Raw genomic sequence first — 144,179 nt, 5'->3', positions numbered from 1 at the left:
TGCAATTTGTATCACAGGTTCACATAACAAACAGCCGTCTTCCAGAGAGAGAAATCATGAATCATTCTCCAGGCCATCTGCGGCAACCGAAAGAGGCATAGTATTGTTTTCTTGTTTAATTCCATCGACATAAAGAGGATTTTTAACTAATCGGACACTTATGGTGTTCAATAATTAATGTGTCCTTTTTTACCTTAAATAACTTTATTTTTCACACCATTTGTTTGTATCTATTCAGTATTGTCTCCTGTCCCAAATTCTTCGCGGACACCCCAGTGTATGTGAGAACTTTAGTCGCATCTTATTTTAAACGCAGTCCACCTTAGTGACAACACAGATCAATATACACTAGCAGTCAAAAGTTTGGAAACTACTAATTGTTTGTTTTTACAAACCGGACAGTATGTTTGTTCCAGCCATGGGGTTGTCCTATCCACAACTGAATTAACATTTTGCAATTTTTTTTTCCAATAGGTGTTACCAGACCCTCAAAGAGCGCCTACCCCATGTCAACCACAAGTAAGAAATATTATATGTGGTGGTTTTAAAACACTGACCAGTAAAATAAAATGCAAATGCAATTTTTGTTAGAAATACTAGTTTATGGTTTTGTATTGAATGACAGTAAGTGTTTTTGCTCCCTGTTAATTCAGTCTTGCACTTCAGTTTTCACAATCTTATTTTTACCTGAAATCAGCAGGCAAACAAGACTGGGTAAAAGTGTCCAAATAAACTGTAAAATATTATGCTCTGCATAAACTCTAAATGTGACTTGCAAGTGTCATAATAAAAATTTTCTAATTATTCAGGTGTCCAGTTGTGTGTACATATTACTCTAATTTTTGTTTCAGAATTTCAAAGGAAGGTGTTTTCAATGTTGTTCGATTTGAAAGATCAACTTAAGCAAATAGTTGGCATTCTGGATCCTGGCAGGTCTACAACATCTCTAAAGAAGATGGATTCAGAGAGTGACCTAAAACTCTTTGAAGAATCCATAAAAGATGTTGATGTCAAGTTGATCTGCGTAAGTTTTGACATAGAGAATATGTATATATGTATTTGTATATATTTTTTTCCAACAGTCTGTCTAAAGCAATGTTTCAATTGTTTTCACATTTAGGTCCAGCAACTGTCCAGGGTCGGTGGACATTCTGTTCGAGACTGTGTGAACAAAGTTATGAACAGGTATGTATTTCCCTTGAATTGTGTAATCTTGCATAATATTTCAGAGAAATATATCTTGATTATCACCATAATTAACCCAGCCATTTATATAACTTCAATTCAGGATTTAATCGGTCACACATCACTTGTTCAGAAGTTGTGATATGTCTGTACTGGCTAATAGAGTCAGGCATACTGAAAACAATAAATCAAAACATAATTTCAGTGTAAGCAATGAATGATATTCATTACTTGTCACCAAAATCTATGGATGAGGATATAGTTCATAGCACTTGTTACATGATAGAGGAGTAGTTGTGAAAGTGTAAGTTTTAACATTGCATGCAATTGCTACCCTGCCCATTACTGTTAATTGTGATTTGACCATTTTAGGTTATTTTTCTAAGGTGATGTAATCTTAAATTGCTTTCACAGAATGATGACAAATGGTCTAATGGCGAAGTTCAATATGAGGGGTGGTGGACAGCTTGAAAAAAAGCCGTTTAAAGCCACACTTTTATATGATGTCATTCAAGGTAATTTGGGGAATATGTCAGTATTAGAAAAATCTATTGTTCATTGTATATTGATGTAATTTGTATTGGTACGCTTTATTCAGGGGACATCACAGCTCACCTGTCTTTCTTACCACTTTCTCACAGTTACACACTTAGTTAAGGGTCTTTCTCAAGGGCACCACAGTGGTATTGAAGATGAAGAGGGGACAAATGACAAATGTTTACACCAACTAATCTAACACCCCATTTAAAGCAGAATGTTTTATACAATAAAATCTAATCCATGTTGATTACCTTTTTCTAATGTTTCATTCATGATTCAATTATCTTGTGCCAAGGTTTAATTTTTTAATTTTTTTTATTTTTTTTACAATTAGCTGTAGACCATAAAGATATTTTGAAAATACTTGCATATCATTTACCTCAAATTTCTTTTTTTATTTATTTTAAAAATGTGTTCTCTCCCCTCAGATGCTGTGAAGAGGTGGAGCCCAAATACTACCGACTCAGAAATAGATGCAGCAATGGCGGAACACCTAAAGCATGCTCCAGGAAGAGCTGGGGGTGGAGGATACAAAAACTAAGCGGAACCACTATAATGTGTTTAAGGGATAGTTCACCCAAAAATGAAAATGTTAATTTTCTCAACCTCATGTTTCAAACCTGTATAACTTTCTAATTTCTATTTAACACAAATATACTTGGAAGAATGTAATCAAGCAGATCTTGCCTCCCGTTAACTATCATAATTTTTCCTACAATAGTAGTTCATGGGTTTTGAGATCTGACATTACAAACATTCTTCCAAATATCTTTGTGTTCAGCAGATCATAGAAAGGTATACAGGTTTGAAACATGAGGGTGAGTAAATGACAGAAATTTAATTTTTGGGTGAACTATCCCTTTATTTAATTCAGTATTTTGTAATGGTTTTAGTTTGGTCAACAGATGCTAAACCGTTCCAAAAAAAATAAAATATGCTTTATCATAACATGATTCTTTTTTTATTATGTCCACAAATAATGTGTTCTTTGTGATGTACACTTGATTAAAACTTTTTAGGTACGTTAAGGTCTGACTGGACCGATTTTGAACCTTTTGTCAAGTTAAACCTCAAAGGATAATTGCCTTTCACGATGTTACACAATGGGTGTGTGATTATTTTATAAGCAGGCTTATATATATATATAAAAAGAAAAGACGTGCAGTTCACGTCCAGAAGACGTCAAAGACGTCGGTTCAACTTTCATTTTGGAACTATTTTTCAACCATGACGGGACGTCTCGGACGGACGTCTTTTCAACGGTCAAAAGACGTCCGAATGTTTGCTGGGATGTAAAGATGAGGTGAGAGCAGCGGTTCCCTGCATCTGCAACCATAGAATCCCATTCGAGTATGAAGCATTTCAGGAATAGATGCAAATGAAACAATGACTGAATAAACAAAGATTAAAGCATAGGATTAAAACAACGAATCTTAAGAGTGCTAGACAAAGCATATTTTTAACGGAAATGCAAAAACCTTTATCAGTATAAAAGATTGTAGCGATTATTACGAGCCTTAAAGTGCCTCATTACGAAGGAGTTATTCAGAACATTGCATGCACTAGGATCAACATCTTAATTATGCAGAGCGAGTCTGCTAGATAAACAAGCACGACACGCCAAGTGCTTTATTTGAACGTGTGAGTATAAATCATTGCAGAGAATAAAATTAATGCCCAGGTGCCACAAGTGCATAGAACAAAATGATACTGTTACGTACTTGAAATTGTCTAGGGCATGTACCGCAACATTTATATATTAACGTACTGTTGAAGGTGGGGGTATGGTGGAAGAACACATGACAGACTCTTTTTAAAGGGAAAAATAAACTGGGCTTTATTCTCAAGCCAAAAGGCCACTGGACCCGGTTAAAACAACAATAATGTGCGCTTAATACAATGTGATATAAACAAAGACAAACAACAAACAATAAATGGGAAAAGAACAAAAAGTGGCGCCCAAAGGAAAGAACAAAATATAACAAAACAACCCTTAATCTAAACCTAATCTAAACAAAACAAAAGTGTAGAACACAAACCGAAATCTTCAGTGTATCCGGCACCCTAACTAAATTACCTATAAAACAGAAATACAAAGGATGGCGCTCACTCCTTACCTAGTGTGTCTAACAAATCATCGGCTACGGGTGCAGTGTATATCGCGATATACTAACCTGCGTTCTCTTCCCAGAATGGCAGTTTTTAACAGATATCTCAAAGCGAATAAAAAGCTAGACACAAACTAATCTCGCCCATGTTAAGGCGTAACAAATACTTAGAAACACAAAGCACATAGCACACAACTTAATTGGCGGGCAGAAACAGTCAAAACCTCAGTTTACAGCAGATAAACTCATTCCGCTGCAAAGCGCTCGATTTACTACAGAGGAGTTCTCAATGTGCTCCGGAGAGAAGCATGAATGAACACATAACCCCTTTTAACCAGCTGGGCAGCCTCCGATTGGCTCTGAAGCGGCGCCTTGATGATGACTGACGTCCAACTCGGCCAATCACAGCAACCTGTGAGCAGAGAGAGTAAACTAGAGACAAAGAGAAGATAATGAGCATAACAACCGACACATGCTCAATACACCGGCGTGCACAGATCAATGAAAACAGAATACGCGTGGAGCGTAACAATACTTATAATGCTGTAGACTGATGAAGTGATGGAGGCGAGATGTCGAAAGAGACCGGCAGCCTTGATTCTCTCTGCTGGTCCAGAGAGACTTCATTCGTGCAGGTTCACGTGAGCGTACAGATGAATATTTGTTGATTGAGACCAAAGTCTGTTCAGGTGTTGAGACCCAAGCAGCACTGACGGGACATCTCGGAAAGCACCGGCGTTGCCAAGACCGTTTTTTTTTTTTTTTTTTTTTTTTTTTTTTTTTTGCGGGTTGCTATTTCTGTCTGGGGTTTGAGGTGACCCCAATAGTGTCATATATAGCCCCTAGAATGTGAATTCTATATTGGATAATGATGAAGGTAATTAGTGACGAAGTGATTGAGTCTTCCTGGCAGAACTTAGGCTAAAGCTTTTATTTCTGCTTAATCTGGAACAAGATTAGTTTTTTAAAAGAGGCAGCAATCTCTGCAGACAATGAACCAGACTTTCTCTCCTTTGTCCTCTCCTTCACTTTCCTTCACACACAGACTTGCATTTCTTTAAAGTGTTGTTATCGCTTGCAAATCAATTTTCACGTGCTTGCAGTACTTTTGACCGTATTTTTGCGAAAACAACATGCCAAAAGTCAGATGCATGCAGATCATATTTATTTTGCTTTAGCATGAAGCTGCAGTTTCACAATACTTGAATTACACTAATGAGTTACAGTAAAATTATGCAAATAATTTTTTCTTATGCTTGAAACGCGATTTACACCTTCACAAACTTATCTTTGGCATTGCAAATTTAATTTACGCTTACAGATTTATGTACACTTCCACAAACTTCCTTCAGTATAACATATTATTAATTAATAGAAATCATTTAAGCAATTAAAACCTTTTTTAAATTTGAATTTAAATACTTTTAAACTAACTTCAAATTCTCAAGGAGTTAAAAAGGGTAAAATGTCAGTGCAATAGCCTAAAAGGACTTGTCTTAACAATTTAATGACAACTAACAATATAATTCATTTTTTTTTAAAAGAACAATTCCTGTATAAAATGGGGCAGCAACCTTTATATAAAACATTTTTAAATCATCCACAGCTGAGCAACTCAGGAGGTGGATCTGCGCCAGAGCGTGTGAAGTGAATGTGATGCACAAAGTCATGCAATGAGAAAAAAAATAAAAAACTAGATAGCCTAGATTAGGCTCAGGCTCTGTTCCTCAGTATAATAATTAGTAACAAATTTTAAAATACTTTTTTTAACACGCTAAAAATGAAATTAAGTTTGTGAGAGGAAAAATAAATAAGTCATGTATAAGTTGCATTTTAACGGATTAATCACCTATTTTCGTTTGCAGCATGTTTTTTCAAACACTCTAAAAAATTAATGAAGTTTGTGAAAGAAAAAAAAAGTCATGTATAAGTTGCATTTTATTACATTTAGAAATAATAACGGCTGGCCTTATAATGTTATAATGTACCAACAGGATATATTTAGTTCCCTTCACTTTACAACAAATCCTTTAAATTTAACAAATATATCAGAACAAAACAATAATTAAAAATATATAATTCTAATGGATAAATATAATTGCAGTATATAATAATATAGGCTTAGTTATAAACAAAACAAAAAAATAATAATAATTTAAAGTGAAACATAAGGTAAGGTTGGGCTTTCTCATTCTCTCACTCAGGAGAAATCAGTTTCCATATTCGTGATGTTGCCCATTTGAAGCTTCACTATTATTCATGAGGTAAAATAGGCTTTGTAGTTCACGCGTGTTTCAGTATCGATGTAAAAAAATCATAATGAGCAATATGCCAAAGTGGACCGCTGCTTGAGCCGAATGTCACGGTGAACTGCTGTTGTTTCCAGTGAATATGTGTGTGAGGCACCAGTATGATTAAACGGCTGAAACAGAAAATACTAAATTTTTGGTCACACATAAGGCATAATTCAAAAATGCAAAGTGTTAGCAGTTTTCAGGTACATTTTGGATGTCTACCTACTGTAACTGCCTCAGGTTGAAAAACAACATTTAAGGGGAAACTGTTTACTAGGGACGGACAGTTTTTGAGAATAACCAGGCATCTATGATGTAATGTGCATGAGATGTGCATGTGTAATGGGGTGATGTGGACTGAGCAACATGATTAGCACAAAGGTCCCAATCTGTCCTTCAATGTATCTTTTTACATGCTATAAAAGAAGGGTTATGAGTCTGCATGTTATCTTTGCACACAGACTCAAGCTGTGCGTAAACTAGATCATTTTCTGCAGAGAATTAAAGCAAAACAAGGACAAAACTCTGGTTTTTCATTTTCAGTCTCTACAAAGTGTTATTGAGTTAGAATTTCCACAACACTGTTTTAAATAGTATTTATATAGTGTAGTAGTTTATATATATAATTTTTTTTTATTATTATTAATGATTCCATTGGCTCTCTCTCGTGCACCTGCACGGTTTAAAACGCTAAGTGGTTAAGCTATGACAAGAATAAAGAGTCTCCCTCTTACTCCACCCATGATAATATCGTCGTTGTCACGTGCTGACAATATGATGATTTGACAAATGATCAGATCGCTGATTCATGGCACTTATTTGGGGTACACTGGCACAGTAAATTCGATTTAATTTTTGTACGCTTAATTTTCAAATCCAATGAGTGCAACAAGATTTTTTGACATGTTATCGGAAGCAGCTCATTGGATTTGTTAAACAATTATGCAAGTAATCCTCATAGCGTTAACCCTTTTAGACAACCAAAATGTTCTTAGTATTGAACTCCCGGTTAAAAGCAATCTTGGCCTTTCCATCCGACTACCAGTGAAGCCTGTTCACGCCATGAATATTGAGCTCCCATCTGATGGCGACAAGAGCTTCCCAGCTACACAACCCTACCTTTCTGTCTTACATCAGTGAGGCTACCCGTTTGATGCAGTGAGTATTGAGCTCCCGTCGGATGTTGGTGAAAGCCTCCTGGCTAGACAACTACCTTTTCTTTTCTTTTTGCCCGACCTTTTCTTTTCTTTTCTTTTACTAGCCATCCTAGTCCATCTTCGACAACCTCATCCTTAGAAATTCTCAGACGCAATTCACCCACAAACCTCTATTTTTATACGACTCAAAAAAACAAAACAAAATATAGCTGCAAGCAGCGATGTCGGGCTCAAGCCATCAGTGCAACGCCACCCCGGTGGCATCGGGAACACTGTGCCCAGCGGGCATAAGCATTTACAGTAACCCTGTGACAATCAAGTTTTAAGGGATGCGGCAGTTAAAGTGTTAATCCGACCAATCTAGACTTTGAAATCACAGACACAGAACAATATATATATAAGTTTAGTAACACTTTATTTTTATATTTATAAAAAATGTATAAGGTGTGCATTGTAGCTGACACCTATATGAACACATTACAATTGTTTTGTGACTGCAAGTCTTTCTCCTCAAATGCTATTGAGCTTCAAATTTGCATTTGAGCCCATGTGAAAAAGTAGCATAATTTACATATGACTTACAGTTTGTTGTAATAAATATCAAACATTCAATATAATTGTGCATTATAGCTGTCACCTAGATGAACAATTACAATTGTTTTTATGACTGTAAGTCATTCTCTTCAAATGCTACTGATGTTAGAGAAGTGTATAACAATATCACATGTAACTTTAGAGACCGGCCCTAAATTTGAGACTCTCAAATGTCCAATGTCAAGACAACTTTATGCCTGTTTTTTTTTCTTAATTTTCTTTTCTCTGTGCCGGATTGCTGATGTCCTATACCCAGGCATAGATGTCTATCCATCAATTACGAACATTCAGCCGCAAACATGAGGTGTGAGCGGTCGCGAGCACAGATGGGAGAATGGCGCATGTTTTTTTTTTATTTTTTGAGCAACTGGGATGGTGCCCCCTCTGGGAGTTGGTGCCCTACGAAGACTGCATACTCTGCATATAGGGAGCGGCAGTACTATCTGGAAGATATATTCCTCAAACCATCGTACAAAGAAGGTGATGCTAATCCTTCAAGAATCGCTCAAAAGCTATTCAAGTGTACAGTTTCCTTTTATTGCATCTTGAAATAAATATTTCTGAATTCTGAATCAAACTGGGTTGTGTTTATTCATTTATTTTATAAGACAACTGAGACTTTAATCTATTTTGTAATATATGTGCTTTTAAACCAAGAACAATTTATTTATAGATGTATTACTGCTTAATAATGACTATTATTAAGGGAAAAGGCTTTATAATCATGAACTATTTACTAATGCTTAGCTAATGAGTGCAGTTATTATAAAGTGTTACCAATGCATTTACTAATGTTAACAAATTAGACATTATTTTACAGTGTTACCAAATCCTTAAATAATTTATTAGTGTTTTGTAATGATTTTAATGACCTATAAGCATTTGTGAAATAGTTGTGCTTGCATTGCAGCTTTATCTGTCAGCTGAAGAGTTTTACTGTTACATCCATGATATTAATAAATGTCATGTCATGTCACAGGTTGTCATAGGTCAGTATCAAATGAGTTTGAAATTATTATTTGCAGCACAAATAAGAATTCTTAGGATGTTTTTATATCCCTAAAACTTTCAGAAAAGGATAAAGCCTAAGAGATTTCTTAACCTGTAATGAAAGGAAAAAACGCCACCATTAGCAACAACAAAAACAATAACAATTTAAAATACAGATTTTTTGTTTCCTGATTATTAAAGGGATGATTAGGTCTCTCTCTCTCTCTCTCTGCCAGACAGCCCCTCCCTACAATCCACACACACTGTCAGTCACCAAACAGTCACCAACCCCCTCACACGCCCCCTTCCCTCTCCCCCTCCCCCTCCCTTTCCTCACACAGACAGAGTGGCCAGAGTGAGATCATGTCAGTTGAAAAGTCTGACAGTTTTTTAATTTTCTGTTATCCATACAGTGTTGTAAAGTCATGAAACTATGCATATTTCCTCAGAATGATTTGATCTTTGTATAAAAAAATGCTTTGAAGTGTTTGGAAGCTGCAATTTAAAAATACAAGCCAATTAATGATTCCCTTTTCACTGTCATTTCAAAAAATCACCACGGCAAAACCATTCAAGCTAACCAAAATCCATTCGCAATTTCCTCAATGTTTTTGCAACATGTAGACAAAGTTTGGTGTGTAACTCACAAAATAATTTTCCCAAAAATCCAAATTTAAATCAAAATAGCTGACTTCCTGTTGGTTGTAGCTTATGACTGTGAATTAGAAGGTTGTCCGTCTTCATGAGAACAATTTATGTACCAAGTTTGGTGTCTGTAGCTAAAACTAAATAAAATGCATTATTAGTATTATTATTATTATTACTATTATTATTATTATTAGCTGTACACTTGATAAAAAATAAATAAATATAAACTTATGCAATTGTATATATATATATATATATATATATATATATATATATATATATATATATATATATACACATAAATTCAAGTGTACAGTTTTCTTTTATTGCATCTTGAAATAAATATTTCTGAGTTCTGTGTTTATTTATTTATTATATATATTTTTTTAATTTTTTAATATATTTTTAATCTCCTCAAAATAAATGTGCATATAAACCATGAACAATTTAATTATAGCTGTATTTATAAAATGCTTACTAAAATATTAATTTTGGGAGAAGTCTATATAAAGCATGAACTGACTATTTACTAATGCTTAGCTAAGGAGTGCAGCTATTATGAAGTGTTACCAATGCATTTACTAATGTTAATAATTGAGACATTATTTTAAAGTGTTACCAAATCCTTAAATAATTTAAAAGTGTTTTGTTATGATTTCATTAACCTATAAGCATTTGTGAAATAGTTTTAATAGCTTGCATCACAGCTTAGTCTTCATCTCTGAGCTGAACAGGTTTACTGTTACATCCATGAGATTATGTAAATTCAAATAAATGTCATGTCACAGGGTGTCAGAGGTCAGTATCAAATGAGTTTGAAACTATTATTTGCAGCACAAATAAGGTTTTTTAGGATTTTTTTTAATCCCTGAAACTGTCAGAAAAGGATAAGGCCTAAGATATTTCTTAAGCTGTAATGAAAACAGCACAATTAGCAACAACAAAAAAAAATAACAATTTAAAAAACAGTTTTTTTTCTGGTGATTAAAGAGATGTTTAAGTCTCTCTCTCTCTCTCTGTCTGTCTGCCACTCAGCTCACACCCCTCCCCCACTCACACTCACACACACACACACAGTCAGCACTCATACATTCCTCAAACAGAGTGACAGAGTGAGATCAGATGTCTGACAGTTTTTTAATTTTCTTTTAATCATACAGTGCTGTAAAGTCATGAAACTATGCATATTTCCTCAGAATCACTGGTTTTCTAAATGAAAAATGTTTTTTAAAGGTTTGGAAGCTGCAATTTAAAAATAGAAGATGATTAATGTTTAACTTTTTACTGTCATTTCAAAAAATCACCACGACAAAACCGTTCAAGCTAACCAAAATCTGTTCGCAATTTAAGTTCCTCGATGTTTTTTCTTCATGTAGACAAAGTTTTGTGTGTATAGTGTACTTCCCCTGTGAGGAGTATTCATTAATTTTACAACTGTAAAATCTCAAAAATACACATTCAAATCAAAATAGCCGACTTCCTGTTGATCGTAGCTTATGACTGTGAATTAGAAAGTTGTCCGTCTTGATAAGAACAATTTATGTACCAAGTTTGGTGTCTGTAGCTAAAACTAACCCCCCCACTTTTGACAAAAGGTGGCGCTATAGAGTGCCTCTTCCACGCCCTTTTCAAAGCTTTTGCCATGGTTTAGCTATCTTTAATACTGATATCTGTTTCGAGTTTCATGTAAATCTGAGCTTGTTGTCTGCCTAAAAATCACCAGAACAGAACATTCAAGTTTGACACGTTGCCATGGCAACACTATATTAGATATCAATATCCCCACAACAGATTTTCTTCGGCCGTGTTTTGTCATTATTCTGATGAAGTTTGAAGCAAATCAAGTAAAAATAAGATGCTGAATTCAAAGCATTCTGAAAATGATTCACTTCCTGCTGCCAGTTGGTGGCGCTATAACTTTGACTCCTAATAGTCACATATATACGATCGGTATCATACAACGAACAAACAAATTAAGTTTGATCAAATTCAGGAAATGTATGTGGATGTTATTAGACATTTCCTGTTTCTCATTTCTCGCCATAATTTCAACGCCTCGCCACGGGCAAACCGTTCGAGATATCAAAAATCTCTTCGCAATTTAGCATCCCCAATGTCTTGAGATCGTGTTCACCGAGTTTTGTGGTGAACGGGTGGAGTTCCTCAGAGGAGTATATCAAATTCCAGAGCATATGTTTTTCATAAAACCCTAAATAGCCAACTTCCTGTTGGGCGGAGCTTATGACATGCAGTGTGAAAGTTGTTTGGTTTGATGAGTTATATATATGTACCAAGTTTCATATGTATACGTGCAAGTATGCATGATATATGGCCCTCAGTACTACAGGGGGCGCTGTAGAGCCCCTGTGCCACGCCCGTGTATCAGATTCTGCCCGGCCCTAATGGCCGCAGGTTCCAAGGTGTGTGCCAATTTTCAAGAGTTTTTGAGTATGTTAAGGACCCCAAAAGCCCCCGAAACCTTGGAAAAAAATTAGAAGAATAAAGAAAAAAAAAAAAAAAAAAATAATCCTAAGGAAAACAATAGGGCTCTCGCCCTCCAGGCTTGAGCCCTAAAAAAACAACTCTAACTCTTCTCTGTCTGGCCAAATATTGGCCATTAAACTTTACCTTTCCATCTTATATTTGGAGAGGCTTTCCCGCTGGATGTTGTGAGTATTTACCATCCATCAGATGTTGGCAAGAGCCTCCCATTTAGACAACATTTCTTTTTCCTTTCTACGGTCGGCGAGGTTTACACATTCAACGCTGTGAGTATTGAGGTACCGTTGGATGTCGGCGAGAGTCTCCAGGCTAGACAACTTACTTTTTTCATCCTATGGTCAAAAAAAGGCTTACCTTTCCGATGCTGTCAGTATTGAGCTCCCATCGGACACCGACGAGAGCCTCCCGGCTAGACAACTTTACCTTTTCCTTTCTATGGTTGGCGATGCTTACACGTTCGATGCCTTGAGTTTTGAGCTCCCATTGGATGCCAGAGAGTCTCCCAGCCACATAAACTTTACTTTCTCCATGCTACGGTTGGAGAGGCTTAACTGTTTGATGCTCTGAGTATTGAGCTCCCATCGGACGTCGGCGAGAGTCTCACAGCCTCCTAACTTTTCGTTCCTGTTTGACGGGTGACAAGGCTCAGCCATACAATGACAAGAGTCTCGACCTCCCACCAAACGCTGTCCAAATCTTTAATCCCCGCACTGGTAAGGCTTACCCTTTCGATATCCTGATCTCCCATCGGATGTGGCGAGAGCCCGAGCAGTCGGGTTTTCCTTTTCCCGCTCCCTGTCCGGCAAGGCTTACCCGTCTGATGCAGTGAGTATTGAGCCGAGAGCACTGGGAGCTCAATACTGTTTATGTGCTCAACTGAGAGGACCTACACGTCCGTCGTCCTGAGTATTGATCTCCAGTCAGAGGCTTCATGGGTCCTCTTGGTCAGTTATCTGCCCTGGTTGCCCACTGATTAAAAAAATGCATTATAATTAGGGCCGGGACTTTAACGCGTTAATTGAGATTAATTAATTGCACAAAAAATAACGCGTTAATTAAGATTAATTAATTACAGAAAAAAAAATTCCCGCATTTTTTATAACTTATTTTTGCACCGCGGAACATTTCTCACTGGATGAGTTTCAGCGGACCGATTATACTGGAGCACCAACTAGCGTTCGCATATCACGCAGCACATCGAGCCTCAAGTATCACCTCTACGCAAAACATATAGCAGCTAGCATGGACTTTACACTTTATGTTGAACTATGTATTATTTTGTTGGTGCAACTGGCACTTTATGTTGAACTCTATTGTTTTGGCCAAGGTTATTGAGAGTTGGACTTAGTATGTTATGGCCTCTGAAGCAACAGAGAGATGTTTTCTAATAGTCAGGGTTTCCAATGTTCTGAATTTACTTGACAGTATTGTGTTTTACTTAAAAAACAGTTTACAGATGGTTCCAGCACCTATAAGCTTCCTGAATTTCTGAAATGTACTATTTATAAATTGTTTCTAAATATGCTATTGCTACACTTCATGGCAAAAATTGCACTGGTCTGCTAGACTCGGTTGAACAAAAATAAATAATATTTTGTTGCTTAAGCTTATGTATTCAGTCATTATTCAATGGTATACTATAAATCCATGTGAAAAAAAAATACTTCTCACTGTTCTCAGGTCAAATATTTATATGCGATTAATTTAGATTAATTAAAGGGGGGGTGAAATGCTATTTCATGCATACTGAGTTTTTTACACTGTTAAAGAGTTGGATTCCCATGCTAAACATGGACAAAGTTTCAAAAATTAAGTTGTAAGTTTGAAAGAGTATTTCTGTTCCAAAAATACCTCTTCCGGTTTGTCACAAGTTTCGGAAAGTTTTTTTCGAGTATGGCTCTGTGTGACGTTAGATGGAGTGGAATTTCCTTATATGGGTCCTTATATGGCACGTCTGCCGGAAGAGCGCGCGCTCCCATATAGCAGAGCACTGAGAGCACAACAGACATTCACTGATCAGAGCGAGAGACATTCACTGATCAGAGTGAGAGCGTCGCAAAAAGTCACAAAAGGAGTGTATGTTTGGTTGCCAGGGCAAGACAACCCTGCACAGATTACCAAAAAAAAAAAAAAAACAGCATTAAGGGACCAGTGGATGGAGTTTATTTTTACAGAGCATCAACGGAGTTGTGCAAGTGTTTGTGTTTGTTCCCTGCATTTCGAAGATGCTTGTTTTACAAACAAGGCCCAGTTTGACGACGGATTTGCTTATCGTTTATTTCTTAAGGAAGATGCAGTCCCAACGAAAAAGGGTCATGATCGTGTGTTGGAACTGCAGGCGGTAGGTAAAACTGCTTCAAATATCTCTGCCTTCTTGTTAGTGCGTCCCCTCCCATGCCGAGACCCGGGTTCGAGCCCCGCTCGGAGCGAGTCGTTGCTGCTGCTGCTCTCGTTCAGTTTCAGCCTCTGGATCTGATTCTGGATCATAAATATACGCTGAATCTGACTGTAAGCCATGGTTTGTTTTGAATGATGGTTTTCTCCTCAAGGTAATGTCACAGCTTCCAAACGCTTTCAAGCCTACTGGCGCTTGTGATTCTTTAGCTCCGCCCACACATCACGCCTCCAGCGGCTCGTGTTTTTCCGGAAATAAATCGGTACAGACTATCTTTCTCTTATGAATATAATAAAACTAAAGACTTTTTGGAGTTATGAAGGATGCAGTACTACTCTATAGGTACTCAAGATTAACAGGATATTGAGTGAAAACGAGCATTTCACCCCCCCTTTAATTACAAAGCCTCTAATTAATTAGATTATTTTTTTTAATCTCTTCATGTGAGTGTCAACATAAAGATAGATAAAACACTTAAACTGTGTAATGTATAAAACTTGCCCTATTCTTCTACTGGAACAAATTGATCTGAAGTCTGTTTCCATCTGAACTGCTGTGGTGATGGAGGAGATGTTACCCATGATTCAGTGACACACCTCAAGAGATTCAGAGCTTTAAATGTGAAGTAAAACTGCAGTTAAGAGTCACCTGATCTACATTATTCTGAGCAGCTGAAGCTCCAACAGCTTCAACAAATGAAACACATCTGACTGCTGAAATAACAGAAATAAACCAAACTCAGTCATTTATTTGTAAAGACACAAGTTTTTAATTACATGCCTCATTAACTCACACATGACACCAGAGTAATTCTCTTAATGTTTATTTCTGGAGGTACACTAATATTCTCCACTGTAATAATGCTGCATGTCTGAGACATTGATTCACACTCCTTTATTTCATCACATAGATTCACCACTGCATACGCCTGCTGTGGAGGATGTACTGAATAAATCTTGTTTATCGATTAACAAAAGTTATCCAAAAATATGATTGAAACATGTGACACTGAGCTAGACAGTAATAGAGACGAGACTGTGTCCCTCTTCTGACTGACTGCAGTAGAGTTCAGCATTATCAGAGATAAACCTCTGTTCATTCTCAATATGAACCTTTGTAGACATGCAAAATAAATCAAGTCTAACGGTTTAGGAATAAATGAAGCTGGGAAAGCTGTTTGTGGAGTTGTTTAATCATCCTCTGCTGAGGTATTATCAGATTTAATATACTTAATCTCATCGAAGGCTGGAAGTCAGTCGCACTTGTTTCTCTTTCATTCAGTGATTCTGCTTGTTAACAGCAGGTGTTCATCACTAATGCTCAATCAGCACTTCATTATGTCATTATGTCATTAACTTCTTTAAACTCAAGTACAGACTTCTATAAACACCAAGAATTTTGCAGAGTATGAAGCGACAGTCTGTCTTAACACTTCTTCAGCACACTTCCTCTCATCAGTTACTGAAAACATGACACTCTTCACACATCATGTTTGACCTTAGCTAAATTTACAGCATCTAGATACATTTTAGTGGAGGAGGAAGAGTGAATGTAGAATAATACTGTTATCTTGAGCTGCATTCCTAATATTAATGTGGGTAAATATGTCATTTTGTAATATGTAAAATTTGTATATGGATATTCATATGTTAAAATCCATACAAAGATATTTTATATGGTATTAGGGTAGAGTGGGTGAAACCACACATTTGGGAAAAAATGTAACCAACTTTAATTACAATAGAAGCATCAACTTTTTGATTGATGACTTCCTGTTTGACCTCTGACCTCTTGCCCCAAGGGGATCGACATTCGTGACCTTGAGACCAGCTACATCAGTTCACCTTTCACTCCCACAAAGAAACAATAAAGTACATTAAACCACAAAAACACATCGCATTACACCAAATACACAAAATGATGTTCTTTTTAGCAAAATCATATTAACCTTTTAATATAACTCAGACTGGATTCATCTAAAAGAAAGGAAGTCATATACCCCTAGGATGGCTTGAGGATTTTTGGGTAAACCATCCCTTTAATGTTTCTTTCTGTGCATGGGGTCTATGTGTCACAGTGTCTGGGTTGTTGTTCAACACAAGATGGCTGCCAGCTCCGCGCCACAGCACAAGATAGCCACCAACCCTGCGCCGCTGCGGCAAGATGGAAGCCAGCCTCACACCACAGTACACGATGGCCACCAGCTCAGCGCCGACGCCCAAGATGGCCGCTGACTCATTCTTGGATTATTTCGCTACGCTATCAAGGATCCTAGAGGTTCCCAAGATGGTTCACGTCATGGCTGCTGAGCCAGTGCCTCAGCAAAAGATGGCCGCCAGCCCAGCGCCACAGCAAAGAATGGCCGCCAGCCCAGCGCCACAGCACAAGAGGACTGCTGAGCCAGCGCATCAGCACAAGATGGCCGCCAGCCCAGCGCCACAACACAAAATGGCCGCCAGCCCAGTGCCACAGCACAAGATGGCCAATTCAACACCTGAGTCTTCAGACAGTCTTCATTCCCGATGCGGTGCCCGATGCCGCCCCCGATGCAGTGACCGAGGTGGTGCCCGAGGCTGTTCCGGAGGTCGAGGCGGTGCCCGAGGCTATTCCAGAGGCCGAGGTGGTGCCCAATGCTGTTCCAGAGGCCGAGGCGGCGCCCGATGCTGTACCGGGGGCCGAGGCGGTTCCGGAGGCCGAGGCGGTGCCCGAGGCCGTTCCCGATGCAGTACCCGAGGCCGTTACCGAGACGGTGCCTGAGGCCATTCCCGATGCAGTGTCCGAGGCCGCTCCCGATGCCTTGACCGAGGCGGTGCCCGAGACCGTTCCAGAGACAGTGCCCGAAGCCAAGGCACCTCAGGTCTTCACAGACAGTCCAGAGTCTAGTCAGATTCCTGTGGACTCTCCGGAGTCAGGTCAGGTTCCGGTGGACTCTCCGGAGTCGGGTCAGGTTCCGGTGGACTCTCAGGAGTCGAGTCAGGTTCCGGTGGACTCTCCGGAGTCGAGACAAATTCCCGTGGACTCTCCGGAGTCGAGTCAGGTACCGGTGGACTCTCCGGAGTCAAGTCATGTTCCCGTGGACTCTCCGGAGTCGAGTCAGGTTCCGGTGGACCTGGGGGGCCCTCGCCCTGACCACATGGTTGTGGTGGCCTTCTGCTCCGCCCTGGTGGACTCTGGCGGCGACAACGAGGACGTGGTGGTCTTCTGCTCCGCCCTGGGGGGCTTCCGCCCTGACCACACAGTTGTGGTGGTCTTCCACTCCACCCTGGGGGACTCTGGCGGCAACCACAAGGACGTGGTGGTCATCCGCTCCGCACTGGGGGACTCTGGCGGTGACCACGAGGACGTGGTGGTCTTCTGCTCCGCCCTTGGGGGCTTCCGCCCTGACCACACCGTTGTGGTGGTCTTCCGCTCCACCCTGGAGGGCTCTGGTTTTGACCACACGGCTGTGGTGGCCCTCTGCTCCGTGTGGTGGGCGCCTCAACATGCCCTCCTTGGACTTTTGTTTGGTGTTCTTGGTTTCTGTTTTGTTTCTGTCTGTTTCCCTCAGTTAGTCTTGCCCTCCATCCCTCCTCCTGAACCTCCTCCGGTCCTCCTCCCTCCTGGTCTCCCTGTTTTATGTTTACATTTCTGGTGTTTGTTCCCCATGTTTTTCTTTTCCGGCCCTCCGTCCCTCCCCCTGAGCCTCCACCTGTCCGCCTCCCTCCTGGACTCTGTGTTGTGTCTTGTCATGGAGCGTCTGGGAGCCGCTCCGTAGTGGGGGGGTACTGTCACAGTGTCTGGGTTGTTGTTCCCTGGGGTTCCACTAGATGTCCTCCTTGCTCACGGTGTCTGTCACCAGATCACTTCCTCCTCCCTTATTTGGTCACCTTCCTCCTTGTTGTGTAATTGATTGTCCCCCACTGTTCTCTTGTTCCCTCATTATCCTTCTGTCTATTTATACCCAGTCTGTCTTAGTCTGTGTTACGGAGTCCTTGTTTAATGTCAGTGTATTATTCATGTCTGTCAATTCTTGTCTTGTCTTGCCTTGTGTTCGTGTCTTGTTTATGTGGATTGATGTTTTGGTTTCGACCCCTGCCTGTTTACCCCTCTGGATTATCCCTTAAATAAATCGTACTTACCTGCAATTGGTTCTCTCGCCGTGTTTCAAGCAACACGTATCGTGACACTATGTAATGTTACATATTGTTTGGATGGTTATAGATAGCTGGCTAAATCTATGCTAAAAATGCTTTGAGGTTAACAGTAACTGATTAAGTTTAACTCGCATTAAACTAGTTATGTTGTTAACGCGTGCTTATTCTTTTACATTTTGTGTTCTGATGATGTCAACTATAGGGAGATCATAAGGGCCGTCTTGGACTTAGACTAGACTAAAATGTTGAGACTTTTAGTTGACTAAAACTAAACAGTATATGGTTGACTTAATATAATAATAACTAACAAGGACATTTTAACACGGGTCTAAGACTAAAATTAAATTAGCTTACAAAATTGACACTACCCAGGATATATTGTCCCTTTGGGAGTATAAATTCATGGCATTACAGCCTGTATTTTTGCTTTATTTGGTTTAATTTGTTTTCTTTTTTCTATGAGTGTCAGGCTAGTGACATCTGGCATCTGGGAAGTCACTGACATGAATAAAGGACTCGGCGTGAGCACATTTTTCATAGTTACTTCTCGGAGGACCCAACACCACAGGGACGGTCCATTTAACTTCTCAGTGATGTAGTTATTGTGGATGGAGTTCTCAAAGGCAAGATAACATTTGCAGCTAGCCATGTTGGATAGTAGTCCTTCTAATCCAGAAACATTGTTTAAGTCTTCCCAAACAAAGCCACTTGGATGTATTTTCTGAATTCTCGGTAAAACTTGTTTGTTGTGCTGACACTAGTTGAGGGATTGTTGTTACTTACAACCCCGCACACCAGAACCAAAATTCTCAGCTGGTTTCTTTCTGACAGTCAAGTGATACCATACAAGAATATCTGCACCGTGTCTGTAGCTGAGAGTGAGATTGAACAGGTTTTCCAGTCCTGCTATCTTTATAGCGTTGGTCAAGTCAATTCAGGTCACCTTTATTTATATAGAAATTTAAACAAAATAAATTGCGTCAAAGCACCTGAACAACATTCATTAGGAAAACAGTGTATCAATAATGCAAAATGATATTTAAAGGGAGTTCATCATTGAATTCAGTGATGTGATCTCTGTTCAGTTAAATAGTGTCTGTGCATTTATTTGCAATCAAGTCAATGATATCGCTGTAGATGAAGTGACCCCAACTAAGCAAGCCAGAGGCGACAGCGGCAAGGAACCGAACCTCCATCGGTGACAGAATGGAGAAAAAAACCTTGGGAGAAACCAGGCTCAGTTGGGGGACCAGTTCTCCTCTGACCAGACGAAACCAGTAGTTCAATTCCAGGATGCAGCAAAGTCAGATTGTGCAGAAGAATCATCTGTTTCCTGTGGTCTTGTCCTGGTGGTCTTTACAAGGGATCTGTATCTTGGGCTCTAGTTGTCCTGGTCTCCGCTGTCTTTCAGGGCAGTAGAGATCCTTTCTAGGTGCTGTTCCACCATCTGGTCTGGATACGTACTGGATCCGGGTGACTGCAGTGATCCTCTGATCTGGATACAGACTGGATCTGGTGGCCACAGTGGCCTTGGAATAAGAGAGAAACAGACAAATATTAGCATAGATGCCATTCTTCTAATGATGTAGCAAGTACATAGAATGTTATGTGAAGTGTTCCCGGTTCACCTAATTAATGCAGCCTAAAAAACGGATTTGGATATTAGAAGCATATTAGTATGTTATGTGTAAGCCAGGTTAAAGAGATGGGTCTTTAATCTAGATTTAAATTCCAAGAGTGTGTCTGCCTCCCGAACAATGTTAGGTAGGTTATTCCAGAGTTTAGGCGCCAAATAGGAAAAGGATCTGCCACCCGCAGTTGATTTTGATATTCTAGGTATAATCAAATTGCCTGAGTTTTGAGAATGTAGCGGACGTAGAGGAGTATAATGTAAAAGGAGCTCATTCAAATACTGAGGTGCTAAACCATTCAGGGCTTTATAAGTAATAAGCATTATTTTAAAATCCACACAATGTTTGATAGGGAGCCAGTGCAGTGTTGACAAGACCGGGCTAATATGGTCATACTTCCTGGTTTCAGCATTTGACATTGAGAGCATAGGCCGTAATTTAGATATATTTTTTAGATGGAAAAATTCAGTTTTACAAATGCTAGAAACGTGGCTTTCTAAGGAAAGCTTGTGATCAAATAGCACACCTAGGTTGCTAACTGATTATGAAGAATTGACAGAGCAACCATCAACCTTAGACAGTGTTCTAGGAAATTACAAGCAGAGTTTTAGGTCCTAAAATTAACACCTCTGTTTTTTCAGAATTTAGCAGAAAGAAATTACACGTCATCCAATTTTTTATATCGACTATGCATTCCATTAGTTTTTCAAAGTGGTGTGTTTCACCGGGCCGCAAAGAAATATAGAGCTGAGTATCATCAGCATAACAGTGAAAGCTAACACCATGTTTCCTGATGATATCTCCTAAGGGTAACATATAAAGGGTGAAGAGTAGCGGCCCTAGTACTGAGCCTTGAGGTACTCCATACTGCACTTGTGATCGATATGATACATCTTCATTCACTACTACGAACTGATGGCGGTCATATAAGTACGATTTAAACCATGCTAATGCACTTCCACTGATGCCAACAAAGTGTTCAAGTCTATGCAAAAGAATATTGTGGTCAACTGTGTCAACAAGGCACTAAGATCCAATAAAACTAATAGAGAGATACACCCACGATCAGATGATAAGAGCAGATCATTTGTAACTCTAAGGAGAGCAGTCTCAGTACTATGATACGGTCTAAATCATGACTGGAAATCATCAAAAATAAAAATTTTCTCTAAGAAGGAATATAATTGTAAGGATATCACCTTTTCTAGTATCTTGGACAGAAAAGGGAGATTCGAGATTGGTCTATAATTAACTAATTCTTTGGGGTCAAGTTGTGTTTTTTTGATGAGAGGCTTAATAACAGCCAGTTTGAAGGTTTTGGGTACATATCCAAATGACAATGAGGAATTAATAATAGTCAGAAGAGGATCTATGTCTTCTGGAAGCACCTGACAGCTGAATGGTTGCAATTTTATCTCTAATAGTTTCGATTTTAGAAGTAAAGTAGTTCCTAAAGTCATTACTGCTCATTACACTTGTTTAGGCTTTATTTTTTGTTAATTTAGCCACTGTATTGAATAAATACCTGGGGTTATGTTTGTATTCTTCTAAAAGAGAAGAAAAGTAATCGGATCTAGCAGTTTTTAATGCTTTTCTGTAGAATAGGTTACTTTCCAGCCAAGCAATACGAAATACCTCTAGTTTTGTTTTCCTCCAGCTGCATTCCATTTTTCGGGTTGTTCTCTTTAGGGTGCGAGTATGCTCATTATACCATGGTGTCAAACTGTTTTCCTTAACCTTCCTTAAGCGTAAAGGAGCAACTGTATTTAAAGTGCTGGAAAATAGAGAGTCCATAGTTTCTGTTACATCATCAAGTTGTTCTGAGGTTTTGGATATGCTAAGGAATTTGGATACATCAGGAAGATAACTTAAAAAGCAGTCTTTTGTGGTAGAAGTGATGGTTCTTCGATACTTGTAACAAGAAGTAGACTTTACAATTTTGGCTATACGAAGTTTGCACAGAACTAAATAATGATCTGAGATATCATCACTTGGCTGCATAATTTCAACACTACCAACATCAATTCCATGTGACAGTATTAAATCTAAAGTACGATTTCGACAATGAGTAGGTCCTGAAACGTGTTGTCTAACCCCAAATTGAGTTCAGAATGTCTATAAATGCTGATCCCAATGCATCTTTTTCATTATCAACATGGATATTAAAATCACCAACTATTTAAACTTTATCTGCAGCCAGAACTAACTCGGATGTAAAATCACCAAACTCTTTAATAAAGTCTGTATGGTGCCTTGGTGGCCTGTATACAGTAGCCAGTACAAACATAACGGGGGATTTATTGTTAACATTTGTTTCTCTAGATAATGTTATATGAAGCACCATTACTTCAAACAAGTTATACTTGAAGCCTGCCCTCTGAGAAATCCTGAAAACGTTGTCATAAATTGAAGCAACACCTCCCCCTTTGCCTTTTAGACGCGGTCCATGTTTATAACAGTAATCTTCGGGGGCGGACTCATTTTAAATAATGTAATCATCAGGTTTTAGCCAGGTTTCTGTCAAACAGAGCACATCTATATTATGATCAGTGATCATATTATTTCCAAAAAGTGTTTTCGTAGAAAGGGATCTGATATTCAATAAGCCAAGCTTTATCATTTGTTTATCCATATAAACAAATGATAAACAGTTTAACATAAACATTGTAACATTTTGGGAAGTGTAATGGTTAGATAGTCGGACTGGCAATCGAAAGCTTGTGAGTTCGAGTCTCTGGCTGCCAGGAATTGTGGGTGGGGGGAGTGAGTGTACAGTTCTCTCTCCACCTTCAATACCACGACTTAGGTGCCCTTGAGCAAGGCACCGAACCCCCAACTGCTCCCCGGGCGCCGCAGCATAAATGGCTGCCCACTGCTCCGGGTGTGTGTTCACAGTGTGTGTGTTTTCACTGCTCTGTGTGTGTGCACTTAGGATAGGTTAAATGCAGAGCACAAATTCTGAGTATGGGTCACCATACTTGGCTGAATGTCACGTCATTCACATATTGCATCTGTTTTTTATTTGTTGAACCTCAATTAAATTGTTCATCTTAATTTGGTTTGGACGTTTTTTGTATTTTCTAGTTTGGGGAACAGACACAGTCTCTATAGTGTGATATGTAGGTGAAAGAGTCTCTATGTGGTGAGAATTAACTGACCTCTGTGACGCGAGGCAGCTAGCAGACGGTCGGTTTAGCCAGTTTGTCTGCTTCCTGACCTGGGCCCCAGTTAGTCAAGTATAAACACTAAGACTATTTGCCATATTTCTAGAGAGAAGAGTGGCGCCACCCTAGGAGGGATGAAGACCATCTCTTTTCAACAGGTCAGGTCTTCCCCAAAAGCTCCTCCAATTGTCTATGAAACCTATGTTGTTCTGTGGGCACCACTTAGACATCCAGCCATTGAGGGATGACAATCTGCTATGCATCTCGTCACCACGGTAAGCAGGGAGGGGACCAGAGCATATTACAGTGTCTGACATCGTGCTTGCAAGTTCACACACCTCTTTAAAGTTATTTTTAGTGATCTCCGACTGGCGAAGTCAAACATCATTAGCGCCAGCATGAATAACAATCTTACTGTATTTACGTTTAGCATTTGCCAGCACTTTTAAATTTGCCAAGATGTCAGGCGCTCTGGCTCCTGGTAAACATTTGACTATGGTGGCTGGTGTCTCTATATTCACGTTCCGTACAATAGAATAACCAATAACTAAAGCACTTTCATCAGGTTTCTCAGTGGGTGCATCACTGAGTGGGGAGAACCTGTTTAATGTTTTGATCGGAACAGAAGAGCGGTGTTTTGACCTGCGTCTATGCCATCTCACTGTCACCCAGTTGCCCTGCTGCAGGGGCTCTGTTGCCGGAACCGAACAATGTACAGGAATCCCTGAGCTAGACGCATCCAAAGCCGTATCTAGAGCCCTAACATTCTTACTGTCCTCAATTAAAGTTTGGATGCGTGTCTCTAATTCTGAAATCTTCTCTGTCAGCCTAACTATTTTCCTGCATTTATCACATGTGAATCCCTCATCTGCGACAGAGATAGATAAACTGTACATGTGACAAGAGGTGCAAATAACAATAGCAGGAGAAGCCATTACTCACCGTGCTTGATGAATTATTCTTACTGCGGTTGTTTGATGAACTTGTGAAAAACTAGAGCGAGAGAAAGGAGAGGAGAAAAGAAAAACAGCGATAGGTTCGAATGAAAACGCTAATGACAAGCTAACAAGTGCTAACACTTTGCAGGTGTACTCTGTTAACAAAGGTTGTTTTTCACGAGACTCACCAGCACATGTGCAGCGCTGACCTCATACGTCACCCATCCAGATGTTTTTGGGTGAACTATCTCTGTAACATTTCTTTCTGTGTGATGCGTCTATGTAACGGTACATGGAGGACAGGTAAAGCTGGTTAAGCTTGTGATTCGCTTACACCATTTTCAGCATTTTCAGTCTGAACCATTGTGCTCATAAAATTATAGCCCAGCTAATGAAACTGATGATATTTTTCATACTGCAGAGAGATTCTGATGAAGGCTTCAGAAAAGCAGAATGGTCTGTCAAAGTTACAAAGATACTTTACACTTGAACCCTCTGCATCTCTGCTGTAAGGAGCCCAACCTTGGGTCAGATTCTGATCTTGAATAAACTCCAGCAACACTTCAAAGTTAATGATGAGGACTCCTCCTTCACAAAGACCATCAAGGACACTGTCTGGAATGATCTCTCAAGAAGATATCAGGACTGTAGTGTAAACCTAGTGTGTTCTCACTCGTTTTCATTACGATTATTCAGGCACTCATACTGTTTTTGTATTGCAGGATGGTAACATCAGGCAGTTCTTAGAGGAGCACACAGCCCGGGATGTCAGATTCAAGATCAGAAGAGGCAGATGAAATGTGGATGAGACTGGAGGAGGAGCTGGTGAAAAGGACCTCAGAACAAGTGTTAATTTTTATTGGGGATCTTGTACTTCTCTTGAATTGTATGTAGATCAATATATGTGTAGGTAGCCAAGCCATTAGGAGGCGCTGTTGCACCTATAATGGTATGCAGGATTCCCTTTAATTACACACATCCAATAAGAAGATGAGTGCGTTTCAATTGTGCAGGTGGTTGTCTGTCGCTGGAAGAAAAATTTCTGATTTCTTTAATTCTCATGTTGGTTATCTTGGGCTGGAGGAGAGGCAGACGCTGAATGAGTCGCATGGTGATGATTGTAGCCCTTTAATGGTGTGTGTGTTCTGCTAAAGTCTCAAAGAGTTGTTTCGTTCCAGTTCAATTGATCACTGTTTTCCCTGCCTTAAAATATTATTATTATTTTTATTTTATTTTTGTCCACTTTGGTTGTTGGCTCATGACTATTGTTTGGTTTGTTAATTTTACATGCAAACTAGGCCATTCCTGGCAGCTTTACTCAGTGTAACTATATGAGGAGGAAATATATTCACCATCACTCACATCTGTATTTCATGCTTGAGGGACTATGTATGAAGTTTGTTATTTTGGTTCATTGTATTAATTATTTATTTTCTTTGAGGGTGATTTATATTATCCTCTGCCGTTATGTGGGTCCATCTTGCATGAGTAAATTTAGTCAGCTTGGAAGTAAAACGACCTGATTATTTGGTTAATAAATTAAATCTGTGTTTATAGTCATTCTTCTTTAAAATTATTAATTTACAGGTGAATCACAATAAATAAGAATGTCGTGCAAAAGTTTATTTCAGTACCGTATTTTCCGGACTATAAGTCACACTTTTTTTCATAGTTTGGCTGGTCCTGCGACTTATAGTCAGGTGCGACTTATTTATCAAAATTAATTTGACATGAACCAATAGAAAATATTACCGTCTACAGCCGCGAGAGGGCACTCTAAGCTGCTCAGTGCTCCTGTAGTCTACACTGAAGACATAGAGCGCCCTCTGGCGGCTGAAGACGGTAATGTTTTCTCTTGGTTATTGGTTCTAAATAAATGTGACTTATAGTCCAGTGCGACTTATATATGTTTTTCTTCCTCATCATGACTTATTTTTGGACTGATGCGACTTATACTCAGGTGTGACTTATAGTCTGAAAAATACGGTAATTCAACTCAAAATGTGAAACTTGTGATTTATATAAATTTAATGCAGACAGACTGAAGTAGTTTAAGTCTTTGGTTCTTTTAATTTTGATGATTTTGGCTCACATTTAACAAAACCCCACCAATTCACCATCTCAACAAACCAATAAAAAAAAAAACTTTTTAGTGAATTGTTGGCCTTCTGGAAAGTATGTTGATTTACTGTACATGAACTCAATACTTGGTAGGGGCTTCTTTTGCTTTAATTACTTCCTGAAATTCAGCGTGGCATGGAGGTGATCAGTTTGTGGCACTGCTGAGGTGGTATGGAAGCCCAGGTTTCTTTGACAGTGGCCTTCAGCTCATCTGCATTGTTTGGTCTCTTGTTTCTCATCTTCCTCTTGACAATAGCCCATAGATTCTCTCTGGGGTTCAGGTCCCACTCCAGTTACCCACCGGGAAGCTACTCCCGTTACCTATCCCTCATCATCCTTGGTCCCATATTGGAGTCGACTTTGTCACCGATCTCCCAGTCTCTGACGGTAACACATGTATACTTGTGGCCATAATGAAATACTGTCATTAAAATATTCAGTTATAGAGTATTATACCTTTTGTGCTGATACTACTTTTGGGAAATCACCCTTATGTGATGCCCACTAAAGTAACCCACTAACACTTGTCTGAATCAGGATAGAGTGCTGATAATATAATGAGCCAGTGTTATGATAGAGCATCAGTGATGAGTGGGGTGCGAGGTGGTGTTCAGGCTTTATTACAACAAAGGTTGGGCAGGCATATCCCCTACATCCACTGCGATAACCACCAGCTTCACCTCACTCTCATACATGCGATTCAAAGTGAACCTTGTGCTAAAAGATTCTTTGTCTTGTCAGGCTCCCTGCACTCTTTTTTCAGGCATCATTTTGTCTCTCAGAGATACAATTGCCCGTATCTCAAAAGACTGTTGGAAATCCACTGGACAAGTCATTTTGAAGTCACAAAATGTGTGGTGGATAATGAGGAAGTCATTCTTGACATTCTTTTTAAGGTTTTCAATGATGATAATGCATCAGTTGACCTTGCAAAAGAATCATCCAGGCTTCTCTCTCAACTGAAACGATTTTTTAAAATTGGCAAATTTCTGATACATGTTCTTGCCATTTTAAAACCAGCTAATGCCATCCTACAGTCTCAGCATGTTGATTTGTGCAGTGCAGCTGAAGTTGTGCATGGATGTCTTGGTGCATTGAAAAATCTCAGAGAAAATGACATTGAATTTCAGCAGTACTGCGCTGACATGTCTACTGTTGAGCCCTCACCAAAATGTCTAAGGACTGTGAATCCCTCATATGGTGACTGTCATTTTTTCACCTTTAGGGCAAGAAGGGCAGTCAGAATCTGAATGTGCCACTGCATCTCTAAGACGACAGATCTTGAACATACTAGATACAGCTGTATCAGAGATAGAAAACAGGTTTTCCACAAAGAATTTACAGCTGATGCAACCCCTCTCAGGTTTAACACCAAAATCCAACAAATTTCTTGACATCCAGTTGCTTGAACCTCTCTCTGTAGTCTTGCAGGAGTTGCAAAAACTGAACTCCAGAATGAAATTCTTGTTGCCAAATCAATGCTGTCCAAAAAACTTCCATCTGATGCTGAATGTTCTGCTGTTTGCAAACTCTTGCAGGAATACAAAAATGTATTTGCAGGTCTTCATAAACTGTATGTATCTGCTATGGTCATGGGTGACTCTACTGCTTCATGTGAGAGCTCATTCTCCACTTTGGCAAGAATTTTGACACCATTCCGCCGAACAATGCTTCATGAGAGGGAAAAAAAACTTGTGCTTTTAGCTCATAAAAAGCAATAACACATGAACTGGACATGGATGAGTTTGTAACATAATTCTCAAAAATGAATAGAAAGCTAATACTGTAAATATTATAGTGACAGAAGTAGATATTTTTTAAGACCTGCCCTGTTTTCCTCAAATCTAAAGTCAATAAACTGATACAAGATCTACTGTTTGGTTAAAAAAAAAAAAAAAATCTAAATATAGGCCTACATAAGATTGTAAAAATAAATAAATAAATGAATAAAATAAAAATAAGAATGATTCTCAAGTCTGTTAATATAGTATAAAATTACAGATTTTTGGCCATTGTTATTTAGTCCATTTATATATATATATATATATATATATATATATATATATATGAATGGACAAAATAACAATGGCCAAAAATCTGTAATTTTATACTATATTAACAGACTTGAGAATCATTCTTAAGAAAAACAGCATTTCAGATAAAATTAACATTTTTAGTTTGTAACAAGTTTGTTTTAGTTTATGTAAATAGTTATTTTAAAATAACCTTTTACTAATGCAAAAATGTAAAGATAGACATGTTAACCATATATATAAGTTAGTAAATATGTACAAAAAATGTAAAATGAAGAAAACACAATCAATAACAAACAACCCTAACAATTGCCTTAAATATATATTAAAACTACATGAATAGACGTGAGATGAAAGCATTAATGCCCCCCGAAATCCGACCGGCCCACCTGGAATATCATTTGGCCCACCTTTCATCCCATATCTGGAGCCAGGCCTGACCCTCAGAGGACCCCAGATGATGCTAACCCTGAATCAACAACAGGACAGACAAATATTGCTACAAGTTTGACTGCATCATTGGTGTTAATAGTGTTCATCATCTGGCTGACTATGTCTTGTGTTAATTTTTCTGAAAAATCCTGTCATACGTGCACAAAATGACAGTCACCACTTATAAGCTACTACTAAATATTGTAGAAACATAATTTTCTGGAAAGTTGCTTTGTAACGATATGTATCATAAAACGCGCTATACAAATAAACTTTAATGTAATTGAATTAAAAAGCAAGATACTTTAAATGTTACATTAAAAACCACCAGTAGATGACAGCAATTAAACTTTTAATAAACGAGTAATTTAAACAGTTGATTCATTCAGGAATAAAAAGACGTCATGTTGCTTAGAGACACAAAACAGCACTGTGGTTTTGTTTGGAATAATTCTTTTTGGCAAAATAGTGCAAAAACGTAAGTCTCTTAATAGAATGTATGGTTTATGAAACTGTTGTAAAAAAAAAAAAAAAAAAAAAAACTATTACATTTGTATATGGTAATTTTTTAACGGGAAAAAAAGGCACTCTGCCATGTGAAATTTACCAAAATTGATTAACTATATTTAAGTGGTATTAATATACACATGTTCTGCCCCTATGTCTTTTAATTTATGATCGTTCTGAATGTATTTTAATAGACTGAATCATGCAGTGAAAGAGCACAATCTTTACTGCACAAACGTAATGTGTGCACTCTGTATGTGTTTTCAATGTTTTTATTTTGCATTTGTTAGAATATTGTTCAAAATAGCTCACTTGTCAAGGTATTACTTAACTATATCATGTTTATGTTTATGTGTGCCATTTTATTTGTTCTGAAGTCTCAGCGCAGACTTGTATTATGTATTCTTCAATTCTCTCTGATGACACAGTAACTCACCACGGGGAAGGAAAAAATCTTCGGTCTGTCCATTGATTATAAACAGTCATTAGGTCCGTCAGACTGAAGTGACCAAATATATTTAAGACTTTTTAAGGCCTTATATTAGGAAAACACTTTTTAAGTAATTTTAAGACTTTTTGAGGACCTGCAGACACCCTGAATATAGCGGTTTTATATATAGCTGTTATCAAATTGATCAGAACAATTCTTAAAATTATTTGCAGCTTAAAACAAACTATTCACTAACCAACAACAGAATCTTTAACAAAAAAATACCTCTTTTTAAAGTGCTCCTGTAGCTTAATTGGTAGAGCACTGTGCTAACAAGCGCAAGGTTGAGGGTTTCTATTCCCTGGGAACACATGATATGTAAAAATTGATAGCCTGAATTCACTGTAAGTCACTTTGGATAAAAGCGTCTGGTAAATGCATAAATATAATTTTATTTAATTTTTTTTTAAATTTAATTTAAATTTTCCAGGCGGGATGATATAAAAGCATGGATGACCTTCTCAAAATCAGTAATAGATACAAATGACTTGACTTTAGATAACTGCCTTAACTGATAAAAACACGATTTAACTACCAAATTAATCTGTTTATCTAGTTTAAAGTCACCGTCCATTAAAACACCTAGGTTTTTTACAACAGCCTTCACATATGACTTTAGGTCGCCAAAATTTACATCAGGGGTACTGATGGTACCACCAGGTCTAAACAAAATGATTTCTGTTTTATCTTCATTGAACTTTAAGAAATTGGAGGCCATCCAGGCTTTAATATCCTCAAGACATCTCAACAAAGGTGCTATAGAGTTTGCATTGTTTCGTTTCAAAGGCAGATAGAGTTGCGAGTCATCTGCATTACAGTGAAACGAGATGCCATGTTTCCTAAATATGGACCCTAAAGGAATTATATATAAAAAAATAAAATGGGTCCAAGAATGGAACCCTGAGGGACTCCAGATACAAGAGATGCAGTAGAAGACACGAATTCCCCAAGACGTACCGAGAAAGTTCTTTCACCCAGATAAGATCTAAACTATTGTAACATGGTACCCTTTACACCAACACAATGCTCAAGACGAGAGATCAGTATATTGTGATCTATGGTGTCAAAAGCAGCAGTAAGATCTAACAGCATAAGAACAGCATAGTTACCTGTGTCAGTGGCCAATAATAAATCATTATAAACTTTTAACAGGGCCGTTTCTGTGCTGTGAAGTGATTTAAAACCAGATTGATAAATTTCTTGCAAACCATGCAAGTCTAGAAAGGACAGCAATTGTTTAAAAACAACTTTTTCAAATATTTTGGAAAGAAACGGGAGATTTGAAATTAGCAAGAACCGATGAATCCAGGTTGGGTTTTTTCATCAGTGGTTCCACTATTGCGTGTTTAAAATGTAGGGGTACAACTCCATGAATGAGACTACTATTTACAATCATTAGTATATTAGGGCCAAGGGTTTCAAAACCTTTTTTAGGAAATCTGGGGAAATAATGTCTGTGGGACAAACAGATGGATTCATTTTGTCAATGATGTCTTTTAAACAAGCAAGAGACACTGGCTCATACTGATTAAAAACAAAGGAGCACACAGAGAAAGAAGACATATCAGCAGAAGGGTGAACAATATTGGCTCTAACAGTCACAATCTTGTCATTAAAAAACAGCAAAAAGTTTTGACATGTTTCTTTGGAAAATTCCAAGCTCATTTGTTGAGATGTATTTAAAACAGAATTAACAGTGTTGAACAGAACACAAGGTTTATGAAAATTATTTGCTATGACATTTGAGAAATACCTTGACTTTTCCATTTTTACAGTTTTTTGATATTTAAACAAGCTGTCTTTCAAGATCTCAGACGAAACCCGCAGCCTATCTTTTTTCCACTGGCGTTCCGCTAACCTGAACTCGTGCCTAGCAGCACGGGTAATGTCATTTAGCCACGGTTCAGATTTTGGCTTAGCGCGAATAGTCCTGAAAGGGGCAATAATGTCCAGTGCATTCTGACAAGAAGTATAAAACAATGATGTTAACTCATCAGTATTATAATGCTGAGTGGACACTGAGAAGGCCATATTTGTGCTTTTAAAAACATCAGTAAACTGTTCTGCAGTTAAAGAGTTAAACGAGCGACAGCGACGAGCAGGAGCACATGCTTTAGGACTACAGAAACAAGAAATCTCTAATAAAAAGTAGCATCACAAACATTAATATTGTTAACAGGTAGACCACAAAATAAAACCAGGTCTTATGTATGTCCGTGCTCATGTGTAGAGCTAGCCACAAACTGCATCAAGTTAAACGATTTAAAAAGTCTTTAAACAATGGCTTGGAGGGACAACAGATATGGATGTTAAAATCTCCAACAATTAAAACTCTGTCATACCTTGGCATGATTTCAGCCAGAAAATCGGAAAAGTTGTTTATGAAGTCTTTTTGGGAGGACGATAAATCACAGTGCATAGCACTGGGTCAGGTTGATTCAGCTTAAATACAATCAGCTCGGAGCTTGAGTAGAAGTTGCACTTCACACGCCGGCAGTTTAATTTTTCCTTAAAAATAATCGCAATTCCTCCACACCGTCCTTTAAGTTGTGGAGAGTTTAAAAAGTCACAGTTTGATGGTAAAACCTCCAAAAAGGGGCTTAACTCACCCTCGTTCACCCAGGTTTCAGTCACGCACAGTAGATCCAAGTTATTTGAGGTATTAAAATAATTTCAGATAAAAGTTTTGTTTACCAGCGACCCCTGCATTTACCCGGGCAATCCTGGCCGTAGCTGGGTTATTTGCTATCCGGGGCTCACGATCCAACACCCATAGACACGATGTGTTAACTCCACCTCTCCGAAAGCGGGGGGACACGGAACGGGGAGCCCTGGACTCCTTGTCGGCGTCGACAATGGTACCAGCCAGGTGTAAACAGGATCCAAAGAACGCATGGAAGTATAGTTACAGTCGTCTATCTGATACTACGCTAATGTTCTACGGAGATTGCGGGAAACTGCCAGACGGGATTTAATTTTTATCAGCAGGCCGCCACGTTTCCCCCGACGTTTATGTCGCTTTTTCCTCCGAGCAGGAAACAGCGTTCGGCGTCTTGCTGTCTGGTCTCTGTTTCCCTGGGTGTCCACTAGTGGGCTCACTTCCCCTTAGGCACTTCACCGTAGGCACTAGAATTCCTCTAGTCTGGTCCTGTCTTCACAATAATTGCACTCCTGTTAATTGCACCAGGTGCAGTCACTTTATTGTCATTAGCTTCCTTATAAATACCAGTCTTTCCCTGTTGTTTGTATGGAGTCCTTACCCTTCATGTTGCCAGCTTCTCGTCTTCCGAGATTCCCCTCATCTTCTCGTCTCCCGAAATTGACTCTAACCTCTTGTCTTCCGAGTTCCCTTTCCTGTCCCTTTTCCTTTGTTTGTTTATTTTGGACTGTCTTTTTGGTTTTGACCTTGGATTTGTTTGACAAAGATTTGGATTACCCTTTATTGAATAAAAATACCTGCAATTGGATCTCTCTATCTCCCTGTGTCTCTCTGGTGCACAAATTGTCACAGGCAGAGATACGCAGGTAACTCGTGCAGGTGAGGTGAGGTTTTCGATCCACCAGAATTATAAATTATCATATTTTCCATATATTATCATATAATATCATTTCTTTCAAACACATGAAAATCTAACCAGTACCAAACTTTTGTCTGTGTAAATGTATAATTTTATGTGAACAGATCTCTTAGGTGCAACTGATGATGTTTTAAAAGAACATAATGTGATGAAAAGAGAATTAAATCTGTTTAAACCTCAATTACAGAAGAGTGTCAATCTCTGATTTAAATCAGATATATTATATTGTACTGTAAACTATTTATATAACCATAACATGCATCAGTTCAATTGAAAATTTCTATATGTAATGGTTTATTTTTTATGTAGTCATTTTAAACTTCATTATTTAACTATGTCCTTTGTTTAATTTGACTACAGAAAGTTATCCATTACCATCCGTTAACCAACTAAAGGTATGTACATTATGTTAATGCATATGACTTGGTAGGCCAGTAAACAAACAACAAAAAATGGGTTTGTTTGTATTAAGGTCTTAATCCTATGGCTTCAAATGAACCATCTTATTGGACACCGAGACGAAAAGCAAAGGACAAGGTGGATCAGCAACTGCAAACAATACAGGCAACAACTTGGGGGAAAGAATTGGGTTGGATGCACAGTAAAACCGGTCAAGGTCAAAATGATGATGATGATACATTTATGGACTGTCTCTCTCATGTTGATGAGACTGAAGATGTCAAAAGTGTTCCTGATGACAGTGAATCAGACACAGAATCAGAATCAGAACCAAATTCATTAGAAGATGATTTGGCATCCTGGGCTACTGAACACAAAATCACACATGTGGCATTGAATTCATTGCTCAACATTCTACATCTACACAGTTTAAATCTGCCAAAAGACTCGAGGACATTGCTAAGAACTGTGCTTTTGAACCCTGAAATACAAGACAAGGCTGGTGGCCAGTATTACCATTTCGGAGTGCTGAATTCTGCGCAACATTCACACACTGGAGCTTCAAGTCAGCATTGATGGTTTGCCACTCTATAAGAGCTCAGCAACACAGTTCTGGCCCATCCTAGGGACACTGCAAAACATCAAACAAGAGGAACCAGTGACAACAGGTTTATTTTGTGGCACAAGTAAACCTACATCCCTAGCTGAGTACCTTCAAGAATTCATCTCTGAAGTAAATTAATTAACTAAAGGATTTGAATTCGATGGAGTGATGTTCAATTTAATACTCTCTTCGATGAACTGTGATGCACCTGCCCGTGCATTCCTGAAAAATGTTAAAGGTCACACAGGCTATCACGGATGTGAAAAATGCACACAGGATGGTTTGTACCTAGAAAATAGAATGACATTTCCAAGAACTGACATGCCTTTAAGAACTAATGAGAGCTTCAGAAATAAGACAGATGCTGGTCATCATCACGGTCCATCACCTCTTGAAGAAACATCCCTAAACATTGTATTGTATACCGGGCCTGTCATGATGAAAGATCTCATTAACACAGAGGTGTACAAACATTTATTGCCAATTTTGTGAGACTCTTCATCCTGTTCAACAACAGTTTGATTGAAGAATACTGTGATTATGCCAATGACTTGCTGGTGCTCTTTGTATCTCACTTTGGTCAACTGTACGGTCCACAATTCTTGTCCTACAATGCACTCTGCCTTGTACATCTTGCAGATGATGCAAAAAAGCATGGTGTCCTCGACAGCTTCAGATCTTTTAAGTATGAGAATCACCTAAACAAACTCGAAAGACTTCGGAGGAAACCTACATGCCCACTCAGTCAAATAAATAAAAAGACTCTAAGAAATGCAAAGATGCTGCAAAAACACTCACAAAACCAGGCCACATCTGCTCAAAAAACCACATGCGACTGGTCCTCTACCTGCATCCTTCCATGAGGCGACACAATATAAAGAGGTGAGAACAAGCCCTCACACTCTGAAATTGGATCAGGCAAACAGTCACGTTTGCATTGGCGGCAAAGTTGCTAAGCTGCAAAACATCATTTCATTAAGGGATGAAATGTATGTAGCTTACAATACCTTCAACCATCAGGAATCCTTTTTTGACGATCCACTGCCATCCTCTACACTTGGCATTCATTTAGTGGATGTCTTCTCAACAACAGTTGATTTCTGCAAGTTTGAGGAAATGGAGAGCAACATTTTTCTTGTCCCCTATCACAATCAATTCGTTTCAATACCTCTTTTACATACGGAGTAATTCTTTATCAACACTTTTTGTTTCATAGTTCATGCATTTCAAATACATTGTTCAAAATTAAGTTTCATTTAAGAGTTAATAAACAATATGTGTTTCAGGCTTGCAAAAAAAAAAAAAAAGTACCTAATCGTGGAGTTTGATGGAGAAGGTGCTGGTATGCAGATGGCTGCTCCTGGTGGCCACCATATAAAGATCTTGACAGGTTGCTGAAGAGTGTTAGGACAATGGAGGCACCACAGCCAGAAAAAGGGTGGACCCGACATAGAGCAAGAATCCTGCACGAGTCTGGTAAGAGTAAATGGTGCTGTTTATTAAACAATGATTTTCCCCAGATTACCTGTAGTGGTCGACTGATATATCACCAAGGCCAATTTTTCAAATATCGGCATCAGCTGATAAGTTATTCTGCTTGGCTGATGTGTTCAAGGCGGGACTTTTATTTTGATGGCACTGAGAATGAGTGCACCAGAGCACAATTCAATTCAAGTTTATTTGTATAGCGCTATTTTTACGATTCAAATCATTGCAAAGCAACTATACAGAAAATTAAGTTTCTAAAATAATTAGTAGTAGCTTATCAGTGATGACAGTCAGTTTATGTGCATATGGCAGAAATGTTCTGAAAAATCAATAGAAGACATAAATAAATAGACGATGAACACTATTAACAGCAATTATAATATGATACAGTCACACTTGTAGCAATATTTGTTAGTTCTGTTTGTTGTTTCAGGTTTAGCATCATCTGGGGTTCTCTGAGGTGGTCAGCATCATCTCTTCTCAGGTGTTCTGGATCCAGACTGGAGCTTGTGTAAATCCTAGTTACCACGGGATGTAAATCCCAGCAGAAACATAGAAAACAAATAGAGACATCATTAGCATAGCTGCTGATCCAACAAAGTAAAATTAATTAGTTTAACCCAAGCTAAAGAATAATAATACACATTTGCTCAGATATAACTGCATTCACAATTTAAGAGATACAATATTCGAATGCTTGGCCAAAGAGGTGCATTATTAACCTAGATTTAAACAGAGAGAGTGTGTCTGAACCCTGAACGATATCAGGATCTTGTGTTCTGCAGTCAGGACCATCTCCACAAACTCCCAGATTACCAAGTGCCCTGCTGGTTACAGTGTTTACTTTCTTTGTTTATATATTTTTAATAATTTCTTTATTTGAGAAAAATACTGAAATCGAATTACAGAATCAGGAAGTTATCATCTAAAGAATATTTATTTTACACTTCTATTTTTAATACAATTCATTTTCAAATCATTTGAAGTTTCTCAAACATTAGAAAAAAGTAATTAAAATAAAAATACACACAGGTACACATATACATATAAACACACATACATACATATACATATATATACACATACATACATGTTTTCAGCATCTTTTCAGAAAGTAGCCAGCAACTGGAAGAAGGCCAGCTATACTTCTGAAATAAACTCAGAACCTGAAATTGCTGGAAAAAGGATTCCCGAGTAGGTCCTCGCAAAAAGACAAAAGAAATGATTTAACAAATGAAAATGGCATCAGCACCTCTCATGAATGCATGTCAGAGAATGACACAGAAAAAAAAGAACTGTTGAAAAAGTATTATCCTCACTTCATAATTAAGGTTGAACCACTATAGTCCTTATTTTTTTCTGTGCCTTGATGTAATAGTTGCAAAGCTGTCTATGCAGGATCAGAGTGCTCTCGGATTTCATCAAAAATATCTTAACTTTTGTTCTGAAGATGAACAAAGGTCTTACAGGTTTGGAACAACATGAGGGTGAGTAATTAAAGACATGATTCAATTTTTTTGGGGTGAACTAACCCTTTAAGGAGAAATACAGCAGAACAGTTATTGAGCATATTTCTATGAGTATTTGCTACATCACACAAAGAGTCAATGAATGTGTGCAGTTGTTCTTTTTATCTTTGTTTTCCTAAAAAGAAAACAAGTACAGATCATATATACTCATCAGATGACGAGGCAGCAGAACAACCACCCATTAAAAAAAAAGAAAAACTGCAAACAAAGCAAGTGTTCCACCTGCACCAAAACCTCCAGCAATTCCAAAACTTGACAAAAAGGTAAATGGAAAACAATAATAATAATTAAAAAAAGAAATAGTAATAAAAAAAAATTAATGCTACAAATAAGAGAGAGTAGAGTTGTCATGCTGTCTGGTCTCTGTTTCCCTGGGTGTCCACTAGTGGTCTCCCTTCCTCTTAGGCACCTCACCGTAGGCACTACAATTCCCGCTAAGCCTTGTCCCTTCATCACATTAATTGCACTCCTGTTAATTGCACTCAGGTGTCTTCACTTGTTAGTCATTATCCTTCCTATATTAACCAGACTTTTACTGTTTGTCTTCATGGAGTCCTTTCCTTCCGTTACCCAATTTCCTCGTCTTCCAAGTTCCTCGTCTTCTGAGTTCCCGTTCCCATTCCCGTTCCCGTTCCCGTTCCCGTTCCTGTTCCATTCCTGTTCATTTGTTTGTCCCGTCGTTACAACACCGTTAACGTTACCGAACGTTAAATGCGGTGCGTTACAATGCATTGATTTAATAAACTATGCATTCCGAGCGCACCCCTGGCTCACACAGCGAGTGAGGAGGTGGGTTAATAACGAGATAAGCGATTATTATTGGCTCTGATTGGCTACCATGAAACACATGACTCTGCCTTAGCCAGTGTTTTTACACACATGCCGGCACACGCGGCGGTGCCACACACACACACACACGCAACAGCTACACAGATATTTGCAGCAGCTGCAGAAATGGCGAGTCAGGAGCAATCCAATGAAAAGCTGGCATTTTCAAGGTGGAGATATAAGCACTACTTTAATTCATAGTGGTCAAAGGCAAGAACGTGCATGTAATGTGTACATGTAATGTGTGACACGCATCTACAAAGCTAGTGGCCAAAAACACTTTTCTTACAAAGATAATACTTGAAGTGCAAGATAAAACTCTTGCTGTCTGTTGATGTGCAATAAATATCGAAAGTTATGTACGAACACCTGTCTGTTCTACTCATTTCAACTGACTTGTGAAAACTGCAAAAATAGTAATTTTTTTATAGTAATGCAAATAGTTACTTTCCCTGTTAACGAGTTACTTTTATTATAGAGTAATTCAGTAACTAACAAGTAGTGAGTAACTATAACTAATTACTTTTTTAAAGTAACGTTCCAAACAGTGATCATGACGTATTTTTGGACTGATGCGACTTATACTCAGGTGCGACTTATAGTCTGAAAAATACGGTACATTTGTTCCTCTACTACACTTTTAAATTAACTTATTTGTAATAATTGGTTAATGGCAACCATCCACATGCATAATTAAAGAACAATGCAATAATTTAATGCACAAGACGTTCATAGCACTTATCACTAGCAATCAGTCACAACTAATTCAATGTTCCCTTGTCAAGCACTGAACAAAATTGACTGTGTCATTACCATGTCATTGGTTTATATAAGAATTAAATCCAACAGCATTTATCTGCTACTTTAAATCATAAGCCATCTTAAATAATTGCAAGGCAATCAGGGTGGGAAATTAGCACCCGACACCAGCCAATGGAAATACATGTTTAAAATGGCAGATGACTTGGCCTTGTATACTAGCCAAAGTGGCAAGTAGATTGTAAAACATTTTAATTGGTTCCTACTTAAAACATTCCTTGTAACAAATTGGACGTTTTATTAAAGAATGCTCTTGTCAAATAATACTGCACTTTTGTCGAATAAATAATTTGATTGGTTTTCGGCGATGTGTGTCATGTCACAGCGTTGAATGGACCATGACACATATAGCTGAGATGAAGTACAGAAAAAATTAAAATGATCGCTTAAAAAAAAAAACATTTACAGAAACATCCCCATTTTAAGAGGCTAGCTCCGGAATCAGCAGTAGCTATGTACAAACTGTAGATGACAAAGTGAAGAAAAACAGAAAGTACTTTTCCAAGAAGTGGCCCATTGATGACGAAGAGAAACCGAGGGAATACTTATGTTATGGATATATTATTTTGAAAGGAGTTTATTTTTGGGATACTTTTATTTTGGCAAGTGGTCCGCTTTTTGCGCATGCTGTAATTGCAGCAGGAGGAGACGAAGAAGAGCGTGATGTATGAGTGTGTTGCACACAGAAGTGAGTGCAGCGTTGTGATCGCGAAGCTCGTTCGATAAAGTTGCTTCAACATGTGACCTAGGCTTGGTGGTTGTTATTAAATAGTCGACCAAATTGACTACGCCACCCACAAATTCTAGGACGTGGGACCCTAACAATGATCTAATCTCTTTTTTGTTTTTCTTTGAATCACACAGGTGGTTCAAATAAATGAACTAGAAGCCAGAGTACAAAAAGGGTTGCTTTATTTTCTAGAATGAGCAAGATAGTATCTTCTCTTAAGATTAGAAGGACTTGGTAAAACCATCCATGACACAAAAGAAACCAATAGAAAAATAAACTAATTACAACAATTAAACACCACCCTGAATTGATTTAAAATAAACTAAATTAATTTCCAAAATAAATAACAATCCAAACAAATCGAAATCTAACATAATACAATAAGAGAAACCAATCATTAGACTAATATTCACATTAATTAAACAGAGAAATCATACTTTAAACCAAAAGAAAACATAAGAAATGGCACTCAAAATAACACCAAATCAACCTAGAATACAAAAATGGGAAATATACCACATGGGAGGAAGAAGAAAAAAACAAACCCAAAAGTCAAACCCAATAAAAAAAAATACAAATAAAATAAAAATCAAACCCAAAGAAAAAATCAAAGCCAATCAAACCATTATACGTAAAACACACAAATCAAACAAGGCCTCCCAATACAGCACTATACCATTTAAATAAGACCGGCAGATCCCGCAAAATGAATGCCACAAATCAAAAAAACAAAACAACCAAATCCCAAGTTCGGTGGGGAAAAAACGATGGCCACTTGCCAAAGAAGGTTTTGACGTCCTGTAATTAAAACCATTTAAATTTTATTACACACCACATTTGACAATCAAGAAAATACTCACGTCGCTAATACACTAATGCTCCTTTAATGGGTACTTAACATGTATAAGTCTTTAAAAAAAAAAACTTGATCATTACTTACGTCCAGTGGCCGTAACAAAGTGCAAAATGACAAGCGCACTCTGCTCTCACCTCGATTATTAAAACCGGAACAATCCTAAAACACATTTACTATGGTGAACGCAAATCTTACTATCAGGCATCTCCTTTACAATAAACATGATTAAAACAACAGGTTTACTCACTCCGAATTGTCGGACACAATGGGTCAAGCCGTTCTTTCAACGCGCCAGCAGAGGAAGAAACACAAACTCGCTCACCAAGCGTAGAACAAGAGCAAACGCTGTTTCCTTGACACCCGCGAGACTTTATACGCCACCTACCCATTACGTCATCTACCCACTTAACAGCGCAACATACTCATTCCCGTTACAAACGGAAGATTATCGAGGCTTAAAGTCAGGTAAAATACAACAGCACTAAGTGAATGTGTGGACAGTGACCCGCAGTTCATAGAAGTAAATCGTTTTTTTTTTTCTCTGTGTTGTGTTTTGGCCTTATAGAGTGACACAATTACATAATGTGAAGGCCACGGTAAATGTGAGTAAGTTTAGAGTGAAAGCTCTGTTTGACTTTTTTAAAAATAATCTTTTATGTGTTTTTGCCGCATTTTGCACTTGTCTTGTTTTGATTGAAACACAGCGGCGAGATCTAACATGTCAACAAGATCAGAGTTTGAAGATTGAGTTGTTACCCTGCCATCCAAGGGACATCTCCAGTTGATTCATCACAGTTTGAACCTTTTTGAGGCAGTTTATCTGTGGGATAATTTTTTTTTCAAGACTGAGTGAATAGTTTTTTTTTTATTAAACCGTGATGTTCAGTTTATTTCAACGCACCCTACGTCCAGACAACGCACTCTTAATTCATCGTTCTACGAACTGGTATTTTTCTAATTTTTTTCCTTTTTATTCAGTGACTGAACTGATAAACATGGAACTGTGATAATTCAAGTGCACTACAGAACGTAAGATACTGTGTGTAAACCTTTGAAAGCACATTTCTTATAAGTGCTCATTCTAAAGTAAGATTTAATTGTGTATTGTTTTTTTCAAATGTGATTGTTTGAAGGTGATCATTTGAGAAGGGTGAGAATTTGTGGGTCTACCAATTGAAAAAAATTGTATGTGATTTCATTTTGAAGTTTTATTAGGTCTTTGTTAAATCCCAAGTGAAAGTTGATATGTTAAAGGGGATTATGTAAATTTGTAACAAACAGCACAAATACTGTAAATTCTTTATATTTTCGTTTAATTGATTTCTTAATCAGATAAAAAAAAATAATCATAAGAAAAATAAATCTAGAAGAATAAATAGTTTGATTACTTTCTAAACTTGTAACGTGTAACTTTCTAAACGTGTAATTTTCTCTTGGGAGCTGTCAGGGAGTGGGGAAGTCTCACTTACTTTATTATATCTGGGGGGGGGCATATAACACTGCACTGTCATATATGCAATTTCACTTCAGGAAGCCACCGTGCATCACTACTATAACTGAAGCCAACCCTTGTCAATCAGTAGTGTTCTAACACAAAAGAGTAAGGAACCACATACACACATTAGTGTGTAACGAGACTAAACGGTTGGCGAACGGGGACCTAGATCCTTTCGTTGTCCAAACTTCCAGGGCAGCCATAATCCATTTCCCCTACACAACAAGCTTAGTAGCCCCGTTACAAAAGTGGTGTCATGAACAGGATCGAATTAGGCACATTTAAGTAGTCAAACGCCAGGTAAGAAGATGTCTGAGCTAGAGGAACTAAAAAGAGAGATGGCATAGATGTAGAGGAGGTTCGCTGAGCAGGCAGGGGCACTTGACTAAGTCAGGACAGAGCAGAGAGAAGGCCTATCCTTAGCAAAGGTGGTCATTGAGAGCCAGGCCTCTACGCAAGCGACCCCAGCTGCCATTTCTATCCCTAAGGACCGGAAGCTCCCTGATTTCACTGGTTGCGTGTCAAAACCAGGTGACCTGAGTATTGAAGAATGGGTGGCATCAATGAAGTCTGCATTTCAAGTCATGAGGGTGTCCACTGAGGATCGGGTTGAGCTGGTGAAACAGCACCTAAAAGATGAGGCCAAAGCCACAGTGAAGTTCATGATGGATGGAAAAGAGGAGTCTGTTGACAACATCTTTGCTGTTCTCCTTGACACTTATGGAGATAAAGTACCCATTGGTACAAGGCAGAAGGACTTCTATGATCGTGCTCAGAATACAGGAGAAACAATATGCTCCCATGCATATGACCTTCGGGAAAGACTTAATTGTGTTCAGCGCTGAGAGCCAGCTAAAGTGGCAGATGCTGAAAAGGTTTTGAAAGAGCAACTGGTGCTAGGCTTAAAAGATGACTTCTTGTGCCGAGAGATGAAACGCAGTATTAAGGCTGAGTCAGATTTGAGTTTTGTGGAGTTGATGCAAGCCGCAATTACCTGGTCAGAAGAGGAAGAAGCACAGCCTTCTAGTAATGTCAGGCACAGTACCCCTGCTAGAGACGTAGTAAATGCTGCCGCAGCACAGGATGCTCCCTCCACTCTGTCTTTAGAGAAGTTGCATGAAGCAATTCAGAAAATAGCTGCTCGTCAAGAGGAATTATTTCAAATCGTTCATGCAAAAGAAAGGGATAGACCACAGTAGAGCCATCCAAAGAAACAACCGTTAAAAGACAGTGAAGGACGTAATATTTGTTATTTATGTGGTGAACCTGGACACACCAGCCGCTATTGTCCACAAGGAGGCAAGTCTGGGAGGGGACCAGCCCCACCACAGTGTATAGTGGAGTCTGTTGAAGTTACAGACTAAGACTCGGGAGGTGCAGTACAGAAAAGCTCAGGGCCCTCATTGATTAGATGTCTCACAGCAGAATGGCTGGCGGATGAGGCTGCTGATAAACTGAAGGATAGTGCGTTTAGGGATTGTCTTGCTGTTGATGTGAAGATAGCCGGTGTCAGAACAAAGTGCCTTTTAGATAAAGGGTCAGAGGTGTCCACCATCTCCGAATCCCACTTCAGACAGCACTTTGGGGAGCAAAAGCTAAAGTTGTCCTCTGCATGCTGGGTTAAACTGACAGCAGCCAATGGACTAGACATTCCTGTCTTAGGTTGCTTACAGGCTGATGTAGAATGTCTGGGAAAAGTGTTTCCTAGAAAGTGTATATTCTTTCTGACTGACTCAAGTCCTGATGTCAAGGAAATGAAAGGAGTATCTGGGATCATCAGTATGAATATACTCAATGAAGTGCAGTCTCTGTTCATCTCAGCAGAGGGACATCTAGGACCTGACGGAAGGATTGGGTATGTGAAGATTGCTGGAAGACAAGCTGTCACTATTCCTCCCCGCTGTGAGAAGGTACTCGAGGGCCTCTGTGTCACCTAGGGTGAAATGTAATGTGCTGGTAAAACCTGCAGATGGCACTAGTTTGCCAAAAGGACTCTTAGTAGATCATGTTCTTAAATTAAAGTGAAAAAGTGAAGTGACATTCAGCCAAGTATGGTGACCCATACTCAGAATTTGTGCTCTGCATTTAACCCATCCGAAATGCACACACACAGAGCAGTGAGCACACACACACACACACACTGTGAGCACACACCCGGAGCAGTGGGCAGCCATTTATGCTGCGGCGCCCGGGGAGCAGTTGGGGGTTCGATGCCTTGCTCAAGAGCACCTAAGTCGTGGTATTGAAGGTGGAGAGAGAACTGTACATGCACTCCCCCCACCCACAATTCCGTCCGGCCCGAGACTAGAACTCACAACCCTTCGATTGCGAGTCCAACCCTCTAACCATTAGGCCACAACTTCCCCCAACTTGCTAAAACAAACTGCGGAAAGGTTCCTGTGCGTATGCTGAACTTGAGTGGAAAGACTGTTAGAATTGCACCCCGATCTAGAGTGGATCTAGAGTCACAAAGGATGTTCTTGAATTGGAGGAAGATGTACTTCATGTCAAAGAATTAAAGGAAGATAATGTTCATGCTGATAATAACTTCTCATGCAGCCGCCAGTTCCGGTTGAAGTGAATTATGAAGGTCTCACACCAGTACAATGTGAAAGGCTCGTTGAGTTGTTATCAAAAAACAGAGATGTCTCCTCCAGAGATGACCGAGGTTATGGTTACACCACAGCTGTGGTGCATGATATCCCTACTGGCGAAGCACCACCAATAAAACCGTGTCATCGTAGAGTACCACCACAGATATTTCAAGAAGTCAAGAGGCATGTCCAAAACCTGGTGTCCCAGGGAATCCTCAAAGAAAGCAGTAGCCCCTGGGCATAACCCACAGTAATCGTAATGAAGAAAGATGGCAGTGTGCGTTTTTGCTGTGATTATCGAAAGCTGAACCAAGTGACGTTTAAGGATGCTTATCTGTTTCCACGGGTGGACGAGTCCTTGGATGCATTGGGCAACGCTAAACTGTTCTCTACACTGGATTTGACTGATGGGTATTTCCAGGTGGCTGTGAGTGAGAAAGATAGGGAGAAGACAGCCATCACCACCCCATTTGGGCTGTTTCAGTGGACCAGGATGCCGTTCGGGTTGTGCAACGCTCCGGCCACCTTTCAGCGCCTGATGGGTGTGGTGATGGGTGACTTGGCCTTCGATGTTCTTCTGGTCTATCTGGATGATGTCATCATCTTCTTCAGAGATTTAGAAAGTCACTGTGAGAGGTTAGAACTTGTCTTTAACCCCTTACTAGTAACCCCCCTTTTTTGGCATGGAGACCGAAATTACATACCCAAAATAAAAAGGTTTCTGCTCATGATTCTTTCTGACTAGATACATAATCAACCTTTGTTCACAAAGCTGACACTTTAAAGTTTACTGTTCAGGAATCAGAATCACTCAGACTGTTATGATAATAGAGATATATAAGCTCAAACATAAAAACAAAAATAAAAATATAAAAAACATATGTTTTAAATGTATTTTAAAAATTGTTGATGTAGGAAATGAGTTTGAAAACACAGTGTAGCTAAGGCCACAAGTCTTCCAAAACTTCATAAAAAATTTCATAATCGAATCTGTAAAACTGTGAATTTTATTAAATATTTTCTAAGGCCATGTCATGTGTGTTTTTAGAGAAGGCTAATCAGATTGATTTATGGCCCTTGTCATCTCTGTGAGATCTCACATGTAAACACTTCTGTGTATTTTGTGTGTTTGGCTGTGAAAACTGCCCGATTCATTATTGTATTGTTCTCACCAAACGAGTCTTTCACACCTCCGCCAGGTATGACACATTATCCGCATTATTCTTTTATCATTATTCTTTTGTTTTTATTCCACCTTTATTAGCATTGATTGTGGTTTTTCAGGCTTTACAAAGCAACAAAGCAGCGATCTCACTTCAGTCTCTCTTTGCATTTAGCCCTTATTTATCAAAAGTCTTACTATAAAAATACAACAAAACATTTTCTTACGACATTGACGTGAATTGAGACAAAAATGCATTATGAAGAAGAAATGCACCTGCTATTAGTAGCATTAGAGCTAACGTTAGCATCAAGCTACATCAGACAATTTATGAAATTATTAGTACACTTTACTCAAAACTCACTTTAAACGCCGATCGAGTGTTTATAATAACTTCCTTTAGCGATCAGGGGTGGAATTTGGTCGTTTACTGTTGTAAAAATATATTATTTGTAGCCTTTTTCATCGCTGCACAAGTTAGCATTTCCCATGTACATTTTCAATTTTTTTTTTATGAAAACGCCCCAGATCTCAAGAAATTCTCATACCAAGCTGTATTATCGTAATCGCGGGTTTATTATTCAGATATTTCGTGTATACAGAGGTGTTTCAGTGTTGTTTTGGCCAGATAACTACCAGGAAGTGCACAGGAAGCATGTGACACGATGTGGCGGTTATGACACTCTCAGATTGACGTTGGGAAGGCCCAATCGGAGTCTGAGTGACACACAGCACGAGCTGACAGCACAGCAAACAAACACACAGATCGCTGGGAGAGGCTGTTTATCATCAGATCGCGTAAATCCATGGAAAATGAATAGAAATGACGATTCTGTCTGAACAAATACGAAGTAAACATCAGTAAATATATCCATATATCTCCGCAGATATGCATCTTTGGTCTATAAATCCTTATTGACACTGTTCAGTGAGTCGATGTGAACAAATAAACCGCTGCTGACGTGACTGAATATTAATGAGTGGTGAATTTCTATTCAAAATGTGGCATAATACGGATTCATTATTTTGCACTCCTGACATAAATCACTAAATATCTGTCACTGCAACAATGTTTTATCAAAATATTGGTCAAATATCGAAGCTAGAGTTTTTAAACTTTCAATTGATGCACAGTTTGTCCAGATGAAGTAAGACAGTGATGTTTAACGTGCTGTGAAAGTGAAACAATAATAAACTGGGGCCGTCAGCGATGTTTGCACGTAAAGGGGTTTTTAATCATAAACAGAACGAGCATCAGTTCACTGATGGGGATCGTGTCCAGTGCCTCCATCACTGTGTTCTGCTGTATTTGGTTCGATCGTTCCACTCCAGACCGGTGTAGACCTGGCATGCGTTTTTTATTGTTTTTTGTTGTTGTTGTTGTTGTTTTTTCAGCCCTGCTTGTTTTAACGTTTTTATTAAATATCTGTATTGACTGCATGGTCATATTATCGAATTATTTACTGCCATGCGACCTACAAAAGTAAAGCTTGGCGAGTTGATGAAGGAGCATTGCTACAGGTTGATTTTTGGCGGATGTTCATTTCGTCAGGTCAAACATCTCTCTCACTAGCAGCAGAGTCTGTGAGGCCAGCGACACACTGGATGCGTGGCGCAAGCGTCTCAGCCGCGTGGCGTGTCGGTTTTTAATTCGGCTCCTATGTTAACAGGTTAGAGCTTACAGACCGCCTGCGTGAGACGCGCGTCTCAGGCGTGGCTCGAGCTGCGCGGCAAACGCTTCCTTGCTATTACCGCGACACGCGCGCATGTTGGAAGCTTTTCCAGACAAAATATAATAGGAAAATGTGTTTAAATGTCATTTTGTACACAAATACATATGAATTCCTGATATTTTTATATTTGAAATTCTATAGGTTGACATAAATTCAGATATAAATGTAATAAAAAATTTTTTTTTAAAAATGATCGATTTTCAAATATTGCACCTGTCAAACATAATATATTTCGACGTCAATACTTTTTTTAACTATGAACTAGTTATATATTGTTGTAATGAAGACAAGAGCCTGGTCTGTCAACGGTCACCGCCGCGTCAGGCACGCTTCTGGTGTGTAAAGACACAGAATCCGCCAGCTTCTGGGACGCTTCAGACACGCGGCGCTCACGCCACGCAGCCAGTGTGTCACCGGCCTGAGAAGCAACAACTTCCCCTCCGCGCGAACTGATACCAGAAACACGCTCCGCCTTCACTCCGTGAATCAAGTATTTCAGTATGTTTGAAATGTTATGTTCATAACAAAGCATATAAAATAATAATAATAATTTTAAAAAGTAACAGGAGAGTTTCAAAGTGGCTTAAGCTATGTGTAAACTTTTTCCCTATATCACATGCCAAACTAATAACATTGTAAGCATTAGCTACATCTTTAATTGCTGCTTTCTGCTGTGAAAATTTTGTTTGTGATGAAAATAACATCTTTGTCAGTTATTTTATCTAAACAGATCGATTAACTTCTTCAAGATTTCAAAATCAGATAGCATGCTGATAATGTAGCACTGTAAGCAGTGTTGTGCCTGAACACGCGCGTTCATTGAAGGATAGTTCATGAACTCATTCATATTTTGGGCGAATGTGAACTGAACGTGCTGTATTAATGCCTGATGAACGTTACTGTCAACTCGTTCATTCTGGTGTCTGTGAACCGCACGCTCTCTCAGGTTAACTTCATTCAATAGGGTGCCAGATTTCTATAGAGCCTTCCAGGCGAAAAACCGGCTAAAACACACCGTAAACGGGTCTTAATATGTAGCGGAAAAACACCCAATCTGGCAACACCAGCCACCAGTGTCGCACCACCGTCCGCCGCATGCGTGACGCGTCATCAAAAAAAAAAAAAAAAAAAGGCATCGAGGTGACAGCAGCATGTAGAAAGAAGGCTTATGATCATTTAAAAGAATTTTATGATGTTTATGACAAGGACGGTGAGAATGGGAGACAAAGCATTAGAGCAACAAGGGGGAAGTGCTGTCCCCTCAATGCTAATGTAAACACTGGTTGGATAAGGATTCAAAAGATGAAATCTGACGCATAGTTTCATTGTTAAAACTGATAAAATAATTGCTGTCTGTGATTCTATTTTGGCGATGTTGCAATAATTTTGAAAAATAATAGCTCGCAGCAACATATGGAAAAAAAGAACTATGAACTAGTTCATTCTGTGAACTGTGTGAACTTAGTTCAAAATTTTGTAGTTTGAACTATGAACTGAACTAGTTCATTTTAAAATTTGTGAATTGAACTTTGAACTAGTTCATGTAGAAACCCAGACAGCACATGTACGTCTGGCCGACGTCGGCCCAATATCGAAACGTCGGCCTCTATACCTAAAACATCTATAAAACATCGGCCTGGCGGAGGCCGATATAATTTGGTCAGTGCTCTGTTCTCCAGCTTATCAATCGTCGGCCCTGAGTTGGTTCACGACCGCGGGCCGATGCCGCGCTTATCTGTGTGCGCGTGCCCAGTATTCATCTCTTTTAGCCACCCAGAGAGAGAGAAGAGGATAATCCCAGCGACATCTGTGGCTCTCAGGTAACGTTACGATTTCACTTCAGCTCAATTAGACAAAAATACTACTTTGTTAATTCTGTGACACTGAAAATGTACTAGTAAGGCACACGGTGTGTTTTATACAGTCTATGGGCAGCTGAAGAGTCTGGCTCATTTTCAAATAATTTTACCGTTAACTTATTTAGCCAACGGTCACGGTAATGTTAACGCCTTAATGCGTTTTCAGAAGTTTCTCGGAGGGAAAATGTAAAAGAGGATAATTAAAGAGAAGTCCTGACTGCTTTTTCACCGTGTTTTTCACTCTTTTACAGGCTTCCAGAAATAATCCGGTGAAATAATATGGTGAGCTATTGTTCCTGTTGCTTCTGAACTACAAAATGATTTTTACATTAATTATTAAATGAAACTGTACATTATAAATGTAATGCTTTAACTCTAGATGTTTGTTTGTGTAAGTGCCCGTTGAGTCCTGCGCAAGCGGGAAGCAGAGTTGCCATGGAAACGGGGCGTCAACACAAAAATCTCCGTCTCTCGCTGCAGTTTACACTGTTTTAGGTAAGTTTAGTCTCTAAAACCACACAAATATTACATACAAAGGTTCCTGACACGTTTCCTGTCTGTTATTGACATGTTTCAATTAAATTTATTTTATAGAAACGGTTTTGTGTATTCGGAAAAGTCCGTTAGCATCTTAGCAGTTTTCAGGTAGGCTAACTCTATAGATTGAGCTCTTGTTGATGAAACTCTGGGCTTTTAATCAAATCTTCGTGTGTGTATGAGATATTTTGATGGCTCTGTGAATGTTTTGCTGGTGATTTTTCAGTATGTTATTGGAAAAGGCTGATTTACTGAATCGATGACGTCACTTACAGTGAGAGTGTAATCGGCTGAAATCAAGTTCACATTAGTTTCGATATTTCATGATAAACAGATATTAATACAAATTGTTCTGTGATTTCAGGAGGACAGAAAGAAACTCTACAGAACAGAAGTGAAGCTCCAAGATTTCAACATTTCTGAAGGGAGATACTGACTTAGAAATACAGGTGAACTGAAGAAGCTCATGAAATACATTAATATGCCTTTTTCAGAATATATTTCACCAATTTTAAGAAGTCCCTGACATAACGTAAGTCACACTCAACCTAAAACTAAAAATATAGATTGTGTTATTTTAAGATTATATTATTAGTAGTAGAATATGTATATTACATATGTTATTATAATTGTTATATATTATTCTGTCTTTTATCTCCATTTCACTTCTACTCTTGCTTGTTTCCTTCTAATGAACCTGGAACTGCAGAGTAAATATTGTTGTCTCTGTGTCAGATTGCTTGGTTTGTTCCTGGACTCTTCAGTGATGACGATCAGAGTCTGAGTGAACCTGCTGTAAGACAGTGAGTACCGTGGGGTTTCAGTCAGGGCCTTCAATAAACAACTGTAAGATACCTGTACACATCTTACACATCTCTGTTACAGCTAACACAGCCATATGTGTAATGCACTTATTATGAGTATTTAATGATGAACTAATCATTTACAAAACATTCATAAGCGCTTAATAAGTGATATACTAATAATTTGTGTACTTTTTGTAAATTAATTTTAAAAGTCATTTACAAGTAATTAGATTATGATTAACTAATTATTTACAAAACATGACTATGTGTTCATAGAAATAAATGTTAATATTTTTATCTATGTTCTGTAGATTAAGTTATAAATAATTTACAAGTGACATGAATATACATTCACTAATGATCAAGTAATATGCTATGATTTACACATCTTTCATAAGCAATCTTTAAAAAAAATAACATCACGAAAAAAATCAAACAGATCCTTAATTGTTAATAGTTACTAGTTAATATATTATGAATCACTTCTAAATAATTGAAATGTCAACATTGTACTATTATCTCAATAAACATTATAAATTATTTACAAAGCTTTCTGCACCCCCCAATCTAAAGTGTAAACTACTCATCAGTTGTAAATGTTTTACAAACTTTGTGGTTTCCAGTTGTGTGTGTATATATATATATATTAGGGGTGTAACGGTTCACAAAATTCACGGTTCGATACGATACACTGATGTCACGGTTCGGTTCGGTGCGTTTTAGATACAGCAAAATGTAAAAACATCTCAACTTTTCAGAATGCTGCAAGCGCACCGCGGGTCATGTGACAAGAACTAACCAATCAGCTTCATCCTTGCCTGCAACAACGTTGAAAACTCAGCCAAGATGAAGGAACAGCTGATCATAGTTGTATATGGATTGCAATTTTTTTGAAATAAATTTAGTAGCAGAGCTACTGCAAGCGATTTTTAGAGCAGCAAATCCATTTATCCTTTGCTGAAATTTCCGGGTCTCATGGAGAGAGCACGTCATTGTTGCTTAGCAAAGGCAGACGTCTCATGAGCGCTTCTGCCCAAGCGCTTTGGAAAGTAGGAGAAAGACTCGCCTAGCGTTTTCCACGCGTTTTTAGGCGCAATGTGTGAACGGCCCCTAAGGCGCTTGCTCACTCAGTATGCGATGAAGGCTCGTTGCAAAATGTCTAATGCATTTAACAGACCAGAAATAGAAGATCCTCCAATAACCAACAGGTCTGGTGTTTGGGTGCACTTTGGATTCCCTGTAAGCTATAATGGTGTACCGGTGTCTAAATGCTGCGGGGATAGTTTGTTGCGTGTATGTTTGCGTCGTCTTTTCCCAGATACTGACACAATAAGGTGATGTCGGCGTAAATGAGTTGACATGTTTCAAGTATTCCCGCAGGTGTTTTTTTTTTAGTTTTTTTTTGTATTCACGCTGGTGTACCCTATTGTCATCTAGCCATTTTTATCCACCATTGGCCATTTTGCAACGAGCCTTCAGCGCATACTGAGTGAGCGCCTGACTGAGTAGCCTAACATAAACATAAAGTATAAGTTGGTGTTTTTTTCTTCTTCAGGAGTTTCAAGGGCGTTGCCTGTTACGTCGTTTGGGTTATTGGGCTACCTTGTTGAATGCATATCATTATATTTCTCTTTTTTTTTTTTTTTTCAAATATAATTAATTAGTCCAACGAACTGTTCGGTACATAATGCGTACCGCGTACCAACCCAAAAGCCTCGTACCAAACGGTTCAATACGAATACGCGTATCGTTACACCCCTAATATATATATATATATATATATATATATATATATATATATATATATATATATATATATATATATATATATCACACACACACACACACACATACATTATACACACACACACACACAAAATCAACCAACCTGTAACCGGAAAGTTTACATTTACAACTGATGAGTAGTTTACACTTTAGATTGTGGGTGCAGAAAGCTTTGTAAGTTATTTATAACTTAATCTACAGAACATAGATAAAAATATTAACATTACTTATTAATCATCTATGAACACATAGTCATGTTTTGTGAATGATTAGTTTACCAGTAGCTAATTACTTTTATTACATGGCTCTGTGGGTACTTGATTCTGATTGGTCAGTTGCGACATTCCGATGTATGTTATCCCTGGATAACAACCTGTAAAATGTAATAACACAGGCTCATCCGGGAAAACAGCAGTTGGCGCAGTACTCTTGCTTGAACTATTTATTTCTTGGTGGAAGCTGTGCATTTGTTTAGCTAATAAAATATAAAATCTTTATTCAAAGTTGTGTACAATTGTTTAAATATGTCATCCTGGTTAGGGTTGGCCTGATTGAAGATGCCATCGTCCATCGCCGATGGCTGATAGACATCACGATGCTGCGCCGGACACAGCGTCATCAGCTCCAGTATCTCGCCCGTGCATCTGTTGTCATGCGACAGAGAAGTCACGTTCTATAGACAGTTGTGAACGTGCTGACAGCTGGTTGCCCAGGCTATGGATTAAAGGTAATACTGTTGTAAGTAGTGTTCATTTTCTCCTACATACCGATCATTTTGCTTCATTAGACCTCAATGTATCACCAGTAGCCACCGGTATTGATTTGGTCTTGTTTTTTTTTTGTTTTTTTTCTTCTGGACATCCACACAGCACCACAGTATTATCAACTAGAGTTCGACCGATAGTGGATTTTTCCAATACTGATAGCTAGTTTGGACCACACTGGCCGATACAGATTTATAAACCAATAGTTTTTAAAATGAATACTGAACGAAATGGATAGTGAACAAGAGCAGCGGTCTGCGGTCACGCTGTGGGTTCCCGGGTTTGTGTCCGTTCTCGAACCATTCCATGTATTTCAACTGTAGAAAAGGTTGTTCCGAGCCGAAACTGACTTCTTTCATATTTGTCGACCAATATACAGAAAACTACATCAGTATATCATCATAAACACATACTTTTTTGTCTTACATGAATCTAAACAGATGAACAGATGAGAAAGAAAACAAACACGTACAGTATTTTTGTTTAAAGAGACAACAGCCTAATAAATGCGTCTGTCATTAATGTTAATCAAAGAACAAAAGAAAAACATTCACTGATCTCGACTGAATATATTGAATGACTTTAATTGATTAATCTTTATTTTATTTATAAAAAGAAAACTATGCAGTGTTTTTAAACTTTTAATTACAGTTTGTGTACCTGAAATTTTGTTTAGTTGTATTTATGATATTGCTAATTGATTTGTTTGTTCATATCTTACTACTGACTGGTTACTTGTCTTTAACACTTTAATATTTTATTAATTAATTGTTTTTGCTATGGTATTTTTTTTTTTCAAGCACAGGCAAAATTCCTCTTGCAGTGTTTTGTAAGCTGCTGATTTTTGCTCATGTTATTCAGCTGCAACAGAATGCTTTGTAAAAAGACAGAAACATGTTTGACATCTAAATGTTTGACTTAATTTTTTTATATTGGATTTTTTATCTTTGAAATCGAAACTAGAGCAGAATCGGAATTGGAATCGCTAAAATTCAAACGATACCCAACCCTACACACCGGACGCGTCACATTTTATTTGCTATTTTAGAACAGTGCATGATTATCTAATCATGCGCAGCGTCTTTGAGAAGTCAGTTATCACACACACCAGATGTTAGAGCTGTAATCGGGCCTTAAAAGTTAGGCCCGACAGGACCCGAGCCCGACAGGTTTCGGCCCGAGCCCGACAAGTACATTTAGATTTACAGCTTTTTTTAAAGCCCGAACCCGTTTACAGCCCGACATTATTCAAATGTGCGCACGCACACAGCTCTTTTGCCTTTTGTCAACAATGAGTAATTTATTCATGTTTTAACATAATTTACTCATAACTAACGTAGACTAGACCACTTGGAAGTTGGAATAAAGAAATAAAATAAGTCCTCTGTGACATCGTAACATCTCAGCATTCTAGACATAGGCTCATTTAACCTATAAATAGACCAACGCACCAATAACAACGAGTTATTTAAAAAAAATTTAAATTAAGATGGGTATTTGGCAATAACGAAATTAAGATAAAGGCTCCGCCGGATTTGCTTTATTTAATAAAAGAATGCCAACATTAGCGTAAATACTCTGTCAACATTCTGCATTTAAGACTCAATGAATATTTAGTTATCATTTGAAAAACCTTTACTCACAGAGATTAGGCTAGGTCTACATGTTTTTGTGGAGGAAAATGATTGAATCCACTGTAGATGTCTTCAGCGCGTTCCTGCGCTCACTGATTTTGCGTCATTAGTCACTCATTATTCTCATTATAATCATGGTCAAAACTTTTCCACACCTCAGACTTTGCTTTAGTTGCTGGTGCAACCAAAACGTAATCGCCAGAGGCAAGCCTCCGTTACACCTACTCAGCATTCATTTTCGCATCTTTCTCGCACTAATCGAAACACATCACATGACCGCTCGTTTACCTCGCAAACCTGAGTGCAAGCCCGAGTCCGGCCCGAGCCCGCGTAAGATGATAGAAATTAAGCCAGAACCCGACCGAACCCGTCGGGTCCCAACGGGTCCCATCGGGTTCGGGCAAAGATCTTCAGCTCTAGTGCATAATACAATACTCATCAAATAATAAAGAACTCATTTCATGTCCCTTGACTCAGATTAAAAAGTAATCACGGCCAACAAAATAACTTGTGCTTGGTGTTAACTGTTAGCCACTCAAAGCACTCGTAGTTGCAATCTTTGAAATGGTGCATAAAAATGTTGCTGGCCTTCAGTTTGGGTTTAGGTCTTCCTTTCTCAGGTGTAAGTCTTCATTTCTCAGTTATTCTCTTTTTTTCTGCAAAAGAGCACCTTAAAAAAGCATTTTAGTAGATTGGCAACCAGATCTGTAGGCTGTATTTTCTTTTCATTGAATTTCACTTTCGTACTTTGGAAATCCCTGACTAAAAGGGCAGTCTAACGCTGGGGGTAGCACTGGGCACGTCTCTAGACCCAGAGGGTGTGCTGTCATTGAACGTCAAAATTTGATTCGCTGATGATTCTGTCACTAATGCTCGTAACAAATCAGATGTGACTTCTTTCATCAAAAGGGGAGCATAATCTGTAGTGCTGGCCATAGACTTTTTTTAATGTAGGATATTCCAGGTCAACCTCAACTAAACTAATCACAAGCAATTTGTGAACATTACACAGATGTTAATGATAACTAAATAGCCTGTAAAAGCATTTTTCACACAATTTTGTTTTAAACTGCAGGACTAGTAAGTAATAAATAAATAAAAAATGAACTAAGTACAATCTTGAACATACACAACTGTTTCAGAAGTTTGGGATGGTATGGTTTTTTTGTGTTTTTGAAAGTATTTTATGGCAACCACAGTTTAATTTATGAAATGAATACAATTCACTACAATTTAAAATAAGTTTTCTATTTGAATATATTTAGAGAAGTAATTTATTCCTGTGATGGTAAAGCTGGATTTTCAGCATCATTACTCCTGTCTTCAGTGTCACGTGATCTTCAGAAATCATTCTTATATTCTGATTTGCTTCTGAAGAAACATTTCTGACTATTATCAGTGTTGAAAACTGCTGTGTTCCTTCACTTTTTCAGGATTCTTTGATGAATAAAGTTTTAAAACAGTACAGTGTTTGAAACAGAAATGTCTGTTTTAACTTTTGATAAATGATAAGACAGTGATAATAATTGAAAATGTTTATTGAGCAGCAAATCAGAATGATTTCTGAAGGATCATGTGACACTGAAGACTGGAGTAATAAAAATTAGCTTAGATCACAGAAATAAATCACATTTCACAATATATTCACGTAGAAACTGTTGTGTTAAATTGTAATATTTCACAATATTACAGTTTTTTTTACTTGCTTTTGATCAAATAAAGGCAGCCTTGTTGAGCAGAAGAGACTTTTCTCCAAGACGTAAAAAAAAATCGTACTGACCCCAAACTTTTAACGGTAGTATAAATTACAAATATGATGTTCCACCCACTGAAATGTGTATTCCATTCTAAAGAGATGCCTGTTCCACAAATATTACATTTACAAGGATCACATGAAACACTTCATGAATAAACTGATTTTGAGAGCATTAGTGGCAGTGTGTCGATTTTTGTTTATTGATCGGTGAATTGGAAGTGGATGTGCGTTTATTAAACCTACTTGTGATTAAATCAGATATATAGAGCAAAATAAGCTCAAATTGAGGCAGCAGCATCTATGGTGCATGGCCTGTAGTGAGGTCACTAAATTCTAATACCAAGAATTTATCAAAGTCCACTAAAGGAAGCAAAACCTATTGGTATTTTACTTTGAAATAGCCTTCCTAATAATATTTGGGGCTTGGACTCTTTTGTTGTTGTTTAAATTAGATTAAAATACATAGTTTAGTATTCACACAACACATCTAATAACCATGCACTCCAGTTATATGTGATTAAATAAATAATATTTTGTCTGAAATAATATGAACAGCAGCAGCTATTCTAAACTTTCTCCTTTTTATTTCCTGTTTCTATCTCAGGATGTCAATCCCAAGGTTTCTAGAGATTACACCAGCTCCAAACTGAATCCAGACTCACTTGTGAAGACTTCAGATGACACCAACGCTCACAAAGACTACAGACAACAACTGTACATGAACTACATGTCTACATGTCCCCTTTTATTTGTAAGCAACACTCTGCAGGATGATGCAAAATGAAATGACGAGTTTTGACGAAATGACACAATGCAGCATCTAAATGAAAACATGCTGTTTTGTATCAGTTTTGCAAATAAACGGTATCTTGGAGAAAGAATAAATTGTTCTTTTACAAATGTTACAAACAATATAACAAAATACAAAATGGATTGCATTTTTTTTTACTTACCCTTTAAAAATGTTGAAAGATAATGTTAATGTTAACTGAATACAAAACTAGAGACTTGTTTAGTAAGATTTTATCAGAAATATTTTAGAATTTTTATCATGCAATTTAAAACATTTTAATTGCTTAATTATTGTTTGCCTGGTTTTATTTTGTGTTTATGTAACTCTTTTTAAAAAGTTCTTGGCATAAAGTTAGCCTGCGATGCTGACAGCACTGAACACATGACTTTTTATTATGAACTAGAAGATGGTCTTCCCAGTGAGTCTCAGTCATCTCTGGCTTTTTAAACTGTAACCTTGAAACATGCATTTTCTTTAAACCTACTTTGAAATAAGTATTGTGAAAAAAGTGCTATACTCATACAGCATTTAACCATGCAAGTACTGTAGGAATTGTTATTTTTGTTTTTACTATGGTTTTAATGCAAAAGCTGTAGTAAAATCATGGTTAATTTTCGAAAGACTACCGAATTATCCACTTTTGATCAAAGCATCTGGTAAATGTTAATGTATTTGTACATGTAATATGAAATAAATGAAAATATTAATAAAGTTGCGTCTGTTCTTGAGAGTGGTGTGTATTGTTTTATTATAAACCAGCGGTGGTAGCCGCGGGTGATCCGTAACGATGAGCAAAACGCCTGTGAACCGCGTCCACGCAGAGCGGCCGGGATGTATCGTCCCAGCATCGGCCGGAGAGCATTTCCGATCAGAGGCCGACGTCGCCGAGACATCTTGCCTATTAGCAAACGCTCCCTGAGCGATATCGTCCCGATGGAATTTTGTAGGTCGGCTCGACATCGGCACAACGTATGTGTGCTGTCTGGGAAGTGAACTTTCCCAACACTGACTGTAAGATTACATTTGTTTGAACGCATTATTGCGAAAGCGATTGAGTGTGAATCTGTTTAAATCATGCTTTAACTCGAAAATAATCAGTAAAAGAAACAGACTAACTCTTAACATCCCGCTCGACTCTTGCAGTCAACCTTCTGATCAAGTTAAATATGTTTAACATGAATTTTACTCGCGATAAGAAGCTCATATTCAAGTGTTTGTGCAAAAATTATTAATGTGCATTACTGACAGGGAGGCGCCGTCTCATCACTTTAATTTTTCATGATAATGATAATGATAATTTTTTAATTAACATAATATCGTAGTGTCTCACATAGGTAGGCTACATTAAAAATATATCTACAGAAAGCTTGAAATGTTTTTAAACGAAAATGAATTGTGTAATCTGTGAATGTTGCATTTCTCTCGTCAGAGAGAGCCAGCACTGTGAATATAACCAAAACATCAGTCCTATATAAACCGGTTCAGCAAGTGAAAGCCTCATAAGACACTATCCATATGAAAGAGCAATTCACACCTTTATCTCGACCCCCACAAGCCATGAATAACTATCCAAAACCCAAGCCCCTCCAGCTGAACAGAATTCGGTCTGTGTTTTGGCTCTGAGGAACGGTGTGTTACTGGGCTGAAACATGCCTGCACTACACTTCATAATTTTCTCGCAGCCCATATTATTATTTTTTCAAGACCATAATGATAATAACAAATCATCAATTAATAATTAATAATTATTTTACGAAAATCATTGTTATTTGTGATCGTGGATGTTTGCGGGAGGCTTTAAGACCAAGCGGAATCCTCTGTTCCCGCCTCAAAGCGCGCGGGTCTCCGAGGCTTCACTGTCTGCGGTTTGACTTCACTGAATCAGATTGAGGCGAACTTATTGATCATGAGCCCAACATTTAGCAAGGCAGGAAAATTCTAACGGAAGGAAGACGTATATCATTGAGCTAATACTGTTAAAGAGAGAGAGAGAGAGAGAGAGAGAGAAGTCTAGGACTATTCTTAAACTTGGAGCTCATTATATTGAAGTACAAATCCAAACACCAGAAACGTTATGTATTTTATGAATAATGAAATGTTATGAAAATTATGAATTTTATTTATTCACATGCTGTATGGTTGAAATAATATTTTAGTCCACAACTTTAAGTTACGTTGTTTAAAAAAATGCTTTATTGGCTAATGTTTCATAAACCTTCAGTTGTTATGCTCCAAAATCCATGCCATTATTAATTTCACAGTATTTTTACCACCTAAATGACTAATCTTTAAAGTCACAATTCTATAATGGTCAAAATTACTCAGGCCAATGGTATTTTTTAATGACATTATTTTATTATTAAATAATATAAAATAATATAAAATAATAAAATAATTATTGCAATTAGTTTTTTTATACTGGTATTAATTTTTTATTACATTAAAACTTATATGATAAATATTAATACATGCATACATACTTTTTATTTAAGAGTACAATGTTGTTATTATAATCATAACATATTTCTTGATTGGTTTGTTATAATACAAATAATTAAAACAATCATATTTTTGCTGTTGTTATCAACTCAGCAAATATTATACATATTTTATCACATTTTTACACATTTAGGTAAATAAAAAAAACAGTAAATAAAAAGTAAATAAAATCACAGATGAAAGAGATCCCATAATAATTGAGTACAGCTTTTCTGTAGTTACAATATATTTTATTAAATGCTATGATGAATGTTTTATTTTATAATGTCAGAAACTCTCCTCTTGTGAGGAATTGATTATATTCATGATACAAACATCAGTTCAATTCAATTCTGATCTCAAGTTCATTTCTCACCATGTTGTATTATTTATGAAGAAAAAAAAACAGAGAAAAATGTATTACATGTACTTTTCACAAACATGGTCCATGAAGAACTTTTCAGTTGAAAATAAAGTTTGATAGAAATAATACAAACTAAAATAAAAACACAAATGAAGACACACACACAAACTGATCTTACTGTCTATAAGAGGATTTCTGATACATTTATTCTGTCTGTTATTTCAATGACAGAAAGTCAGCCACAGTATTAATGTCATGAAGAGACTAACATCTCACTGTTACTGATTTATCATGCAGCTAAAAGCATTATGAGTAGAATCTCTTGTCAATCTCTTCTGATTCATCAACACAGTGTAACTGATGATCCATAAGAAAAAAAACCAAACCCAGGATAGAGCGGCTGAGTGAATGTGGTCTGGACTGTGTGGATTGTGCATCTCATTGTTTCAGAGATGCTGTAGAAGGACAGAGTTCCTGCTCTGTGATCCACATACACTCCTATTCTTCTGCTAATAGGCTTCACAGAGAGATCAGCCTCTATGTTATTGTGTTTGAATGAATAACTGTCAGGAGTGCAGATCAAACTCCAGGACTGATCATTACATCCAAACACACACTCCTCATCTACCTTCCTGTTGATTCTCTCATATGACACTGATATAAACACACATTTATCTCCATTCCACTCAATCTCCCAGTAACAGCGTTCACACACACTCTCTCTACACAACACCTGATGACACTTATTAAATCTGTCTGGATGATCAGGATACGACAGTTTCTCTTGCACACGTGCCACCTTTCTGTTCTCCTCAGACAGAATGAGATCAGTGCTTGCTGTGTTTGGATCCAGTGTGAGAAAACAGGCATCTGAACACAAAAACAGAGACATTTAGAACAACAACAATAACTAGAATTAAAAGTTAGTGAACTAACTTTGATGTTGGCTTGGCCATCTTGGCCATGGGGCAAAAGAGCCACAGTACTTGTGTGCACAACATTCTTGAGTTGCCCTGCTGCAAAAAAATAAAAAAAATAATACCATAAAAAATACACCTGCAACAGTCTTTTTCCATGGTCCCTTTGTTTTCTTTTTTAATAAAAAGCCTGGGCTATGATAACAGCTACGACAGGGTTGTCTAGCTGGATGTGAAATAAGTCATGCCTATTTTTCTCGTGTATGTATTTCACAGTCCTGTCACCGTCGCATTGTGGGCAACGACACACTCTGAAACAATGCATTTTAAATCAAGGAGATCAAAAGGGGTCCAAGCACAATGGTGTGTATAAATGATGCAGTTACACAATGGACATGTATCTTTACAAGTAAATTATGAGTCCTTTTGTGAGTACTATTATATGCACAACATGAAAATAGATAACTATCAGTGTCCTTTCTTCACTTTTTCAGTAATGTGTGATAACTTGATAAAAATATTGGCAATACTATTAAAATATGTTAAAATTTAATATCTAGGAGATGATGTTCAAGTCTTTGAACAGATGAGGTGTGCTATATTTTTTCTAACTTATTGGACTTACGGTTTTAATAAAAATAAATAATAAAAATCATAAAAATCCCTTAGACTTTAATTGTCAGGATGTTCAGATGAGCCAAGCTCCAAATCCCATTAGACTCAATCAAACTTTGCTTCTATTAACTATTTCTAATCAATTTAAACTCATTCAAACTCGTGTAATATTTCAAATGTATTTATGTGCATAAATAAAACATTTATAAATATTCATTATAATTTTTTATAAACTTCAATAAGGCCCAATATAGTAATAATGCTAAAACTATAATCTCCTAAATACCATTCAATTTGACTCTATTTTCACGTTGTGCATATAATAGTACTCACAGAAGGAATCATAATTTACTTGAAAATAGGATATTTATGTATTTATTTGCAAGAACTGCTTTGTCTCTAAATATAGCTTGAAGTATTTAGTATTTATCCTGTGGCGCCATCGTGTGGACAACATACTGAAAGCAGCTGGTGAATGCAATCTCTTTTAATATTCAATCCAGCATCAATACCTATTTTCGATTTATTTCTCAATAGTTTATGTTCATGTGTTTTCGTTTATATTCGCCAAGTTATTATGAATTTTTAAATAATCGTGTACTTGATTTGTCCGATCTACCGATGAAATGCCTTAGGCACTGTCCTTTGAAGCTGGAGAGATGGACTTTTTTTTCTTCCAGTATTCATAAGCTGTATCGCTCTGATATTTCATTTTGCACACATACACAGCTAAAAAACACCTGAATTCTGCTCTTCTTGTGTTCTAATGGGTGGATTGTGTGAGACATAATTTATTAATGAGATCTGACCCGATAATAATAACATATGTTGGTTTAGCTTGTCAGTGTGAATGAAATGTGTATTTATTTGTCCGATCTCGCCCCAAAACACGGCTGTCATGTGACTTTTTTTCCCTTCACAATGTCAAATATTGCGTTTTGCACACATACACGGCACAAAAACCCCTGGATTTTGCTCTTGTTGTGTTCTAAAGGGTGGATTGTGTGCATTCTGAATATATATTTTATTTTAAGATGCTCTTAAAAATATATATAAATGACTTTACCACAGGGAACTACACTAACTTTTTCCACTGGTGGCTCTTATCAGTCACCACTTTTTCAGTTACTGGCACAAAACATAATTTGGTCGCCCAAATTATTTATAGTAATTACTGGATAAAAATGAACAATAATGAAACTGTATTGCATACAGATGTGCTTTTTGTTTTACTTGCCATCTTTTAAACCACATGCCTTGTTCTATTTCTTACAGTAGACACAGTGCATTGCTCTGTCTTGTAGCTGGGGTTAGAGTTGTACAGAAAGAAAGTATACTTGTAAAGAAAGAAACACTTAAGCAAAACATGGTCAGGTCCCTAATTATTATTATTTTTTAAATCAATTTCACTGGTAGCCTACAGTATAAAGAATTTTTGGGTATAATATTTCACAGATTTCACACACTATTTTTCCATACTCACTTACATAAATGAACTAGTGGCCTGCACCCACTAGTAAAACAATTCTATCTGATTTTTGGATTGACTTTGGATAAATTCTTGTACTACAAGGTAATTAAGTCAAGACAGTGATTGATTTACTTTCATTTTCATACATTAAAGACACTGGAGCAGAGCTAGTCAATTAGACGCGGTCGCCTTAAGAGACAAACGCATCCATTATAACGATACACATCCGATTTTTTTGCAACTCTTTACTTTGACTTAAGATATAAACACATAATCTTTCGAACACACTTTCCAACACGGGTATTTCGACATATTTTGTATGTATTTGTTGTCGGTACAAAAGCAAGATGAGACGCGTCTCTGCTTGCTCCCTGAACACCAGAACACCGCGCTGCTGAATTGAGCTCTTTCGCTTTTCGCTCTTTTTTTCTGTTTATTTAAACTGCGATTCGTATTTGTTCGTTCAGGTGCAGGAGGACGTGAACGTCCTGAACGAGAGCTCAGTTCAGTGTTGCTGTTCGCGAGACGCGGCTCTCTCTCGCACCGAACACAGCGCGAGCCACCAGCTGCTCAGTTCAGCTTTCCCGCAGCGCGGGGCTGAAGCCAACTCGATGTGTTGAATGCTCGGAGCATGTTATAAAACGTATTCTTAAAATACACATTTCTGTTTTAATAAATGCTCATATTAAATCATAGCATAACACATAAGTAGGTACAAAAATAATCAGTGATGCAAATGCTGATGCATTTTTGCAATGATGCAAAAAAACATTTTTGTCGCAGTGTAGCTCCCTGCTTTACCATGTTATGCAACGCTGAGCATCGCAGACTTTCAGTCTGACAGAGAAATCTCACAAGCACATATAAACACTCATTTTCATGTGTATAATATATTCTTCTAATTGTTTTGTGCCGTTTCGCTGCAGTGTTTTAATGTGACAGGCTGTAATTTCTCTGTGGACTTCAAGTGTTCAGAGAAATACATCGCTAGCTCGCGGGCAGTTGGCTGCCGCGAATATATCATGTTATTACTTTAAACAGTTCAGAAACATCTGAATTTAGCTCTTGGTGTGCTCTAACGTGTGGATTGCGTGCAATCGCCGTTTTAAAAGGTCTTAAATAAGAATAAATTCGCTCGTTGTGAGCTCTAAGAGACAATGCCTCCAGCAGCTGACCAGCCGTGATTCTTCTCTCGTCTGACTGGTCTCTGCCCAGAAATAAATTATTAATGAGCCCTGACCCCTGTAATCAGATATGTTGGTTTAGCTTGTCAGTTTGAGGGAAATTGTATTATTTACTTGTATTTTTAACCAATGTAAAAGTGAAAGTAAACAAAACTCCGGGTATTGCAACCAGTAGGGGCGCGATTTTTCTCAGACAATGGAAGTCTATGGGTAATGAGTTTTTACATTTAAAAATTAATAAAAAAAAAACTTTAAGTCTGATCATTCTGAAAAGATATAGCAACCTGCACCGCTCTATCCCGCAGGTGTCTGCCGAGTTTGGGGCTTGTGGCTTTAAAGCCCTAGGAGGAGTAGCGTTTAGAATTTCTGTGTCAGAAAAATAATAATAAGAAAAAGAAGAAGTTTAAATAGCATAACAGTATGTTGGCTTGTTGCCAAGCCAACATAACTAGAGCTGTGTGTGCATGTGTGTGTGTGTGTGTGTGTGTGTGTGAGAGAGAGAGAGAGAGAGAGAGAGTGAGAGTGTGTTTAGACATACATTTCTGTAGTCCTGCTGTAATCCTGGATTCTCCTCCATGATCCACACTAGAAAACACACACAGAGTCACATTCAGTCAGTGAACAAATTGCTGTTGCTATGCAGTTACTATATAAGGTACAAGGGTGGTTGCTAGGGAGTTGCTATATGGTTGCTAAGGTACGTGATGTGGTTGCTTTGCAGTTGATAATGTGTTGTTATGCAATTGCTTAGGTACTCAGGGTGGTTTCTAGGGTGGTTGCTATACAGTTGATAACATGTTCTGGTTGGTTGCTATGTGGTTGCCAAGGTACACAACATGGCTGCTAGGGTGTGGCTGTGCAGTTGCTAGAGTACATGGCTTGGTTGCTAGTAAAGCTGTGTATCACCAGTAAAGTCACAATACGATAAATATCCTGATACACCAGTTTTGTAGCCAGTTCAAAAAAGAGTTAAAGTAATGTTTTGTTGTTAATTTGTTTTGTCTGAGCTAGTCTAGTTAAGGTTTTACTGCTCAGACTAGTGCTCTTTAAATTTGTTGTATCGTTGAAGCCTCTAAGACCTCATATAGACATACCCAGAGACACTGAAAATGTCAACAATAAAACCTAAATCTCTTCATAAATTTCGGAAATACTAGAATTTGTTCAGTTAGCATACTCAACATACTTTAATTTGTCCAGTTTTTCAGAGAGCTGCTTGATTCCTTAAAAGTTTAAACAATAAAACCTAAAACCTTTTCCTGCTGGACATACTTGATTTTATCCAGTTTTTCTGAATCTCCAGGGTGATTATAGCTTAGATCCAGCTCTCTCAAATGTGAGGGGTGTGAAGTCAGAACTGAAGAGACATAAGAAAATCCTTCCTCTGTCACCATACAGCCAGACAACCTACAAAAACATACAGCAACAGTCCACATCACTTTAGTTTGTTTGTTCTGTATATCACATTTTGTGTTGTATCCTTTTTGTATTTAACTGATAATTCAATAAAAAGTATTGTGCACAATTTGTTGTCATTGTGATCTTGTCAGTTGGGTCAATGTTTTTTTTTTTTTTTTTTTTTTTGTTTATTGATTTTCCAGTGACATAACAAAATCAAGAGGTAACAAATCGGGTGTCAAGACAGTGTCAAGTACAACTGACAAGAAAAAAATAAATAAAATTAAAATAAGAAAAATAAAAAAAATTAAATTAAAAATCAGATAAGGAATAATAGTAATAGTTTAAATGGTATAATTTTCTTTAAAAAAAAGGTCAAATGTTGAATATTCACAGAGACAATACAGACTTTATGAATATGTGCAATTAGCTTGTTTGTGTACTGAAAATCTGTTAATATTATTTTAAAGAAGAGCAAGCAATGCGCTGAGGAGGTAGGAGTATAGAAACATATGCTATTCACACAAGCCTCATTGATACTAATGAGCTTATATGAGGACATCTCAGAGCTCAGCATCAGTTAACAGTCATTTGACTGGTCAGGCTGGATAAAGCATCCCTTCTAGCTTCAAATTACTAGATCTAATATTTATAATATAATTTTTACAATTTCTGGATAACTCCTCAGACAGAATGAGATCAGTGCTTGCTGTGTTTGGGTTCCAGTGTGAGAAAACAGGCATCTGAACACAAGAACAGAGACATTTAGAACAACAACAATAACTACAGCTGTGTGTGTGTGTGTGTGTGTGTGTGTGTGTGTTCAGAAATTGAATTTGTGTCTCAGTATAGGTATCAGTGCAACTTACTTGGGGCCCATTTAATTTTTTTCCCCCAAATTACATTTACATTTTTCTAGACTCTGTTTTAATTGTTAAATTAATAAATATTCAGTGAACTGGGTTTGGTTCTTTTAAAACAAACTATATGTGAAAACACCCATAGAGTTTCAGCAAATTAGGCAACCAATTAATAGTGAGTCTGTACTAGTGTTGCACGGTGCACCGATACTTCAAAAGTATCACAATTCTCGGAAATTAAAAAACGTCGCGATTCCTGAATTTATTAGTATCGATACTTCAAATAATGACTGCGTTCCAGATTTGTAAGAGGCGTATTTCATGTTGGTGTGTGCAACGCACGCTTCCAGTGCCTCCCTATGCACATCTGTGTTTTTCTCCTAACGCAAGCAGCAAAAAAGCACTAGAGCGAGATGTCTACATTAGTGGCTTTACTAAACTGATTTGGCTTTACTAAAATGTGTGCATAATCGCATTAAATAGTTGAAATAAGTTGTTCAGATGAACAAAGCACAAGGTTTTCTTCCATAATTAACATTTTAATTGTTTGGTCAGACAGTTCATATATAATATTCACATTAATCGGGGATTAAACGTGGAGTTATGTTCTGTATGTTAAATATTAAAACGAGCATATCTGCAAAAGCACCTATAACTGCGCTTTGTATCTGCTGATTGCTGCTCGAGATTTACATGCTTGGCTCACTGACCCTGTATTGAGAGTGAGGAGTCACGTGTCAATTTGTGTTGATTTGGGAGGGGTCTGAGCCGATCGGCCATGATGGTGGGACACGCTATCAGTTGCCAGGGGCAATGCCTTCAGAACTTCACAGAGGCGCGACTAAACATTCCAGAGCGCTTTAATTTTTGCGCATTATGTAGGTGGAATAGAGACGGATCTACGAATACAAGAAAGAAAAGAAGAAAGTAAAGCACATGCAGAAAGATAAGGCGAAAGAAAGGGGACTTTACAGGAACAAGCTCACACCAAGCGCAAAACAGTGGTATTTGGAGAAGCTCTCAGGCATCCAAAATATCGACCCATACGAGCTCCCTGCAGCAGCACAGAGACCTGGACCATTTACCTCTGTGCACACATATGGACATTGTGAATTATCTTGTTTACGATGTAAGTCACCTTGCATTCACGCTATTGATGGCTTTAATCTAACAAGGACATTTACATCTTGCAATCACACATTTAACTACCCTAGCCAACCCGGAACTGATTTATCCACTTTGCAGCCCCCAACGCAAAAACCTGGTACAGTATGTGTCATTGGGCTAAAAATCAAATTACAACTAAACATACACAGCTTTAGCCTACATCAAAACATGTTGGAAATGTTGGTATACATTGAACATCTCGTTACAAAAAGTTACTTTGTCAGTTAAATGCAAAGTGTGATTACAACACGCTAAAATGCATTTGAATAAACTTTGTTTATTAAAAACGCTGTTTTCACCACCTGGAGACTTGTAGATGGACCCAGCCACAGCAGAAAACTTGTGGCTTTTAAACTCCTGCATTGTGTAGTAACTTACACCAAAAACTAGATAATTCACAATGTCCGTATGTGTGTGTGGATGTATGTTCCAGGTCTCTGTGCTGCTGCAGGAAGCTCGTATGGGTCAATATTTTGGATGCCTGAGAGCTTCTCCAAATACCGCTGTTTTGCGCTTGGTGTAACCTAAAACAAATTTATTCCATTGTTCCTATGTTTTCCATATGTATCGTGAGAGGTACTGGAGCAGTTTTTTAATGTAGCAGTAACTTCCAGGCATGGTAAAACAGTGCGGAATTGCAAAAACCTCCTCCACTATAGAGTTAACAACACATGTAAACAATCCTGTTTCACCACCGGTGTCCTGCCAACATGGCGGAGACTGTGATATCGAGGGAAGGGGCTCTGTGCTATGACGATAACTCCTCACTCTCAATACTCATTCATTTCATTCATGAACGAGATGTATCAGTTCATTACACTCGTTCACGAACGAGAAGATCACTCGATCTCATTCAGTGAAGGGCGTTTGGGTTCACTACATTCAACAAATCACATGCTCCGTCACATCTTGAGTAACTCTTTGACAGGATGAAACAGTTCACAGAGCTGTTCACGAGCTGCGCATGAGCTGCTAATAGCGCTGAGCTCGGGCGCTGCTGTGGAGGGAGGAGCTTCAGTGAACGAGAAATATGAGTCTAGTAGCAACGTATCTTCCATGATGTCCCCGATGCGCGGGTCCGGGTGGGTAAAGAAATGTTACTTTATTTGCGGGCTGGGGCGGGCCAAATAATTTCATAAAAGCGGGACCCGCTGGTTGGGAAAAAACCCGACCCGCCCATCACTAGGCTGCGTGTGCGAGCACAAGTGATACTGTGGCCGCCGGTTTACGACTGGAAGAAAAAGATGACGCTCAATAAAGATGACGCTAATTAACGCTCAGCTTAAAGTTCAGAATCAAGATAAATTTATTACTCTTATGTTTCTTATGATGACTGAGATAATAATGCTAAATTTATTCTTTCTTTACCTTGAATGTCATTGCTCTATTTTATTTTTTATTTTTCATATTTTGTTCAAATGTTTAATATATCTGCTGTTCATAAGTTCATTTATTAGTGTGTTACATGATTAGAATGTTTTCCCAGTTTTAAAATAAAGCACATCAATAATATTTGAGAGTGTATTTTCCCTTTTCAGGAAAAGTATCAAAAAAGTATCGCAATTCTTTCGCAATCGCAATCTAATCGCAATTCTTGACTAGGTTTCGGTATCGAAACAATAATTTGGGTATCGTGACAACACTAGTTTGTTATTATATGAAAAATAAAAATCTTAATTACAAATATTACAAATATATTTACATTAACATTATAAATTCTAATATTTATGTATTTCTTAATATATTTGCTTGAAATCTTTAAAAATAGAGTTTTTAGTATTTCATAAAGTATAAAAATATAAAATAATTCAATATTAATATTTTAGAAAACCATAAACAACCTGAAAAGTTAGTGATGCTTCATACATTTATAATGAGAACTGTTTATAAATATTTTGAAGGTGTTTGGAGCATGTTTAATTATCAAATCCATGTTTAAGTGACCCAAACTTACAGCGCTGGTAGAGATGAGTTCATGTGGAAAAGCATTTACTGCAAACTGAATCACTCTGAGACTTGAGTTTCTTGTTTTTCAGTGCATACTGTGTCACACCTCACTTGTATATTGCATATGTACTTGATCATACATTTTTATAATTACATCATAACCTTTGAAATCTGATGATTACAATAACCAATATCACATTCTCAAAACCATGCATTGTTCGAATTTATAAGTTCTTGGCCATTTGGCAAGTAAAACCCTTTTCATATACTTGCCAAAGCTGTGTTAATTTTGGACACTAGCTAAGATGCTAAGGGTGTCCTGCTAGATTCTATGCTGCTAGCTCATGAAGTGCTGTCAGAAGTTATGTATAGAACATGCAGCAGTTTTGCAGCTTGTTTAGTAACTGTTAATGGCCATTTCAATCTACAGACTAGGCATGGGACGACAACTGCATGGTATACAATGGTTTGGAAAAGTCACGGTTTCAAATCCCCCCAAAAATTGTCATGACAATTAAAAAAACCATCTGCTGGATCTCAGGTGTCTTTGCCACTGTTTGAGTGTACGGAGAAAGACTGTGTTTGTGTGTGTGTGTGTGGCACACTTGCACTCTCTATGTCCTTATGTGAATGTGCACAAATCCTTGTACCTCCCCACTCCAAACTTAATCCAGGAAAGGTGAGCATTTCTGCATCATATCTTGGACTGAAAGAGGAATGTGTAGAAAGTGAGCATGTCTTCAAAAACATTTTGAGCTGCAGGTTTAATGACTGCATTTTTCATTCATCCACTTTTAAATTAATTTTTACAGAAATTGTTTTGATTTATGTTTATTGAGCTGCAGGGTTAGGCTCACTGAAGCGACTGCACTTAATTTAAGAATAATTCAATTGTTTATTTAAATCGTTTAGCCTGACATGTTTACGGTTTCAAAATGTTCTCTGTTTCCTAAAAATAAAATGTATTGTGTTCAGTGGGGAAAAAGGTTGTTTTTTAGCCAGACATTTAAAAATAATATATTTTAGAGCTGTAATCGCAATACAGTGATACTGTGATATTTTTATCTAAGGTTATGTCACGGTGTCTGGTCTCTGTTTCCCTGGGTCTCCACTGGTGGTCTCACTTCCCCATAGGCACCTCACCGCAGGCACTACAATTCCCACAAAGCCATGGCCCTTCATCAGAGTAATTGCACTCCTGTTAATTGCAATCAGGTGTCTTTACTTGATAGTCATTACCCTGCCTATATTAATCGGTCTGTTTCTGTTTTTTTTCATGGAGTCCTTACTTTCCGTCACCCAGTTTCCTCACGCTCCTAGTTTCTAGTTCCTATTCCTGTTCCTTTCCCTGTTTGTTTGCTTGTTTTGGATGGATTTTTGGTTTTAAAATTCATCAAATTAACCACCCTCCGCCAAGAGGGGAATGAGGTGGGTGGTATGGCATAAGTGTTCTGGACCCTGGCGGATGGTATGGGATATAATGATGCGGCCCTAAAAGACATTTTCAACACCGGTCTGGATGACCCGGTGCCAAGAAAGGAAATGGATCAATTGGACGCTTTTGATTTCTGGGAATTCATGTTCTACCTACAACATCAGCCTCCGTGGGATGACCCAGCCACACCTGTCTCTCCCGGTGGGATGGCCGATTCTAGACCGGGGTCTACAAACAGGAGGACCGCCGGCCCAGCGCCACAGCACAAGATGGCTGCCAGCCCAACGCCACAGCACAAGGTGGTAGCCAGTGCAGCGTCACGGCGCAAGATGGCCACCTGCCCAGCACCACGGCACAAGGTGGCTGCCAGCCCAGGGCCACGGCACAAGATGGCCACAAGCCCAGCTCCACAGCACAAGATGGCCGCAAGCCCAGCTCCACAGCACAAGATGGCCGCAAGCCTGGCACCACAGCACAAGGTGTCTGCCAGCCCAGCGCCACAGCACAAGTTGGCCGCCGGTCCAGAGTCATGGCACAAGATGGCCGCTTGTCAGCGCATCTGCACAAGATGACAGCCACAGTTGACCCTCCAGAGTCGAGTCAGGTTCCCGTTGACCCTCCAGAGTCATGTCAGGTTCCCGTTGACCCTCCAGAGTTGAGTCAGGTTCCCGTTGACCCTCCAGTGTCAGGTCAAGTCACCGTTGACACTCCAGTGTCAGGTCAAGTCACCATTGACACTCCAGAGTCAAGCACTACCACAGTTCAACTTCAGGAGTCAAGTCACTGGTGATCTTCAAGGACAAAGTCAAGTCACCGGTAATCTTCATAGGCAAAGTCAAGTCACCAGTGTTCTTCATGGGCAAAGTCAAGTCACCGACTATCTTCATGGGCAAAGGCAAGTCACCATTGATCTTCATGAGCAGAGTCAGGTCACCAATGATCTTCATGAGCAGAGTCAGGTCACCAATGATCTTCATGAGCAGAGTCAAGTCACCATTGATCTTTCTTTTCTCCTCTCCTCTCTCTCGCTGCAGTTTTTTACAAGTTCATGAAATAACTGCATTAAGAATATTTCATCAAGCACGGGGAGTAATGGCTTCTCCTGCTATTGTTATTTGCACCTCTTGCCACATGTACAGTTTATCTATCTCTGTTGCAGATGAGGGATTCACATGTGATAAATGCAGGGAATTATTTAGGTTGACAGAGAAGATTTCAGAATTAGAGACACGCATCTAAACTTTAATTGAGGACAGTAAGAATGTTAGGGCTCTAGATAATGCTTTGGATGCATCAAGTTCAGGGATTCCTGTACATTTTCCGGGTTCCGGCAGAGCCCCTTCAGCAGGGCAACTGGGTGACAGTGAGGCAGCGTAGTCGTCGGTCAAAACACCGCTCTTCTGTTCGGATCAAAACATTAAACAGGTTCTCCCCACTCAGTGATGCACCCACTGAGAAACCTGATAAAAGTGTTCTAGTTATTGGTGATTCTATTGAACGTGAATATAGAGACACCAGCCACCATAGTCAAATGTTTACCGGGAGCCAGAGCGCCCGACATCTTGACAAATTTAAAAGTGTTGGCTAACGCAAAAAGTAAATACACTAAGACTGTTTTTCATGCTGGCACTAATGATGTTCGACTTCGCCAATCGGAGATCACTAAAAATAACATTAAAGAGGTGTGTGAACTTGCAAGCACGATGTCAGACACTGTAATATGCTCTGGTCTCCTCCCTGCTTACCATGGTGATGAGATGCATAGCAGATTGTCATCACTCAATGGCTGGATGTCTAAGTGGTGCCCACAGAATAACATAGGTTTCATAGACAATTGGACGAGCTTTTGGGGCAGACCTGACCTGTTGAAAAGAGATGGTCTTCATCCCTCCTGGGGTGGCGCAACTCTTCTCTCTAGAAATATGGCAAATAGTCTTAGTGTTTATATTTGACTAACTGGGGCCCAGGTCAGGAAGCAGACAGACTGGCTAAACCGACCGTCTGCTACTGCCTCGCGTCACAGAGGTTAGCTAATTCTCAGCAGGGCAGGCTTCAAGTATAACTTGTTTGAAGTAATAGTAAATCCCCTGTTATGTTTGAATTGGCTACTGTATACAGGCCACCAGGGCACCATACTTTATTAAAGAGTTTGGTGATTTTACATCTGAGTTAGTTCTGGCTGCAGATAAATAGTTGGTGATTTTAATATCCATGTTGATAATGAAAAAGATGCATTGGGATCAGCATTTATAGACATTCTGAAATAATTGTCGAAATAATACTCTAGATTTAATATTGTCACATGGAATTGATATCAATAGTGTTGAAATTATGCAGCCAAGTGATGATATCTCAGATCATTATTTAGTTTTGTGCAAACTTCATATAGCCAAAATTGTAAATTCTACTTCTTGTTACAAGTATGGTAGAACCATCACTTCTACCACAAAGGACTGCTTTTTAAGTTATCTTCCTGATTTATCCAAATTCCTTAGCATATCCAAAACCTCAGAACAACTTGATTATGTAACAAAAACTATGAACTCTCTCTTTCCTAGCACTTTAAATACAGTTGCTCCTTTACGCATAAGGAAGGTTAAGGAAAACAGTTTGACGCCATGGTATAATGAGCATACTCGCACCCTAAAGAGAGCAGCCTGAAAAATGAAGCGCAGCTGGAGGAAAACAGAACTAGAGTTATTTTGTATTGCTTGGCGGGAAAGTAACCTATCCTACAGAAAAGCATTAAAAACCGCTAGATTCGATTACTTTCCTTTTTTTTTTTTAGAAGAAAACAAACATAACCCCAGGTATTTATTCAATACAGTGGCTAAATTAACGAAAAATAAAGCCTCAACAAGTGTTGACATTTCCCTACACCACAGCATTAATTACTTTTTGAACTACTTTACTTCTAAAATCGATACTATTAGAGATAAAATAGCAACCATTCAGCCGTCAGCTACAGTATCGCATCAGACAGTGCACTATAGACCCCCTGAGGAACAGTTCCACTCATTCTCTACTATAGGAGAGGAAGAATTGTATAAACTTGTTAAATCATCTAAACCAACATGTATGTTAGACCCTATACCATCTAAGCTCCTAAAAGAGGTGCTTCCAGTAGTCATAGATCCTCTTCTGAATATTATTAATTCCTCATTGTCATTAGGATATGTCCCCAAAACCTTCAAACTGGCTGTTATTAAGCCTCTCATCAAAAAACCACAACTTGACCCCAAAGAACTAGTTAATTATAGACCAATCTCGAATCTCCCTTTTCTGTCCAAGATACTAGAAAAGGTGGTATCCTCACAATTATATTCCTTCTTAGAGAAAAATGGTATATGTGAGGATTTCCAGTCAGGATTTAGACCATATCATAGTACTGAGACTGCTCTCCTTAGAGTTACAAATGATCTGCTTTTATCATCTGATCATGGGTGTATCTCTCTATTAGTTATAAGTAATTATTGGATCTTAGTGCTGCGTTTGACACAATTGACCATGACATTCTTTTGCACAGACTTGAACACTTTGTTGGCATTAATGGCAGTGCATTAGCATGGTTTAATCCTCTTGGCGCCACGGTCGAGTTTACTCAACAAGATGCGGCACTGAATAAAACAGCCGTTTTGTCAAATAGGGTGTTAAATTTCATGCGACCTCCCCTGCACCAGATAGCAGACATGTAATACTTCATCTCTGACTCAAAAAAACATCATGCTTCTATACAAAATCGTCGAGCTAGAGCGCATTGAATCAGTGTGAACAAAAGCGGAGCTAGTGTGAGAGTGGGGCATTTTATCAGACCAATATTGTCAACGTCAGCGAGTATTGGCATTAGATTATTATTATTATTATTATTATTATTAGCATTATTAGCACAGTACTGTAGTGGAGACTTTGTCTAATACCACTGGGTATGTTAGATGAGGTCGAAGTATTCATTGGACAGTTAGGAGGCAAGGTGGGGAGTTGCAATGACACATGCAAATTAGATGGGAAATTGTAATCCCTACATAAACATTGGGTCATCCTTAATATTTTTATAATTGACAGAAAGTCTCTATCTTTTATCAATTTTAAGATATAGCCTTATGAAATTAAGAGGTCAAAATCGAACATTTTATGAGAAAACCTCTGGCGCCTAAATGGTTAAATTGTACTTATATGATCAGTTCGTAGCAGTGAATGAAGATGTATCATATCGATCACAAGTGCAGTATGGAGTACCTCAAGGCTCAGTACTAGGGCCGCTACTCTTCATGCTTTATATGTTACCCTTGGGAGATATCATCAGGAAACATGGTGCTAGCTTTTACTGTTATGCTGATGATAATCAGCTATATATTTCTTTGCGGCCTGGTGAAACACCAATTTGAAAAACTAATGGAATGCATAGTCGATATAAAAAAACTGGATGACGAGTAATTTCTTACTGCTAAATTCTGAAAAAACAGGTGTTAATTATAGGACCTAAAAACTCTGCTTGTAATAACCTAGAAAACTGTCTAAGACTTGATGGCTGCTCTGTCAATTCTTCGTCATCAGTTAGGAACCTAGGTGTGCTATTTGATAGCAATCTGTCCTTAGAAAGCCACGTTTCTAGCATTTGTAAAACTGCATTTTTCCATCTCAAAACTATATCTAAATTACGGCCTATGCTCTCAATGTCAAATGCAGAAATGCTTATCCATGCATTTATGACCTCAAGGTTAGATTATTGTAAAGCTTTATTGGGTGGTTGTTCTGCACGCTTAGTAAACAAACTACAGCTAGTCCAAAATGCAGCAGCAAGAGTCCTTACTAGAACCAGGAAGTATGACCATATTAGCCCAGTCCTGTCAACACTACACTGGCTCCCTCTCAAACATCGGATAGATTTTAAGATATTGCTTATTACTTATAAAGCCCGTAATGGTTTAGCAATTGAATGAGCTCCTTTAACATTATAATCCTCTACATCCGCTACGTTCTCAAAACTCAGGCAATTTGATAATACCTAGAATATCAAAATCAACTGCGGGCGGCAGATCCTTTTCCTATTTGGCACCTAAACTCTGGAATAACCTACCTAACATTGTTCGGGAGGCAGACACACTCTTGCAGTTTAAATCTAGTTTAAAGACCCATCTCTTTAACCTGGCTTACACATAACATACTAATATGCTTTTAATATCCAAATCCGTTAAATGATTTTTAGGCTACATTAATTAGGTAAACCGGAAACACTTCCCATAACACCCTATGTACTTGCTACATCATTAGAAGAATGGCATCTACGCTAATATTAGTCTGTTTCCGTCTTATTCCGAGGTCACCGTAGCCACCAGATCTAGTCTGTATCCAGATCAGAGGGTCACTGCAGTCACCCGGATCCAGTACGTATCCAGACTAGATGGTGAATCAGCACCTAGAAAGACAACAGAGACCAGGAAAACTAGAGCCCCAGATACAGAACCCCTGTAAAGACCTTGTCTCAGACGGCCACCAGGACAAGACCACAGGAAACAGATGATTCTTCTGCACAATCTGAGTTTGCTGCAACCTGGAATAAAACTACTGGTTTCGTCTGGTCAGAGGAGAACTGCCCCCCCCCCCCCCCAACTGAGCCTGGTTTCTCCCAAGGTTTTTTTTTTCTCCATTCTGTCAACGATGGGAGTTTCGGTTCCTTGCAGCTGTCGCCTCTGGCTTGCTTAGTTGGGGTCACTTCGTCTACAGCGATATCGTTGACTTGATTGCAAATAAATGCACAGACACTATTTAACTGTACAGAAATGAAATCACTGAATTCAATGATGAACTGCCTTTAACCCTTAGGGGACTAAGCCCTTTTTGGTCCGTTTTCTCTATTTTTACATTTCGGCTTATAAACCATATGTAATGAGGATGGACCACCATGTATTTGGTATCAATGGATTCAGAAGACCCTAAGCTACCATAAGCATGCATGCAATATGTCTATAAAGGAAGTATGAGCGAAAAATTGTACAATAAACTAGAGAATTTCAAAGACGAAAATGAGATTTTTGTCATTTATTACTGAAAATCCTACCTCACACAACAATAGTTAAAAGTTTTTGACCCAAAAATATATTTTTCAAACTCTTTGCTTGACAGAAATGGGTTAATGTTCAATCAAATGTGTAAAGATCAATTAAATAATTAACTTTACACAGTTCTAGGCGTTTTTTTTTTTTTTTTGGGACTAAGCCCTTTTTGGTCTGTTTTCTCTATTTTTATATTTGGGCTTATAAATCATATGTAAAGGAGATGAAACACCCTGTGTTTGGTATCTATGGATTCAGAAGACCCTAAGCTACCATAAGCATGCATGCAATATGTTTATATAAAGGAAGTATGAGTGAAAAATTTTACAATAAACTAGAGAATTTCAAAAACGAAAATTAGATTTTTGTCATTTATTACTGAAAAACACACAATATAGAACAGTTTTTGAACAAAGAAAATATATTTTTTCAAACTTTTTGCTTGACAGAAATGTGTTATTGTTTAATCAAATGTGTAAAGAACAATTAAATAATTAACTTTTTTTAAAAACAGTCCTAGGCATGCCAGTGAGCAAATCAAGGCCTCTCCAGGCCTTTCCAGTAATTGTTCCAGAGCTTGTTCTGCCGTAAATCTTTTACTGCTTGCCATTTTGATAAAACAATTCTGTAATAATGCTGTATCTCTCTCGAATTTATCTCTTTGTGCTCGCTAACACTCCGATAACTTTCTGCTTTCTCCACGTGATGCTGATTCTCCGATCGCTCGAATTTAGCTCTTTGTGCTCGCTAATACTCCGATCGCGTTCTGCTTTCTCCACCCTGATGCTGATTCTCTGAACGCTTATTGATTAAATGTCTTTTACTTTAGTCCAGCCAGCTTTTACAAGGCTACAGCAGAGCTACAGAGTCCTCTGAATCGCTAGAAGACATAACCTTCCTCTGATTGGGTTAGAAAAAGACTCCTCCCAGCGGCAATTTTTCCATTGGCTGTTGCGTGTTGAATCTGCCTAGCACAATCGTTTTCATTGGCCTGTTTACGCAGTGGTATTGCGCAATAAGGGAAGTGTTTAATATACAAACTGGACACTGCTGTTTTCAGCGGAATCTGAGGAAGACGGCAAAAAAACCCGCATCTCTCTAGCATTAATAGTTTTTGAGATAACTACACATTTGTAAAAGTATGCCATTTTGGGTGGTACCGCCTAATCCGTCCCCAGAGGGTTAACTATAATTTTGCATTATTGACACACTGTTTTCCTAATGAATGTTGTTCAGTTGCTTTGACGCAATGTACACTATTTAACTGTACAGAAATGAAATCACTGAATTCAATGATGAACTGCCTTTAACTATCATTTTGCATTATTGACAAACTGTTTTCCTAATGAATGTTGTTCAGTTGCTTTGACGCAATGTATGTGTAAGGTGACTTGATTTGACATGAGCAGAGTCAAGTCACCATTGATCTGATCTTCCTGAATCCAGTCTAAAAACCACGGAACTACCAGAGCCTCTCCACGTCTCTGCAGAACTACCAGAGCCTCTCCACGTCTCTGCAGAACTACCAGAGCCTCTCCACGTTTCGGCTGAACTACCAGAGCCTCTCCACGTCTCGGCTGAACTACCAGAGCCTCTCCTCATCTCTGCGGAACTTCCAGAGCCTCGTCACGTCTCAGCCGAACTCTCTGAGCACTCAACTGATCCTGTCGTGGCCACGGAGGCCACCCTTAACTTGTTCATGTTCTCTATTTCAGACTTGCCTAATCAGACTTGCTCTCCTGTGTCTTCGATCCCACTGTGGTGGTCTTCTGCGCCGCCCGGGTGGGCTTCTGTCTCGACCGCATGGATGTGGTGGTCATGGCTCCAATTCCACCTTGCTCCACTCTGGATTCCTGCCCTGTCAGTTCGGCCCTGGGCCACTGAACTTTCTGTTCCCTCCTGGACTTGTGTTTTGTTTTCTTGTTTAATTTTTTTTTCTCTCTGTTTCCCTCTATGGACCTGTCCCTCCTCCGGTCCACCTCCCTCCTGGTTTCCTTGTTTTTGTTTCTTGCACTTCTTGTCTCCGTTTCCCTATATTACCTGGCCCGCCGTTCCTCCCCCTGGTCCTCCGCCGCTTCACCTCCCTCCTGATCTCTGTGTCCTTGGTCTGTCCGGGTGGAGCATCTGGTAGCTGCTCCGTGGAGGAGGGGGTAATGTAACGGTGTCTGGTCTCTGTTTCCATGGGTCTCCACTTGTGGTCTCACTTCCCCATAGGCACCTCACCGCAGGCACTACAATTCCCACAAAGCCTTGTCCCTTCATTACAGTAATTGCACTCCTGTTAATTGCACTCACGTGTCTACACTTGATAGTCATTACCCTGCTTATATTAACCGGTCTGTTTCTGTTTGTTTTCATGGAGTCCTTACTTTCCGTCACCCAGTTTCCTCGCATTCCTAGTTTCTAGTTCCTATTCCTGTTCCTTTGCCTGTTTGTTTTGGATGGATTTTTGGTTTTGACCCTCTGCTTGTTGGATTTTGAATTTGGATTACCCATTAAACTAACACTGCATTTGGATCTCTCGTCTCCTGTGTTTCCCTGGGTCCCCAATCGTAACAGGTTATCATACCATCAGAATCTCATGACAGACCATACATAACAGACCATACATACTACAGACATCTGTATAAATATGAATAAATGCCTGTATAAATTTGAGAGCAGATGCAAAATTTGTTGACAAGATTTAACAGCCATTTATTGTGGTAGCATTTTGTTAATTATTTTATGGAAACCATTACCTCAGTATCTCCAGCTTAGAGCTTGGACTCTTCAGTCCATCAGAAAGAAGCTTCACTCCAGAATCCTGCAGATCGTTGTTACTCAGGTCCAGCTCTCTCAGAAAGGTGCTTGATGATTGTAAAACTGATGACAAACTCTCACAAGACTGAGCAGTGAGACTACATAAGGACAATCTGAACAAGAATAACATGGTAACTATGTAAAATACATTTTAACAGTGTTTTTTATAATTAACTTGCAAAAAAAGTAATCAAGTATTTGAATCTCAAACCTCAGCATCTCCAGCTTAGAGTTTGTACTCTTCAGACCTTCAGAAAGCAGCTTCACTCCTGAATCCTGTAGATCATTGTTACTCAGCTCCAGCACATTTAGATGGGAATTTGAAGATTGTATAGCTGAAGACAAACTTTCACAGGACTGAGCAGTGAGATTACATCCACATAGCCTGTGTAAAGGACAAAACACACAGCTATATTAATGTGAATTCATAAGTTTATATAGTTTGTAATATTCAGTACACGCCTGTGCTGAATACAGTGTAATTAGACTTTATTGGTAACATTTTAGAATAATTATACAATAACAACTCATTTTAAAACTATTTCAGTTTATTAAGTGTATAATTAATATATAATTAATAAATATAATTAATAAACCTTTACAGACATAATCAACTGTTTTTGTAACTCATATGTTTTTAATGTAAACATCTGTGTGAAAGAAAACTTAGTTTAGTAACTTAGGTTTAAAACACATGATTTCAGCGCAATAAACATGATAATCAGAACCAAACATTTTTAGCAGGTCTGAGCTGTAATGATGCAGCTCTATTCTGGAAAAAGGGGGTGGTGAGGAGCAGCTCTTTTGCATTTAATCCAGCACGCTAAATTTCAAACTCTGGACAATCTGTGCAATCAGTAGAAAGATTAAAGACTCTGGCTTTGATATTTGACCACTGTTTTGGTAAAACATTGTTGCAGTAACATTAATTTAGTAATTTTTGTCAGGATGCAAAATAATAAATACGTATTATGTCAAATTTTGAACAAAAGTTCACCACACATTAATATTCAATCACGTCAGCAGCGGTTTATTTGTGTTAACATAGTTCTTCAGACAAAATTATAATTTATATTCATTTTCCACTGATTTACGCCATCTGATGAAGCAGTGGGGCCCTGGGCTCTCTGTGTGATACACTCACGTGTTCGCGTTGTGATTAAATGTAAAAATGGCAATCATATTGTACAACTCATACCGCCCCGTCATCCTGTGATGCATTTCCTGTGTTCTTCCTCATACATATCTGACCGTAACAAACACAGATAAACACTTTTACACACAAAGACCAAAGATAATAAACACACGATTAAAAAAGGATATGCTTTGTATGTGATTTGCTTGAGATTTGAGGCATTTTGAAAACCATAAAGAATAAGTACATATGAATTGCTAATTTGTGCAGCGATATGAAAGGCTATAAATAGCATATTTTACCAACAGTAAACAACCAAATTTCACATGTGATCGCAAAAGGAAGTTATTACAAACATTTGTTGGTGGTTTTAAGTGAGTTTTGAGTAAACGTTTGTTGTTGCCGTGTGTCATGTGTTTGAGCATGATTATATACAGTATATATATATATATATATATATATAAAATTTGTTTGCTTAACATATTTATGTACGATTATTCTAAAGGGAGTTTTAATGTCATACCAAAAATGTCACACACATTACACACAAACCACTGGCCTGTGAAATAGTGAAATAATCATCCCTCAGGTAGATTGCATGTTTTCTTGCCTAGCTGGATGGGGAGCTCATAATCACATTGTTTGCATTCACCCAAACTGATATGCCAAAATCAAAATGGTGATGGTGAAGGGAATAGCAGGCAGTGCGAATCCCGCTAGTTGTGAAGCGGAAATGACTGGGCAGCAGAGGATTCTACTTGGTCGTAAAGCCTTCCTTGAATGTGTTAATAAATGAAATAGAGCATTGCGTTAGTTCAGTCAGGCCATGTTAGTCACGCTTGCATCAGCTGACAGTCAGCTGTTCCTGACGTGTACCAATCCAGTCTTGACACCTATCACCTGCGGTCTATTTAAATTCCCATTATTCAGTGTCTCTTCCATCGTATTGCTGCTTGCAATTAACTGATCGCATCGCTGCTTGCAAATCAAACTGATGCATCGGTTCTTGCAAATCAAACTGTTGCAGTTTGTTTCAGAACATCTGAAATCCACATCTAAGATAAGTGAATGCTTTTTAATCCATATCGCTGTGTATGTTCCCTGGTGGTAAACATGGTTTTGCATCGGTTGCAGGAATGAATATTAAGCATATTTGCAGCAGCATTTATACATCTGTGTTCATACACCTGGAGCAATACGCAGCTTGCGCATGCATTCGCTCTAAGGACACGCCGAGAAGGCCATCAGAACAGGGTTAAACGAGACCAGCATTCTTGTGTAAGCGTTTCAATGGGGGTTTGCTGTATTTAGCGGCGAAATATCAATGTCACTGGTGTTTATTTTTAAGGTTGATGTCATATTAACTGTTTGAGTGATTCAGATGCACGCAGCTTCAAAAGCACGCATTTATCGCTCTATGGCTTCTATACATAGGGTTATAAGAACCTGAAAAAGTATTTTATTCCTTCATCCAGATTTAAAGATTCGGTTGACCACATGAGATGTTATCTAATCCGATGTGGTGTTTACATGTGCTCGTGCTTCGATTTTTGGGACATAAGTGGCTACGATGACATGCAAATTACCAGAAGAAAAGAAAAAAACCCAGGGTTGCATTAATATTTTTAATTGCTGCTCGCACTTGCTTGGAATTAAGACTAATATTGAACCTCTAGTGTTAATTAGTGTGCTCAGTCATGTGGCCTGAACACGATCACATACACACTAAGGCCGTCTTCTATCATACCACTGGTGTGGTCGGGGTTATTATGTATACCCACTTGTTTTGTTGGTTCGCAAAATATGTAATTTACTATCATGAATCGTTCCCTTAATGTACCATACAGTTGTTAAACTAGTGATTCTTTGTTTTAATTGGAGCATTATCAGTTCTGTCATCTCACATTTCCCCGCCCATCATCTGCTGAGTGCGTGTGTCCGCTGCAGCGAGAGAACTCCGCTCAAATGCCATCAGGAGCACCAGGACATTTCTGGTCCGGTTGAGTGAGAGCTGATCGCCGAAGCGAGGGAATTCTCCCACACTTTAGGCACCGTTTCTAAATTACACCAAACTGGTGGGGGGTGAAATGCTCGTTTTCACTCAATATCCTGTTAATCTTGAGTACCTATAGAGTAGTACTGCATCCTTCATAACTCCAAAAAGGCTTTAGTTTTATTATATTCATAAGAGAAAGATAGTCTGTACTGATTTTTCCAAGAAAAACACGAGCCGCTGGAGGTGTGACGTGTGGGCGGAGCTAAAGAATCACGAGCGCGAGTAGGCTTTTGCGTTGAGAGCGTTTGGAAGCTGTGACATTACCGTGAGGAAAAAAAACATCCAAAACAAATTATTTATGATCCAGAATCAGATCCAGAGGCTGAAATATAACAAGAGCAGCATCAGCAATGACTACAGCAGGACGTCTCTATGTGGTACGTACTGAAACTGTATATATTTGCTTAGCGGTTTTGGAAAATGAGTAAGTTCCACTTTATGTCGTCTTTTTTTTTTTTTTAAGCTGTAGCGTTACATGTGGAAAGTGCAGTTTGATGCCAACATCGCATGTTGTTTACTTGATGTGCTTACGCGCCGATAGCTAAGTTAACAACACAGAGATATTTGAGGCCGTTTTACTCACCGCATGTGGTTCCAACACACGATCGTGACCTTTTTAGTTGGGACTGCATTATCCTTAAGAAATAAACGATGTGCAAATCCGGCGTCAAACTGGGCCTTGTTTGTAAAACAAGCATCTTCGAAATGCAGGGAACAAACAAAAACACTTGCACAACTCCGTTGATGCTCTGTAAAAATAAACTCCATCCACTGGTCCCTAAATGCGTTTTTTTTTTTTTTTTTTTTTGGTAAACTGTGCAAGGTTGTCTTGCCCTCGCAACCAAAAACACACTTCTTTTGTGACATTTCGCGACGCTCTCGCTCTGATCAGTGAATGTCTGTGCTCTGCTATACGGGAGCGCGCGCTCTTTCGGCAGAAGTGCCCTCGGGACCCATATAAGGAAATTCCGCTCCATTTAACGTCACACAGACCCATACTCGAAAAAAACTTTCCGAAACTTGTGACAAACCGGAAGGAGTATTTTTGGAACAATGTTTAGCATGGGAATCCAACTCTTTAACAGTGTAAAAAACTCAGTATGCATGAAATAGCATTTCACCCCCCCCCCTTTAACTGGTAAAATTAAATTCAATTCAAGTTTATTTGTATAGCGCTTTTTACAAAATAAATCGTTACAAAGCAACTTTACAGAAAATTATGTTTCTACAATATTTAGTAGTAGCTAGTAGTTTGTGCACATTTGACAGGATTTTAGAAAAAATAATAATAATAATACAAGACGTAGTCAGCTAGACGATGAACTATCAATATTATTAATTAAGTTATTATATGATGCAGTCACACATTTAGCAATAATTGTTAGTTCTGTTTGTTGATTCAGGGTTAGCATCATCTGAGGTCCTCTGAGGGTCAGCATCATCTCTTCTCAGCTGTTCTGGATCCAGACTGGAGTTTGGGTAAATCCTAGTTACCACGGGATGTAAATCCCGTGGCGAAACATAGAAACAAAATACAGACATCATTAGCATAGCTGCTGATCCATCAAAGTAAGATTAGTTTAACCTAAGGTAATGAATAAAAATGCACCTTTGATCAGATGCAACTACACTCACAATTAAAAAGATACATTATTCGAATGCTTGGCGAAAGAGATGTGTTTTTAATCTAGATTTAAACAGAGAGAGTGTGTCTGAACCCCGAACATTATCAGGAAAGCTATTCCAGAGTTTGGGAGCCAAATGTGAGAAAGCTCTACCTCCTTTAGTGGACTTTGCTATCCTAGGAACTACCAAAAGCGGTTTGTGACCTTAGGGAGCGTGATGGGTTGTAACGTGGTAGAAGGCTAGTTAGGTACGCTGGAGCTAAACCATTTAGGGCCTTATAGGTAAGTAATGATAATTTGTAACTGATACGGAACTTAATAGGTAGCCAGTGCAGAGACTGTAAAATTGGGGTAATATGATCATATTTTCTTGACCTGGTAAGGACTCTAGCTGCTGCATTTTGGACTACCTGTAGCTTGTTTATTGACGAAGCAGGACCACCACCTAGAAGTGCATTACAATAGTCCAGTCTAGAGGTCATAAATGCATGAACTAGCTTTTCTGCATCAGAAACAGATAACATGTTTCGTAGCTTGGCAATGTTTCTAAGATGGAAGAATGCAGTTTTTGTAACATTGGAAATATGATTTTCAAAAGACAAATTGCTGTCTAATATAACACCCAGATTTCTGACTGTAGAGGAAGTAACAGTACATCCATCTAGTTGCAGATTGTAATCTACAAGATTCTGTGTAGTGTTTTTTGGTCCAATAATTAGTATCTCTGTCTTATCTGAATTTAATTGGAGAAAATTATTTGTCATCCAATCTTTTACATTTTTAACACACTCCGTTAGCTTAGATAATTGGGAAGTTTCATCTGGTCTCGTTGAAATATATAGCTGAGTATCATCAGCATAACAGTGGAAGCTAATTCCGTATTTTCTAATAATATTACCAAGGGGCAACATGTATATTGAAAAAAAAAAGGGGACATAGGACGTATCCTTGTGGCACTCCATATTTTACTGATGATAAATGAGATGACTCCCCATTTAAGTAAACAAAATGGTAGCGATCGGACAGGTAGGATCTAAACCATCTTAGAGCCTGCCCTTGAATACCTGTATAGTTTTGTAATCTATCTATGAGTATGTCATGATCTATGGTGTCAAACGCAGCACTAAGATCAAGTAAGACTAGAAATGAGATGCAGCCTTGGTCTGACCCAAGGAGCAGGTCATTTGTAATTTTAACAAGTGCAGTTTCTGTGCTATGATGGGGCCTAAAACCTGACTGAAATTCTTCATACAGATCATTTTTATGCAGGAAGGTGCTCAATTGAGCAGACACAACTTTTTCTAAAATTTTAGACATAAATGGAAGATTTGAAATAGGCCTATAATTTGCCAGTACACTAGGATCTAGTTTCTTAATAAGAGGCTTGATAACCGCCAGCTTGAATGGTTTTGGGACGTGACCTAAAGATAACGACGAGTTAATGATATTGAGAAGCGGTTCTTCTGCTACAGGTAACAGCTCTTTCAGTAATTTAGTGGGTACAGGTTCTAATAAACATGTTGTTGGTTTAGATACAGTGATAAGTTTATTTAGTTCTTCCTGTCCTATGGTTGTAAAGCACTGCAGTTTATCTTTGGGTGCGATGGATGAAACTGAAGTGTTAGCCGCTGTAGAATCTACATTCGCTATTGTATTTCTAATGTTATCTATTTTATCAGTGAAGAAATTCATAAAGTCATTACTATTTAACGTTGGTGGAATATTTGAATCAGGTGGCGTCTGGTAATTTGTTAACTTAGCCACTGTGCTAAATAAAAACCTTGGATTGTTTTGGTTATTTTCAATGAGTTTGTGTATATGCTCTGCCCTAGCAGTTTTTAGAGCCTGTCTATAGCTGGACATACTGTTTTTCCATGCAATTCTAAAAACTTCTAAGTTAGTTTTTCTCCATTTGCGTTCAAGACTACAAGTTACTTTCTTGAGAGAGTGAGTATTACTGTTATACCATGGTACAGTACGTTTTTCTCTAACTTTTTTCAATTTGATCGGGGCAACAGCTTCTAATGTATTAGAGAAAATAGTGCCCATGTTGTCAGTAATTTCGTCTAATTCATTGGTATTTTTGGGTACAAATAGCAGTTGAGATAGATCAGGCAGGTTATTTGCGAATCTTTCTTTAGTGGCTGGAACAATAGTTCTGCCCAGACGGTAACGCTGCGACATATAGTTAATATCAGTTATACGCAGCATGCACGATACAAGGAAATGGTCTGTAATATCATCACTTTGAGGTACAATATCTATAGCAGTAAGATCGATTCCATGCGATATAATTAAATCTAGTGTATGATTAAAGCGATGAGTGGGCCTGGTGACATTTTGCTTGACTCCAAAGGAGTTTATTAGGTCAGTAAACGCAAGTCCTAATGTATCATTTGCATTATCAACGTGAATATTAAAATCTCCCATGATTAGCGCCTTATCAACTGTAACTAGAAGGTCTGAGAGGAAATATGCAAATTCTTTTAGGAATTCTGTATACGGCCCTGGTGGTCTATACACAGTAGCCAGAGCAAGAGATACATTAGATTTCTTTTGCATGTCTGACAGTGTAACATTTATTAGAAGTATTTCAAAAGAGTTAAACCTGTATCCTGTTTTCTGGGTAACATTGATAATATCACTATATATTGTTGCAACACCCCCGCCACGACCAGTCTGACGGGGCTCATGTTTATAACAGTAGTTTGTCAAGCAGAGTAAATCAAAACTATTATCTGTGATCATTTCATTTACAATGACTGCTTTTGGTGTGAGTGATCTAATATTTATGAGCCCAAACTTTAAAAATGGTTTTTGTTCATTTACTTTACATTTTTCTGGTTTAATTACGATAAGATTTTTTCTAGATCCTACATTATATTTATATTTTGACCTCACTATTCGGGGAACAGACACATAATACATGATTCTCACCAAGTTTGTTAAAACATGAATCATGAGGGGGCAGCTTATGAATGCAGATAGTGCTTGCTATCTTAATTAACATTTACAAATGGGTTTATGAATGTGTAATAATTCATACAATGACAGGCACATTTTTGTCAAGTATTTTTATTGAGCTATTCACTATCATAGTCTGCATCCGAAAACTGAAAAATGCTGCCTTCGGAGGTCACATTCCAAGGTAGGAAGGCATCAAGACACGTCCGAAATCATGGCAGCTTCATTTCCTGTCTCCTGAGATGACTTCATCTGGCCGGTTTTTGAAGGCAGCATAGATGTATCCTTCACTGCCTTTGATATCCCACAATCCCGTGCATTCCATTCTGTGACAGTTAAGCCAAAAAATAAAGATGGCGTCTGAAAGTTGCGGTAGGTGGTCAGTTTGTGTGTAAATGTATGTTTCTGAACAATGTTTTCCACTTATGCAATTTCTAGCAAGAAATTCTCAGCTTCTGCTCTGGTCATGGGATTCCAGATTCCATTCTAATGTGTGTTATTGTATAACTGCAATTTTATCATCTTTGTTCACTATTTCCCAGTCTGTACTGTAATGTCAGTGTCTACCAATCACTGAATGCACAGCGTTGCCGACATCACGTTCCCATTCTGATGACCGACTATTGATGTGATTACATGGGTACAAGTAATCAGTTTATCATGTTTACGTGGCAGGATTTTAATCTAGTTCGGTTATAGAAGGTTATCCTACCTCTCAACAGGTTACCATTTCGGTTTAGGCATTTTTATTCTGACGGAGGTGTTTCTATGGAGCAATTTCATTCATACTGGAAGCCATTTTAAGTTTCCGAAGGGTGCATGCTTCCCTTGCTGGACTACCACCCTCCATTATGCAACCTACAGCATTAATGCAAATTACATGTTCCTCATGCCGCAGGAAGGGGTCGTATGCATCACACCTTTGCTGTTGTTCAGTGTTAAAGAGGTGGATTTTCATGCTAAACATGGCCAATTCGGGTGAGTGTAGAAATCTTATTTCTGGGTGGTACAAGTTTCGGTAGATTTTCGATGATGGATCTATGACGTAGACGATGGTGGAACTCCTTATGAGCATTTCCTTGGGAAAGCACGACCATGCACATCTCGACCAGATCTCGACCGTAAACTCGCTTCATCAGGAAATCGTTGCCAGCGCTGCATAGGATTTGTTTGAGAATGTCTCCAAATAAGTGTGTTTTGGTTGTGAGGGGAAAGTTTACCACGTTCAGCTTCTCAAAGAACTTAGCATTACATGGACCGTGGATGCAGTTACTTTTCTGTGGCAGCAATGGAGTGTAGCAAGTGTTGTTCTCGTCATTTCATTGATGAATGTTTTATAAACAAGACCAGGTTGATGCTGGATTTGCACATCGTTGGCTATTAAAACAAGGTAGAAGAGTACACCTGCATCAGATTTCTATCTTTTGTTGGAAATCAGCACATAAGTGAATATGTATTATGGAAATAACACAAATCAGTATTATAGCTCCGCCCACAGCATGCCTCCAGGAGCATGGTATTTCCAGAGAGAATCGGAAGTTGTATTTTTGTTTTGCAGATATGACCAGGCTGGGGACTTTTGGAGATGGGGATTCGTACTGCTCTGTGGGTACTCAGGATTGGCATGAGATTTAAGCATTTTTAAGAAACATGCTTGTTGCACATCCTCAGTTGCTTAACTTGGGGTGACGCTTCCCCCTTTGTGATTTTTACAGCATGGTAGATACATAAAATGGATAATACTGCCATCATTTCAGACTGCTGATGCTAGGGTGTATGCTTCCCCCTTTACAATCACAGTTGCTTAAGCATTTTAAGAACATACTTGTTGCACATCCTCTATTGCTTAACTTTGGGTGACGCTCCCACCCCTCACCTTAATGTGATTTAAATCAGCATGTTAGACTTAAATTAAATGATATACAAACTGCCATCGTATTAGGCTGCTGCTAGGGGTGTATGCTTCCCCCATACAGTTCTCTCAAATATTTTGCATAAGCAGCTAAGCAACATGCTTGTTGTATGCTTCTCTTCGAGTTTGGGTGATGCTTCTCCCATAAATATAGTATCAAGCAACATTTATTGCTGGCCATTCAAATTGCATCAGGGGGTTTATCTTGCTGCTCTCCCCGCTCTGTCCAAGCATGGCTGTATGGATAGGCGTGTAGAGTGTTGCCCAGAACATAACCATACCGCCAACACTAACTGTATGCAATTATAATTGTCATAAATATAGTTGACGGAAGTGGTCCTGATTGAAATCGAGCATCGCATAAATTCAGTCAGGCCATCTTAGTCACGCTTGCATCAGCTGATGTGGAAGATTTTTATTAGTAAAATTTTAATCAATCAAGAATAATCAATGCGAATCTAGCCATTTTTGTTGCTAGCTGTTTTTCCATTATAATCCTATAGGTAATGGAGAGAAAGGAATATGCTTACGTGCTGGAATGTTCAGAACTGATGAAAAACATATGGCCAGACAAGGGCCTTTCATTTTACCAAAACAAGTAGGGGCCTCTCCTCTCTAGGGATGTATGAAAAGTGTAGTCTAATGGAAAAGTTTGACTATGTGGAACCGCCCCATATAGTGTAAATAAGGAGAAACCAAATAACATTTCGGGAGATCTCCTTGCAAGGTCCTCTCGGCTTTGTTTTGTTTAAAATAAAGTCTTTTCTTCTGAGAGAAAAATCCCTGACTGAGTTCGATTCTTTGGAGAACCGGCAAAATACACCACACTGACAGTCAGCTGTTCCTGACGTGTACCAATCCAGTCTTGACACCTATCACCTGCGGTCTATTTAAATTCCCATTATTGAGTGTCTCTTCCATCGCATTGCTGCTTGCAATAAACTTCCTCCTCCAACCCCAACTCCACCAACTGAACCTGTAATCCGATCTAACTTGTTCTTTCTTTACAGTGTCTTCATTGGAAGCAGTCTCTATGACATTTTGTTTACAACTCATGTAATTGTGAATTGTAATTATGTATGCTTATAATGGTTCTGTTCTGTACCCCAGGGGGGTTTGTCTTGCTGCTCTCCCCACTCTGTCCAAGCATGGCTGCATGGACAGGCATGTGGATTGTTGCCCAGAACATAACCATACCGCCAACACTAACTGTATGCAATTATAAATGTAACTTTCATACAGAGTGCTTTGATGATTTATGTAACTTTACCGGAGCCAGCTAACTTGTTATTACAATTGGATTAGCTGCCAGAAATGCGGAGAGAGGTCGGAATCAACAAACATCAATGCAATTATAAATAAGATTATTATTACATTGTCAGAGTGGATATGAAGCAATGCAGGTAACGTAATGTTAGGCTGTTTAATTTGCTAGCAGCTGGCTAGTTAATGTTAACTGATTATAAGGCTGTCATTTGCCTTGCTAGAAGTTAATATTTTCCCATCTACCTTACCAGTCTTTGGATATGTGTGTTTAAACGCGAGTTAAACCATCATTTAACTGCGGTATACGAAAGGCAGATTGCGCAGTATCTGTGGTGTCTAACAGGAAAACAAACCCAGAATGCAGTAACTTCACTTACTTCGGTTTGCCTTGGTTTTAGTTTGGATTTTGTAGTTACTGCAATTTTGACATTCTGATTTCTCTGTAATGGGACTAAATTGAACCAGGAGACTTTGTCACAACAGAACAGATGTCACAAAGCCCATTTTAGGATTTAAATCAATTTTGACCATATGTGTAGTTACTGCATTTTGCCTATGGATGGCAGCATTGTTCCAGGCACCAAAGACAGATTCGCAAATAACCTGCCTGATTTATCTAAACTGCTATGTGTACCCAAAAATACACACAAAATAAACGAAATTACTGGCACATGGGCACTATTTTCTCTAATACATTAGAAGTTGTTGCCTCCATCAAATTGAAAAAGGTTAGAGAAAAACGTACTGTGCCATGGTATAACAGTAATATCCACTCTCTCAAGAAAGAAACTCATAGTTTTGCGCTAAAAAAAACAATACGTTCGGCAATAGACAGGCTCTAAAATCTGCAAGCGCTGAGCATATCCACAAACTCATAATAACCAAATAACAATCCATAAATAACCAAAATAAACCGATGTTTTTATTTAGCACAGTGGCTGGATTAAAAAATAACCAGACACCACCCAATCTAAATATTCCATTAATGTTTAATAGTAATTACTTTATGAATTTCTTCACTGATAAAATGGATAACATTAGAAATACAATAGCGAATTCTACAGCATCTAACACTTCAGTTTCATCCATCACATCCAAAGATAAACTGCAGTGCTTAACAACTATAGGACAGGAAGAGCTAAATAAACTTATCACTGTATCTAAACCAACAACATGCTTATAAGATCCTATACCCAGTAAATTATTGAAAGAGTTGTTACCTGTAACAGAAGAACTGCTTCTCGATATTATTAACTCGTCGTTATTTTTAGGTCACATCCCAAAACCAAACTGGTGGTTATTAAGCCTCTTATTAAGAAACCACAACTAGATCCTAGTGAACTGGCAAATTATAGGCCTATTTCAAATCTTCCATTTATGTCTAAAATTTTAGAAAAAGTTGTGTCTGCTCAATTGAGCACCTTCCTGCATAAAAATGATCTGTATGAAGAATTTCAGTCAGGTTTTAGGCCCCACCATAGCACAGAAACTGCACTTGTTAAAATTACAAATGACCTGCTCCTTGCGTCAGACCAAGGCTGCATCTCATTTCTAGTCTTACTTGATCTTAGTGCTGCATTCAACAACATAGATCATGACATACTCATAGATTGTTTACAAAACTATTCAGCTATTCAAGGGCAGGCTCTAAGATTGTTTAGATCCTACCGGTCCGATCAGTACCACTTTGTTTATTTACCTCTGATGTCTAAGGGGGTTTTGGGGGCCTGGAGAGGTTTTGTCATGCCTTGACACTTGTGCTTTTTTCAGCTGCTTCTAAATGGCTAAAGTCTAATATCACTGTAATCAGCACAAACCTGGCTATAATAATAATATGTGAGCAGCATCTATGTATATGATTGTGTTTTTGAGAAAACAATGTTTATTCATGGTTAGTGAAAAACTAAAATTGTAAATCACTTGAATAATGCCATAAAACACATATAGAACATTGGTTCCCGGGACTTTTGAGAACTGGATCTTATAGCCTAGAAATGTTCTTAAAAAATTTTTTATTGTTATTAGTATCATTATTATTATTATCATTTATATTATTATTAATGTTGAAAAGAGCTGAGAATATTTTCAGTTTTTTTTTTTTTTGATAAATTGAAAGAACTGCATTATTTGTTACATTTATATTATTTACATCAAGCTTTTGAATGATATAGTGTATATTGTTATTGAAATTTCATAATGTTTCACTTAATTATACATTTAGTCAGGAATGGCAAAAGTCTAACTAGTAAAATGTTTACACATTATGTGAAAATATATAAATTAATAAAATGAGACTTACTTATGTATATGATCTCTGCTGAATAAAGCACTTCATTCTTTTTTCTGAGGAAATCCAAAACTCAAATCCTGAGGTAATCCTCATCACACATCTTCTTGGGGTGAATAATGTTTTATTCCTCTTAGCGCGAAGCAAACAGTAAAATAAAAAAAACTTGAAGAACAGTCTCGCTGCTTTGTTTTTTGTATGGGCATTTACAAGCTGCATGCTTTGCATGCTGAGATACCGGTTTATGGTGCCTTGATGAGATCGTTAATATGCAACAGCTGTGGGTGCTTAACTGGGTAGGATCCTGACAGCTCATGGTATGGGATTATTTTCCCGCCAAATGTATTGCAGTCACAGATCGAAAAATAATGCGCATAAATAAAATATTTAAAAACACGTGTAAAATAATAACGCACAAAACCGATTTTTTAAATAACAAACAGTGCAGTCATGGATTACACAAATCTGAAACATGAATTCAACATTTTCCAAAAAAAATCAGGTTTCCTGCTCATATGCTATTTTTTTGTGTGCTTGTGGTCTTTTCCCCTTTGCTCGTTTCCACATTCTGCGCTTGCGTTTCTAAAAGTTGCAGTTTGAGTTTCATGTAAATCAGGGGAGGCTTCAGCGTCACCATTGGCCGCAAGTTCTAGATTGACAGCTGCGCCGCTAGCCAATCAGTTCAAGGGGGAGTTGACGTCACTCCAATGCGACTCGTTGGCTGCTGTTGGCTGCACATTGACAGCAGCAATGGGAACTATGTAAGGCTGCTATTCATTGACTATAGCTCAGCTTTTAAAGCACACAAAGAAAACCTATAATTAATAAGACCACATTATAAAGCCTTTTGGATGTATTTTATGAAAACTTTGTAATTGTAATATTTCAGTAAAAACACTAATAAGATGTACTAAATTATTGTGCAGATCATAAACGATGGCAAGATATGAGACTTATAATACATTATAACTATCGGAAATATAATTCGGTAACACTTTCTATGAAGCCCGTATTTATAATATTAGTATTTTTAACCCTATGATGGTCTTCGTTTCTCCAGAGACCCCAGACAATAACATTCAATTTTGTAACAAGATAATAGTTTTTTTTTTTTTACAAATGTAATTTTACTCTGTTTTTTAATGTTTTTACTCAACATTTGTGCAGTTTTTGGAGGATTTATGATATATTTAAAATTTCTATAAATAAATAAATAAATAAATATTTAAATAGGCTTTTTTTACAAAAAAAAACAGCATTTGATGTAAAATTCACTTTATAAAAGACCCAGATTTCTAACTTTCATTCATGGGGATAACATGGATCATTTTAAATGATTTAATGTAACATTTATACCCATTTTTTGGAAAATGCAGTTTTAAAATAAAAATAAAAATCACTTTAACCACTAGATGGCTATAGAGCTCCACTATATGCTATTTGCTATTTGACTACCTGAAAGATATCTTTTCACAAGTTGGATTCAGTTGAATTCATATCTAAACATTATAAAATCACAATTATAACAAAAATAAAATATTTTTTGTCAAAGTTTAGTATTTTTTTACTGAAAAAAAAAAAGTTTTTCAATAATGTTACATTACAATGCATTGCAGGCAGTAAGCATGGTAAACCACATGACCCCAAAGACCACGAGTGTCACAATTTTTGTCACGCTAACATAAAAACAGATATCATTCCAATTTAATTTCTTTTTGTAGATCTAGAAAGTGTTGAGAGCCGTAAAAGGTTTCATATAATTTGGACAAAGGGAACATTTTTTTTTTTATTTGAGCAAAAGTCATTTGGGGTCAGAAAAGACCCTAGAAACCATCTGAGGGTTAAGGCATTATAATGAATGCATTATGCAAAATTTTGTATCATATCATGAATATTCATAACAACACTTTTAATATATTATAATATTTACTTATTTGTGGTTATAGCTTTTTTTTAAATATATATTATGATTTATAACACAATGAACACCATCCATTTTTACAACAGATTATATTTCTCATAGTTATAATGTATCATAAGTCTCAAATCTTGCAATTTTTCTGATGCTACTTTACTTAACCCTTGTGGATTGTTCAAATTCACTACCCTTTCGAGTTGTTTGTTGGTTCAATCGGACTGAATTCATTATGATTGATGAATCTGATAGTAGTGTTTACGTGTAAGCTAAATAAAGTGATTGGGTTGATGTGTGCGTTTATGTCACAAGCTTCAAATTGGAATAGTTTTTTTGACATGCGCGCACACTGCTCAAATAGTGAAAGTGAAATTGAAAAGTAAAAGTGAGAGTGACATATAGATAATATAGAGTTTCTCAATGTTTGCACATAATAACCTCTCCTACACAATTTATTTATTTGTTTTTAACAGCAGAATTAATATTTACCTGTTTATGGATAAATATACATATAAACCGCTGTGCTGTGCAGCTCACATTTATCATGGAAACAAATAAAAAATAAAAAGCCCCTCCCCGCACCCAAAATGGGTTGCCTGTGGATGAGCATCCAAATCAAAGTTGTCCTGCTCCACTACACAAGCCGAGTGAAAGGAGAGTTTTATAATGACAGGACACGCATTTATACAACTCTTTATTCAAAAAGAAGAGCCACTCTTTCCGTGTGTCATGTGTAATTAGCCTACATTATTTCTTGCATAATTGCACATGCGTAGTTCTTTCAGTTTTGTGGTTCAAGCCGATCAAGTTTTTACATGCACACTCAATCGTATTAGAAATGGAATAATCCACCCCCTTCAATCTAATCAAAATTTCATTCAGATCGTGCTCAATCTGATTGATTAAGGTGTTTATATAAATGTTTTTCAATCCGATTGAGCCATCAATCTGATTAAAAATGGATTATTTGGGTACATGTAAACGTAGCCACTGATACAGTCACATCGGTTCTCCAGTTATCAACACACTAAATCTGTCCTACTGAAATGAGGCAAGAACGGAGAGTAATTTGATACTCTGAGCAAAGGAGTTAACTGGTGAAGTGAAAATAAATCTATTTTAATCAAATTCATAAGGTAAGGGAACATTTTTTAATGCTGTTCACTGAAACAATGTTCACAGAAGTCATTAAGAAATGTAGGTATTATTTCATTCTCATAATCATAATTGTGTTCTTGGAGAAAATGCTACTGACACAATCGTACTACAGTATAGACTGGAAATATCTGCTAACTACACCGAAGAAACGCCTATTCTTCCACTTATTTGAACCTAGTGATTCAGTGAATGTCAAACCTCAGTATGTTCAGCTGACAGTTTGAACTCTTCAGTCCCTCAGAAAGCAGCTTCACTCCTGAATCATGCAGGTCATTGTTACTCAGGTCCAGCTCCGTCAGATGAGAGTTTGATGATTGTAGAGCAGAAGACACAGTTTCACAGCATGTTACATTAAGATCACAGCCGTCAAATCTGACAAAACAATATTTAACCAGTTTATTTTCTGATGTTCAGTGTTACTGCAATAATTTAGTATACCCTTCATAATCTAGACTGTGAAAATATTTTGCATAGTATTTTAACATTTAATTGTTTAGTGATGTAAGACAAAACATTTAATTAAACAGCAGTAAGTGAAATTACTCACAGGGCTTTTCTGCAGCACCTCAGAGCTGGAATGAGTTTCTTGTAGTTTGAAGATGATGACGTGAACCTCTTTGGGTTGAACTCATCCAGCACTTTCTCTGACATCAGCAGTATGTAGGTCAACACTGTGCACATTGAAGATGAGAGGTCTCTTCCTGGATGTTCATCTGAACTAAGGTAACTCTGGATTTCCTCATATAATGAATTATCTTTCAGCTCAAGTAAGCAGTAGAATAGGTTGACTGAAGTTTCATCTGAGATGTCCTGTTTCAGTAATTCTTTAATGTGTTCAGTTGTTTGTGTGATGCTCTCTGTGGTGTCTTTAGTGTGTGTGATCAGGCCTTTGAGTAGGTTCTGACTGGATTCCAGTGAAATTCCCATCAGAAACCGCAGGAACAGGTCCAGGTGTCCTCTCTTACTCTGCATTGCTTTATCAGTGGCTCTCTTTATTAAGTCATGAAATTTGAAAATTCTTGAGAAGATCTGACACTTTTTTCTGGCTGTATTTTGTGAATCTTCAAAGAAAAACTGAAGCTCATGTCTGTTCTTGTTCAGGTAGCAGATGAACACATGCAATGCAGCGAGGAACTCTTGAACACTCAGATGCACAAAGCAGAAGACCTTTGTCTTATAAAGTCCATCTTCCTTCTTAAAGATCTCAGCGATCATTCCTGTGAACTCAGTGTCTTTACTCACATTAATACCACATTCTTTTAGATCTTTCTCATAGAACACAATGTTTTCCTTCTTCAGCTGTTCAAATGCTAGCTTAGCTAACTTCAAAATCAGCTCTCTGTTTAATTTTAAGTGCTCTGAATGTTCTCTTTCTTGTTCATCATACTTCTGATTCTTCATGTTCATCTGTATCCGCAGGAAGTGAATGTACATTTCAGTGAGTGTTATGCTTATGTTCTCTGTATTGTTCTTGATGAGAATATCCTGAAGTACTGTGGCTGTGATCCAGCTGAAGACAGGAATGTGGCACATGATGTAGAGACTATGAGACGTCTTAATCTGTGAGATGATTCTGGAGGCTTGAGTCTCATCTTTGATTCTCTTTCTGAAGTACTGCTCCTTCTGTTGGTCTGTGAATCCTCGCACCTCTGTGAACAAACCCACATACCGTGGAGGGATCTGATTGGCTGCTGCTGGTCGTGAGGTCACCCAGACAAGAGCTGATGGAAGCAGCTTCCTTTTGACCAGACTTGTAAACAGCACATCTACAGATGCTCTTTCCTCAACAGTGTCCAGTGTTTCACTTTTAAAGTTCAATGGCAGGCGACTCTCATCAAGTCCATCAAATATAAACGCTAGCTTACATTCCTTATATAACTTTGATTTCTCCAGGTTTTTCAATTCAGGATAAAATTTCAGCAGAAACTCATGGAGATTGACCTCTCTGTCTTTAATTACGTTGATCTCTCTGAATGGAAGCAGGAACACACACTCTATATCCTGATTGGTTTTTCCTTCTGCCCAGTCCAGGATGAACTTGTGCACAGAGACAGTTTTTCCGATGCCAGCGACTCCCTTGGTCAGCACAATCCTCTCCTCTTTATTTTTCCTCAGTTCAGTAAAAATATCATTGCATTTGAATTGTTTGTCCTGTGTTTTTCTGTTCTTGAAAGCTTCATCAATCTTAAGAATCTCATGTTCATGATTGACATCTTCCATCTCTCCCTCTGTAATGAACAGCTCTGTGTAAACAGTCTCGAGATCTGTGTCAATGTCTTTGTTGCCCTCAAAAATACACTTTGTGTTCTTCTTCATGTTGGTTTTGTGAATTTGCAAGCATTTCTGCAGCATTAAATCCTCCGTAAAAAAGGCTGATGATAGTGAATAAAAATATGATGAAAAAGCAAAAAACATTTGTCAACATTATAATAAAAACACAATTGAACATAATGCAGACCTGAGGCTTTAGTGAATTTCATTAAGCCTCAAAGAATTTTTCAGATGCTTTAATTTGTAAACTCCAGAAAGCATTAATTTGGAATATATATATATATAAACTATTACCAAACCCCAACAGTATATAAACTAAAAAAATACATTAATAATCTAATGCTAATGTGATATATAAGGTAAACTTTGTGCAGGATCTAGAATTAAAGGGTTAGTTCACCCAAAAATGAAACTTATATCATTAATTACTCACACTCATGTAGTTTCAAACCAGTAAGACCTTGGTTTATCTTGTTCTATTTCTCGCAACTTGTGTTTGATAAAATCTGGAGCTGTCTGACCCTGCATAGACAGCAATACAAATGAAATGTTCCCAAGTCCAGAAACATTGCAAGGAGATCTGTAAAATAATCCAATATGATATTTCCATTCAGATCAACTTACAACAACGTTGGAAACAAGTCCGGCGGTACACAGCTGACACTGAACAGCGTAAATCCAGCACATGATCTCCAAAATGGTACCAGGGTGATGTGGAAAGACAAATTAGTGTTGAATAAAGTATTTTTTTTTCTCTTGTGCACAAAAAACATTCTCGTAGCTTTGCATTATTTCAGATGAACCACTGAGGTCACATGGAATAATTCACAGATCTCCTTGCTATGTTTCTGTACTTGGGAACTAGGGATGTCAATTTTAACAGGTTGACTGTTAACCGACTGTTAACAATTTTGATTGATTAATCCAATCAGTTAAACTATTGAAAAAAAAAAACATTTATTTATTTATTTTCAGTAATTTAATAAATAAGCAACTACTCTTTTCCATCATAAACAGTTGTAGCAATTAACCGGTTTGCCTTTATTTGTGTATATTTACAATAAAAACTAAAATGTGTGCAAAAAATTAGCCTAAAGAAAAATGGGATGCCATTTTCTGATATATGTGTATATATATATATATATGTTAGCTTTATTATGTTTTTTGCCACTGGCAGAAGCGCTGCAGGTGCAGGTTTTATTATGAACTATGTATTATCTTTATCCTCATGTTCTGTTGTTTGCTCCTTTTTACCATGTAAAATGAATTCCAGGGAAACAAATGTTAGTATTTTTAATGGGTCACAGACACTTATCCTTTCTAATTTAATTAAATTTTAATTTAAAATAATTGTGTCAGTTAAAGAGCGTTGGTTGTCGGTTAGGAAAAATAACTGAAATGAACATCCCTATTGGGAACATTTCAGTTGTTTTGCTTTGTGTACTGAAGATGAACAAAGTTCTTACAGGTTTGAAACAACATAAGGGTAAGTAATTAATGACAACATTTTTGCAATTGAACTAACCCTTTAAATCAACACATGTTTTTACTGTTGCAGCATTTATTTCTGCATTTATTTCAGTTTTCAGATTAAATCCAGTCTTGAGTTGATGATTTTGACTTGAAAAGAGAAAAAGAAATTAATATATTTTTTTCTTTTTTTACATTACAGGTTTGATATTACAATATCAGTTCTTTATTACCTTCCTTGTGCTTGTTCTCTAACTGTTCAGCAAGATTGTTCTGGTTAATCTTTTTCAGGATATGAAGTGTGATCTTTACAGCTCTTTCTGGTCCAAAACGATCCAGCATCTGATTCACTGTGTCTGTTGCCTCAGCCTTCTCCAATACAGAAGCAGGAATAGGTCCATCTTCTCTTAAGAAGCTCTTAAATCTCTTGAAATTGTCTTTTTCCAGGTCATCCAGTGTGTCATAAAGCATTCGTTTAATGGAAGCCATCTTTCTTCACTGACAGCTGTTAGATATGAAGAAAATGCTTTACAATACAGTAGGTCCACTCTTACTAGGCACTCTTAGTTTTTCACATAAGTTTCATAAAATTATTATTATTTTTTTTTTTTTTTAGTTTCAGTTTATTGGTCAGGGACAATGTACAAAATACATTAATCTTACGAAGAGATGTTTTGTACCAGAGTTAGCAATCTGCAGTTCCATCTGCAGTCCATCTTCCATCACCTGCCCACAACAAACAATGTTGTGGGCAGGTGCACACAATATTAAAACATTATATTACAAATAACTGTTAGTAGAACTAACAAAAACATGCAATATTAGTTAAACAATGAATATTTAAAACTAATCAGATAGTCTAATGACAAGCTAAACAAAAAAGAAGAAAACCTATCACAACCTAAAATATATATACAACATAGTCAAAAATATTTACCTCAATGTTACATTTGTAAACTTGAAGTCTGCTAATGCTGACACAACTGGTTATTGAGGATGTATTTCTTTAAGTTTCGAGAGAAATTACTCAGATCTACAGACAACTTTAGATTGTCTGGGAGTTGATTCCATTGTTTAATGGTTTTAAATGTGAAGGCTGTCTGTGCGAAGGCAGAAGATCTCTTCGGGATAGCACAATTTCTGTGAGCAGTGGAGCGGGATGTTCGGATCATTGTTCAGAAAAAAGTTGTAAAAAAAATTTAATTGATGGTGGAGCAATATTATTAACAATTTTCAAAACGTTTCTTAAATTTGTATATCGAATTAGAGAGTCAAAACTTAATGTTTTATATTTACTAAGAATATTACAGTGAACACCAATTATAAACACCAACCTCAGGAGATGATTATTAGTTTGAGTATTATTTCCTCCAAACCATATGAAATTTCACTATTTGAATGATTGTTAATTTCCTTCTGTTAAATCCATAAAACAGATATATTATTAATTTGATCATAACATCTAAACATAAGAAGTAGTAGTTTTAATTTTATATTTATAGCACCTTTCCATAGCTCAAGGTCACTTTACATTTAAACTTACAGGGAAAAAACATGACAGACATTAGACTACAATATGCATCTAGAAGGCTATATTTTTATTTCTACAAGGATGTCCTGCATAAAAAGCCAGAAATAATGTGGCTCTCTGGATTATTGATGATACCTAGAATGTAAAAGTCCACATTGTATTTGTTTATTTAGCAGATGCTTTGATCCAAAAAGGATCAACACAAGCTTTTGAATCTGTTGACTCCGCCACTCTGCAGTAAATCAGGACAGGAATTTGACTCCACCCCAGGCCACCTCTGTTGCTGCAGTCACCATCACCCAATTCATGTATCCACCAGACTGCTAAACTCTTTGGCTCTTTCAGTTGTTTGAATTGGGTGATAATTAAATAGGGGGTTAAATGCTATTTCATGCATACTGAGTTTTTTACACTGTTAAAGAGTTGGATTCCCATGCTAAACATGGACAAAGTTTCAAAAATTAAGTTGTACGTTTGAAGGAGTATTTCGGTTTCAAAAATACTCCTTTGTCACAAGTTTCGTAAAGTTTTTTTCGAGTATGGCTCTGTGTGACGTTAGATGGAGCGGAATTTCCTTATATGGGTCCTGAGGGCACATTTGCCGGAAGAGCGCGCGCTCCTGTATATCAGAGCAGAGAGAGGCTGTGCACAGACAATCACTGATCAGAGCGAGAGCGTCGCGAAATGTCACAAAAGGAGTGTTTTTGGTTGCCAGGGCAAGACAACCCTGCACAGATTACCAAAGAAAAAACAGCATTAAGGGACCAGTGGATGGAGTTTATTTTTACAGAGCATCAACGGAGTTGTGCAAGTGTTTGTGTTTGTTCCCTGCATTTCTTAAATGCTTGTTTTACAAACAAAGCCCAGTTTGACGATGGATTTGCGTATCGTTTATTTCTTAAGGATGATGCGATCCCAACGAAAAAGGGTCACGATTGTGTGTTGGAACCTCAGGCTTAAAATATCTCTGCCTCCTTGTTAGTGCGTCCACCTCCCATCGGAGACCCGGGTTCGAGCCCCGCTCGGAGCGAGTCCTTGCTGTTGCTGCTCTCGTTCAGTTTCAGCCTTCATAGCTGTCACAGCTTCCAAACGCTCTCAAAGCAACTGGCGCTCGTGATTCTTTAGCTCCGCCCACACGTCACGGCTCCAGGCGCTCGTGTTTTTCCGGGAAAAATCGGTACAGACTATCTTTCTCTTATGAATATAATAAAACTAAATACTTTTTGGAGTTATGAAGGATGCAGTACTACTCTATAGGTACTCAAGATTAACATGATATTGAGTGAAAACGAGCACTCCAGCCCCCCTTTAAAAAATTAATCAAAATCCTTACACTGTGGACGGGCAAAATAATCAAATGGACTATCAAAGCATTTATTGTCTCTATCATCTTTCCATGAATCCCCCTCTCTCTCACTCTGCACATCAAGTTTCTCTGCAATTTCAAATAAGCACTTTCAATAATCTATATTAATTTTGCATCCATCAGTTGTGTGTCCCCATGATCACAGTCCTACTACTGATGACCTTATAAATCATAAAAGCACATATTTTTCCTAAGAGTATAGCCAGCATGTTTAGTTTTGCTTATAGCTTAAACTTTACCTGAAGGTTCATGCTCTGACTCAAAAGCTGATCTGTGCACTAGGACTAGTGCTACTGTTGCTTAGGGTTGCCACCTTCAACACAGAAAAATAAGGGACGCCTGGGGGAGAGACACCCCTCGGGGCCAAGATGACCACAGGTCCGATGATGTGCCAGTGATGGTAAATCACAACTTAAAACATCTTTTCATAAAAATATTGTAAAACATACAATATTTTTTTTTGTTAATTATTATTGGTAAGTTAATCTATTTTATATAGTCTATTGTTAATTATACAGTAGCCTACTGAATAATGAAATCATTTAAATTAGTTAAGTTGTTTATTTGCTTCACTTAGGCACTAGATTTTTTTCATTAAATATATCTAGTTTATCTAATTAAAATAATGCTTATGTGTCTGACTGTACACCTTAACTATAATAAACAAATCACTAACACTTTAAAATAAGGTTCATTAGTTAACTACATTAATTAACATTAACTAATAACGAACTGCACTTATACAGCAATTGTTAATATGTTGTCAGTTGTATCTGGAGCAGCCTCCACCATTCTCTCAAATTGACTCTCTGCCAAGAGACCTGCCCTCCTCTAACCCTGTGGCGGTGAACCTGAAACAAACCAATCAATCCAATGATGGGAGCGAGTATTATCCAATCAGGGGCAGAATAAGACGAGACTTCACAGAAGATTTGTATGAGATGCTGCATTGAGACAACTCCGAAAATACGGGACAAACCCCGTCCCGAATTGATTCAAAATGGGACACTCTATTTTATTCTCCAATTCGGGACGATTCCGTATTTTAAGGGATGGGTGGCAACCCTACTGTTGCTTCCTTCGTCACCTTCAAAATAAACAAATAAACATTGTAGATTAGGCTACATATTGTAGGCTAGAAAGGGAAAATCTAAATTTCTGGTCAAATTTCGCAATTAAAAAAAACTATCCCCAATATGTAAAAAGTGTGCTAGTTTGTCATTAAGATGCTCTTTTAAAACTTCTATCATTACATATATTTGTTATATTTATTTTTTAGAATAGATTTTATCTATTGTAAGTCACTTTGGATGAAAGCGTCCATCTGCCAAATGATTACGTAAATATTATGGGTGGAACAGTTCAGCTTTTTCAAGGTTCGGTATGTTTCACAGATTGAGTCACGGTTTCGATACTGCTGTATGTGGTATGTTTATAGAAATACTATATTTTCAAAAATATATATTTTATCATAATCGAGCAAAGCGTTAGTTCAGTCAGGCCATGGAGGCAAGGCTGTGAACAGCTGATGCGGTCAGCTGTCAAATCGCTCCAATCACCACCTCTCTCCTATTAGACACGGGACTTAATATATATACGTGGCACTACTGCTCGGTAAGTATGCTCAATGGCTCGCAAGGCTCAAACTGCTCACGAGAGCCTTTGCTCGCTCAGGAACTATCAGACGGTGAATCTATCTCCATAGGAAGCGTTAAATCAGGTTTGGATTTCACAAGATTTCAATCGCAAACTTAAGCGAATTCGCCGTGTTGTTTGTCCAGCAACAAACTGAATTGATACAAGTGAGCTCTTGATATAGACACTTTGCACGCGTTTCATCGTCAGTGTGTACTAATACGACCGAATCACAACTTACACGAGATCTGCTCCCCGCTGGAAGTAGCCATATATGCAACAAATCAAAGCATCCATGAACAACTGGCAATTTCCACTTTAATTCATCTCTGGACGTCTTCACGGAGCTAAGCAAAGTATTTCATTTTACAAACTAGTGCTATTTGGCGAACATGCTTCAGACATTGTTTATTAAAACGCTATTGTTCAGTTACTTTGCGAGGCATGCTATCATATTACCACACAGGTAACACAGTTAAATACACCCATGAGCCTCGTTAATCTGTGGTCAAGGCTGTAGATATTAACGGCTGCTGCTAAAGGGATGCTTCATTAAATTCATCTGACGATCAAGTGCTTTATACTGCATGTACAGATCGTAATTTTGCTCACATAAATGTTAAAACGTATCCGACAAGGGCTTATGCTGTTGCCTAAATTAAAGTCTGACCATATGATATAAATATTTATAATAAAAAATAAAAAAAAATAAAAAAAAGGGGGGGGGGGTGGTTCTGCTTTACAGGTGCACGCTGATTTTCAGCTGTTTAAAGAGCACCCTTTGCTACTCCTATTTCCGACTGCGGGCGATCCCGCCCCACTCCACACACTAAGAAGGTATTTTTTTTGAAGCTATCAAGATATGGGACTGCTTGCTTGTGAGGTTTATATATTGTCCAAAATAATGTGCTAGTCCTGCCGTGCATCGGAGGGATTAATGCTTTTTCCGGCTCAACTGCGAGCCTCCGGTGACTGAGCACTCACCTGATCAAACGCTTGGTTAACTCTTTGGCTCATTCGCCGTCGTACAGGGTTTATAGTACGGGTGTTCGAATCCTCGAAAATGCTGAAAATTAATGCAGTGTTTTCAGGGTTACTTGTATAAGCGATTGGATTTAATAATTGCCTGGAAATGCACACATTTGGGCTAATATTTGCTCTTATGGGTAACCATGGTTCATTTTATAAGCAGCTCCGCTCGAGTCTGCACCTGTGGCTGTGGAGTGCTCTATTAACGCAATAAATAAATAAATAAATAATAAATATTATCTTCTCAGTTAAACTACATTCTAAGACTACAATGCATAAAATCATATGCAGGGTTTCACAGCATCAGGGTAGGTATTATTGGCATTTTATAATCACACACGGTGTTGAATGCTACAGTCGTGTCAGATCATGTAACTGGACTGGACTCTCTCAAACATCATCTTCACAACAGCGGAACAATGTAAACAAGAATTAATTTGTGGTTAGTCCGCGAAATGCAGTGGAGTCGTCAGTCATCAATCAGGGATATGTTGCAAGTCTGTAAAATTAAATCCCGAATCGATTAACCATCTGCTATGCTACAAAAATCACATATCGCAGGATGTATGAACATGATGTGTCATTCTCCCACAAACATTAATCGTTATTGGGACAAAATCTAAGGACATCATTATTGTAAGGACATTCATACAAACCGTTGTAACGGGCCAAATGCGCCGCCTGTTGGAAATTTGATGATTTGTCTAGAACAATGAAATTGCTAATGCACCTTAAAATCCAAACGTTTTACAAGTAAGGGTGTCCGTGGGGTATCTGTGCATGTGCTTAACTAAGATACGGTAAGGTAAAAAAAAAAAAAAGGGTAATTTACCCAGTCTGTAAAGTACTGGAAAATTAAATGTCTTGGAAGTGCTTGGATTTACTCAAGGGCGTAAGAACCCTGGTGTACCTTCTCGGAACAACAGAGGGGGACAAAGACTGACCATCCTCCGAAACCATCGGGAATCATTAGTGAGAATTACTGGCTGCATCTGATCTTGGGCAGCTGACTCGATGAGCATCAGGCATGTTCGACTCATCAGCACCGTGCAAACCAATCGCAAATCTGACTGAAGCAGTGAATACTGGGTAGAATATTGTCCGACTAAGACTGCGCCGATGCACATGACTGTCACGTGTGCATCAAGTATCGCAAGAGTGTTTGAGAGCAGCCGGCTGATTCAGCCTGCATTTTCCCCAGAGTGACAGCTGGAGCGCTGATGACAACACAGCTGTTCACGATTGGCCAGACTCACCTCATGACTACAGTCACGTGTGTTTTGGGGTTTATGCAACATTTCAGTTCCAAAAATGGACACAAATCTGCGTTTAGAACGGTAAAGCTTTTAATGTAGTCAGCTGTTGTATTGAGTCATGTCATCATCCTACACCGATCAAAGCGGATATACCCCTCTGTATTAGCATTAAAGGGGGGCATAGATACATTTTTTTAATCTAGATTAATCTCACTGTGATCTTGAAATTAATCTAGATTATATTGGCTCATTCGAATTCTGCCGAAGGCATTCAGAATATGTGTTACCCAAATAAAATTGTCAAACAGTAAGTCTTTGAGAAGGGGTTTTATCAAGCTAGGTGGTGCAGTAGAAAAGGGGCTCATCTCCTGTTTCCAAAATGCATCACAAAGTGCTTGAAAAAGCTGTAAACTAATTTCACATTGCACAAGGTGCAAACAACATTACTCCTGTTTCACACCAATGTTTAAGTTTGTAGGTGTCAAGGTACAGAAACCAAATAATTAAATGTAAAATAGCACTGGATAGTCTTCAATGTAAAAATGAAATATACAATCAAACCTACATTTATTCAGACACCTTCAACATTTCCCACATTATTACAGTTTTTCTATATATATCAAAAATTATATCTGGTGTCTGAATAATTTTTGGGTTGACTGTTAAAACTACAACTACAAAAACTATTTTCTTTCATTTTCTTGGATTAACATTACAGCAGCCAGTGGCTAAATTAGGCGCAGTCCCTTTAAGAGACAATTAACGCATCAAATATAATACACATCCCATTTTCTTCCTCAACTGTTTACTTTCACTTTAGAAATAACTGACAGTTTTTTTGAGCATAATTTCCAAGGGGGATATTGACATTTTGTATTTATTTGTCGGCACAAGAGCAAAAATAAGCAAATTCGATGTTCAAGTGTTTTGAGACGCCTTTCTCTTCGCAGAAGAAAGCTCGGTTCAGTGTCACTGTCCGTGATACGCGTCTCTCTCTCTCTCTCTCTCTCTCTCTCCTCACCGAACACAGCGTGGGAGTAACCAGCTACTCCGTTCAAACATGTGAAAAAGATAAGCTTTCTTGACGATGCGCAGCAGTGGCCCGTCAGCTGTCCTGAGCATCTTTTTAGGCTGGCCTCAGCCAGTTGGTAATATAAAATATCAAGGTGAAAGTCATCATAGCTTTCTTAGTATAGACCAAGCTCCCAACCCAACTTTGACAATAGATTAACGGCGATATTTTTTTTATCGCCCGACAAGAGTCTCGCGTTAACGCAGCAAGTTAACGCCGATAACGGCCCACCACTAATTAGCATTAAAAAATAAAAATAAAAATCATGTGAACTTATTATTGAAATATATGGCACCGTATTAACCAGTGTAGAGTATCTGTGCTCACGAAATGTTCAGAAACGCCTGCGTATTTGACAATTCTGCATTTTATTTACTTCATAGTGATAAGTATATGATATAGACATGTCTGTTTCTCCAAATGAACCGATTTTGGACAGGCTTCTGAAGCAGAGTAATGGTCTTTAGCTGATCTACAGCTAAATATAGGAGCGTTTGTTATAACCATTGGATATTTCGTACTACATACATTTAATAATAATAAAATATGACACTGACCGCAAGGGAAAGAGGAGAATGAAGAGAAGGATGAGAAGAATGAGGAGGATGAGAAGGAGATAGAGAAGGAGATGAAGAATAAAGAGGAGGATGAGAAGGAGGAAATGAAGAATGAGGAGGATAATAAGAATAAGGAAGAGGTTGAGAAGGAGATGGAAAATGATGAGGAGGATGAGAGGAATGAGGAGGAGGATGAGAAGAAGGAAATGGGGAAGGAGAAGAATGAGAGAAAACCCTCGCTGCTATGTAAAAAAAAAAAAGGGGGGGGGCTGCTGTTTTGTTAATGGAGATGGAGAAGTCAAAGTTGAATGAGAAGGAGAAAAAAAAATATTATAAAGGAAAAGGGGCTGCTGTTTTCTCTCACGGGAGATCACCCCTTGCCGCGATACCTGAGGGGGCCACTGTTATCCCTCAAGCGAGGGACGAACTAGCATTAGTTTTTAGTTACAGAAATGGTATAAAGTAATCAAAGATAAACAGCGAAATTGCTGTTTCGATTAATATAAAGACTGTCACTTTAAAAGAACGCACTGATCCAGTGTTTGTATTCGTATTGAATAAAATGGTTTGTCCACAGATTTTTTTCTTTTCTTTTTCTCATTGCTGTTGTTGTAATGTCTGGGAACCCAAAATGCTAAACCATCAACAGAAACATATATTAGCTGGACCCTGTTTGTTTTAAGTGTTATTTATAGTAAACTATATTCAGATACTTTGTCAGATTGCCATGTGTGGAAAACCAAACGCACAGGCGTAATTTCCTATGGGGACAGGGGGGACATGTCCCCCCCACTTTTCAAAATCCCGTTCGTGTCCCCCCCACTTTCAAATTAGTTTGTTATGATTTTTTTTTTTAACAGTGCGCCGTCATCGTCACGGAGGAGCAGGACGGAGCAGAACCTGCCTGTCTGTGTCAATGCGCGCGTCCACGTACAGGCAGGGACGTCTCGTGCACACTCTAAATAGTGTAAGCACTCTGAAAGTTCTACTGAGCAGCCGGTATCACAGTCAGTCATGAAACGCCAGCAACAGATGACTTTAATGTCTTCATGGATGAAAAAAGAAAGGAGATGTGAGTTGGTTGATTAAGTAAATTAGCTCAGGTCAGGGTAATCAAAATGTCTGTCTACTTATTTTTTTTACAGTCTATGGTCTACACCTGTTGATGAGCTAACGTTAACATGCACTGTTGCTAGGTAACTTCAGACCGTTAGCTAGCTAACCTAAACATTTAATGTTGCCTAGAAAATTCTGTCCACTTTAAACAGCAGTGTTTTCTGTCAGCAATGTATGACAAGCAGACTCAGGCTGCTGTTATAGGCTACTCAACTCATTATACTCAGATGCAGAAACAAAATAAGTCTTAATAATAAATGTTTTTCTAAACTTGAGCTATTGTTGTTCACTTATAATATTTGTTCATTTAAAATGGAAGTTAATTTGTAAAAATTTATTTACTTGTTCAAAGAAAAGGCTTAATGTCGAGCTAGCCTGAGTTAACCTATATTTAATATAGTGTTATGGTTATGTGGTGAGCCTGAGTATAGTTTTACACATCAGCCCAGTCTAGTCCGTAAAGTTATTGATACGCAGTAGTTTTTTTTTTTAAAATGAATGTGGCACACCCAGTTTTTAAAATGTACATCCAGAGACTCTTTTCTGGCTATGTGGACTCATGATCATAACTCAGTTGTTTTCATATCAGAGCACAGATGAGGTGGAGCTGCTTCAGAACAGAGAGGGTGAGATAGGGAAAAACGTTACAGGTAAGTTATGTGCTGTATGAAAGGCCTGGTGATTTTGATTTGTTGGTGATAAAAGGGAAGAAGTATACATGATAAATAGTGAATACAGTTAGAATATTATCAAATTAAATGTTCTTCTTGTAGGAGCCAAACTGCGTGTTGTTATTTGTTTAGAATATTGTTTTAACATGGTCACATCATCACATGGGTGTGGTTTCATATTATTTACCTGCTCACTTGTGTGGTGGGAGAGAAACAGAATTTTGGGAGAATTCATCATTATAAACAACTTAATTATTTCCTGGATTTTGTATCACCATAGTCACTAACTGTATGTAAATGGAGGAAATGGGATTCAAATCGAAAAAAAAATTCCCCATTTTGTGTCCCCCCCCCACTTCTCAAACCAAAGTTACACCCTTGACCGATATAATAAACAGTCCCATCCATAGTAAATATATTGTAAATGTAATTCTGAGCAACCTGCTCCCTTACTGGTGAACATTGCTGGGATTTTGTAGCAATTTGCTGTGTACGTTCCCCCTCTGCTCCTCCTTTGCATTTACGTTCCATTTTTTGCACGGATAAAGCCAATTAGGCAGTGCTTCGCTGATGTTGGTCTCATGTGGTGTTGTCATTTCACTCCGCGATTGCCTGATTCTTTCATTCTTGCTGTAATGGACAGCTTTAGTTTTATAGTCTTCATCTGTCAGTTGAAATGGCTTTCAAGCATAAGAAATGAATTAAACTAAGCATGTTTGCTCAAAATGATGACTTCTCCAAATGTTAAAACAAGGTTCATGCAGGTTCTTGAGTTTTAATGTAGTGTTTTCAAGGTCTGGATAAAGTCAAGTCTAGTTGCTCTTTGGTGGGCCGCCACGGCCAGCAAGGCCTTCTTTGCTGGCCTAAACATTATCAGAATCATTGACTAACACCCTTATATATTTTTACATTAATCTATATTAAATTAATACCAATAGTTTATTCTATTAATTTAATAGATTTTCTCTTAGTTGTACTGCTTTCAGTAGTGTATGTTTATTTTAGGGCTTTTATCCAATCATATTTCAGCAATCACGTGTTACCAGGGTAAAATTTATCTGCCTTGAAGTCTTCAGAATCACATTGTGAGCGGTATGGTCCCACATATGGGATTCTTATGTCCGTGCCCTTGGGAGTATTGTCCCATATATGGGATTTAGAACATTCGCTGATGTTATGAAGGACAGAGGAACGATGGGAAATTTCGTTTTCATCATCCAGAGATTTCTGAATCATGTTCACGAATGTAACCGTTAGGTGCATATGGAAGATTGGAGGTGATTGTAAACTTCCTAGAATTAGCAGAAGTCTGCCTGGGGAAAAACAGGCTTTACATACCGTGGACTTTACAAATATAAGATCCACTAAGGCCTCTACATATATAACCTAGCCCTCTACCGGTTCCCGCAGACTCACAAAGTGAGGGCCTGGCACATCTGGCTCCTGAGGGGATGGAGGAGCTCAGCAGGATCTATTGTATGGAGTCTCTGGAGCAGTTTAAGCAGTGCTTCTACCCATATGAGGTAAAAACACAGGAGGATACCGGCTGCACACTAAGACTATAGAATCTAAGTGAACGTGTTGGTGTCGCCCAACACACAGCTCTACAAATATCTGTCAGCGAGGTGCAATGGGCCAGTGCCCAGGAGGACAGGGTGTCCACAGGTCCTTAAAAAAGTCTTAAAATGTCTCAAATAACAATTTCCTATTATAAGGCCTTAAAAAGTCTTAAAATGTCTTAAATTCGTATTTTTTAAATTTCGGCAGAAAATTTGTATAATTATACCACGTCATATAGTACAATCAATTCCTGTCAATTTCACATGTTTTAGACATCATATTGCTTGTTTTTGCACTATTTCGCCAACAAAAATAATTCCAAACAAATCCACAGTGCTTGTTTGCCACTTTGAGCAACATGACAGTGTTTTGTTCCTTAATCAATCAACCATTTGAACGATTTGGTTCAATCGCAATGACTTGCTTACTACTGGTTGTTTTAATTTCACATTTAAAGTATCTTTTGATTTTTTTTTTTTTTTCCACATATCAATATTCAACATTTTATGTTATTTATGCATTTGTAACTGAAGGTTAAGTGCATTCATGTTTTGCATTAAACTGTGTGTAAATGCTTCTAAATGCCACTTCTAAATGCCACTAATGTCTAGATTGCAAAGATTAATTTTGTTTATTCCGATTTCATTTGCATGGTAACAACCCAAATGTCTTGTTATTATAATTCACTGATTAAATGTAAGAATTTGACTCAAAATGTAATGCACACTTATTTTCTATCTGACCACAAAACAGACTATGAAGAATATTAAAAACTTCAGGTCCTTAAGATACCAGCATGATAACACAATCAGTTGAATAAATGACTCAATTACTCACTCATTTGATTCAGTGGTTTCAAAGTGCCTGCGGACAGAGGGTTTCCTCTCAAAGGGGAATTCCTCACCCTCACGGTAAGACCAGTCCGACCAGTGACAGTAATAGGGTGCCCCTGGCTGCCGCCAGGAGGAAACCCATATCCAGGCTTCAGCATGGGCACTCTGCCTCTTCACAGGAAACAGAGTCTGATCTGCAACTCCAAGATGGTCATCCTCCCAAAATGGAAGCATGATCTGTCAGCAAAAGCCACCTTGGTGTGCTTAATGCTCAGACACGTGAGGCAGCAATTGTGACCATCACCTGGTGCCAAGTAACAACTGCCTCCAGAAACGTATGGTTGGAAAGGCGCCTTTAAAAAGATGCATCATTAAAAAGTCATTCCACCCGTAAATGTTGTGCTGAAGCGCACAGGAGAGATGGCTGCCTGCAATACACACCACTGAACCATCATACCACCAACACAAGAGCCCTCGAAGAGCGTGCTTGACTCATTCTGCAGACTTGAAGCAGGAGATCAGGAGCAGAACAATAGAACTGCTCGGCTCTGAAGCAAAAAACTGAATATGTGGTACATCAAGCACTCTCAAAAAACTCAACTTCTAATCAGTAATGCTGTCGATACACTTTTTGATGAATGAATCTCCTACTTGCAGCAAACGTACATCTGCACTTTGGTGTTTATGATGAGAGGATTTGCAGGACTGCAAAAACTCATCTGAACTAGTCTTAATTTGGTCATCTTAAAATTAAATTAAAAATAGCTATCTTAATTTTGTATCAAATATAACTTTTAGTTTTTATCATATTTAGTCAACTTCTTTAGTCGACTAAATGTGTGAGAATTTTATTGTACTTTGTCATATTTTTGTCTTACTGTATAATGGTTAATGATAAAAAATATTATTTTGCTAAATTACTGTTAATTGCAATGTTTAATTGCTGTTAACTGTTTAATTGCAATTACTGTTGTCCTTTGGGAGATTTATTTATACATTTCATCAGAAGTTGCTCTTTCACCAATAAGCACAAATCAATAGTATATTGACTTGAATGCATCTAACGCAGGGCCATTTTCTAACCATTTTGATGCCTAGGCGAAATCCCTATTGGTGCCCCCCCCCCATTATATATATAAAGTTCAGACACCAGTTTCTTGTCACATTGAAATTGCTTGTCACAGTAATGAAACTAATTTGTGGAGATTCAGTGCATTTGGAGTTCCACAAGGCTGAACGCATTATTTGTAAATTTACTGTTAAGATATACATTTTGCACAGTTTATCATCTGAAATACCATTGTATGGCCACTAAATGCCTGTATAATGCATGTAACAATGCTTAGTACCTAAGAAATTGTCATCATACATACATTTATTTCATTACATTTGGATCTCGAAATGCCTACATGTTTGGTTATCAGCAATGGCTACTTGTTTTTTAAATCTGTTTTTTGTTTAATTATTTTGCCATTTTGGAAAATCTGAGCTGAGATGGTGCTACGCTGATGTGGAGTGACACAGAGAAGACAAATTGTTTAATAAAGTCATTATTTTTTGTTTTATTCACATACAAAAAGTATTGTTGTCAATTTATTTTGTTATGGTTGAACCACTGATGGCAGATGGGCTATTCTGACGATGCCTTTCATACTTTTCTGGACCTTGACCATGTATTTTACTTGGCAGTATATGGGACAGTAGGTAACAGAGAAATTCCTAATAGTAATTCCAATAATTCCAAATTGCATTACTGTTTCTCTTTTAAACTTACAGGGAAAACAAACTGGCTTGCATTAAAGAAAAATACCTCAAATGGAGATCGCTTGACTCTAGCTTACTTGTAATTTTTATAATACATTTATTTTTTATTTTATGTTTGGACTTTATCATAATAACAGCAGCTGCTGTGATGCTGTACAAGCACTTCCAGTGTAGAGGGTGACACGGGAGTGGATTTTCAAATCTGTCCTGTCTCACTCCTGCAAAAAAAAAATCTTGTCCCATCCCAATCCCACAAAAAAATTGGGGAAAAAATTTGCTCCACTCACATACTCTGTGCGGGTGAATGCGGCGCGCGAATTAAACATTTAAAAGACCATGTAAATGAGAGAGTACAGTAGGTGGCCAGCCTATCTGGGCCTTACCGCCATGCGTACCGTCGCGGTAACTGTAATTCAGTCGCGTGTTGAAATCATTCCCGAAACTACTGCCAGGTGGCGCAAAGGGACGGATTGCGAAATGAATGTAATTATAAAATGAGATAGCAGTAAGTAAAACAACAATAACATTATGATATAACATTGTAACATAAAAAAAAAAAAAAAGAACATACATTTTTTTACAATTTGTTAATTTTTTAAATGTAGGATAATCTTAGGCTACAGTCTACTAAACAAAAATTAAAAGAAGACCTTTACACAAAGGATCATATGTATGCTATTTTTATATATAAGGCATATGTGATTGTGCCTTATGTGTGACCAAAAATTAAGTATTATTTGTTTCAGCTGTTTGATCGCTGGTGCCTCACGCACATATTGACTGGTAGGTATCAGCTGTCGTTCACCAGACATTTGTCGTGAGCACTTTGACATATTGTTAATTATGATTTTTTTTTCCATCGATACTAGTTAAGCTTCAAATGGGCAACATCATGATTATGGAAACGTTTGGATTTCTCCCGATTGAGAGCCCAAGCTTACCTTATGCTTAGCTTTAAATTATTATTATTACTTTTTTTTTAATTACTAATCCTATAATTATATACTGCAATTATATTTATCCATTAGAATTATATATTTTTAATTATTGTTTTGTTCTGATAAATTTGTTAAATTTAAAGGATTTGTTGTAAAATATTTTCTTATAGCCTATTTTTTCCTCTCACAAACTCTTTTTTTCTATTTATTTTTTAGCGTGTTTAAAAAAAACTATTATTAAAAACTAAATATTTTTTTCCTCTGACAAACTTAATTTATTTTTTTGCATGTTTAAAAAATTTAAAATAAAGAAAACATTCAGCAAATGAAAATAGGCGATTAATCTGTTAAAATTTGTTACTCTTGGTTAACAGTAATTATAATTATTTTACTTCAGAACAGAGCCTGGGACTAATCCAGGCTAACCAGGTTTTTTTTTTTTTTTCATTGCATCTGAAAATGACTTTGTTCATTACATTCACTTCACGCGCTCTGGCACAGATCAGCCTCCCGCGATGCTCAGCTGTGGACGATTTAAACATGTTTGATATAAAGCAGTGGTTCTCAACCCGCCGCCCATCACAAATTCAAATGTGGCCGCACCACATGCTGAATAAAAAAAATTTAAAAAAAACTTTGTAAAAAATTTGTTTTACATCAATTAAAAAAAATATGCTACTAATGAAATATACGCTATATCCTAATGTTTTTATGTGATTTTTTTTTTTCATATATTATATTTTCAGACATTGCATCTCTGGAGAGAACCTCATATTATTAAATTCAAAAGTGCTTTCCATATTTGGATCAAAATAGGCTACATTTGTGAACGCACATTTTCTGAAATGTTGTACGTCAGGTCATGCAAGCCTGCATCTTAAAGCCTCTGTCAAACTTTCTGCATCCGCTAGTCTGCTATGGACCGCTAGAATTCTGGGCTGTTTGTACACATGTTTGTTGCAGAGAGAACCATCAGTATGCACTTTCGGAAGTATAAATGGAAGAAGTCTGTGTCCGCGCTGGCCGTGTACGCGTCCGGATTGCTCATACAGAAAGTATAACAGGCGTTACAATCGCAACTTCTTTGTGTTACTCCTTTCAAGCTGAATCTCACAAAATTGGTCAGCTCCCGACAGCATCAGGTGTTTTATTTATGGGGAGTAGAATTGTTTATTTCAATGAATCTAATAGATTATATATCATAATAGTTTGGCTATAATATTATAAATCAGGTTGGTTTGTATTACTGACGTAATATGTAAATTATATGCGACTTGCACTTAGACCATAGTGCGGCTCGCTGGAAAAAAAGGTTGAGAACCACTAGGTTGCTGTCCCATTTTATACAGGAATTGTCATTTTAAAAGATTGAATTATCATAATAATTTAGAACTTTTTTTTTACTAATAAACTCCTTGAGAATTTAAAGTTAGTTTAATAGTAGCCTATTCAAATTCAAGTTAAAAAAAGGTTTTAATTGTTTAAATTATTTTTATTAATTAATAATATGTTATCATGTTTATTCTTGTAAGAAAAATGTGTTTATTCTTTAAGAAAACAAGGGAAAAAATAAGGGACAATCCGAATATTTGTTTTACTTTACCTATTTATGTAAGCTACAATTATTCAAATAATAATAATAACAATAATAAAATAATGTCATTAAAAAATACCATTGGCCTGAGTAATTTTGACTATTATAGAATTGTGTCTTGAAAGATTAGTCATTTAGGTGGTAAAAATACTGTGAAATTAATAATGGCATGGATTTTAGAGCATAACAACTGAAGGTTTATGAAACATTAGCCAATAAAGCAATTATTTTAAAACAACGGAACTTAAAGTTGTGAACTAAAATATTATTTCAACCATACAGCATGTGAATAAATAAAATGCATAATGTTTCTGGTGTTTGGATTTGTACTTCAATATAATGACCTCCTAGTTTAAGAATAGTCCTAGACTCGTTTCTCTCTCTCTCTCTCTCTCTCTCTCTCTCTCTTTAACAGCATTAGCTCAATGAAATACGTCTTCCTTCAGGTAGAATGAATGTTTTCCTGCCTTGCTAAATGTTGGGCTCATGATCAATAAGTTTGCCTCAATCTGATTCAGTAAAGTTAAACCGCAGACAGTGAAGCCTCGGAGACCCGCGCGCTGTGAGGCGGGAACAGAGGACTCAGCTTGGTCTTAAAGCCTTCCTCAAACATCCACGATCACAAATAACAATGAATTTCACAAAATAATGATTTATTAGAAATTGATGATTTGTTATTATCATATGGTCTTGTGAAAATAATAATATGGGCTGCGAGAATATAATGAATACAAAGAGTAGTGCTGCTGAGTGCAGGCATGTTTCAGCCCAGTAACACACCGTTCCTCAGAGCCAAAACACAGACCGAATTCTGTTCAGCTGGAGCGGGTTGGGTTTTGGATAGTTATTCATGGCTTGTGGGGGTCGAGATAAAGGTGTGAATTGCTCTTTCATATGGACAAGTGTCTTAAGAGGCTTTCACTTGCTGAACCGGTTTATATAGGAATGTTGTTTTGGTTAAATACACAGTGCTGGCTCTCTCCGACGAGAGAAATGCAACATTCACACATTACACTATTCCTAAACATTTCAAGCTTTCTGTTGATATATTTTTAATGTATGTGAGACACCACGATATTATGTTAATTAAAAAATTATACATTCATTATCATGTAAATTTAAAGTGATGAGATGTCGCCTCCCTGTCATTAAAGCACATTAATAATTTTTGCACAAACACTTGAATATGAGCGTCGTGGTTTTCACACGCTCCAAGAGCGCTCCATCACGAGTACAATTCATGCCAACAGCCATTTAACTGCATATTCAGCAAGAATTCATGTTAAACATATTTAGCTTGATCAGAAGGTTACAATGACTGCAAGAGTCGAGCGGGATGTTAAGAGTTTGTCTGTTTCTTTTACTGATTATTTTTGGGTTAAAGGCAGGGTAGGTAAGAAATTTATAAACAACTTTCTTCCAAATTTTTTTTAAACTTTCTATTTATATCAATGCATAATTAAAATGTAAGTACTCTGATAAAAAGAGTATAAAAATCGAGTGACTCTAGACCGTTTAATCTGTATTAAACACAGCTCATTATTTCCTTTCGGCACGAAACATAGGATTGGCTTAGGCGACTGTCACTCTCTCGCAACCATGGCAACCACCCTTTTGCCACACATGACCTGCCCACTTGCGTACGCACGTTTGATTTGAGGAATTCAAGAGGCACGGATCCTAGGAATACCAAAACAATGGCAGAGAAACAGCAAGCAAAATTCACTGTACCGGCCTATGCAGTTAGTGAAGGCAAACCAGGCAAAAAAAGGAAGACAGTAACAGTACAAGAAAAGGCAATGAACAAAAAGTCTTTGGATAAACAAAGAAATAAAACACGAGTTAATATCGGCGTGCCTTTTCAGCGATGGCGAGAACTGAGGGAACTCAAGTGCTCCTTGCCCTGCACTTCGACCACCCCGTCCTCGGCCTCTACTTCCTCGGACCCTAGTTGCACGGCCTCTGGCACGACCTCCTCTGCTTCGCCCTCGACCCCGGACCTGTCCTCGAGCTGACGATGCGGTACTTGTCTCTGGAGTGTAGTCCTCATCAGAGTCAACAATGCTTTCATCATGGAAACTTTTACATGCAGAACAACGTATATGTTAGGAATCTTACACGAAATTCATCTTCATCACAGTGTAAATGATGGTAATGGAAAAACGTGTATCATGCAACCTGTTTTTAGCTTTGCCTTATAGATAACTAGCTCGTTAGCGAATCAAAAAAATATATATTTTAAACTTTACCAATATCAATATGCTAGCTTGATAGTGAGTACTAAAATACATCTTGTTTGTTTATCTTCATAATTATAAAGTTATTTTTATTACATGTGATTCTGACATGATTTCACTACATGCATTGTGCTCCTTCCTCTCCGCTCGTCTCAGGTAAATAATGCGTCTTCCAGCTCAGTGGTCGGAGTCGCGCGTTCATATGTTTTGGGGGCGTGGCTTTGGAAGGCGCCCAGAAGGGAGGGGGTGGTGTGAATGGAAATAATGAGCTGTCTTTAAAACAGTCGTTAGAGGTCTACAGACACTCGATTTTTATACTTTTTTTTTTCAGAGTACTTACATTTTAATTATGTATTGATATATAAATAAAGTTTAAACACATTTGGAAAAAAAGTTTTTTATACATGTTTTACCTACCCTGCCTTTAAAGCATAATTTAAACAGATTCACACTCAATCGCTTTCAAACAAATGTAATCTTACAGTGCTACATTATCAGCATGCTATCTGATTTTGAAATCTTGAAGAAGTTAATCGATCTGTTTAGATAAAATATTGTAATTATTTTCATCACAAACAAAATCACAGCAGAAAGCAGCAATTAAAGATGTAGCTAATGCTTACAATGTTATTAGTTTGGCATGTGATATAGGGAAAAAAAGTTTACACAAAATAGCTTAAACCACTTTGAAACTCTCCTGTTATTTATTATTATTATTATTATTATTATTATTATTTTATATGCTATGTTATGAACATAACATTTCAAACATACTGAAATACTTTATTCACGGAGTGAAGGCGGAGCCTGTTTCTGGTATCAGTTCGCGCAGAGGGGAAGTTGTTGCTGCTCACAGACTCTGCTGCGAGTGAGAGAGATGTTTGACCTGACGAAACGAACATCCGCCAAAAATCAACCTGCAGTAATGCTCGTTCATCGACTTGCCAAGCTTTACTTTTGTAGGTCGCATGGCAGTAAATAATTCGATAATATGACCATGCAGTCAATACAGATATTTAATAAAAACATTAAAACAAGCAGGGCTGTAAAATAAAACAATAAAAAACGCACGCCAGATCTACACCGGACACAAGTGGAACGATCCAACAAAAGACAACAGAACCAATTGATGGATACACTGGACACGATCCCCATCAGTGAACTGATGCTCGTTCTGTTTATGATGAAATGTTCTGAAACTGCGTTCAGATGATTTGACACTATAGTGTGATGTCATCAAGTTTAGACACACTTTTAGCTGTGGGGCACAGATGACAACTTTCATGTCCAGTGTAGACACACAGAAAGTTTCTGCTCTATTTAGTTCTGAGTGGTAAGGACACTTAAAATCTGCTCTTCCAAATTTAGAAAAAAATAGGATATCTAAATTGAAAAAGGGGTTTTACTCCAGAAAAAATAACTGCATGCACATATTTGGGTTATTAATAGGAAGGCCTTGGATGGCAACCTCGATTTAAGACAAATATGGTGTAGGCAGAAACACATTGTATGAAATGGTCTGTGTTTATTGGATAGCTGTGCCAGGTAAGGACAGTGATAAACGGATAAGCAGATTAGTTAAGGAATCGCGAGGAAAAGCCCCACGGATACCGCTTTGAGAAAGTATAGTTTCTGCTCTATTTACAAACAAATGATAAAGTGGCATAACGAGATGGAAATATAAACTAGAAAATATATTAACAGGTCCTCCATCCATGACACTGACTCACTGCTGAGCTGCCAGTTTTAATCTGAACAGCTCTTAAAGCTGAATGGATGGTTAGATGCATGATGGGCTAGTATTAAAAAAAATAAAAAAAATAAAATAAAGGTCTTTCCAGCATTTAGGTATAACAGTACTGTTTTTTTTAAATAATCTTGTTGCAGTTATAAATTTGACTGCTAAATGAATGATAAAGAACTATATTAAAACTTGTTTTGTAAAAAAAATTCGTCATTTGAATATTGATTTAAAAATCGGTTTAAATCATAAATCAGATTTTTTTTTTCTAAAATAAAAAAAACTGGGATTTTCAAGTAAAGAAGGTTCCCTTTAAAATCACTTAAGTTGTCAATTACTAAAGCTTTTTTTTTACATCGTGTGAATGTTGTTGATTATAATGAGAGAACTTGAGTTTAATCATGAGGACGTTTTATTAATTCTTTAGAGTTTCAAAGATTTAATCGTGCCGGTTTAATTTGATTAGTTTATTGTTTTAGGCAAATTAGACCTAAATAATGGGAACAAAATTATACAGTGCTTCACATTTAAACATGCAACAATTTCTTAATCGGTTTAAAGACAAATGTTTTTTTCCCCAATAAGTTATGTCAAAATAAAGGACAAGTAACTAATAACAAAAATGTTTTATTAAAGGAAAAAATATATTTATATTTAAAATATAAATTAAAATATAGGCATGATATATTAAAATATTGACATTTTGCATATTAATCCATGTAGCCTACCCCCTTAAAATAGGCTACCACTTTTAATGCTCCGGTGCAAAGTAAACCACAATTTCTTTTGAATAATATAACACATAATTAATATAATATAAGTACTGCACACCTTTTAAATGTGTCCACTTAAAATCTGCTCTTCCAAATTTAGAAAAAAATAGGATATCTAAATTGAAAAAGGGGTTTTACTCCAGAAAAAATAACTGCATGCACATATTTGGGTTATTAATAGGAAGGCCTTGCAAGGCAACCTCGATTTAAGACAAATATGGTGTAGGCAGAAACACATTGTATGAAATGGTCTGTGTTTATTGGATAGCTGTGCCAGGTAAGGACAGTGATAAACGGATAAGCAGATTAGTTAAGGAATCGCGAGGAAAAGCCCCACGGATACCGCTTTGAGAAAGTATAAGTGAAATTCAGAATAGGTGGGCCCTTAAGGACACTCTAGGAAGAGCGAGCTCTAGGTAGAGCTGTGTTTTGTTGTGTGGATGTAACTGTGTCCGGACGAATGAATGTGTGAACGATGATGAATGTATGAACAAATAAATTCCGTATTGGGTGGGTAAGGGTCGAGCACCGTTCCTGGACCTTCACTTTGGTGTGAACTGGTAGAATTGGACTCGACTCAGATCCACTTGAGAGGGATGAATGTATGATGAGCCTTGATAATAAAAGGACAATTAATGACTGATTATCCTTTAGATACAGGGAAAAAGTATGCAAGAATAAGCACACTGGCTCAATAAAGAGTGCAGAAAGTGTGAATGAGGTTAGGAAAATGGCATCAATAAAGTTTGAACCAAGATCTATAATAGATTTTTGCATTTTGGATGTCTGTGTGAAAGGGGAGAACATTTTCTGAGCCCAGCGCAGTGGGAGTGAGAGCAAGGGAGGAAGTTTCCACATTAAAGTTGTATTACATGGGTGGAGCAAGAGGTGCTCTCCCCTCCTGGACCATCACTTGAGAGTGATTAGGTTACAGAGACGGGCGTGGCTGGTGTGGAGAAAGGATAAGTGCAGGAGCCCTAAAACAATAAAGTTAACTGTATGAAGGTTGTTTTAGAGAAAAATAAATACAAATGTTCCAAGAAATGGACTAATATAGAGATGGCAGATATGGTGGAATATAGAAATAATAATAAATTAATAAAAATAAGATATGCATTTATTATTTAATAACTTATATTAATAGATGAATTTAAAAGATGCACATGCTTAAAACTTTATATCTAATATGTGAAGACATCTAAAATTTGTATCTTGTTATCCCTGGGACACAGTATGAAAGTTAATCCATTACAGTTTCAGAGATAGGGCTTGTGTAAATGTAAAAAATAAAAGAAATAACTTGTGCAATGTGGAATGAAAGCAAGATTGGGTGACCAAGTTAATAGACATTTGGATTCAAAAGCTATAGGCATTTTACAATAGGAAGGGAACTAGTTGCTTAAAGAATTAAATTTGATTATTTTATTTACAATAATAGGAATTACTTTATGTTAGTTAGGAGACATTAATTCACCAGATTATTCTGAATGATTCAGAATAATACCAGATTATTCTGAATCATGTATGCAAATATAGAAGAAAAATAATGATTGAAGTCTTTATTTTACCATACGCATGTCTGGCTGTTATAGAAGGAAGGTTTATTTTATTTTATTGCAGTATACTTAGATAATAAGGGTAGCTGATTTCTGCATCTTGCAACGAAGAAAAAAATGCTTGCTATTTTCCTGCAATGAAGAACTTGCTTTACTAACATAGAATAAGAGAACTGCTGTTTTCAACCAGATGATTTTGTTTTTATTAAGGGAACACTGAAAGAGGAGGTTGAAAAGTGAAAATTAGAAAAAGAGCTGATTGCTCAGAAACAATTTGGTCAGAAGTTACATGGGTAAATTTGATTAGTGCAGTCTCTGAGTGTTCGAATTTCAGATGACTTCTGGAACAGTGCCTTGACAAAGGAAAGCAATGAACTGGAGAAATGGCAAAGCAGCGAACACAGCTGCAGAGAGAAGAAGAGGGAGGGGCTGATGGACGTTATACCCTCCTGAAAGAGAAGAACACACTTCAGTAAGGAGAAAGACTGAATTAAAGCAGGAAAAGGTGAATCTTTCACTTGAGACTTTTCCTGAGGGTGAAAATAACATTATGAAATGCAAAACTCTCAGAAAGCAACCAGAAGCCAGACTGAGAAGAAGCAGAGTAACAACGGAGACCGTACGCCACAACATCAGGTCTTTGAGTGCCATCACAGACTGACGACCCAGTACAACAGCCCAGGCTGATGATGTCACCAGAAGGACTTCCATCCCTTCAGTGCACAGGTGCTGCACATTCAATGAACACTATAGAGACTGCTTCAAATGTTAATTATTTTATTTCATTATTTTATTTACTATGTTTTAATCTTGATTATTCACTGGTCTCACAGCACTTCCTTAAATTCTGTGTTTTAACTAACTCTCTCAATCTGCTTTTCAATAGGTACCAGTCCAGCCTCATGTCTTAAAGAAAAAATAATTTTGACAGACAGAAGTTAGTACTTGACTCAACAATCAGATAAACACGGAGCTGGATTTTGCATAGTAAGAGTGTTTCATTAACCAAATAGGGCAAAATGCACAACTGAATACTTGACAACAATGCTGAGCTCTTTGGGAAAAGAAAATAAATAAAAAAATAAAAAAAGGGTATCTTGATGAACAATAGAAAAAATATATATTGTTGAGAAAATAGAAATATTGGTCACTCCATTTTGTTTAAAGGTAATTTTCTAAGGTAAAACTGAATAAAATAATATTGAATAAAAAATTATTCCAAAGATCCAAAATCATGTAATCACATATACTGTCATCACTGGGGATAACAAGATGGAAATCTTGATGGCCAAGGATCCAAGATTTACAGAGATCTCCAATCGTCTTTTCAGATTTGCTCATGAGCAATAACAAAAAAGTATTTGACTAAACTTTAAATTAGACAAACTACACACATTTGAGAAATGATAATTGGCTCTCTCAAATGCCCAATGCTTAGGCCTAATATTCTAAACAAATTAATCTATTAGATTTTGGAAAAAGAAAGGAAAGAAAGAAAAGTAAAGTTTTTGGCAAAAAAGGGGAGTGAAAGTGTGTGAAAAAGTATGAATGATGGTGTTGTATGGCATAAAGAGAGTGTCTGACGAGACACTGAGGCAATTCAATCAATTTGCCAAAACTGTATACAAATATGAATGTGGGTCCACAGGGCAAACTTATGCCCAGTAAAATAATGACCATGGATGAATTTGGTTAAGTTTCCTGGTCAGTACCTAGGTCTTTGTTGTGGCAGAAAGAAAAACAGTGCCACACATGCGCAGTGTATAACACGGGAAGGCAGAACAAAGCAAGCTTGCTCTGTCCACCCCACATCTAACTTTCTTTTCAGCATATCACGATGGAGCAGATTGTGTGAAAAGGATGAAATATTGTTTTTCTGACTGTTAAAATAAATACAGTGGGTTGAGTGTTTTCCAGGTCAAAAGGACTATATTACAGAGTAATATAGTGGAACTCAGTTTACAAAACAAAAATTTGCAAAAATAAGCAAATTGTTGAGAATAAAATTTAAATGAATTTAAAAATAGTAAGGATGCCAATAACAGAGTAAAACCAAATTCTTTATTATATTATAGAAAATGAGCATTCACTCTTTTCTCATTATAAGGACAGCACTGGATTTGTGAAAACTCAAAAAGGGGCCAAGACAGCCCTCAACCCACATTACATTTCCACAGGTCACACCAAGAAGGACGACTAGCAAGATGAACAAATTAGCATGCTTGATAACACTAACAAAAAAACTCTGAAGTTTTCCATTTACAGGTGACAGCAGTTCCAGTAAGGCCAAGGAATGCTCGCTCCATCAAAGAGAACCAATTCAACAACTCCACACAGCATGAAGTGAGGGATGAAGGGCGTGCTAGTAACGACCCACCCTTGCCAACGAGGGAAAGACCATTGCAACGACTCGCAAAGAGTCTCCCTGGTGAAGATGGAATGAGAGAGTGATGGGACTGCTAATGAGATCAAAATACTTCGGAGCAGATATGAGCCAAGAAATAGAAAAGAAAAGGTGGAAAGAGAATGTTAAGTAATGGTAGATGAAGAATTTTAAGGTTATGAGAAGGGAAATATGGATGTAGGAAGATTTGAAGGGAGAATAGAGCAATTGGATGCAACAAATAGAATGAGAGGAGCAAAATAGAAAAGCTCAAGATTTGTGAATTGAAGAAGGAGAAGTATGTGTTATGTTTGTAGGACAATGCTGTATTTATAGAAGGGAGCATTTAATGAAGTAATGATCAAATTGAAAAGGCTAAGAATGGTAGATAAAGAAAATGTTGGAAAAGATAATAAAATGTAAGACTGGTTTGATTTACAGTTAGGAGCATGGGGAGCATAGTTTATAACTAAATAGGGAAAGTTTTTAGGAATTGCATTATTAACAGGAGATTTACTATTTTACAGTATACTTCCTATATTGAGGTCACGAGTCAAAGCCACAGTTAAGCAAATTAAATTCAGAGATGTCAAGATAATGGGAAATTGATACATAAGGTATCTAAGCTGAAGATCAACTCTTATAATCTTGTGATATTCAATGTGTGACGTGATGTATGTATTTGTATGCCTTTTATACATAACTGTGAGAACCAGGCAAACGCTGAACCATTTTAACAATGTTTACTATTAAAGAGGGGTTAGGGAGACTGGATCTTTTACTCACTCCTTGTCAAATTAGGAGAGAGATGTTTGGTCCAGTAATCCCTCAGAGTGGAATTTCATAATCTAGTCACTGGTGATAATACAATGTGACATATTTAGTCACTAGGTAGTGTAACTAATATGACTGGATTATGGAGTAGCACTCTGGATAAAAATTATCAAATGTGAGACTTAAGTCTCAAAGGGGAGAATATGTGGAAGATTTTTATTAGTAAGTAATTTTAATCAATCAAGAATAATCAATGTGAATCTAGCCATTTTTGTAGCTAGTTGTTTTTCCATTATAATCCTATAGGTAAAGGATAGAAAGGAATATGCTTACGTGCAGGAATGTTCAGAACTGATGAGAAACATATGGCCAGACATACAGAAAGGGAGCCTTTCGTTATACCAAAACAAGTAGGGGCCTCTCCTCCCTAGGGAGGGATCAAAATTGCAAGGATAAGGAAAAGTTTGACTATTTGGAAACGCCCTGTATAAGGTATATAATGAGATGCAACCTAGCATTTCGGGAGATCTCCTTGCAAGGACCTCTCGGCTTTGTTTTGCTTAAAAGAGAGAAAAATCCCTGACTGAGTTCGATTCTTTGGAAAACCGGCAAAATACACCACACACTCACGCACCACTCATGATTGAAGTGTGAACCCGGCGTACTGCCTTTTTCACACAGGCTGCATCTGAAAACTTAAGCCGGGTTCACACCGCAAGCTGCAATAGAGCAGAAGCAGCGCGTTAGCAGCAGGTAGGCAGAGCAGAAGCAGTGCGCGCCTATTTTGCTTTCACACCGGCAGCGGAGGCAGCGCGCAACTGAACAGTGGATTTTGGTCAGAGTACTCCATAAAGTTCGCATTGCTTTATTTCCATTTAAAATACATTTAAATAAAAAGACTTGGCTTATTAATGATTTAATTGTAACTTTTGTTGCATCTTTGTTTTGCTGTCTTTATCTTCCGTGCAGTACGTGTTGTTAATAGAAGAAAGGCCATCGTGCTATATTTGTTATTAAGGAGATTATGAATAAGACGCAGACTTTGGGTTCATCCCATTAACCGACGTATGAGAGAACATGGTGCATATTACCATCTTGTCACTGGGTTTGCAAGCACGTTTACCAAAGGACAACCTGAAAACCAATTTAATACACGGTTTTAAATTCTGTGTATTGTAAATTTATCACAGCCTTGACTTCCTGCTCATCTTGTTTATTATATATGCATATCACCTGCTTTTGTTATTTGTGTGCTTATGTGTAATTTAGAAATTGTAAATAAATGGTAGCAGTTGAATCAGTCTTGAATCAAATATTGAGTTGTTTGCTCGTTTTCCAGTGAAAGCGTCAAAAACACTATAAAATTACATACCATCTGCAATAAGAGCCGCTGCAACTTCATCCCGTACTTTTTCCTTCTCCTGCAAGTCTTTGTAAAGTACATTGTGTGGATCATTAAGAACTTGATATTTCTCAACTTCCACGATGAGATGAGTGTAGTCCATTATTGTCTTTCCAGGTGCACTCTGAAGACCACCGCCTGTGACACCACGTTGTTTATGATTGTCTGCATGATGTCAGCACGACATCCGTTCTACTATAGGCCTATTTATAAGAATACGACTACTACTACTAATAAACAAATCTCTAAGGCTAAACTAGCAATATAAATTATTTAAAGTTGTTTTTGTATTTCGCCAAAAAAGTTTATTTTTGGATAGAACTGTAGTACTTTGACAGATTTTGTACAAAAAAACTAAAAAATATGTTAATTTAAATATCATACATTTTTTATGTAATTTGCTAAAAACACAGTATATATCATTAATGCAAATTTTGGGCAAAAATTACTTTTTCGTCTCAGTAGATGTGTATTTTGGCCATGATCATTGTCACTTTATCTTCTATACATATTTTTTAGATTAATTTTCTTTCCTAACATACTCCAGTTCTTGTTAAAACACCCTAGATGTGCTTATTTTGTGCATTTAGAGCACTTTTTGTGTGAAATCATATTTATTTTGTCCATCAAAAGTGTACTTTCACTTTAACTGAGCGTCAGCAACGCAGCAAAAATAGACCCAGCGCCGAAACGATCGCGGCACTGCTGCTTCTGCTCTGCTTCTGCTACGCTCTGCCGCGCAGCTTCTGCGTGCGGTGTGAACGCTCTCATCTGTTAACATAGGCACCGAAAAAAATACGCGCTGCTCTGCTGCAGCTTGCAGTGTGAACCCGGCCTTAGGCAGCTGACTTGCTGCCATATGAGACAATGATTTTGCAGGCAGTGTTTTTGCACGAAGCCACCTCGTGAAAGTGATTTCGGAAAGACTTCTGAGGCAGCATAATGTTTTAATGATCTACAACAAAATATAATGAGTTTGTATTAACTAATATTTAGTTACTATAATATTGATTTTGTGTTAGAACTAACATCAAAAGTGCAAAAAGTTAGTCAGAAATATACATTTATACACAAACTGACCACCAAACGCAACTTTCAGATGCCATCTTTTTTTTTAGCTTAACCATCATGGACTGTAATGATGTTCTCGTAAAAAGATTCGGGAGGAGGGCGTAAGATACTTAGCCTAATCAACACAGGTGGACCACAATCTAGTAATCAATCCCACACTATAAATATCGCTGACTTACCTCTATCCATTGACGGTTTATCAGCATCCCTCCTCCACCCAATCTCCTCACTTTAAGTTCACTTTATGAATAGACGGAGAAGGGGGGGGGGGTACTCTAGGTTCGGGCCATTCCCGAGCTCGGAGCCCTTCCCCGGACAGCACGCCAAATACGCATACCATACCTCAGCTAATTATATGTAAGCAAACATGCCTTGATGCCTTCCTGCCTTGGAGTGCTGCATCCGAAGGCAGCATTTTATGGCACTCGGATGGACATTTTTATATGACGTTGTAACGTGCGCTAGTCTCAGTGAACGTGAATGTCTGCATCTGTTGAACATGATGTATACGTCTGCTGAACATGACGTTTACGTTTGTTGAACATGATGTCGGCATCTGTCACATTTACAGTTTGCCTGCCTGAAAGTCACGTCTGGGTCTGCTGTAAGTGTTTCCAGCACATTCCAGAAATGTACTCATGCTTTATTATTCATATTCATTCTTTATTATGTAGCCTATAGCTTTTTATTCCAAATGGTAAATACTAAGTTAGACATATAATAAAAACAAAAACCTTTATGCCATTGTACAAAAAGAGATCAAATAAAAATGAATTAAAATAATAAATATTTTGAGATTGAGTCAGACTTTCTATTTAGTTTTTTAAAGTAGACTTCTTATAGCTCAGAAACAAAGGATGGCTTATTTTTTCTTAACCACTTGCATGTATGAATATGATATTTACCCACAAATAAAACGACATTGACAACATCCAAAAATAAAAAAGGTAATTTAAATCACACTTTAAATCACAGAAGATATCTTGCAAAAAAAAAAAAAAAAGTTTCCATTTGTACTGATAACCAACTATGAATATCAAACCAGAATTTAGAAGTAAACTTTCAGTAAAAGAATAGGTGATCAAATATTTCAGGGATAGAATAACAAAAACCACATGGGTCCACTTAAAAATGAAATATTTTCTGTATAAAATCACTAACAGGATAAACCCTGAACATAATTATGTAATGTGTCACCCTAACCTTTGCAGCAAGTGTAAGACAAAATGTAAAAGCTTTATCTCTTAGTGAGGGTTCAACCTCTCCTTTAGAAAATATCACTGATAATCTCCTGTGATAATAACTATGTTTAAATTCTTTAGAAATACATTTGTTAATACACACTTATTGTAGAAGAGATCTATAGTAGCCTACATATTTTTAAAGAAGGAAGAGAAACGACAGGCCTAGATAGCTGGGAGGGATCCTGGACCTCCCATAACTCCACCAAAAATATTTACCTACTTTGGGAGTCCTCTGATTTTTTAAATAAACTATAATATTTGAAACTTATTTTTATGTATTTTTACTGACTGTGTTCATTTACAGTGTGTTCTTTCACGGCATGATTCAGTAAAATAAAATGCATTTAAAATTCTTGAAAAATCAAAGATTTGTGGACAGAAAAGCTAGTCCTATGTCAGTGGTGTAGCTTGTCAGCCCCGGGCCAATATGCAATTTATTTATTAATTTATTTTCTGAAGTAAATAATGCTATGTGGATCGTGCTTCACAAGCTGTTTTATTAATGGTATAAATGCTTGGAAAAAATATTTTACATTTTCAAGTCCAGTCATTATTTGTAGCATGCAAGCCACCCAAAAATCACAGCTTTGTGCTTTGTTACTACAAGTGCCTATCTTCAATTTTATGATAAAATATATAGAATAAAAGTGTACGCTCTTTCATTTGTAGTGAGATAATTTGTCAGGATGAATCAATGACATTTTCCTCTTTAATCTTTGCAGCAAAAATAAACATGAATATTTTAATGCATTTAAAAAAATGCTTGTGAAATTGATCAATCAGATAAAAAAAAAAAGTGGCACTAATGCCGCTGTATATGGAAGCATATGGGTAGCAATATTCAATTTGGAATGTAATTTGCAAAATAACAATGCAATATGTAAAATGGCAATGCATTTCTGTATTTACATTTACATTTTCCAATACATTTGTGCAACTTCATACACTAGTTATAATATGTGAAATTAATACAAATTTTAAGGCTTTATAAGTTGCAAAATTAAAATGAAAATCTATTACAGAAATGATTAGATGTGTAACATTTTCAAGCAAAATCTGTGGCAAAATTATCATTCAAATGCAATTTTTCTTAATTGCATTAACACTCACAATTAAGACATTTACGATTAAATTTTCATTCAATGTCCCGCAATGAATGTAGCAAAATTCAATGTGCACATTAAAAATGCATTCCGAGCCGATCACGTCTCCGCCCCCTCGCGCCATGTCAATCACTGCGTGAACAAGGCGGGGCTTTCACAAGGTCAAGATACTCAAATCTCAAGAAGAGGATTCATGTGAGAGAACATGGACAAGACAGTTGGTCCGTGTACATTTTGATCATTTCGGTTTTTGGCTTCAATATATAATTTGCAATTGTGGGCGGAGCTGAAACACTGCTTTCATCTGATTGGCCGAATCGCTCCCCGTTCAGCTCTGTCTTTTCATTCTTTCAAACAGAATAAGAATCTGTGCGAGCGAAGCACTGTAATGTCTGAAACCACCGCTCACTGTTAATTAGCATAATATTTGAAACAGGTATAGCTGGGCACATAATTTGTGCTGCTGCAACTTGCAAGAGACCCCTTGAAATTATTTCTAGGTTATAATATTGTATAAATACTGTCCCAATGATAAAAAAAAAAACAGTGCAAATAGTTATATCTCCTTGGATAAGAGTGAATTGGAAATAAATATAGTTAAATTTATGAAATAAAATTAAATAGTTTTTTTTGGGAAGTTAAGTCTGGCCAGTTATACAGCAACGGGAGTCTGAAGATCTGAGCTGAATTTGGTGAAACATTACAGTTCTAGTCTGTGTCAATTACTCTCATAATAAATAATAATAATAATTTATTATTATTTTACAGCTCAACACGGTGAAAGAGAAAGAATGAGCAGAAATGATCCATTAATATGTTCTTACTACTTCTGATATTACTATTCACTTTATTTGTGGGGGAAGAAATGTATTATGGTATAAAGCTATTCAGCTCTAGTTTTCCAAGATCAAAATTCAAAAATGAACAAACTATATTAATTTATGAACACTTTTTGGGAGTTTTCTATATTTGGGAGTTACTCGCATTTCTGTAAGTCTGCTGTTTAAGACTTAGGCCCAATCCCAATTCTACCCCTTAGCCCTTCCCCTGTCTCGATTCTCTTTTGGTTGGAGGGACTGGGGTAAGGGGAAGGGCCAGATAGCCCTTCAAACAAAGATTTTTCTGGACCACTCTTCAAACAAAGGGGTATGAATTATCTCGGTAACATGGCTGCTACAGCGAACAAAAAGACATAAATGTAAGCTTTTTTGGCATTAATAAATTTTTTAATGAAAGTAATCATTTGTTTTATGTTACATTCAATTAAGTTCATATTAATGGTCCTGTTACTCAAAGAAATGTTCGCAAAAAAATATAATATTACCGCTAATATTTGCTAACGTCATATAATAACAGACTGCATGATATTGCCACAGCATATGTCTGATCAGGGCGATAACTGCCGTAGACATTGATGGGGGCTAATCCCCCCCAATAATTTGAAATCACTAAACCATTTTCTCAAATATTGCCTATTCCAGAGAGAGAGAAAGAAAGAGAAATGGAAGCTGCGTGTATTCGCGTCTGTGTGTTTAACTTTTTAGAGTGAGTTTACTTAAAAACAGCGATTGTATCCTCTCGATGCTGGAAAATATAATGTAGTGATTCAGTATTTAAACTGTATTTAATAAAAGTCGTGGGGCAGCGGTGACAAGTTTAATTTCTCCTGGATATGTGAAATGCGTGATTTACGATATGTGTGTATCATGCCCGTTTCACACATACTCCGTCTGTGGTGCGTATTTTTTTACTGCATGCGGTTAAAAATGAACAAGGACTGACACTGAAATGCAGTCATTTCATAATAAATATATACTAATTAAAGCCTACTGTGTTTCACACGCAACACATGGGTTTTGGCTAGATTTAAAACAAGAACAAGAGCAACTTTAGAGAAACAAGGCAACATTATATATGCGCTTTTATAGAGGAAGAAAACAAAGTTATTTAAGACCCGTTGGATTGCGTTTAATAAAGATTTAAATGCAAAAGGCACGAGAGTAGACTGTTTCTGTTAGTGGTGAGTTTTAATTTTAAATGTTTGTGACATCCTAACAAGAAAAGTAGGCTAATGTTGTGTTTAAATGTGTTGCAGCTTGTTTCAGCAACTTATTATAAAAACCTAGCAGTAAAATGCATGAGTTATAAGTTGTTTATATTTTAATTTAAATATGTCTATGATAGATTCTTACTGTACTGTGATGAGAGAGAATCACAATGCGGAAATTTTTTTTTCAAATATTGTGTTTTGTGGCTTAAACAGCCGCGGATCAGTAGCGGAATGCAAATGCATCCTGTGTGAAAGCACAATGAGTCCGTGCTGCTTCAGCACCACATACGTAACGCACACGGACTGCAGACGGATTATATGTGAAACAGGCGTCAGTAAGCAGCTCATTAATCCAGAATGATAATTAAAGGCTCTAATGCACACCAGCACACCACTATATATGTGTATTGTAAGAGCTAGATGACGAATGATGACGTGGGAAGGCATAGTAGTGGTGACCCAATCCTTAGGGGAATATTTTCTCCCCTACCCCTTGACACTCTGTTATCAAGGGACAAGGGGAAGGGGTATAAAATAGAATTGGGATTGGGCCTTACTGTACAGTAGGGGTGTAACGGTTCACTCGTTTTCTCGATGCATCGATTACAAACCCGATTCATCGATTCAAAACGCTAATAATCGAATGAATCAGTGCTTTCAAAATATTCAAAAATTCAGTGCTTTCAAAATATATACACATTAAATTACTACATGCACAAATTCATGGAGACCTTGAACAGTGTTCGTGCCTCTTATCTGTCCTTCACGTGCTCCACTGTTTACCGCCTGAGACTGTCACAGGATTGCGCTCGCGCTCCGTTCGTCACTTATGCAGCTGATGACGTGCGATCTCTCCTCAAAACTCGTGGCCAGTAATAGTAAAATTAAGTAGTTTTTTCTGTAGTTTGTCAGTGGCTCTCTGCATCTTACCAACGGCGTTACCTGAGCGGTCGAAAGCTGCGTATTTATTTCATGGACGGAGCAGAAATGTCAGTGTCTAATCATACGCACAGTTCCATTGAATGATAAATGTTTTTAAACAATGCGGATGAACCGAATATACAAAGAAAACTGTAACCACAGCATTAACAATGACCTTGAAATAAGAGCGCAAGGTTTATCTGAAAGTAGCGTTTGTAGCTTTAGCAAACAGACATCTGGCGCGTTTTCTCTCAGAATCATCATTCGCTGATGGAGAGGAAAAGTTAAATAGCTACTATAGCATTTTATTTTCAGAAAATTAGATAAAGAAGTTTTCACACTGAAAGAAAAGTGATCTCGGTCTCATAGACGTGCCAGGCTTTATCTGCAGCTAAACTGAATTTATTACAGTACAGAAATTATAAAGTATATTTTCTACCTTATTCTGTGTAGAAAATTAAAATAATTGATAAGAAATGTAGCCTAGTATATAAATCAATCATAAAATTGCCATTAGGAAAAAAATATTGATTACAAATGATTGATTATTGTGATTATTGTCCAGCAGTGTATTTGATTTATTACAGCTAATTAAAAGTAATAAAAAAAAGAAGATAATTCCTTGTAAAAAATAAATAAATAATAATGAAATAAATAAATAATAATAATTATAAGTATGATAATACATTGGCTACATAAATAAAACAATTGTATTTGATATTTCTGTCACTTCTGAAATGATGTCTGTGCCCCTGGTGTGACAAAATGTTAGCTTAAACATAATACTCTTAAAGATCTTTTTTTTATCTTTATCTTGGCTTACATATTTTTTTTACGTATGCCATGTCATGCCATACCAACATTAAAATAGCATATAGCTAACAATGGACAAAATATGTGTTTTTTTTTTGGTTTTTTTTTACCTATGGTTCTCTACCCATAAAGGCGACTGTAATTTTTCACCCTGAATTAGCATTTAAATAATCCTGTGAATGCACTTAAAGAGTGCAGAATCGAAACATTATAATCGAATCGAATCAAATTTAATTGTGAATTAAATCGAATTGAATCATTCTAAATTTGCAGAAATCGTTCTTGAATCGAATAGAAAATCGTGAATCGTGAATCGAATCGCTGCCTACCCAAAGATTCACAGCCCTATTGTACAGTGAACTTAAGTAAAAGTGTTAATGAAGTAGAAACGCTGCTGATTTCATTGAACGAATCTGTCTGTTGAAAATCACAAACACTGATGATAAAATGATAAATGGTGATTTCTCACCATGTGACAACAGTATCAGAATCTGCAGCTTTCTGTGAATCACTGACAAAGACACACTTGATCATCTGTTTGATCACAACATGAAGAGCTTTAAATAAAACCATCAAAACAACTTCAGCACAGAATTAAAGAAAGTGACCAATGATACATCATAAGATGACACTTGTACATGAAAACAACTAGAGAAAGATGAAACACTCACCTCACTGTTTGTACTTCTGTCTTTGTCTTCCTCTGAAGTGTTGTGTTGAACAGCAGCTCTGAAATTTATTTCACTTCTACCAGGAAGAGACATGAGAATGAGAAGAATGACAGACAGTCATCTAAACTCTCATCTGCGGATATTCAGTCACTTCAAATAAAAGGCTGATTGTCAGGAAACACTGTTCAACTCAGAAGTTGCTTTACAAATTCGAACATGTTTTTAATGGACAGTGATGGGTTTCCACATTAAAGATATAATATAATATAATATAACATAATATAATATAATATTTTTTTTTCTTTACACACACATTATTTGCATTTTCAAAAACTGGCCCAAAGGATCAAAAAAAGTGCCACACCTGTTCCTTTATTGGGATCATTTTTCAGACTGGTGCTGAAAGGATCAGCATTTCAAAACCCTTTTTAAAGAGGTCATATGACACAATTTGTTTTCTACGTTTTCCTATCTCTTTGGAGTGTTACAAGCTGTTTGTGAATAGAAAAGATCCCTGTGAAAAAGAATGACAGTCAGTCATCTAAACTCTCTTCTGCGGATATTCAGTCACTTCAAATAAAAGGTTGATTGTCAGGAAACACTGCTCAACACAGAAGTTGCTCTACAAGTTTGTGAAAATGTGATATTATTATTATTATATATATTTATAAGCACACTTTATTTGCATATTCAAACACTTGCCCAAATGAACAAAGTGCCACACCTGTTCCTTTATTGGGATAATTTTTCAGACTGCTGCTGACTCTTGGGAGTATTACAAGCTGTTTGTGAATAGAAAAGTTCCCTGAAGTTGCAAAGACTAAAGTCTCAAATCCAAAGAGATATTCCTTATAAAATTAAGACTGGTCACCTCCCTTCAAACATGCCTTGTTCTAACACATCCCCACGTCTACATATCAATGTGGGAAATTCGGCATAACGCTGCCCAAATTTTCACGCAAAGGAAGGTATGTCTTTGATTCTAGCTGTAGTATTGCTGCTGGCGCCATGTTGTGGAGATGCTGTGTGTTTTTTTGAGAAAAGCAAATCTACTTTGAGATTTGTTCCAGAACAGTTAAACCCAAATTTTCAGATGTGAGCAGTGCATTTTATGGAGGACCGTTTCCTGATCCTGGGAGAGAAACCTACAATGCTGGCTGTTCTGACTCAAAGACTTTAAATATGTTTTCATATTTAAATAATTTGCCACTGATGAGTCAAAATGTACAGTATGCTGAAAATAAATGTCCCCTTTCAAGGGAACTGCATCCTGTAGAGGTTACTATGGGGAACACCTCATGTGACCCATGTCTGAAGCATACATTGAAAACACCAACAACACGACAGCACATGATTTCAATACCAGTACAACTATAGTATACATATTTGCCAGGAGAACACATCATTCTTTTCTTCGTCTTCATTGTCTGAAGCGTGCTTTCTAAACATGGTAAGAACGATCTTTATCGTCATGGCGAGCACTAGCAAAATGTTTAAAGGATGTGTGCATCCATGTCATCCTTATTTGACAACCGATGACACACACAATCTCTGCATAGTTTGTTTGGACTAAGAGCACACACGCGATCCTGAGGCGAGTGCTCTGCTGGGTTCAGTCCAGTAAGAGCAGTAGATGTCTGAGGACGGCAAAGAAGCTAAAACTGAGCCTTCTCAATCTTCCTGCCCTGTGTATGACTAGCTGTTGGAGGTTATGATCAAACCATGGCAAGGCTGGACTTGCCATGGAAGCGTGCTAAGAAGGTGAGGCCGCTGAGTCATCTTAGTGAGCTTTATCTTTCTGGACATAGCCTATCAGCTCAGGCGAGCCTTTCATTTCCTCCTGATCTGATCTCCATACAGAGATCGAGAAGGAATGAAAGAGGCTGTTTCCCTGCACATCCATCGATTCCAGAGTATGAGTATGCAACATTGAGGTGATATGCGATGGTTTCAGCCTTCAATTCTTCAGAAATTTTCAGCTCTGAGCCCGGACAACATAGGGGTCCTGGTCCATCTCGGTATGAGGCTAGTGTCACGGCTCGCTCTCCTCCCCTACCTTTGGATAGGATTAGGAGGAATCACAGGTCAAAGGAAGAGAGGCAAGGAAAAATCTAGTGGATGTGATCCAGACATGGGAACTTCCTATATTACAGTCTCCTCTTGAGCGGGGCTCCAGCACAGGAAACAGACATAATATATGTGTGAAAGAAACATAGAGGATATATGTGTGTGTGTGTTTGTTATTTTGCTGGTGTGTATGATCCTTCTGTGGGATTCCTTTGCAGTGTACTTCCAGGACCTGTGGGTTTCTGTCCCTTCTAGGGTAGGTTCTCTGGAGCATCTAATGTCCCAGGGGCAACTGGGTACTTACTGCTTGCCATGGTTCTGGCCTGCACTTCCCTCAGCATGGCAGCGTGGGTAAACTGTTCGACATAGCGACCCCTAGAGGACGCAGTTTTAAGTTACCTTGAAAGGGAATGTGTCAGGTTATGAATGTAACTATGGTTCCCTGGGTAGCGAATGAGAAACTGTGTCCTCTAGCTTCCTGCCATGCTTTGAACGCAAGCCTCAGATGAAGAGGTGAATGACGTGTTCTCCCAGCACCTATTTATACTATAGTCGCACGGGTAGTGATGTCATGGGCTGTTGCCGACCAACTTGTCTTTGGTGTTTTCAATGTATCCTTCAGACACGGGTCATGACGAGGCGTTCCCCATAGCGACACCTAGAGGACGCAGTGTCTCATTCCCTACTCAGGGAACTAGGTTACATTTGTAACCTGATACATATTTAAACCTTAAATCATATAAACACATTGCATTATACCAAATACACAAAAATTTTTTAATTTGATGGTGTGTATAATCCTTCTGTGAGATTCTTTTGCAGTGTACTTCCGGGACCTGTGGGTTTCTGTCCCTTCTAGGGTAGGTTCTCTGGAGCATGCACCTGGGCTGGATTCAGAAACTGGGTGCTCGACTTGCAGTGTTACTTCACTCTATGATATTATGTCCAGCTGATACGATAGGCCTGGTTCCGGCTTCGTGCTGCCTGGAGCATGCAGCCAGGTCATAGGCTTCTGCAGGAGCCTTATTGATCATCAGTCCCCGGCACTGCAAGAAATTTCCTGGATGTCCGGCAAGGTTACCCTGAGGTGCTTCCTGGTCACCTGGATATCTCTTCTTTCTTACGCATCGAGTGGGAAGTATAGTGGGCATTTGCAAGAATCTTCTTGTGTAACACTGTCTCAGGCAGTGCTCCCTTCGCCTTAGAGCGTTGCATTTGAACTTGCCTCTCCCGTTTGGTTCAGCACTTCTTTGATGCTTGGGAAGCTTTAAGTTCACACTCTAGGCTCTGTGTACTTTTTGAAATCCACATGGTGATAAGTGTGATTGTTAAAAACTGTGCCCACTTTCTAAAATTCACTGATGTGCTGAGTGTGCACGCTAGCACTTTGTGCACTTTCTAAAATCCACATAGGTGGTAAGTGTGCACGCAAGACTGAAATCCTGTACAGTAAGGTTTTCCAGGTCCGCTTCGTTCCCTTTCTCTCCACTCAACCAGTGTTTCTTTATTTCTTTCAAGCATCCCTCCCCTCGTTATTGTAAAAAACTGAATGTCCGACCAGGCCGCCCCAAGGTGTGACGACTAGTAAAAGAGGAGGAAGCAATTGCAGGCAATCAGATGAAGTTTATTGAAATCAGAATCCAGAATGTTGGCAATGGAAAAGAAGGTCTACGGTGGCGTGAGAAGAGCTGGATGGTGAAGTCGATGGTGAAGGTGAAGACAGTCAAATGGATGAAACCAGGAACGGACCGGAACACTGACACGAAGACGACAACACGAACACAATCCAGCACACGAACACGGGAGACGGTAATCCAGCTAGGGAGCGGAGACATGAGTGAGGATCTGACGACAGACAGAGAGAGAGGTGACTGTTTATAGCTGAGTGGAGATGAGGATCAGCTGGAGCGAGACAATCAACATACAGGTGACAACAATTAACCAAACGAGCACAGGGAGACTACGAGAGTACAAATACAAACACAAAACATGACACGGAGGAAACAATGGATTTCCTACCGTGACAGTACCCCCTCCCCTAGGACGTCACCTGACGTTCCCAGCCTGCTTTACCTGTAGATTGTAATCATCAATAAGGCGGTGATCCAGTATGTCCCGAGCAGGAACCCACCTTCTCTCCTCTGGACCGTAACCTTCCCAATCCACCAAGTACTGAAATCCGCGTCCCCTCCGTCTAGAGTCCAGAATACGATTAACCAAATATGTGGTCTCCCCATTAACGATACGAGGCGGGGGGGGGGGAACCGGGGCAGGCGGATTAAGACGGGAAAAAATCAGCGGTTTAATTTTGGACACATGGAACACGGGATGAACCCTCCTGTACGCCGGAGGAAGGCTAAGACACACTGTTACCGGATTAATGATTTTGGTAACAGAAAACGGGCCAATAAATTTGGGAGCAAGTTTATTCGAAACGGAACGCATAGGAATGTTCAGGGTTGAAAGCCACACTCTTTGACCGACGACGTAACGGGGAGGCTTCGACCGGTGGCGATCGGCCTTAGCCTTGGTGTGCGACCTAGCCTGGAGCAGAGCTCTGCGAGCTCTGGTCCAGGTGCGGTGACCCCTCTGGACTAGTGCGTGTGCGGAGGGGACCGAAACCTCGGATTCTGTACTGACAAAATTAGGTGGTTGGTACCCTAAACTACACTTAAATGGAGACATGCCCGTAGATGACACTGGCAAAGAATTGTGTGCGTACTCCACAATTGAGAGTTGCTGACACCAGGACGAAGGATTATTGGAAGCCAAACATCGCAAAACCCTTTCGACATCCTGATTGGCTCGCTCGGTTTGACCATTGCTCTGGGGATGGAACCCGGAAGAAAGACTAACAGTCGCTCCTAACAATTTACAAAATTCTCGCCAAAATTTTGACACAAATTGGGGACCCCTGTCAGAAACCACGTCTGTCGGAAGGCCATGTATACGGAAGACGTGGTCAATGACAGCTACCGCTGTTTCCTTGGCTGAAGGTAATTTGGGCAAGGGAATAAAATGAGTCGCCTTCGAGAACCGGTCCACTACGGTTAAAATCACCGTATTGCCCTTAGAGGGCGGGAGGGCGGTAATGAAATCTAGCGAAATGTGGGACCAGGGTCTCGAAGGGACAGACAGCGGTAAGAGTAACCCATCTGGAGGTCGATTGGAAGTCTTACCAATAGCGCAAACTGAACAAGCCAAGACGAAGTCGTGGACGTCACGAGCCATACCAGGCCACCAAAATCGTTGCTTGACTAGAAACCTAGTTCTACTAACCCCTGGGTGACAAGCAACACTGGAACAATGACCCCACTGGAGAACATCTGACCGTAACCCCTCCGGCACAAACAATCGGTTCGGTGGGCAACGAGCCGGGGGCGTTACCCCTTCTAAGGCAGTCAACACCTTCGATTCGACCTCCCATCTGAGCGCGGAGATAATGATGGTCCCCGGTAAAATGGGCTCGGGAGTAGCAGTACGATCGGAACTCTCAAAAAGACGGGATAAAGCATCGAGTTTGATGTTTTTGGAACCCGGCCGGTAAGAAAGTGTAAAATCGAAACGACCAAAAAACAATGCCCACCGAGCCTGCCTGGAGTTAAGTCTTTTGGCTTTTCTAATGTATTCGAGATTCTTATGGTCCGTCCATACAATTAAAGGTACACCCGACCCCTCAAGCCAGTGACGCCATTCTTCCAGTGCAAGTTTGACTGCCAACAACTCTCGATTGCCAATGTCATAATTCACTTCCGCAGGAGATAGATGGTGAGAATAATACGCGCAAGGATGCACCTTTCCGTCTGAGGATGCGTGTTGGGACAACACTGCTCCTACCCCCACCTCTGACGCGTCGACCTCCACTACGAATTGACGTGAGCGATCAGGGGTGACGAGAATGGGAGCTGAAACAAAGCAGCTTTTCAGTTTGGCAAACGCAGCCTCGGCTGCATTTGACCACCTGAACGTCAAACTAGGGGAGGTCAAGGCGGTCAGAGGAGCGGATAGTTGGCTGAAATTGCGAATGAAACGCCGGTAAAAATTGGCGAACCCCAGAAATCTCTGCAGGGCCTTGCGAGACTCTGGGGATGGCCAATTTACCACAGCCTTAACCTTCTCAGGATCCATGCGAACACCCTCGGTCGAAATGTTGTGTCCTAGAAAAGAAACAGACTGTGCATGAAAAACGCATTTCTCCGCCTTGACAAACAATCCATTCTCTAGCAACCGCAGAAGCACTCGTCGTACGTGTTGCACGTGTTCCTGGAGAGACGAAGAAAAAATCAATATGTCATCCAGGTAAACATATATGAACAGATCGACCATGTCTCGCAACACGTCATTAACGAGTGCTTGGAAGACTGCCGGCGAGTTCGTAAGCCCGAAAGGCATCACGCAGTACTCAAAATGGCCTCTAGGGGTGTTAAAGGCAGTCTTCCACTCATCCCCCTCCCTGATGCGGACCAAATGATAAGCATTACGTAAGTCCAATTTAGTGAAAACGAACGCTCCCTGCAACCTCTCAAAAGCTGAAGACATAAGCGGCAAAGGATAGGTATTCTTTACCGTTATGTTGTTCAGCCCTCGGTAGTCAATGCAAGGTCGCAAGGATCCGTCCTTCTTTCCCACAAAAAAGAACCCCGCCCCCGCTGGAGAAGAAGAAGGGCGGATAAACCCCGTTGCTAGAGAACTGGATATATATTTCTCCATGGCCGCCGTCTCTGGAATAGACAAAGAATATAACTTGCCCTTAGGCGGAGAAGTACCTGGCAATAACTCTATCGCACAGTCATAGGGACGATGAGGAGGAAGAGAATCAGCACGAGACTTACTGAACACCTCCTTCAGGTCGTGGTACTCCGCGGGCACGTTAGCCAAATCCACTGCTTCCCCCTGAAACACAGACTCAGAAACATTAACACCAGCAGACAAAAGACAAGACAAATGACATTCCTCGCTCCAGCTAACCACAGATGCGAGGCGCCAATCGATCCTGGGGTTGTGTTTCTGGAGCCAGGTGTGACCGAGAACAATGGGGGATTGAGGTGAGTCCGTGATGAAGAATGAAATCTCCTCCGTATGGTTGCCAGATGTGATGAGAGAAACAGGTAAGGTGGCCTGTGTGATGACTGGCAGTCTGTGTCCGTTGAGTGCAAAAGGTGCAATGGGGTGTTTGAGGGAAGTGAGAGGAATGTTGAGTTTAGTAGCAAACTTAAAGTCCATGAAACTACCCTCGGCCCCAGAATCCAACAAAGCGTGATGATCGAGTGCGTGGGTGGACCACCGTAGACTCACCGGAAGGAGTGTCGATGTAGATGAGGTCTTCCTGGCAGAGATCCCACCCGATAGTAGCCTCCGTTTTACTATCGGGCTTGGTCTTTTACCGGACAGAGCTGGATGTGATGTTCTTGGCTGCCGCAGTATAAACATAGTCCCAGGGATCTCCGCCTGATCCTCTCCTCCTGGGAGAGCCGAGCTCGCCCCACCTGCATGGGTTCAAGACCGCAACCTCTGAGCGCTGACGCTGAGCCTCCGGTCTGGTCGCGAGAACTGCTCTCCCCCTCCGTCTGGCGGCTTGGTCGAGTCGGTTGTCTACTCTGATGGTGAGGTCGATCAGGCCATTGAGAGAAGTGGGGAGCTCGACGGCGCGGATCTCCTGTTGGATGCGGTCAGCCAACCCATGCAGGAAGTGATCCCACTGCGCCTCTTCGTTCCACTTACACTCCGCCGCCAGGGTGCGGAACTCAATGGAATAGTCGGATACGGACCTGTCTTCCTGACGTAGGTCCGTGAGAAGTCTAGCCGCCTCCCTCCCGGCGACGGAGTGGTCGAAGACCCGTCTCATCTCCTCCGAAAGGGCGTGGAACGAGGCACAGCAGCTGTCTTGGTTCTCCCACACCGCCGTCCCCCAGAGGGCAGCCCTCCCCGTCAGTAGTGACAAGACGAATGCCACCTTCATTTCCTCGGTGCAAAACGTGCGGGGCTGCAGGGCGAAGTGCAGAGAACAATGAGACAGAAATGATCGACAAAACTCTGGCTCACCCGCATATTTCTCAGGGATGGGGAGGCGTGGTTCGGACTGGGAAATCC

At 38.1% G+C, this 144,179-nt stretch overlaps 2 protein-coding genes and 1 pseudogene across 3 annotated transcripts in view; 1 reads left to right on the top strand and 2 right to left on the bottom strand.

Annotated features, from left to right (window-relative positions):
* LOC113071646 (uncharacterized protein C2orf16-like) overlaps positions 1–2,523 on the top strand; it is a 9,565-nt gene extending 7,042 nt beyond the window's left edge. For both annotated transcript variants that reach the window (XM_026244953.1, XM_026244954.1), the window contains 6 exons: positions 18–95; positions 475–519; positions 852–1,024; positions 1,121–1,185; positions 1,600–1,700; positions 2,154–2,523. In XM_026244953.1, coding sequence (XP_026100738.1) covers positions 18–95; positions 475–519; positions 852–1,024; positions 1,121–1,185; positions 1,600–1,700; positions 2,154–2,266 — 575 coding nt within the window. In that variant the 3' untranslated portion in view covers positions 2,267–2,523. The remainder of the gene's footprint in view (positions 1–17; positions 96–474; positions 520–851; positions 1,025–1,120; positions 1,186–1,599; positions 1,701–2,153) is intronic.
* Positions 2,524–19,016: 16,493 nt separating this feature from the next.
* Positions 19,017–30,696, bottom strand: LOC113071665 (alpha-(1,3)-fucosyltransferase 9-like; annotated as a pseudogene).
* A 29,611-nt stretch (positions 30,697–60,307) lies between these two features.
* Positions 60,308–136,075, bottom strand: LOC113071644 (NACHT, LRR and PYD domains-containing protein 12-like). The gene is made up of 9 exons (XM_026244952.1): positions 136,023–136,075; positions 100,595–100,866; positions 97,168–98,992; positions 96,819–96,992; positions 80,514–80,687; positions 80,242–80,415; positions 65,913–66,047; positions 65,179–65,225; positions 60,308–61,323 (listed from the first exon to the last, which is right to left on the bottom strand). Exons 2-9 carry the CDS (start codon positions 100,848–100,850, stop codon positions 60,797–60,799), a joined length of 3,312 nt encoding a protein of 1,103 aa, XP_026100737.1. The 5' UTR covers positions 100,851–100,866; positions 136,023–136,075; the 3' UTR covers positions 60,308–60,796.
* Between the last annotated feature and the right edge of the window lie 8,104 nt (positions 136,076–144,179).

The sequence above is a fragment of the Carassius auratus genome, unplaced genomic scaffold (assembly GCF_003368295.1).
Source record: "Carassius auratus strain Wakin unplaced genomic scaffold, ASM336829v1 scaf_tig00007763, whole genome shotgun sequence".
In the NCBI taxonomy this organism is placed as follows: Eukaryota; Metazoa; Chordata; class Actinopteri; order Cypriniformes; family Cyprinidae; genus Carassius; species Carassius auratus.
This window is presented reverse-complemented; position numbering and strand designations above follow the sequence as displayed.

What these genes read in the sequence shown, in the direction of transcription:
- LOC113071644 (XM_026244952.1), bottom strand. Translation starts at nt 100,850, where the DNA reads ATGGCTTCCATTAAACGAATGCTTTATGACACACTGGATGACCTGGAA. An exon ending in TGTCAGCTGAACATACTGAG is followed by an intron (nt 80,688 to 96,818) that starts GTTTGACATTCA and finishes TCCTTTACACAG; the next exon opens with GCTATGTGGATGTAATCTCA. An exon ending in TACAGCAGGACTACAGAAAT is followed by an intron (nt 61,324 to 65,178) that starts GTATGTCTAAAC and finishes TTTTGTGTTCAG; the next exon opens with ATGCCTGTTTTCTCACACTG.